This window comes from Eurosta solidaginis, chromosome 5 (genome assembly GCF_040869045.1).
Source record: "Eurosta solidaginis isolate ZX-2024a chromosome 5, ASM4086904v1, whole genome shotgun sequence".
NCBI lineage: Eukaryota > Metazoa > Arthropoda > Insecta > Diptera > Tephritidae > Eurosta > Eurosta solidaginis.
This window is the reverse complement of record NC_090323.1, coordinates 243,378,665-243,522,843: the sequence shown is the minus strand read 5'-3', so window position 1 is coordinate 243,522,843 and position 144,179 is coordinate 243,378,665. Positions and strand designations below refer to the sequence as shown.

At 37.1% G+C, this 144,179-nt stretch overlaps 2 protein-coding genes across 5 annotated transcripts; one reads left to right on the top strand and one right to left on the bottom strand.

Moving 5' to 3' along the window:
- Positions 1 to 10,742: 10,742 nt before the first annotated feature.
- Positions 10,743 to 13,608, bottom strand: DnaJ-1 (DnaJ-like-1). 2 transcript variants are annotated; one of them, XM_067789227.1, is made up of 2 exons: positions 13,374 to 13,608; positions 10,743 to 12,502 (listed from the first exon to the last, which is right to left on the bottom strand). In XM_067789227.1, the coding sequence occupies exon 2, from the start codon at positions 12,452 to 12,454 to the stop codon at positions 11,390 to 11,392; it is 1,065 nt and encodes a 354-aa protein (XP_067645328.1). In that variant the 5' UTR covers positions 12,455 to 12,502; positions 13,374 to 13,608; the 3' UTR covers positions 10,743 to 11,389. The 2 variants fall into 2 exon arrangements, with proteins under 2 accessions (XP_067645328.1, XP_067645329.1); XM_067789228.1 differs by lacking the exon at positions 13,374 to 13,608 and adding an exon at positions 12,580 to 12,604.
- Positions 13,609 to 29,515: 15,907 nt separating this feature from the next.
- Usp47 (ubiquitin specific protease 47) lies at positions 29,516 to 105,350 on the top strand. Of its 3 annotated transcripts, none has more exons than XM_067789225.1 (10): positions 29,516 to 30,004; positions 81,380 to 81,594; positions 81,671 to 83,610; positions 92,164 to 92,650; positions 95,899 to 96,849; positions 100,729 to 101,715; positions 101,785 to 101,911; positions 101,983 to 102,053; positions 104,536 to 104,669; positions 104,742 to 105,350. In XM_067789225.1, exons 1-10 carry the CDS (start codon positions 30,001 to 30,003, stop codon positions 104,989 to 104,991), a joined length of 5,166 nt encoding a protein of 1,721 aa, XP_067645326.1. In that variant the 5' UTR covers positions 29,516 to 30,000; the 3' UTR covers positions 104,992 to 105,350. The 3 variants fall into 3 exon arrangements, with proteins under 3 accessions (XP_067645326.1, XP_067645325.1, XP_067645327.1); XM_067789224.1 differs by lacking the exon at positions 29,516 to 30,004 and adding an exon at positions 37,748 to 37,805; XM_067789226.1 differs by lacking the exon at positions 29,516 to 30,004 and adding an exon at positions 53,209 to 53,454.
- Positions 105,351 to 144,179: the final 38,829 nt, after the last annotated feature.

The window sequence follows — 144,179 nt, the reverse complement described above, 5'->3', positions numbered from 1 at the left end:
CATATCATACAAACACATTCCAGGGTTACCCTAGGTTCTTTTTACTACCTGGTGATTTTCCCTTATTTTGTCTCCACAGCTCTCAACTGAGTATGTAATGTTCGGTTACACCCGAACTTAGCCTTCCTTACTTGTTCTATCCTAAGATGGAAATGAGCGCGACTAGTCTTTTATTGCAAATTTATATAGCGCTTTTATATATCTATATATAGATTCTCTTTGTGACTTTTTCTTCATTTGTTTTTTTTTTGTTATGGGCTGGTTTTAAAAGTTTTGTATTTTTTTTTTTTTTTTTTTTTTTAGTTTTTGCCTATTTCCACTGTCCTAGAATTTCCTATTGCTTCATGACCACTTTTGTCAGGAGCAATCAAAGGAATTATGCGAATTTTTGGTTTGCTGTTCGCTTTAGGCAGGGCTGCCTTTACTGTTGATTGTGACATTTTGAGATTTACTATTTGAATTATTGATTGCTCTTCCTCAGCTTTGGGTTTGGTTTAGGTAATGGGTTGCAAAAATTCTTCTGTGTCGGGTTTTACCTGCCTATATTTGTGCTTCATATAATTTTTGAGCATCATACCTATTGTGATGATCAATAACATGAATACATAACCTATAACTGCTAACCAAACATCTGAAATGTTCGGAATATTTTCTGTATCTACCTTAGTTGGTAGCCCATACTTGGTTATCTTGTTCTCTGTTGTTTCAGAGCTTTCTTTCCCTAGTTCGTATCCGGCTATCACTATCATGATGCCTTGCGCAATCTTTGTCCACCAAGACATTTTAAACTTCTCTAATTTTAATAAAATGTTACATATTTTGTTTTATTTATAACTTTTTATTTTAAGACTTTTTTTTCTAGAATATTTCTTAGGGTATTTTTATTTAGTGTAAAAAATTTTTAATATTTCAAAAAAAATTTTTTTTTGATTTTCTAGCTTAGCATAGTTTATAAAATATTTAAAAATATTTTTATCTATTCGTGGTAAAAAAGTTTAGATGCTATTATAACTTAACATTTTGCATCTTCGAGGAACACTCTCCTAATCATTCGTATCATTTTCGCCACCCTGGTTGTGGGGTTTATTATGTAGAAAAGGGCCGACGTCTCAACGTACTCGAGAACATGGAAATCTACAAACAGAAAACATTCGACGGTAGAATAATAAACGAACAGATAAACACAATTTCTGACACAATATTCGAGCCTTTAAAACTTGATTACAGGAAACAACTTAATCACACAGGTACAACAGACAAACACACAACAACAAATATATACAAAACAGTTAACACACCAAAACAAAAAACCGACAAAGAAGGTCAAACGACTAAAATCACAGATTTCTACCTACCCCATTCAGCCAAACAAATCGATAAGTAAACCACCCTCGATTCTGAATGAACACACAGCACATACACATAACTAAATATATACAAGCATCAACAAGCATGACAATACCTGCTCATATACCTACGAACAATAAATACAGGACAAACGACAACAACAGATCAGAACGAAAATGGACACTGATGATGGCACAACGCCGAAACCGGTTTGTCTCAAAACCAAATTTGACAAGGGATGACGGAAAATCGTTCCAATATACATCATTTATCCACCCTGTCGGAAAATCAACCAAAAAAGATAAGTCGGTTTATTATGTGTTTTATGGTGGGTTCCCTTTTAGTCGTTTTTCCACAATTTCTTTAATCCTTCTAATTCCTTTTTTAGGTCCCTAGTGTGTAAGGTATTTTCGTCCCACCATTGGAGAGGAAAGTCTGAGGAATCTCTTTGCATTTTTATTTATTACTAACAGAGTAATTTTATTTTTAAAATTTATAAAATTGTCCTATGGAATTTCTATTTTGTGGTTGTTTCGTTCATAACAAAGGAAATAACTGAAACTGTGTATATGTAACGAAAGTTAACAGGGTATTTAAGAAGCTTTATGAAAACGCCCTAAGCATTCCAATTTACGAACTTAAATTTTGAAATTTAATTATTTAATTAATTCTCTTTTTTTTCAAATCATTGTTCTTTAGATTTTAGCTGAACAAATTAATTAACTTTTAACATTGTAAGTTTGAAATATTCTTTTAATTAATTAATTAATTAAAATGCCTGATTTAAAAAAAAAATTGCCTAAGCAAAAATATTATGATTATTCTACTCAATTTATGCGTTTAATTTATCATTGAGCTTCCGTTATTGTGCTTCAGACAAACGTTCATAATTAATTGAGCCAGATAACCACCATGAGTTTATTCGTATTTGCCATAAGTCCGTTAAAATATTATTGTTAGTTGTCACACCAAATTACGTTGGGTTGATCTAGCTTGCGATGTAATTATTGCTCCTTTTCTTCTGTGCAGGATTTTTATCCAGCATGATCCCAAAAAAAAATGTTTCTCCATGTTTTAAACTTGGCAGGACCTTTCAGATTTTTAGCCAAATCTGTCAGTATCTTTTCCTCCAGCAAGATGTTTAGCAGTTTTGCCAATTTCTGATCAAGCTGGCAGGATCGCCATATAAAAAGGTAAAATGTAAAAAGGTTTATGGAGAAATAAAAACAAAGTGAATTACTGGAAGCGCTAATGTTCAGCACTGAAATTCAATTTCAATTGATTTTTATTAATAAATGCTTTCCTTTTTATAGGAATTTTTCTTACAATACTATTACAATCTTTTTGTATAATACTTACACACTAAAAATAACTACATTCTATTTCTATATACCTATTCAGTGCTATATTCTTATTACCTCACTATGTAATAATGTTTGGTCAGTCGCACCGACAAACCGACGCTGTCATTCAGTTATGTTTATGGGTTGAGCAACTGTAAATGGATATGGCTCCCCGCTGGGTTCAATGTAACTTAGCTATGCCGCTATGACTGTGTCGCTATGAGTAATTTGTGTGTGTTTGAGAGTGAAATTCATTTGCTTATGCATTTCAAGCTAGACCTATTCTGGTATGTACATAAGTACAAATATCTTGTATTGCGGTAATACCACAAAGCCCTGTTGTACTGAAGCTCTTTTTCCTCTAGAATGGACCTCTGGGGGATGTGCCGTTTTTGTCCTTTACTCGTGGGAACAAAATGAACAAAAAATAAAATTAAAGAAAAAAACTTTTTTAAATATAGGCTTTTATTATTGGTTAATGAAATTAACTAAAGAGTAAAAAATAAAATTAAAGAAAAAAACTTTTTTAAAAATAAGCTTTTATTATTAGTTAATAAAATTAACTAAAAAGTAAAAAATAAATTGACTGTAAAAAAATATAGCACTTTATAAGTTAATTGTAACCTTTAACGATAATTAGGTTTCTTCGTCTGCGACAAACAAATTCCATATTGTACATAATTATATATTTTTAACATTAAAACTACACCAAAATTATTAAATCTTACAGTTTATATCACAGTCCTAATTGTTCTAATAAAAGCGTGTGTAATAACGAACATTTCAAAGAAAAAATAATGAGAATCGGTTAATTTTTGACAAAGTTATTGACAGTTGAAATAATAGGTGAATAAAATATCGATTGCATTTTATCAAATTCAATTGCCGATAAATCCGAAAAAAAAATTTGTTTGAGGCAAAAAAAAAACACGTCCTGCGCGGACCGGGTGTCTTGAAACGGAATGAGCCAACAGCATATGGAAACGTGCCACAAATCTCTGCGATTTTTTTCGACATTTTTCTATATTTGTTCGATATCTAGCAAAAAAATTTAATTCGGAAACTTCTGTTTCGATATTTTTATTTCCGTCTTTTCGAACGGATTCCGAATAAGTTTAATTTTCCTTCCGATATACTTCTCGAATCAGTGATTCCAAACTCCCTGAAAGCCTTAAAAAGTTCGAGCCGTTGTCCGTTACAGTGGCTACAATTTTCACAAAATTCAGACCAAAGGAGCAGCAAATTTCGCATTAATCCTCTGATTTCGTCAAAGGAGTGCGTCCGCAAATATTCGTTCCAAGTTATTTCATCAATCTGCATATTTTTTAGATTGATAACCTTTTTCAAAATCAACTTTACAAATTTTTTTCGTTGATTCTGCGGTTTCTTTTTCGGTAATTGTTTACTTTAGCTCACAACTGCTATAACCCGACCAAAAATATCGGGAGAGGTGTCAAAAGACGCGTTTTGATCCCAGGACAACGAATCCGAGAATGGAAATTCAAAATTTTATTTCGTTTCGGAGATATTTGCAAACAAAATTGAAAATTTTCATGTGGTTGTTGTTTTTTTGATGATTTTGTAGTACCCACAAGAAAAACTGTGGGTAAAAGTGTTTTGCGCGGATATAGTTTTGGTCTCCAAACCGGTGTTGGACCCACTCAGCATAATTTTTTATAAGCGCGGCCGAAGGCCGTCAATGCAGAAAGGTGTTCTGCGCAAAAATACTATGGATCCCTCCATGTAGAAACTTTGCTTTACGCTGTGATATAAATTTTCATCAGCCATATCTGTCAATTGATACCTCAAATGACTGATAGCTGTCTAGCAGGGACGTTAAAAAAAACTGCCGAGTATACTACCACACAAGTGGTGTGGAAATGTGTGCATTTTATATACAATGTGACTTACAATTGAGACAACTCAAGAACGGTGATACTCACAGAAAAACCATGAGGTTCATTTTTGTATAGAATTTCGAGATCTGCAACTTTTCATCCTCCCAGCAGCTCCTCGCAGCGGGACTGCACCATATTCTCCTGCTCCGGGAAGGCGTGGAACCCAATCCAGGTCCGTCTCCTCACCCCGTTCCCGAGAAATGGTTTTGCTGCGCCTGTCGGAAAAGAATATTTTTAGGACGGTCATACTGTTGTTGTTGTTGTAGCAATGCTCGCCTCACCTAATAGCCGCGACCGATCACAAATTGTCATCAAAATCCTCTAACGGGAGTCCAAGGAAACTTGCCGTTTCAACAGGGGTGGACCATAAGGAAAGGGGTGTTAGAGGCGTTGGTTCCACATTACAATTAAAGAGATTGTTGGTGTCATGTGGGGACACATTGCAAGCAGGGCATACATTTTGTATGTCGGGGTTGATTCTGGATAGGTAAGAGTTTAACCTGTTACAGTATCCAGAACGAAGTTGAGCAAGAGTGACACGCGTTTCCCTGGGGAGTATGCGTTCCTCTTCTGCGAGTTCTGGATATTTTTCTTCAAGTACTGGATTCACCGGGCAATTCCCGACATAAAGGTCCGACGCCTGTCTATGGAGTTCACCAAGGACCTGCTTGTGTTTTCCCGCTTCATACGGCTGGGTTCTCAGGTGCCGTATTTCCTCAAAATGCTTACGGTGCTGGTTCGTCAATCAGATGTCTGTTGGGATGCCCAGGTTTCTGGGTATTCAACAGAAACTGTTTGGTCAGCATCTCATTTCTCTCCCTGATGGGGAATTTCTCGCCTCATTATGCAGATGGTGTTCTGAGGACATAAGAAGACAGCCCGTGGCGATTCTGAGAGCAGTATTTTGGCAGGCCTGTAGTTTCTTCCAGTGGGTGGTTTTTAGGCTTGGCGACCATATGGGTGACGCGTAGCACGTAATCGGCTGGCTAATTGCTTTGTATGTGGTCAAGAGCGTTTCTTTATCTTTTCCCCAGGTACTGCCAGCAAGGGATTTGAGGATTTTATTACGGCTCTGAATTCTTGGAACAATTGCGGTTGCGTGCGCACCAAAATGTAGATCCTGATCAAACGTCACACCCAAGATTTTGGGGTGTAGGACAGTCGGTAGCGTAGTGCCATCGACGTGGATGTTCAATATGGTCGACATTTGGGGCGTCCATGTTGTAAATAAGGTCGCGGAAGATTTAGTCGGTGACAATGCCAGGTTTCGCGAGGCGAAAAAACTGGAGAGATCAGGGAGATAACCGTTTATTTTATTGCATAGCTCATCGATCTTTGGGCCTGGGCCTGTGGCCATTATTGTGCAGTCATCGGCGTAGGAAACGATTGTGACTCCTTCCGGTGGTGAAGGTAGCTTAGATATGTAGAAATTAAACAAAAGCGGGGATAGGACACCACCCTGTGGCACCCCTTGTTTAATTCTCCTTTGTTTTGATGTTTCGTTTCTGAATTGCACCGATGCCTGCCGACCACCCAGATAATTTGCGGTCCACCTTTTAAGACATGGGGGAAGGGTGGACCCTTCCAGGTCTTGCAGTAACGAGCCATGGTTGACCGTATCAAAAGCTTTTGATAGGTCTAACGCTACGAGTACTGTTCTATGGTGGGGATATTGATTCAAACCGCAATTTATCTGGGTGCTAAGACATTTAGCGCGGAGGTAGTGCTATGGAGTTTTCTGAAGCCATGCTGATGAGGGGCTAGCTGCAAATGTGCTTGGAAATAAGGGAGCAAAATGGCTTCAAGCGTCTTTGCCACTGGCGATAGGAGAGATATCGGACGATATGACTCACCTACGTTAGCTGGTTTCCCAGGCTTTAGTAGCGGGACCACCTTGGCCATTTTCCATTTCTCGGGTATGACAAAGGTGGAAAGAGACAGGTTGAAGACATGCGCTAAATATTTGAAACCCTCTTTCCCTAGGTTTTTAAGCATCGGCATGGCTATGCCGTCTGGGCCCACTGCTTTGGATGGTTTAGCGCGACCAATGGCGTCCTCAACCTCTCTAGCGGTGATGGTAATTGGTGACGCGCTGAGTTTGTGTTTATGTGCGTGTCTATTGGCTCTCCGTCTATCTTTGTCGACCGTAGGATGCATTATATATTGTCGGCAGAAAGCGCTCGCGCATTTTTTCGCATCCGACAGCACCTTATCGCCAAAGGCGATGGAAACTTTGTCTTTGTGCTTAGTCGGATTCGATAGGGACTTTACGGTGGACCAAAGTTTACCTACACCGGTAGAGAGGTTACAACCTCTTAGGTGCTCTTCCCATTTCGCCCGCTTGTGTTCGTCCACAAGCAATCTGATGCGTTGGTTTATATCCCTTATTTGGAGGTCGCCTGGATCAAGCTGTCTTATAAGGTCGCGTTCCCTCGCTAAGCTCGCGGCCTCCGCCGGGAAGTGGGGCCGGATTTCGGGAATTCTCCCGGCGGGAATGAAATGTGCCGAGGCGGATTCAATGACCTTACGGAAGGAACGCTCCCCTTGGCGGGCATCAGTCGGGATAGGGAGGGCAGCAAAGCTGCTGTCTGTTGCAGATTTATATTCTTCCCACTTTCCTTTTTTGAAGTTTATGAAAGTGCGTTTTTCGGTGACGATGAAGTCGGCGGTACGCTCGAACGAAATAAGTATGGGCAGGTGGTCGGATGCCAATGTTACCATCGGCTGCCAGTTGACGCAGTTTACGAGTTCTGCGCTCACGATTGATATCTGGCGAGCTATGACAGCTTCCTACCATACGTGTGGGGGCGTCTCCGTTTATTGTGCAGAACGTCGTTTCGTCTATTTGATCCGCCAACATCTCACCCCTACTGTCCGCCCGCAAGTTTGAATGCCATAGGTCGTGATGGGCATTGAAATCGCCTAAGATAATGCGATTGTTGCCAGTGAGTAAGGCCTCAATATTAGGGCGGTATCCACTGGGGCAACAGGTGACAGGAGGGATGTAGATGTTGATGATTTCTAGATTTGCATCGCCTGACCGGACAGATAGGCCTTGACGTTCTAAGACATTGTCACTGCGGTCGATGCCAGGATCAAATATATGATATTGCACAGAGTGGTGTACAATAAACGCGAGGCCGCCTCCATTTCCGCTCTCGCGGTCTTTCCTGTGGACATTATAACCAGAGCAGGTCTGCAATGCAGATCTTGCTGTGAGTTTAGTCTCTTGAATCGCAGCAATGCGGATGTTGTGCCGCTTCATGAAATCGACTATCTCCGTAATCTTCCCAGTTAGTCCATTACAGTTGAACTGCAGAATTCTGAAGTGCATGGGGGGTAACGCCGCCACTCTAGGGGTAAGTGAGGGGTGACTACGCCTAGGTTGTGGAAGGCCAGGACGCAATTGCTGTTGTGGCCTTGGGACTGGGCGCCCTTGGGCAAGCATTGGGGTACCCGGATGATTTGGGGTTGCGACCTGGCAACATGGCGCGATGAAACCCGTCGGGGGGTTGCCGTCGCGGAGACCAGAACATCTAGGAAAGTGGCACCACCCAAGGCAGGAGCTGCATTGGGCGGATGTCGCAAACCTATATATTCTGTGCTGGCAGACGGTGCAAACGGAGGCAGGGACTAAGAGTCTGTATCCCTGACCTGCACGATTGCTGCCAGAAAAGAGGGGGGGAGAAGAAGACGGGGGCAGGGGCTGATGCTCAGCATTGCAACCAGCTCTACTACGAAGGTAGTAGTTATGAGTGGTATCAGCTGTTTGAGTTGTTGGCGCCGTGGGGCGCGAGCAGCAGCGGGTACTTGTTGTAGCTTGCTGAGAAGCGAAGCTGCTGGAAGGTAGTGGGGGTACGCTTAGGCGTAGACTACGGGACGCCCTTGGGCGTGAGCAGCAAGGAGCCACAAAAGATTTATAAAAGTTACGTGGACGTCGGGTTTTGGGATCAAGCCCAGAACAACCTGTCCGATGCAACCATCCCTTGCACGAGACACATTGAACAGAGTATGACCGTCCTAAAAAGATTCTTTTCTGGCAAATGCAGCAAAACCATTTCTCATGACCGGGGTCAGGAGACGGACCCGGATTGGGTTCGATACCTTCCCGGAGTAAGAGAATATGTAGCAGTCCTGCTGCAAGGAGCTGCTGGGAGGATGACAATTTGTGGGAGGGACGAAACAAATTAAATGGGGTCACACTGAAATGACAGTCCTTGGTCGGGAAAAATCCCGAGTCGCTCCGGTACATAGAACCGACTGCCTTGGGAAGCGACGGTCATACTCTTGTCAGTGTGTAACGTGCAAGGGATGGTTGCATCGGACAGGTTGTTCTGGGCTAGATCCCAAAACTAGACGTCCTCGTAACTTTTATAAATCGTTTGTGGCTCCTTGCTGTTCACGCCCAAGAGCGTCCCGTAGTCTGCGCCTTAGCCCCCCACCCCCAACCTTCCAGCAGTTTGCTGCTAAGCAAGCCACAAGTACCCGCTGCTGCTCGTGCCCTACGGCGCCACCAGCTCATACGGCCGCTCCCACTCATAACTACAATCTCCGTAGTAGAGTAGGTAGGAATACCGAGCATCAACCCCCGCCCCCGTTTTCTTCCCGCTCTTTTCCGGCAGCGATCGTTAAGGTCAGGGAAACAGACTCTTGGTCCCTACCACCTTTTGCACCGTTTGCCAGCACAGAATATATATGTTTGCGACATACGCCCACTGCAGCTCCTGCCTTAGACGGTGCCACTTTCCTAGATGTTCTGGCCACCGCGACGGAAACCCCCCGACGGGCTTCATTGCGCCATGTTTCCAGGCCGCAAACCCAAATACACCGGGTACCCTAATGCTTACCCAGGGACGTCCAGTCCCAGGGCCACAACAGCAATTGCGTCCTAGTCTTTCACAACCCAGGCGTAGTCACCCGTCACTTACTCCTAGAGTGACAACTTCTCCCCCGCTGCCCTTCATAATTCTGCAGTTAAACCGTAATAGATTAACTGGCAAGATCACGGAGATAGTCGATTTCATGAAGCGGCACAACATCCGCATTGCTGCTATTCAAGAGACTAAACTCACAGCAAGATCTGCTCTGCAGACCTGTTCTGTATATAATGTCCACAGAAAAGATCGCGAGAGCGGAAATGGTGGCGGTCTCGCGTTTATCATACACCACTCAGTGCAATATCATATATTTGATCGCGACATCGGCCGCAGGGATAATGTCCTAGAACGTCACGGCTTATCTCTCCGGTCAGGCTATACAAACCTAGAAATCATCAGCATCTACATCCCTCCTGCCACCTGCTGCCCCAGGGGATACCACCCCAATATTAGCGCCTTACTCACTGGCGATAATCGCGTTATCTTAGGCGATTTCAATGCCCATCACGACCTATAGCATTCAAACTTGCGGGGGGACAGCAGGGGATGTTGGTGGATCAAATAGAAGAAACGACGTTCTGCACAATAAACGGAAACGCCCCACTCGTATGGTAGGAAGCTGTCACAGCTTGCCAGATATATCAATTGTGAGCGCAGGACTCGTAAACTGCATCAACTGACAGCCGATGGTAACATTGGCATCCGACCACCTGCCAATACTTATTTCGCTCGAGCGTACCGCCGCCTTCATCGTCACCGAAAAACGCACTTTCATAAACTTTACAGACAGCCGCTTTGCTGCCCTCCCTATCCCGACTGATGAAACAGCAAGTTTCATTGGACTCCCGTTAGTGAACATTGATGACAATTTGTGATCGGTCAAACCTATTGACAACAAACTCTTCTTTTTGTTAATAAATTTTTATTTATTTACCGTAAGTTTATGGAAAGTCCTCTTTTGATATACACTTAAACAAATCTACAATTATACGATAGTGAAAATCAATTTTGCTTGATATTTTACATAAAGGGGTCACCCATCTACAACACACAAAAGTAAAACACCGTTCGCTAAGATTAGCCATCTTTCCTTCGATTGTATTAAAACAATGCCAAGATCATACACCTCCAAACCCAAGGAAGACAAAGAAGCAAACTTCCCTAGACTTTGAATTGAAAGGCATTGAAGGAATTGCAATTTAAGTGAAATGTTAGCGAAAAACGTAGTTATAACCAGAGAAAAAATGGAAAACAGAATAGAAATGAAAAGATGTCGATTTAAAAAATGCAACTTCAAAAATTTATTATTTTCTTTCATCAGTCTCCAGGTAAGTACGTTCCTAGCATTTAATTTTTTCATTAGCATGCTTAATATGCTAATGGTGCATACTCGATAGCTATCATCTTGCAGTTAAAGAACTTAAAAAGCCGGCCAGAGCTTTATCTGTTTTTATAACGTAAGATTTACAGTATTCGCTTATGACAGCTTTCGAATATACACCGAAATTTACAAAATTCTCTAATTCTTACACATTTTTTTCGTTTTTTTTTTTTTTTTTTTCTAATGCTTTACAATGTTTCGCTTTTGTGTGTGAATTTTAAATTAATCTTAAAACTAAGTATTATCATAATTATATACAAATACCATATTACTAGGCTCGGGCTAATCCTTATCTAATTTCAAATTAAAAACGAAAATATGACTGGACATAATTTCCTAACTAATTTAATTTAATCAAGACAAAAAATTAGTACGTCCAAGAAAAATACAAGTATTTTTTTAAAATAACGTAAATCGCACAAATTTCAAACCACTCAATTATTCAATCCCCTTTTTCACACCCGCCCAACTTATAGCATACATATACATATGTAACTAAGGACAACTTATGGCGTATACAGTGAATGCTATACTACAGCCTCCTTAATTTGGTAAGACATCTGATAACAATTCCTTTGTTGCTGGAGGTAGTGTGTCTGGGAATTTGATGTTAAACGCCACCAATAGGTCACCACGCCTCGTTGGCTCTTTGGGAAATGGCAACCCTTTGCCCGCTATGCGTTTTACTGTATTTGGTTTTATAATCTCACCTTGCGAGTTCACTGTGATGCGATCACCTTTTAATGTTGGCACTTGGATAACGGCTCCACAAAGCGCTTGCTTTAAGCTAATATTTGCATTATATTTAATATCGCTGCCTTCACGCTTGAAAAATGGATGACTTTTATCACGTATGATAAATATTATATCTGCTGGTACTTTTCCAGGTGATTGATCACCCTCTTTTTGAAAAGTAATTTTTGTACCAGCTTTCCAACCGGGTTTCACTGTTATATTTAATACTTTCTCTTCTTTGCGCGGTTGTCCAGTCGTCATCGACATACGTGAGATCTTCATTTTCTTTACACAACCCTTATCCACTTCTTCCAATGATACATACAAATCATGCTCAATTGGTGGATCTTGCATTTGTCGTTTACGATTTGGCTGTGCATTGAATGATTGCGAACGGAATGCGCCGCCACCACCACCACCACCACCACCCATTTGTTGGTACATATCATCCTCATTACCACCTTGAGTCATGAATATATTTTGCGAGTCACCAAACATTCGACTCGGATCACTGGAACTGAAGAATATGCCAAACGGATCTGATGAGCCAAAGAACTGTGCAAATGTTGCGCGCGGATCACCATGGAATTGATATGTGTAACCACCACCGCCATTACCCCCCTGTTCACCCGGACCAGCACCAGGTACGCCACCCTTCAAACCTTCTTCGCCGTATTGATCATATATGTCACGTTTCTTCTTATCTGAAAGTATTTCATATGCTTCGGCAATCTCCTTGAAACGTTCCTCGGCTTGTGGTGTTTTATTCTTGTCCGGATGATACTTTAACGCCAATTTACGATACGCCTTCTTTATCTCATCATCGTTTGCACTTTTTTTAATGTCAAGAATTTTGTAGAAATCTTTCCCCATCTTGACGGATATTTATAGAAAGTTCTTGATGTGTAATAGAATTTGAATCTGCAAAGAAACAAGATATGCAAATTTAAAATCATTAAGTTGAAAGTCATACAAAAATGTAATTCCTAAAATTGTACATTTTCGAAGATGTGAAGCAAAATAGATGCTGTGTAGCTTATCAACAGATTTTTCTAGAATTTCGTTTTTCAATAATTCCCACAGTGAACAAAAAGGTTACGTTTACACAGATATGTATTAAGTATTACATGTATGTATGCGTTTACATGCATCAAATAAAGGTTTTCAGTCTAGTTTTTTCCAGAAGTTTATGGTTCTATCGCAAATTTGAAACATATGCCGTCTCGTTCTAACCAGTGAGTTTCCCTATGCAGAATTTTGTAGAAAACTTTTTTTGGGTAGGTGTAAAATTTGGCGAGGGGAAACACCAAATTGGTCAAAAGTGATTTCATCGACAATTCGAGAAAAATCTCGTAACACGTCCACACAAAATATTTGCTTTAGAAGTTGGTAACGTTTTACAAGACGGTGCACTACCTAATTCTTATCAAAAATTATCAAACGACGCATTTCGGCCTCCGTTTTTAGAATTCGAATTTTTATTTCTGTCAAAAGATATAAGCAAAAAATCGGATCAAATTTTCATGTGGTCGTTTTTTTGCCAGTTTTGTTGTACACACACACAGTAATGCAGGAAGGTGATCTGCGTGCATTTAGCACCGTCTTGTAAAACGTTACCTAGAAGCATTGTTGGATAAGTTTTATCCACAATGCCTAGAAGTTTAGCCATGTTGAAGATAAGATGGCTAATTAGAATCGCTAGCACAAACGTTCACAAACATCTTTTTATTTACATATGTATTTATTTCATTTGCATAACCACACTGCCTGCGTCACCGATTTGGTATTTTACCTTTTCTTTGAAGAAGTTTTCGTTGGTTTCTCCCAAAAATTTCTTCTTTAGTTTTGTATACTTTGAATTTTAAAGAAATCTTATAATAGACAAGTAACGATGTTAACTAGATTTGTAGATTTATTTAATTTTTCAGTAGCTTTGTATATTTTTTCACCACTAAACACTTTCTCCGCTTTCTCAAAAAGCACGTTCCGTTTTCAATTGTTCGTTTATAAATACAGTGAAATCCATGCGAGACCTCTATTTATAGGTGGATGGTTTCACGTATTCTAGAATGTTCCAGATCAAATTGACATTTCTCGCGCATTCTTCCCATATTTATGGCTACCATATCCCATTTTTCTAGAACCAAATTTAACTTTAAAATTAACTAAAACTGTAAATCAAAAGACCTAAATTTTAGAAACATAAAACATTGACGGAAATGATGGGTGGCACATAAAGTACCTCAAATGTTCGGTTATACGTGTGGGTAATGGCAGCATGTTGTGGTGGTGGTATGTTGCGCCCACCACAAGGAAGGCCCTGCGTTTAAGTCTTAGGCAAAGAAATATCTAAAATCTAGTAGCTGAGCAGTGGTTTGGCAAATACCATGAGTTTGTATCCGCCATGAAGAGCTTCTCCGCAGTTTGGGGCCCGCTTTAAACTTGTAGGTCCCGTCCCGCCATTTGTGGGAAAAACTAAAAAGGAAAACGACGCATATTGGAAGGGAGTCTCATCGCTGTCTCGCGTCTCCAGCCTCAAAAGAGCAATCACTAATTTGTGAGCTGGGCCGAGGCAGATCACAAACATGAAAATTTCAGAAAAAGTATGAAAATTATTTGCGAAAAACGCTTTAAATATGTTGTTTTATTTCTCAAATTAAAATAAGCATAGAAAAAATTTAAAAACAGAAAATACTTAAAAAAAACATCGAACTCTGTGCGGCGCCGCTGAGATTTGAACCTACACACTGGGATTTTCTATACAAAATTGTGAACGGCGTCTTCGGAAGCTCAGCCACAACACCACCCAACGTTATGTTGACAAAATGCAATGCTATATTGTTTGGTCAAAGTTTGAGTAAATTGTCTTTTTGGTGAATTTCGTTGATATGGTGAATTGTTTTTGTGGCTTTCGTTTACTGAATACCGAAATCATCTCAAGTCACAAAAATTGTCCCTAAAGGAAAATCTCAATTTTCGAGACTTGAGATGAGACTGTATTACAGAATTCAGCCGTTAAAGTGATTAAATATCAAAATAAAAAAAGCGCTTTTGCAGGGTGTGCACTCTTGCACTTTTACTCTCAACCTCGAACATTTGTGTCAGCCTTGTATAACTTTTTCATGTTAGGGACACAAAACATATAAGCTTCTTATATCCAACATGGTTTAGTCTGCAGAAATAAAAACAAATAAATTTTGCAAAATTAACTGATTGCCGGGGTAATCATCCACTCTGTCAAACCTTAGCAACGCACTTTTGAAATTCATCTTTTCATGAAACGAACACCTAGAAGGTAAGGCGTTTTGCCTTTATGTTGCGAAAATAACGCAAGCAAAGGCGTCATAAGAAGATGATAAGTAAAATTAGCAATAAAATGTGAGACATATGCTGACTATATACATAAAACAAATACTTCATTACATGTCAACCAAATAAAACCGCACTGCGTACGAAAATCATACTCTACAAGGCACTTATCGTACCCGAACTGCTATATGGGGCAGAAGCATGGACCGTGACAACAGCAGATGAAGCGGCTTTGGGAGTGTTCGAGAGAAAAGTTCTTCGAAAGATTTATGGACCTCTACGCGTTGGCGGTGCCGAGTACCGAAGAAGATTTAATGTACGAGCTATACGCAGACATCCACATAGTACAGCGAATTAAAACGCAGTGGCTACGCTTTCTAGCTCATGTTATGCGAATGAAAGATGATGCTCCGACCAAGAAAGTGTTTCTATCGGAACCCGCCTATGGAAGCAGAGGTAGCGGGCGGCCCCCACTTCGTTGGAAGGATCAGATGGAAAACGATTTAAACTCCCTTCGTGTGACCAATTGGCGCCGGTTGGCGGAGCGAAGGAGCGACTGGCGCGCCTTGTTGGACGGCCATAACCGTTTAGACGGTTAAACACCAAATAAGTAAGTAAGTAAGTTTTTTTAGCGTACGCAAACAGCCGGCGTATCCTGCCCCAACCGAAATAAGTATGCGTTGCGATAATGTAAAATATGTATGCAAACGTCAAACCTAAATGACACGCAGAACAAAAATTGGAAATCGAGTTAGGTTTTCACGCAGCAAATTCAATTTCGGTTGCTCTCATACAAGTTGTATGTGCATAAGACATTTTTGATAGAAAATGACTTGCGTGCGTTTATATTAGGTTGGCATGTTAAACATTTAATTACAGTGGTCATGTAATAAAAGCGACCAGAAACCGTCATCTAATTAAGGATCAGTTTTCATCCAAGTATAAAGAGGTGGCAGCTGTGGTCATTCTCCATTGCCATCACAAATCACAAGGGTAGGTGATTTGTGCATTGACATTTCCATGGCGGAACCATACAAGGTGGCAAAGATGACTTGATACCATGGCGGAACGATATAAGGTGGCAGCATGGTGACATACCTACAAACATAAATAAAAATTCCATGTACTTTGTTTTTGTAAATTCGATGGACAAATGTCAAAATCGTACACGCCGGAAGTTGATGTATCAAACCAAATAAAAAAAGTTTATAATCAGCTGTCCCATGCTGCCACCTTGTATCGTTCCGTCATGCTTGATACGAAACTCTCTCATTTTTTGCGCTCTTTCGAGGGATTTATCCATGGTTCAATTATGTATATAGTTGAACCATGGATTTATCTCAAATTTCCGCTGCAACAACCAGCTGAAGCGGGTGCCAGAAGGAAAATTGTGTCAACTAAAACGAAATCCGGGCCAAAAATTTCGGTAAACTTCAGTTTGACCTACAACTGTAGAATAGCGTACAAAAATGATGGGAAGGACAAAAAAAAAATACTTGTTTTAGTGTAAGTATTATTAGCTCGAAGGATGAGGGTAAATATTATTTCCCATTCAAAAGTTGTCAATAAAAACAGGTTCTGTAAATATGAATTCCCGATGCATACAGTCCATTTTGATTACAGAACCTAGAACGTCAGACATGTAGGATAAGCTCTATCTACTAAGTGATGTTAGCTATTATATCGTAGGTCCCATTTACTGAAATTTCAAAAGCATATATGGTTTCACTGTGAGTTAAGTGCGTTACAATATTTGACTCATTAATTTAATCAAAATGTAAATTTTACTTAGATTTGTTTATATTTGACTCTAACTAGTCGTATTGTTGTAAAATAAGTTTAAGGAAATTAATATTTTACATCTATCATCTTATTAAATTATTGAAGCTATAATCGCCGAAATGTATGTCAAAAATCCCTATATTCAATCTATTCATTTTTGTTTGGAGTGGCATCATTATCAAAAATGTGCATTTTGACAGCGCTCTCTCGAAACAAAGAGTTGCAAATCCATTATCTATGCAAGGTGGCAGCATGCTGACATACCTACATACATAAATAAAAGTTCCATGTACTTTGTTTTTGTAAATCGGCGGACTAACGTCAAAATCGTACTGCGCCGAAAGTTGATGTATCAAATCAAATTAAAAAAGTTTAAATGAGCTGCCACCTTGTATAGTTCCGCCATGGACATTTCACACAAAACAGATGATATGTTCAGTGCTGTTCTAACGAATTTGATGATTGCTCGATAGCATTTCATGAAATATGTTCATGCATATGTTCGTATCATTGGATTGTCAAGCAAGTATTTAGGCTAATTTCAGATTGAATAAGTAATTTCAGATGATAAGATTAAGTGTAACAACCCTACAAGAATACTGACTATCATATGACTACCATCTGATTGTCAGCAATGTCAACCTAACGATCAGCGCCTCATACAAACTTTCTATCACGAACTTAAGGGGACTTGCGCAAATGTGATGTAAACAACTGTGTACGTGTGTTTTTGTCTCCTTCTTATATACCAACATGGCCTACTGATGAAGTATATAGCCGTACTGCTCACTCTCATTCCTTTTCTTGGATCAGTGCTGACACTCTAACTATCAAAAAGTGTCATAAATGATAGTTTACTGTAGATATCAGGTTTGACTGTTATACTATCATAAATGACCATTTTTATATTCCGCCAAAAAGGAAACAATGCTTTTTATTTACTTTATTTCATTACGTTTTTAATTTTGTACGTGATAAAAGCATACGTGTTTTTTATTTGTTTAAAATAAATAGTTTTATAAGAATTCGAGTTCAGAATGTTCAATTTAAATTCAGAAAAAACAAAACAAAGAAGAGCGCTTTCCTTATGCGGAAACACATTTAAAAATGGATCACCACTAACCACTATTATTTTTCGAGTATCAGTTTTTTGAGTGCGCCCCATACATTCCGACAGCTTTTGGTATTTTTTAATATTATTTTCGATTTTTTTTCTTTTAGCATGGAGCTTTGAAATGCTCTCTTTTTCATTTTTTAAACTTATTTTTATATGGTTTTCGTTGGTTGAAAATGGCGGAATTTAAAAAATATCGAAACAACCGTGATAATCATTTGATTGTCATATGACAGTCAGTAGTGACAACATGATTAAATCGGATAAACTGTTCTCGCATACATAAAATTCCGTTGAGAATTATGTATCTGTCTCACATGCATAATGGTATCTGCTGTATGTTCTTTTGTTCTGTACCAGGTGTCCGAAGCTTTCCCAGTTTGAGTCCTTTTTCATGATTATCGGCTGTCGTTGGGAACATGCGGACATGCGTGAGCGAACAAAGGAACATACATAAATTTGAGTATCAATGTTTACATCATCGCAGGATCAGCATTGTCAATTACAAGTGTGAGTGTATTAGTAAAACTATCAGCGTTTCTTGTAGGGAATTTATAAACATCTAATGCAATTTAAAAGGGGAAAATTTTAGAATAGCACCCCCGAGTTCGGGGTAAAACTTGGTATCAAATGAAAGCGGGATTTGTCCCGATCACAGATATATATATTTTAAAGTGCGCAAACTTATAATTTAAAAGTTATTTGTTGTTAAAGTTTGCAAATTTAGCAAATTTCTATAGCACTTTAAATTACAATTTACATATCTTTCAAAACCTTAATCCACATACATATCTATATAAATTGGCAACGATAAACTTAAATTGCATTTTTGCATATTTCACGTTTCATTTTTGCATTGTTTTTACTTATTATAAATGTTTTTAATAAATCAATCGTGCTTTTGTAGCAACATGCACATTTATACATATATATATATATATATATATATATTTTACTGATGTCATTACATTAATAACCTGACTATCATATGACTATCATCTGATCGTCAGCAATGTCAACATAACGATCAGCGCCTCATACAAACTCTCTATCACGAACTTAAGGGGACTTGCGCAAATGTGATGTAAACAACTGTGTACGTGTGAGTTTTTGTCTCCTTCTTATACACCAACATGGCCTACTGATTAAGTATATAGCCGTACTGCTCACTCTCATTCCTTTTCCTGGATCAGTGCTGACACTCTAACTATCAAAAAGTGTCATAAATGATAGTTTACTGTAGATATCAGGTTTGACTGTTATACTATCATAAATGACCATAGTTATATTCCGCCAAAAATGAAACAATGATTTTTGCTTTTTATTTACTTTATTTCATTACGTTTTTAATTTTGTACGTGATAAAATCATACGTGTTTTTTATTTGTTTAAAATAAATAGTTTTATAAGAATTCGAGTTCAGAATGTTCAATTTAAATTCAGAAAATAACAAAACAACAGAAGAGCGCTTTCCTCATGCGGAAACACATTTAAAAATGAATCACCACTAACCACTATTATTTTTCGCGTATCAATTTTTTGAGTGCGCCCCATACATTCCGACAGCTTTTGGTATTTTTTAATATTATTTTCGATTTTTTTTCTTTTAGCATGGAGCTTTGAAATGCTCTCTTTTTCATTTTTTAAACTTATTTTTTATATGGTTTTCTTCGGTTGAAAATGGCGGAATTTAAAAAATAACAAAACAACCGTGATAATCATTTGATTGTCATATGACAGTCAGTAGGGACAACATGATTAAATCGGATAAACTGTTCTCGCATACATAAAATTCCTTTGAGAATTATGTATCTGTCTCACATGCATAATGGTATCTGCTGTATATTCTTTTGTTCTGTACCAGGTGTCCGAAGCTTTCCCAGTTTGAGGCCTTTTTCATGATTATAGGCTGTCGTTGGGAACATGCGGACATGCGTGAGTGAACAAAGGAACATACATAAATTTGAGTATCAATGTTTACATCATCGCAGGATCAGCATTGTCAATTACAAGTGTGAGTGTATTAGTAAAACTATCAGCGTTTCTTGTAGGGAAGGCCAATTAATGGTGACTTATAACCATTTTTTTTTTTTTTTATAACCATAAAGCCATAACCAGATAAAACAGCTGATCGAACCTACCTTAGAGAAATCAATATAATCGATTAATGGTGCCATACCATAGCCAACCAATTGATTTTTGTTTCTCACCATATCCATAACCTAAAAATATTTGAGTTGGTAAATTTAATAACTTTTCGTAGATTTTATTCATTGTTTTGGATACGTTATGACTAAAGGCTTCGTTTCCTCCAAAACCGGCGCCGCTTTATTACTACCGCTAAAGAGCGGCCGGTATACTCGCCGTTTTCAGTGGTACCGTTTTGTTGGAAACTATGAATACTTACGGCAGGCGACCCCGCAAATTTCAGTTTTTCATTTTCGCTTTTTTTTTTTTAGTTTCTTTATTCATTTTTTAAATGCGTATGTGCGAAAAAAACATACTCAGAAAAATTAAACTTCAAAAATGATCTTTATTTTATAAATAATTTCAAATATTTGACAATATGTTCACCGCTTTGAGTATAGCGGTGGGGAAAAACGTTGATGAACGAGTTTGTGCCGTCATGACGGCCGTTATATTTATTGCCCCGCCGCTATTTTACGTTACGGTGAACTTCACCGTCTTCTTACTTTTACATTGAAACATTTTTGACAACGTACTCTACCGTTGCATAACGGGCGCTATATAGCGGCACCGCTTTCGAGGAAACCAAGCCTTAAGGGACTTATTTTTTGTGGAATATATTTGTAATTTTTTGCTTTTTCTTCATTTTTATGAAATTTTCACGATTTTTAGGTTAAAGCACCATTAATCGATCACATTGGAGATGTGTATGGATATGGGTATGGTTACGACTATGGCGTTAGGGTTAAAGGGCGAATTAATGGTGACTTATAACCATAAAGCCATAACCAGATAAAACAGCTGATCGAACCTGCCTTAAGCTGGAGTCATTGGTGCCGTATGTCGTATCGCTGTGTCCGTATCCCTAACGTAATCAGCTGTTTATCGTTACGACGGTAAACCAAAACCCAATTGGTTGGCTACGATACGGTTACGACCTTAGCAGCACCAATAATCGATTGCATTGATTCTCATAAGGTTGGTCGAATCAGCTGTTAAAAGGTTACCGATACGGTTACCGATAAAGCACCAATGTCTCCATGGAAATCAATGTAATCGATTAATGGTGCCATACCATAATGCTAACTCGCTTACATTGATTTCCTTAAGGCAGGTTCGATCAGCTGTTTTATCTGGTTATGGCTTTATGGTTATAAGTCACCATTAATTCGCCCTTAAGGAAGTTTAATTCGCCCTTTAAATAAGAAAATTAAGATGATCTCGTTATATGTAAACTAGGTCTTAGGGTAAAAATATTCGAAAACCATCTGACATTCATGAATTTAAAACTGCTTCTACCTTGAATAATTTTCCTACCAAAAAATTACAAGACATATGAATTGTAAGCGTCCTTACCTGAAATATTATGATGATTGAAGATTTAATGAGGATTTACTTTAAGTCTTCTGCGTTTCAAGATTTATGCTGAGTACCTCCGGCAATAGTTCTATGATATTTAAACCTTTTTTGTTTAGCCCCCAGAAGTACATATAAATTTCCAAACGATAAATTTTTTTTTTTGTGCCAAACTCCAATTAGAAGAACATATGATAAAAAGGAGTTAATGGAAAGCCACGCATGTCTTTCATGTTTGACAATTTCTGTCAAAAAAAGTTTTGAAATTTGAATTTTTCTTTATAATTAGAGAAATCCTTTTACTGTGTTTAGAGTTTTTGCTAATACGAAGCTGCAGGCATATTCAATTAAATTCACCTCATATCTGTCAAAAGCTTTCGTCCCAAGGTCCTGTGTTACCCTTAGTTTTAGTTCGTCGTTATAAGTAAAAATTAAATCCTCAAACAATGCAAATATATCCAATAGCAATGCGAAGAAATACAATATAGACATACTTGTAGAGACACATGTTGGTCCATATGGGAAAAAGGATAACACAATTAAAAACCTGGAAGAATTAGGAATACATATGTACATAAGTATTTTATAGAAATTTGTTGGCCTGTAAAATCACTCATACACATCATGAATTTTTGTTGCGCCATGCAATAGAGTGCTATTCGCAAACGTTTATTCTTTTCAACTCACACCATTACTAAATAAGATGTAAACCTTTGGCCCTGAAGCAAAAAAATGGGTAACGTTTTACGAGACGGTGCGCCACCTAATTTTTATCGAACATTATCAAAGGTGGTATCAAAAGACGCGTCTCTACCTCTGCTTTAAGAAAGTCGAAAGTTATTTACAAAAAACCGAACCTAGAGGGTCCGAAATATGGGGCCCGATCGCTTAGTTGTTTTTGCATAGAACACCTTTCTGCGTAGGCGGCCTTCGGCCGCGCTTATAAAAAATTACCCTGGGTGGGTCCGACACCGGTTTGGGGATCAAAACTAAATACGCGCAGAACACCTTTCTGAATTAATATATGTGTGTGTATAACAAATCTGCAAAAAAACAAAAACCACATGAACATTTCAACCGACTTTTTGCTTATATCTTTTGACAGAAATAAAAATTTAAATTTTCGCTTTCGGATTCTAAAAACGGAGGTCGAGACGAGTCTTTTTATACCACCTTTGATAATCTCGATAAAAATTAGGTGGTGCACCGTCTTGTAAAATTTTACCAAAAAATGTATAAATAAATCATATATGTAATACTCCTATATTGCTACAAAGGCCTAGGTACATTCCCAAACATCAGAGTGCCGATATATTGCTGTTTAAACGTTTTTGTTTTTGTATTCAATAATCCAATGTACCTAAATTAAAATTTTTTCTTGTCACACTTATGCTGCTACAATCACAAAAATTTTATAGGCTGTCTTGTTTTGATTTCGAATTCAAAACACATTGCGAGCATTTTCTATTAGCAATATATGAGTATTACATATATGAAATAAATAAATAAATGTAAGGCGCGATAACCTCCGAAGAGATTTTAGGCCGAGCTTCTCTTCCAATTTGCGTCGTACTCCTTTTTAATTTTTCCTACAAATTGGCGGGACGGGACCTACTTGTTTTATGCCGACTCCGGACGGCTTCTGCAAGGCAGATGACTTTTCACTCATAGTGTACCTATACCAAGTGTGTTCACTAAGCGATAAACGTCAAAACTACAAACAGCCTCGCTCACCTGATGGAAATCTCAGGTCTAGAGTCGCATTTTTGGTCTCAACGACAACATTTTTGTCTACCAATCGTCTCGACTTTTTCAATTTTTCAATCATTCGGAGCATTCGGTAATGGTATCCATTTTGAATTCGCTGTCATTCCGAATCCAGCGAGTGCCTATCAGAATGCTTGACAGATAAGTCAACACACTTGTACTTGTACACTATGTTTTCACTGAGAGTCATGACAGAAATAAACTCGGAGTGCTTGCCAAACACTGCCCAGGGGCGACCCCGCTTAGACAAATTTTCCTTGCGTTCCAATGAACAGTGAACCAGATACCGATAAAAATTTAACATGCAAATGCAACAACAAATTCAACCATATGGTTCACATTGTTGTTGCATTTGCATGTTAAATTTCTATTCGTATCTGGGGGTCAATTCCCTAACTTTGAAAAACTGAAGAATGTACACTCATTGAAAACTCATTTGCACACACAATTTACACTTTAAATTTTCATGCGATTCTGTAAATTATTGTGTACATTGTTTTGCTGAATGAGCGCTGAATGTAAAAGTCTTACACAATTTCTTGTGTACACTTTAAAACTCACAGTCATAGTACAGGTATACAAGTATGATATATATGAGAAGGAAACAATTCCTTTCTCTTTCTAACACACTGCAGTTTGACACTTCGGTCAGTGTCAAACTATTGTGGAACTCAGTGGAACCTGCGTGAAACATGCGTTTGACACTGAATGAAGTGTCAAAATAACCGGTGTTGCTGTCGTGGAAAGCAGTGCGCGGTTGCATTTTATCAGAGTTGCCATAGTAAAATTTTATTATCAGTTATTTGTATGCAATATTTTACTTTTGGCAACTCTGTTCGATAGTTATTGTGTCGTGATCACGGTCGTTAAAAAACGAGCAATGATCGGCTGATGGTGGTCCGCATACGCATTGCAAAGGAGTATTGTTAGAGTACTCCAACATGAAGAAAATGGAACACGTAATCCAACAATTTTTGCAGGGGTGTTGTGATCACGGTCGTTAAAAAACGAGCAATGATCGGCTGATGGTGGTCCGCAAACGCATTGCAAAGGAGTATTGTTAGAGTACTCCAACATGAAGAAAATGGAACACGTAATCCAATAATTTTTGCAGGGTAGTACATACATATATTGTTGTAGCAGTGCCACACACAAAGATGACCACCCATATCTTTAGTGTAAGTGGCATCATCGACATTCGTGCTCACTGTGAATTTCTGCGTATATATGTATGAATTTACACGGACCAATTCTAAATATTCTCGCGGAATTTTGTCTCGGATTTTTTTATTCCCGCGGAAAAATTCCTCCAATTCTTTTCTCCTAGGGAGAAGAAAAATTGGGGAATAGGAATTTCGAATTTTCGAAGTCAGCTGTTTTGTCAATTGAAATTTCGTTGCGCATTTCTTATTTTGTTTAAAAAATTTAAAAGTTTAATTATTGTTGCGAATTTGTTTGAAATTAAGAAATAAGGTATAAACAATGCACATTATTACATTTCATGTGGTATACACTGAAATGAGTAATGAATTGGTGCCACAGCAACATCAACAGAGGAGCATAAGAAGAAGACGGCGGGTTAACACAAATCCGCCGGAGTTTCCTGCTTTCATTCTGCAAAGCAATTTTCTGGCGGCCACGTCGAGTTGAGTTCGCCTTTCGCCATATGCCAAAATCTAATTAAGCCTTCTTAAAAAATCCTTGCGCAATTTCTGGATGGCTGCATCAAATATACAAAGAGCTCTTCCGTTGCTTATGATATAATTTTCGACTTAAATTAAAGAATATTGTGGTTGCTGTTGTTGTTGTATTAACAGTGAGAATATTGTGGTAGAATGTATACAAATATTTTAGCGCAAATTTGTACAAATAAGTGTTCTTTCTTAAAAGAACCAATTTCCTTTAACTATTTTGATGCATTCCCTTTAATTTAACTAGTGAAAAAACTCCTATGAAATGGCAAAGAAATCTCCCTCTCCCTCACATTCATAATACCTACTTTTCTCCCATAACCGGTTTCCTCTTTTTCGAACATTGTTCAGAATAGGAGGAAAGGGAGAAGTGAAAAAACTCTCAAGGAATTTTTATTTAGAATACGAGGAATGAGAGAAGGGAAAAAACTCGCACGGAATTTTCGTTTAGAATTGGGCTGACAGTGTTCGCGAACGAGAAGAGAGAAAGAATAACATTAGATAAAACGAACTAAAAGAACAAATGAACTAAAAGAACATTGGGCAATCCCAAGGCAGTCGGTTCTATGTACCGGAGCGACTCGGGATTTTTCCCGACCAAGGACTGTCATTTCAGTGTGACCCCATTTAATTTGTTTCGTCCCTCCCACAAATTGTCATCCTCCCAGCAGCTCCTTGCAGCAGGACTGCTACATATTCTCTTACTCCGGGAAGGTATCGAACCCAATCCGGGTCCGTCTCCTGACCCCGGTCATGAGAAATGGTTTTGCTGCATTTGCCAGAAAAGAATCTTTTTAGGACGGTCATACTCTGTTCAGTGTGTCTCGTGCAAGGGATGGTTGCATCGGACAGGTTGTTCTGGGCTTGATCCCAAAACCCGACGTCCACGTAACTTTTATAAATCTTTTGTGGCTCCTTGCTGCTCACGCCCAAGGGCGTCCCGTAGTCTACGCCTAAGCGTATCCCCACTACCTTCCAGCAGCTTCGCTGCTCAGCAAGCCACAACAAGTACCCGCTGCTGCTCGCGCCCCACGGCGCCAACAACTCAAACAGCTGATACCACTCATAACTACTACCTTCGTAGTAGAGCTGGTAGCAATGCTGAGCATCAGCCCCTGCCCCCGTCTTCTTCTCCCCCCTCTTTTCTGGCAGCAATCGTGCAGGTCAGGGAAACAGACTCTTAGTCCCTGCCTCCGTTTGCACCGTCTGCCAGCACAGAATATATAGGTCTGCGACATCCGCTCAATGCAGCTCCTGCCTTGGGTGGTGCCACTTTCCTAGATGTTCTGGTCTCCGCGACGGCAACCCCCCGACGGGTTTCATCGCGCCATGTTGCCAGATCGCAAACCCAAATCATCCGGGTACCCCAATGCTTGCCCAAGGGCGCCCAGTCCCAAGGCCACAACAGCAATTGCGTCCTGGCCTTCCACAACCTAGGCGTAGTCACCCCTCACTTACCCCTAGAGTGGCGGCGTCACCCCTCATGCACTTCAGAATTCTGCAGTTCAACTGTAATGGACTAACTGGGAAGATTACGGAGATAGTCGATTTCATGAAGCGGCACAACATCCGCATTGCTGCGATTCAAGAGACTAAACTCACAGCAAGATCTGCATTGCAGACCTGCTCTGGTTATAATGTCCACAGGAAAGACCGCGAGAGTGGAAATGGAGGCGGCCTCGCGTTTATTATACACCACTCTGTGCAATATCATATATTTGATCCTGGCATCGACCGCAGTGACAATGTCTTAGAATGTCAAGGCCTATCTGTCCGGTCAGGCGATGCAAATCTAGAAATCATCAACATCTACATCCCTCCTGTCACCTGTTGCCCCAGTGGATACCGCCCTAATATCGAGGCCTTACTCACTGGCAACAATCGCATTATCTTAGGCGATTTCAATGCCCATCACGACCTATGGCATTCAAACTTGCGGGCGGACAGTAGGGGTGAGATGTTGGCGGATCAAATAGACGAAACGACGTTCTGCACAATAAACGGAGACGCCCCCACACGTATGGTAGGAAGCTGTCATAGCTCGCCAGATATCTCAATCGTGAGCGCAGAACTCGTAAACTGCGTCAACTGGCAGCCGATGGTAACATTGGCATCCGACCACCTGCCCATACTTATTTCGTTCGAGCGTACTGCCGACTTCATCGTCACCGAAAAACGCACTTTCATAAACTTCAAAAAAGGAAAATGGGAAGAATATAAATCTGCAACAGACAGCAGCTTTGCTGCCCTCCCTATCCCGACTGATGCCCGCCAAGGGGAGCGTGCCTTCCGTAAGGTCATTGAATCCGCCTCGGCACATTTCATTCCCGCCGGGAGAATTCCCGAAATCCGGCCCCACTTCCCGGCGGAGGCCGCGAGCTTAGCGAGGGAACGCGACCTTATAAGACAGCTTGATCCAGGCGACCCCCACATAAGGGATATAAACCAACGCATCAGATTGCTTGTGGACGAACACAAGCGGGCGAAATGGGAAGAGCACCTAAGAGGTTGTAACCTCTCTACCGGTGTAGGTAAACTTTGGTCCACCGTAAAGTCCCTATCGAATCCGACTAAGCACAAAGACAAAGTTTCCATCGCCTTTGGCGATAAGGTGCTGTCGGATGCGAAAAAATGCGCGAGCGCTTTCTGCCGACAATATATAATGCATCCTACGGTCGACAAAGATAGACGGAGAGCCAATAGACACGCACATAAACACAAACTCAGCGCGTCACCAATTACCATCACCGCTAGAAAGGTTGAGGACGCCATTGGTCGCGCTAAACCATCCAAAGCAGTGGGCCCAGACGGCATAGCCATGCCGATGCTTAAAAACCTAGGGAAAGAGGGTTTCAAATACTTGGCGCATATCTTCAACCTGTCTCTTTCCACCTTTGTCATACCCGAGAAATGGAAAATGGCCAAGGTGGTCCCGCTACTAAAGCCTGGGAAACCAGCTAAAGCAGGTGAGTCATATCGTCCGATATCTCTCCTATCGCCAGTGGCAAAGACGCTTGAAGCCATTTTGCTCCCTTATTTCCAAGCACATTTGCAGCTAGCCCCTCATCAGCATGGCTTCAGAAAACTCCATAGCACTACCTCCGCGCTAAATGTCATTAGCACCCAGATAAATTGCGGTTTGAATCAATATCCCCACCATAGAACAGTACTCGTAGCGTTAGACCTATCAAAAGCTTTTGATACGGTCAACCATGGCTCGTTACTGCAAGACCTGGAAGGGTCCACCCTTCCCCCATGTCTTAAAAGGTGGACCGCAAATTATCTGGGTGGTCGGCAGGCATCGGTGCAATTCAGAAACGAAACATCAAAGCAAATGAGAATTAAACAAGGGGTGCCACAGGGTGGTGTCCTATCCCCGCTTTTGTTTAATTTCTACATATCTAAGCTACCTTCACCACCGGAAGGAGTCACAATCGTTTCCTACGCCGATGACTGCACAATAATGGCCACAGGCCCAGGCCCAAAGATCGATGAGCTATGCAATAAAATAAACGGCTATCTCCCTGATCTCTCCAGTTTTTTCGCCTCGCGAAACCTGGCATTGTCACCGACTAAATCTTCCGCGACCTTATTTACAACATGGACGCCCCAAATGTCGACCATATTGAACATCCACGTCGATGGCACTACGCTACCGACTGTCCTACACCCCAAAATCTTGGGTGTGACGTTTGATCAGGATCTACATTTTGGTGCGCACGCAACCGCAATTGTTCCAAGAATTCAGAGCCGTAATAAAATCCTCAAATCCCTTGCTGGCAGTACCTGGGGAAAAGATAAAGAAACGCTCTTGACCACATACAAAGCAATTAGCCAGCCGATTACGTGCTACGCGTCACCCATATGGTCGCCAAGCCTAAAAACCACCCACTGGAAGAAACTACAGGCCTGCCAAAATACTGCTCTCAGAATCGCCACGGGCTGTCTTCTTATGTCCCCAGAACACCATCTGCATAATGAGGCGAGAATACTCCCCATCAGGGAGAGAAATGAGATGCTGACTAAACAGTTTCTGTTGAATACCCAGAAACCTGGGCATCCCAACAGACATCTGATTGACGAACCAGCACCGCCTAGGGGCCTAAGGAGTCATCTCCGTAAGCATTTTGAGGAAATACGGCACCTGAGAACCCAGCCGTATGAAGCGGAAAAACACAAGCAGGTCCTTGGTGAACTCCATAGACAGGCGTCGGACCTTTATGTCGGGAATTGCCCGGTGAATCCAGTACTTGAATAAAAATATCCAGAACTCGCAGAAGAGGAACGCATACTCCCCAGGGAAACGCGTGTCACTCTTGCTCAACTTCGTTCTGGATACTGTAACAGGTTAAACTCTTACCTATCCAGAATCAACCCCGACATACAAAATGTATGCCCTGCTTGCAATGTGTCCCCACATGACACCAACCATCTCTTTAATTGTAATGTGGAACCAACGCCTCTAACACCCCTTTCCTTATGTTCCACCCCTGTTGAAACGGCAAGTTTCCTTGGACTCCCGTTAGAGGATATTGATGACAATTTGTGATCGGTCGCGCCTATTAGGTGGGGCGAGCATTGCTACAACAACAACAACAACAACTAAAAGAACAAAAAGAACCGAAATCGAAGATCTAGTTCACTTGTTCAGTTGAGAGACCCGCTCAATTGAACAAGTTCAGAACGAAACGACCCAACTCTAGTATCGGCGCAGTAACGCAACGATGCAAAGCATTACTCAGCCTTAAATTGGTTGAAAATAAAAGTAATTTGTTAGCTGGCAGCGATTAAAATATTACGTGCATGTTATGGAACTTATATATATGCACATTAACATTTTGCGAAAAGGAAATGTCACACTGGAATAACATAAACCTTAAATAACTTATCCCGCTTGCTTTATTTTAATATATAAACTAAACGCGTAGTGCTAGAGAAGTGAAAATAGAAAGTGACCGAGTGAAGAAAAAGTACGAGTGTCGAAAAAATTTCATACATATAACTTCAAGGGGGTTCCAAGGCTATGGTTAAGAGCATTCGTTTGGACAGAAAAAGATTTTTAAGGAAATAAAAAATACTCAAATAACAAGGAAATATAAAGTCCTCGGCATGCGTGCATTTTTTAGAACCTAAAAAATATATCTTGTTCATTTCATGAAAGAAAGGGTACGAGGTACTGCAGATATATACCGTGTAACAATACAAAAGATAAAATGGGTGAGTATTTGCTGTTTGTAAAAAAGGAAAGATCTGCATCCTTTAGGCCCCCTTGCAGAACGACAGGTTATCCTTTTAACTCAGGCTTTATTTTATAATTATTCGCATAATCATAGTCAGCTTAAGGAAGTTTATTAAAAGCCTTCAGACATATTTTTCTATGAGCTATCTTCCTTTATAACCTATGGCAATGGCAATGTGCCTACGATTTTTACTCCTTATGACATTAAAACTCCGACCACTCATTTATTGTAATCTACGTCTTCTCACGGGAGTTCGAGGAAACTAGCAGTTTCAACAGTGTTAGGCGAGAGCGATAACAGTGTTAGAGGCAGTGTTTCCACATTGCAATTGAAAATATTTTGATGTCATTTAGCGACACATTACAAACGGGACATATATTGGGTATGTCGGGGTTGATTCCCGAATAGTAAAGAGTTTAACCTAAAACAGTAGCCAGATCAAAGTTGAGCTAGAGGAGTGACGCGCCTTTCAGGAGGTTGCCTTCCTCAAATGCGAGTTTAGTTTATTTGTCTTTAAGAACAGGGTTCACCGAACAATCACTGGCATAGTAGTCCGACACATTTTAATGGATGTCTCTAAGGGTCTTATCATTCTCCTTTTTTATACAGCTCAATTCTTAAGTGTCGGATTTCTTCGTACTGCTTACTGAGACGACTTCTTAAATTCCTATGAAGCAGAACGTCTTAAATCAGATGTCTGTTGGGATGCCCAGGTTGCTGGGTGTTCAGCATACACTTTTTATTCCACATTGCTCTTCTCTTCTTTATGGGGATTATTCTCCACTCACTGTGTAGTAGATGTTCTGGGGACATAAGAAGACTGGTCTGCAGTTTCCTCCAGTGTGTTTCTTTTATAAGCGTTTCATAATGCCATCGTGCATGTCCCATAGGTCGACAAAGCTTCTAAGTCGCTCTCGACAGTGGTTTGGCAAACACTCTCATTGAAAATGCAACTGCTTTTCAGCTGCCGTTCGGAGTCGGCACAAAACATGTATGTCCCGTCCCACCAATTTGTAGGGAATTTAAAAGGGAGAGAAAATTTTTAAAAGAAACTCGGCGTAAAGATCATCGGAGACAAAAGGCGTCAAGTATTTATGTTTTTTTTTTAAAGAAGGCGGTTATGATATTCCTTGGAACATGACATACAACCCAATTCTAAATATTCCCTCGGAATTTTGTTCTCGCGGATTTTTTATTCCCCCGGAAAAATTCCTCAAATTCTTTTCTACTAGAGAGAACAATAAATGGGGGAATATGAATTTCGAATTTTCGAAGTCAGCTGTTTGTCAACTGAAATTTCGTTGCGCATTTCTTATTTTCTTAAAAAAATTGAAAAGTTTAATTATTGTTGTGAATTTGTTTGAAATTAAGAAATAAAATATAAACAATGCACAGTATTGCATTTCATGTGGTGCTCACTGAAATGAGTAATAAATTGGTGCCACAGCAACATCAACAGAGGAGCATAAGAAGAAGACGGCGGGATAACACAAATCCGCCGGAATTGCCTGCTTCCATTCAGCAAAGCAATTTTCTGGCGGCCAAGTCGAGTTGAATTCGTCTTTCATCATATGCCAAAATCTATTTAAGCCTTCTTAATATATCCTTCCGCAATTTCTGGATGGCTGCATCAAATATACCAAGAGCTCTTCCGTTGCTTGTGATATACTTTTCGACTTAAAATAAAGAATATTGTGGTAGAATGTACATATTTTAGCACAAATTTGTACAAATAAGTGTTCTTTCTTAAAAGAACCAATTTGCTTTAACTATTTTAATGCATTCCCTTTAATTGAAAAAACTACTAAAATATGGCAGAGAAATCTCCTTACTCACATTAATAATACCTACTTTTCTTCCATAACCGGTTTCCGCTTTTTCGAACATTGTTCAGAATAGGAGGAAAGGGAGAAGTGAAAAAACTCACAAGGAATTTTTATTTAGAATACGAGGAATGGGAGAAGGAAAAAAACTCGCACGGAATTTTTGTTTAGAATTGGGCTGATAATTTGTAATAGAATAGCTGATTGATAGACACGTACAAGACGAAGCATGGAGCCATTACTTCAAATATTTAAAATTGCTTAAAAACCCATTATTAAATATTGAATTTGATGAGAATTAAACTGCTTCGCAAAAATTCTGTCTAATAAAAAACAAATTTCATAGTTTATTTTGGTTTTTCATTGTATGCACCGATATACATACTGTAACGAATATACTGCAATTCCCTTTATTTGCAATCTTCTGCTAACGTTCGAATCACCAAACTGTTGAATAAAATAACCCCACTATTCAATAATGCAAAATGGTCTTTATTAAAGTACTTCCAAAATAACACTACTATTGCTCGCCAGATAGCGTCTTACATCAAACTGATTGTCGCGCCTCTACTGTTGCTGCCTTTTATACTCTGTGATTTCTCGTTCGCATACTTAAAGGCGCTTCCAGAATTTTCTTAGTTACTGCTATAAAATTATAACTACAGATGCACGTGTATAGCTTCTCATATGCGCGTGTATTTGTGAGCGACACTTCCACAATTATAATTGCCTACTTTTGGAAGCATCTCAGATAAGGCATCTGCATGCGTTTGTATGTGTGGGCGACACTTGCACAACCATTGCATACGTTCGGGAGTATCTCAGATTTATGCATGTGGTTTTGCGTTGCTTCTCCGCTGCGTGTACGTACATATGTATGTGTGGACATAATGATTGAATTATTGATGTGCATACAAGTCACTGCTTAGCATCGGCTTAGAGATGATAGTATCTCTTAGTGCTGCTAATATTCGTTACACTGCCCTCCCCCTAAGGCTGGTCGTCCTGATCAGACAAATCTTTTGATCTAAACGCCGCTAGCATCTCCAAATGTACCACTCTTCTATTTCGTGGTTTCCCAATGGTTTGTATGCGGTAGATGGTATCACCGATCTTCTTCACAACTTTCTACGGGCCTTCACAACTGCACCGAAATTTGGATGGAACATGTTTCCGCCGGTGAGGGTTGTATATTAGTACCAAATCTCCCGCCAAGAAACCTTCCGAATTATTGTTCTCATCGTACCTGCGTTTCATCTTACTACTCATTATCCTGGATCGTTCCCTCGCACTCTGTTGTTTGGCCAATGAACTACTTCGCAGAGCTTGCGCTTGACGGATTGGCTTCGCATAATCAGTATCGTTCCCACGTTTCACAACAGTGGTGCGCCCAGGCTTGAAACTACCCTCGCATTCCTTCTGGGAAATTCTTTCCTTCGTTTTCGTGCGTCCCTTTGGTTTTGTCAATGCTAGTGTTTCTCTCGCAGGTACTTTTGATTTCGCTTTATGTTGCCCATTCGATCCATCAACCTTTACCGTTGACTTCCGTGGTCTTTGTCGAGTCTTCTCCACCAGTACTCGATTACTGCTGAGCCCTTCCTCCAAACTAAAGTTAAGTGGTACATCCTGGTTCTTATAACGCATAATCCTTCTCTGCATGTCGATCCTGATGTCATGGTCAACCAAGAAGTCCACTCCCAATATGACTTCATCAACGATCTCCGCCACAACGAATTTGTGTAGAACTGTTACCTTTCCAATTAAGACTTCACATATCACTTTTCCCTGGACTTGGTTATACTCGCCAGTGACCGTACACAACCCTGCTCCAGGTAACGGTTTTACTCTCCTGTTAACCAAGTCAGATCGGATTAAGGAATGAGATGCGCCCGTATCTACAGTCAGTACACGTTCTTTGCCATCCACATTCCCTCTGACGGTAAGACTGCTCGATTTTCTACCAATTTGCGACACAGATATCACAGGACATTCAATAGGTAGAGCTAGCTATCGTTCTCCACATCTAACTCGCTCTTGTTCATCCCTTCCAGCTTTCTTATTAAGACCACCCCTGCTGTTGAAACCACTAGGATCAAGATCGCAATGACGTGCAATGTGACCGGGCTTCCCACATTTGAAGCATTTAATAACTCTTTCACTCCGCTTTTGCGATCCTTTCAGCGCCTCCAATATTGTGTTCACCCAATCTGGCCTTTCCACCTCCACACGGCGTGCTTTGAACGCTGGCTTACACAGAAGCGATGCTGTTTCCTGAATCAGAGCATGTGATACCGTTTCTGTGAATGTAGGTTTTGGGTTCGTTTCGGTATCCCGTATGCCATTTATAAGGCTCTGAATCTTTACCCTTTCAGTGTATTCCACGGGTGCGTCCGCATTCGCTAAATGTGACAGCCTTTCAACATCCGACGCAAACTCTTGTAATGTCTCACCAGGCTTCTGGAAGCGGTTCAGTAACTCCATTTGGTATATCTGTCTCCTATGCTCAGTTCCGTATCGTCTCTAGAGCGTCCATCAATGCTTCATAACAGTTCCGTTCGCCCTCTGGAATGGTTTGTAAAATCTCAGCTGCAGGCCCTTTCAACGCCATGAACAGTGCAGCAACTTTATCTTCAACATTCCAGTTGTTCACTGCTGCGGTCTTCTCGAACTGTAGCTTAAAGACCTGGAATGGAACAGAACCGTCAAACGATGGAGTTTTTACCTTCGCATTACTCGCTGAAACTGCTGGGCGATTCATTTGCAACTCCTGTATACGACCTCTCAAAGCTTCTATATCGGCATCAATTTTGTCCTCGAGCTGCACAATTTTTGTATCCTGTGCTTCCAGCTTTGATGTTACCCTTATCTCCTGTGCCTCCAGCTGCGAGGATATGCGGGCCTCCTGTGCTTTCAACTGCTCAGCCAACTGAGATGTCATATATGTCTTTTGCTCTTCCAGTTGGGATGCCATATATGTTTTTTGTTTTTCCAGTTGAGTTTCCATCTTGGATGTCATATATGTCTTCACTTCTTCCAGTTGAGTTTCCATCTTGGATGTTACTGTCTACGTTTGTGCAGATATTGCAGCTAATATCACGTTCAAGTCTGTGCTGGTAACTGCCTGCGATGTTTCGTTTTTCCCTTCAATTTTTGTTGCCCAACTCCTTTTTCAGTTGCTGGATCCTTAATTCACTTAACTTCGCCATGTCCTTGTTGTGTTCTGCTACTCTGGAATTTATTCAACAATTCCTCTTCTGACACCAATTGTAACGAATTTACTGCAATTCCCCTTATTTGCAATCTTCTGCTAACGTTCGAATCACTAAACTGTTGAATAAAATAACTCCACTATTCAATAATGCAAAATGGCCTTTATTAAAGTACTTTCAAAATAACACTACTATTGCTTGCCAGATAGCGTCTTACATCAAACTGATTGTCGCGCCTCTACTGTTGCTGCCTTTTATACTCTGTGATTTCTCGTTCGCATACTTGTAGGCGCTTCCAGAATTTTCTTAGTTATTGCTGTAAAATTATAACTACAGATGCACGTGTATAGCTTCTCATATGCACGGGTATTTGTGAGCGACACTTCCACAATTATAATTGCCTACTTTTGGGAGCATCTCAGATAAGATATCTGCATGTGTTTGTATGTGTGAGCGACACTTCACAACCAATGCATACTTTCGGGAGTATCTCAGATTTATGCATGAGGTTGTGCGTTGCTTCTCCGCTGCGCGTACGTACATATGTGTAGACATTATATTGAATTATTGATGTGCTTACAAGTCACTGCTTAGCATCGATGATAGTATCCCTTAGTGCTGCTAATATTCGTTACAATACATAACACTATACGACAAAATCAACTTTTTTTCTCGGTATTGGACCAAACCAACTTTTTTGAGGAGATTGAGGCTTAAGTATAAAAAGTACTATCTCCGTTTTTCGAAGTTAGCCTCCAAAAAATAGATATCGGCTTTCGAATTTCGAAATTCTACATTTCGAAATTTTTTTTTGTTAACGCGTTCAGCAAATTAAAAAAGTAAAAATGTGGTCGTGATCCGTTTTTTCCCCTTATTTGAAGGGCTGAATTCTTTTTTGAGAAATTTAGTATAACAGCTCTTATACGAGGTGAAAAGTCAGATAGTAGGTAGTGGCTACTACTTTCATGTCTGCACTGGAATTGCTCGTACTGTAATTTTTCAAAAAAATAATTCAGACATTCAAATAAAAGAAAACGGCGGAACTCGGCCACATTTTTACTTTTTTAATTTCCTGAAAGCGTTAACAAAAAAAAAAAAATAAAATTTCGAAATGTAGAATTTCGAACTTCGAAAGCCGATATCAATTTTTTGAAGGCTAAGTTATGATTTTTGTCATCCTAATTTCAAATTTCGTACACTGTGCGATGACATGAATTTTTTTGTATTATTGTTCAAGAATAAATCTTATCGTTAAATTGATCAGGAACAATGAACATTCAGTTTTGCATAAAATGTTAGGAAATTGGAATACAGAAATATAGGATAACAAAGCATCAGACGGTGTGCTTACTCATACTCAACTTATTCTAACCATTACCAGCAATTTTTGTTACCTCACTTTAATCGATGCAAACACGATAATAGGTTAGGTTTGGTGGTAGCTACCCTGATAGGGGAAGCTCACTTGGACAACATGAAGGTCCGTTGTGATACCACATACAATAAAATAAAATAAAGTAACGGTGACGTAGATAAAGCTACTTAGAGAATTGTTGGGTAGCAACGATAAAGTTACGAATGATACCGATATCAACCTTGGATAAATCCTCGGGAGATCCAAGTGAGTCGTGACCAAAGTACCTTCGCCTTGTTCTGGCAAAAGCTGGGCAATCAAGCATAAAGTGATGTGATGATTCCACCTCATCATCCTCCATACAGCTGCAGCATGATGGAGTTTCCAGTATATTGTCACTGTCCCATGGGTATCCATGCGGTACGTCTCACACACGATACTGCTTTATGCAAAAACGTTTTCCGAAACTATGTAGAACGAGTTCGGGATCACTGCTGGATCATAAATTTATTAGAATTGTTTTCCAGATTCTTTCGCGGCAATTTCGGCTTTGTTTTGAAGCCACTTCGCTATGATTTCGAGGAGATATTTGAATCGTTTTTGGTAAAACATTTCGGATTCATTTCGCAAATTTTTTCAAATTGTTTAGTTATACCATTGATTTTTTTCAATTGGATGCAAGGAAGTTCTATCAATTGTATTTAAAATCACTTACGCATGAAAATTGCAATTTTCATGAACTCAAGCAAATGAAATATATTTCTTTATTTATTTAAAATTATAGTCGACTCAAAAACGAGCGGTCGACTGCTAAAAATTTAAACTATAATATATATATAGTATATATAAGATTAATGCAAGTGTCCCCAGTGGCGGGTCATCGTGAGGAGCTCAGAAGGGAGCTTACGTGAGGTGCTCAGAAAGGAGCTTGGTGCCCATAAGGGGGCTGACGCGAGGTGCTCATAAAGGAGCCCGATGCCCAGCAGAGGGAACGCGCGAACCGGTTGAAGTACCGATGTATCCAATCCATCCTTATACGATCGTGCCTGTTTTCTACAGAAGAAATAATAATTCCAGCTTTTTTAAAAAATAAATTAGCTTGAATCTCTTAGTTTAGATAGGCGAGTATTGCATTACGTATAGTGGCAAAAGTACATTCAAGACTGATACAGCTATACAATTCATTGTAGTGCGAGCACCAGATAAGCAGAGGATTATTTTTAGCAAAGTTTCGACGACAAAGGGGTAAATAAAAAGGAACGTAGTGTCTGGAAACCCTAGGAGGAACTACAAAAAACAATCGGCTGAGAAGGTCAGCAGAATCAATTTCTCCAATAATGAGCTTATAGATGAACAATACCCCCAGTAATATTCTCCGGTTTTCCAGAGTGGGTAAGCTAATAAGAAGTATATTTCTGTATGGTGGAAGGTGGAGACTCGAGTCCCAGTTAAGGCCACGTAATGCGAATATCAAAAATTGCTTTTGAACTGACTCAAGACGCTTTATATGATTTTGAGAAACAGGGGACCAAACGCATGAGCAATACTCGAGTATTGGACGGACCAGCGATGTGTAAAGAATCTTAGTGAGATACGGATCATCGAACTCTTTAGCCCATCTTTTAACGAACCCAAGTACTCCCAATGCTTTGTTGGTAAAAGATGAAATATGCATGTTGAAACTCAGTTTCGGATCAAAAAGAACACCTAGATCATTTACACTAGATATACGCTCGAAAGGGGTACCATCTATTACATACGGTTTCAAAACTGGTTTCACTCGGTGAAATGTCATATGCTTACATTTAGAGCAATTTAAAGATAGTAAATTTGTTGTGCACCAACAATGGAACGAGTCTAAGTCGGCTTGAAGATGATCCAAGGAACTCAAATCGGTAGGACAGTAAGTGTAGCAAAGTTTTACATCATCCGCATACATTATAATATGGGAATGTAATATTATCTGTGGCAAGTCGTTAATGAATAGGGTAAAGAGCAAAGTGCCTAGATGACTTCCCTGAGGTACCCCGGAGGAAACTCCAAACGATTCCAAGATATTACACTTAAAAAGGACTTTTTGCGGCCACCGTGGTAGCGTGCTCCGCCTATCACGCCGTATGCCCTGGGTTCAACTCCCGGGCAAAGCAACATCAAAATTTTAGAAATAAGATTTTTCAATTAGAAGAAAATTTTTCTAAGCGGGGTCGCCCCTCGGCAGTGTCTGGCAAGCGCTCCGATTGTATTTCTGCCATGAAAAGCTCTCAGTGAAAACTCATCTGCCTTGCAGATGCCGTTCGGAGTCGGCATAAAACATGTAGGTCCCGTCCGGCCAATTTGTAGGGAAAAATCAAGAGGAGCACGACGCAAATTGGAAGAGAAGCTCGGCCTTAGATCTCTTCGGAGGTTATCGCGCCTTACATTTATTTTTATTTTTAGAAAGATAGCTTTTCAGCCACATTAATAGGTCAAACGGAAAGCCCAGTAAATCAAGCTTATGAATAAGTAACTCATGGTTGACGGTATCGAATGCTTTGCTGGAATCAGTATAGATGACATCCGTTTGCCTGTTCGCTAAAAATCCTTCCATAACTAAAGAGGTAAATACTAGCAAGTTTGTAGTGGTTGACCTTTCACGAATGAAGCCGCGTTGGCATGGAGATAAAAGGGAAGAGCACTGATATTGAAGTTGACTGGTAACAATCTGTTCAAAAACTTTAGGAATAGCCGAAAGTTTAGCAATACCCCTGTGGTTCTCAACTCTTGACCTACTACCTTTTTTATTTAGGGGTATAATAAAAGACTGTTTCCAAAGTGACGGGAATGACGTAGATACCAGAGAAAGCTCAAATAATTTTAAAATAGGCTCATATATGTTTTCAGCGCAGTACTTAAGCACACAACTAGGAACACCATCTGGTCCCGGAGAAAAGTTGGACTTCAAAGATTGAAGACTCTGAAGAACAATATTACCATCAATAGCAGGATTCCTAATGGAATTCAAGCTATCTAAGCGATAGGGGTATTGACCGGAATGAAAACCACTGGCTGAATACGTGGACTTAAAGAACTCAAAAAATAGTTCAGCAACGTCGTCATCAGTGCAAGCTTTTTTACAACCAAAGGTTAATGAGGAAGGATACCCAGAAGTTTTCCGTTTTGAATTTACGAAACTGTAAAACTTTTTTCGATTTTCAAAAAATTTAGCTTTACAACAACTTAAGTAATCTTTATAACAAAGCTGATTAAGACGGTGAAAGTTAGAACGAGCTATTAGGTATTTAGAGAAGTTTGCAGATGTTCCAGTTTTCTTGAATCTCTTATAAAGCCTAGCCTTGATGTTATTAAGTCTGATAAGTTGCCTTGAAAACCAAGGCGGCTTATTCGAACACAGGGTATAGCGAGTAGGTATACAGGTATCAAAGAAGTCGTCAAGTGTACTGTAAAATATGGAGATTGCCGAATCGACATCAGTGCAAGTATAGAGATCCGACCAATCATGGGAAGCCAACAGATCATTAAGCATAATGAAATTGGCAATTGTATTTGGTAGTCTATTTATTCCGTTTAGTAATTGAAGTATCCATTTGCACCTAGTCATCGTTATATATAGCTGTTGAATCAACTTCGCACAGACTGTTGATTCTGAATTTATTGTTTCAACAGACAAATCAACAAAAACAAAGCGTTCATCCAAAAAAAATTAAAACATAAGAAAACTTTTCTAAAGATTTTGATACTGCCTTGAACCTAGGATTTTCGGTTAGGTAGGCGTAGCACGATAGCTTCACACTACGGTGGCCGCATAGCTTTGCTTTGTTTTCTAACAATTATTAATGTCACCCTAAGAATACCAAAGAAAACTGTTAAAACAACAGATTTCCGCCAACACTAATAGAATAATAGTGGCTGTTAATATGACAAAGATTTCTGTAACACGATAGTCATAAGAACAAAGTAGTGAGCGCAGTGAGTTTCTATTTAAAATTAGCTGATGCATTTGCATAATATTGACAGTTGTTCGCTGTTGAAATGACTAGTGAAATCGGTTTTTTTAATAGAAAAATCAGTTGGATTGATTGAGAATCTGTAATTTTACAGAATATTGGTAACTTGAGATCAACAATTTTTCTTATGTTGCACCAACTAAAGAAATTTGTTTTCTCGACATAAAACTGCATTAAATTAACCATTATGCGATCAATTTGACTGAAAAACGTTTAATTCAAGAACAAGAAACCTGATTTGTTGATTTTAATAGCTTAATTTCCTTCGGTGCGCAAATTAGCATTGTAAAACTAGATTTTTGCCAACGTTTGTCATGTAATAATAATAATCGCTAAACGACTCAATTGATTACGAAAATAATTGTAAAATAATCTACAAACGATCGTAAAATAATCTCGAACGTATCACGAAACCGCCACAAAAACAGTCTCACACGTCCCGAAACAAATAAAGTTTTGTGTAAAAAAAAGAGCCAACATTGTTTATAAATCATTGCAACAATTTCCGGAGTTTTTTGTTCAGAATAATATATTTGGGAAACATGTGGAGTTGCATGGTGCTACGATTTTACTTATCACGCATACAGGTTCTAATGAAATTATAAGACGAAGTGTTTATAAAATTTGCTACCTGATATAAGATTGTAGCTGCTAGTTTGGAATAGAGGCGTAAATTTACAAATACTTATGTTAAATATATATATGTGTACTATATACAGATGAATGTTTGTATGTACATACACAAATAAAATCAGAACTGACATTGTAAATGAAAAATCTTGTATATTAGATTCCCTTGAAGAGAGATTTCGCCTAGTACAGTGGGTAAGATCAGAGGTTCAACATGACAGTTGACAGTTATCAACAAAAACAGTTGTTCTATTTATGAGTTACACTTATGACTTTTGTTGCGGACAAGTTTAAATGAGCTATTCATTTCTTCTTGCTTGTTTTTTTTACGTCTTTATTGAAACAAATTTTCAATAATGATTTATATAAAAGAAGGATCCTAATGTAATTGTAATTGTGTTTTTTTGCAATAAAACTTCGGGGGTCAACAAACTTTTAAACAATTCCCGTGGAAGAGCTGAACCGTACTATTTTGCATGGCCGAAAAAGCGAATACCTAACTCAAAAATTTATAATTTTATCAAGCAAAAAAAAAAAAAAAACGAAAATTTATGTTTGTATGTTTAATGGTGTGTTAAGTTTTTACACACACAAAGAAACATTTACTGGTATATTGCGATGAGACCATTTCGCCAAACCGCCATGTAATCATCATCAGGCAATTTCGTAATGTTATCAAAGGCTTCACCGAGATGTGAACCGCGAATCATGCGTTAAAACTGCAGTAGCCTTAACCACTAGGCTATTCTGCTTCTATTTGTTTTCTTGCTTATTTCAGTTTATCTCTTTTTTATACTAACAACACAATTGAAACATTCTGTCTCTATATTAATTTCCTTGTAATGTAGATTTGTTTTTCGTGAAGGGAAATGAGGAGAAATTAAGAGTGTATATTTGTATATTATAGAATAACTCCATCTTCTTGGCTAATACCAGAAGATTATTGAGGCCTAGCTTAATTGCTGCCTCGAGATCTGGCAACTCAGACGCCCCTAGTAGCTGGAGCCTTGCTCTTGCGAGCGCAGCACACGAACACAGAGCCCGCTCAACCGATCCTTCCTTCAGGTCGAACTTCCTACATGTGCTGTTACTGACGAGGCCTAACTTATAAGCATGTGATACCAGAATACAGTGCCTAGTTAGTATCCCCCTGGGGCGCCTTAAGCCGTCTCTCTTTAGAGATATGAGTAACTTTGTGAGTTTAAGGTCATAGGATTTGCATATAATCTTAGAAATTTTGCAGCCACGCGTCTACGCCTTTCCGGCTTGATGGATCATAAGTACCTCCTGCCTCCTTTGGGACGTCTACCGTCCATTCAATCACTCCAATGCTTGTTTGCATTTCAGGATACTTCTAGATGAAGTACTCTGTAAGGTTATTGCCTTAATCGCCGCCTGACTCTCAATATATGTATATATTAATGCGACTGTCGCTTAACCACACTTCCTCCTGAATTTCTGCTGCTTTCTTCAGGGCTACAATTTTCGCCTGAAAGAGTTGAAAAACTATGCTTAAAATAAAATTTTAATTATAATAAAAAAATAAAAAATTTTGATGTTGCTTTGGCCTGGACTAGAAACCAGGACGCTAGGTATGGAACGTGGATCACGCTACCACCGCACCACTGCGGTTTGCTATTTAATGCACCAATATTCAATACAGCGAAGAACAGCATTGGCTCCAAAATTAGTTTTGATATTACTCCGAAAACTGTTTCCAGTGTATTATATTGTAAGGAAGTTCGAATCACTAAACTGTTGAATAAATAACTCCAATATTGAATAATGGAAAAATGACCTTTATTAAAGTACTTCACAATAACACGTATACTTTGCAACTAGCAGGCGTAATAACCAAACTGATTGATAGATCAAATGAAACTCTACTATTGCCCGCCAGATTGCGTGCTTAATCAATAACTGCTTGATAGCTCAACTCAAACTGAATTCCAGCGCCTCTACATTTACTGCCTTTTATACTCTCTGATTTCAACGTTGCATCTTCTAGCCGCTTCCATTTCCAGAATCTTCTAGTCCATCAGCTCTCAAACTTCTCAGCTGTAATTACAATTGCACGATTTTATAGCTTCTCTTATTGCATACTTTCAGGAGTTATCTCAGATATATGCATGTGTTTGTGCATTGACTCTCCGCTGCTCGTATACGTACATGGTACATATGTGTAGACGCAATTATTGTTTCGTTTATGTAGATACATAATGATTGAATTATTGATGTGAATTCACGTCACTGCTTAGCATCGGCTTAGAGATAGCAGATCCCCTTAGTTTTGCTAATATTCGTAACACTGCCCTCCACCTAAGTCTGATCGTCCCGATCAGACAAATCTCTCGATCTAAACGATGCTAGCATCACCAAATGTACCACTCTTCTATTTCGTGATTTCCCAATTGCTTGTATGCGGTAGATGACATCACTGATCGTCTTCACAATTCTGTACGGGCCTTCCCAACTGCACCGATATTTGGATGGAACACCTTTTCGCCGGTGAGGGTTTATAGCAGTACCAAATCTCCCTCCCGGAAACCTTCCGAATTATTTTCCTTGTCGTACCTGTGTTTCATCTTACTACTCATTATCCTGGATCGTTCCCTCGCACTCTGTTGCTTGGCCAATGAAATACTTCGTAGAGCTTGCGCTTGACGGATTGGCTTCGCATAATCAGTATCGTTCCCACGTTTCACGACAGTAGTGCGCTCCGGCTTGAAACTACCCTCGCATTCTTTCTCGGAAATTCGTTGCTTCGTTTTCCTGCGTCTTTTAGGTTTTGCCAGTGCCAGTGTTTCTCTCGCAGGTACTTTTGGTTTTGCTTTATTTGGCCCATTCGATCCATCAATCTTTTCTTTTGACTTTCGTGGCCTTTGTCGAGTCTTTTCCACAATTACTCGATTACTACTGAACCCTTTCTCCAACTTGAAGTTAAGTGGAATATCCTGGTTCTCATGACACATCACCCTTCTCTGCATATCGATCTTGATGTCATGGTCAACCAAGAAGTCCACTCCCAATATGACTTCTTCAACGATCTTCGCCACAACGAATTTGTGTAGAACCATGACCTTTCCAATCAAGACTTCACATATGACTTCTCCCTGAACTTGGTTATACTCGCCTGTGACCGTACGCAACCTTGCTCCAGGTAACGGTTTTACTCTCCTGTTGACTAAATCAGATCGAATCAAGGAATGAGATGCGCCCGTATCTACAGTCAGTACACGCTCCTTGCCATCCACATTCGCTCTGACGGTAAGACTGCTCGATTTTCTACCAATTTGCAACACAGATATAACAGGGCATTCAATAGCTGGATCTAGCTCTCGATCTCTACCCCTTACTCGCTCTGGCTCATCTCCTCCAGCTTTGCGTTTACGGCCACCTACATTGTTGGAATTGTTAGGATTGGTACTGCAATAACGTGCAATGTGCCCTGGCTTCCCACACTTAAAGCATTTAGCGGCACCATCGTTTTTCTGCTGCGTTCCTTTTAATGCTTGTAAAATTGTGTCTACCCAGTCTGGCCATTCCACTTCCACGCGATGAGCTTTGTAACTATGCGGGCTTACTCAAAAGTGACAATGTTTCCTGAGTCAGTGCGTGGGATACCGTTTCAGCAAATGTTAGTTTTGGATTCGCATATGTAGCCCGCTTCGTTTCCACATCTCGTATGCCATTTATGAAGTTCTGAATTTTTACCTTTTCAGTGTATTCCACAGGTGCGTCCGCATTTGCCAAATGAGCCAACCTTTCAACATCCGAAGCAAACTCTTGCAAAGTCTCTTTAGCTTTTTGGTAACGGTTTTGCAATTCTATTTGAAATATCTGTTTCCTGTGTTCGCTTCAGTATCGCCGTTCTACAGCAGCCATCAATGCGTCATAACTGTTCCGTTCGTACTCTGGAATAGTCTGTAAGATTTCGGCAGCTGGTCCTTTCAATGCTACGAAGAGTGCGGCAACTTTATCTTCCACATTCCAGTTGTTCACTGCTGCGGTCTTCTCAAACTGTAGCTTAAAGACCTGGAAAGGAACAGAACCGTCAAAGGATGGTGTCTTTACCTTCGGATTGCTTGCTGAAACAGTTGGGCGATTTATTTGCAACTCCTGTATACGACCTCTCAAAGCTTCTATCTCGGCATCCATTTTGTCCTCGAGCTGTACAATTTTTGTATTCTGTGCTTCTAACTGCGAAGACATTTGAGCCACCTGCAATGATAAGCGCTCCTGTTGTGCTTCCATCTTAGATGTAATCTGTGTCGGCATTTCTGAAATACGCGTTTCTTGTGCTTCAATCTTCGATGTTATTTCTGACAACATCTCTGCAATACGTGTCTTCTGTTCTTCCATCTTGGATGTTATACGTGTCTCCTGTTGAGAAGTCACTGTCGATGTTTGAGCAGATATTGTAGCCAAAATCATGTTCAAGTCTGTGCTCGTAACTGTCTGCGTAACTGTCTCTTCCATTTTTGTTTTTTTCCTCGCCATCAAGATGAAAGACATACTCTTCCACGTCAATTCCTTCTAATTCCATTGCCTGTCGTAGTCTTGCCTGAAGTTCGAGTTTATTGCCGGTTGTATTCAATCCACGGGCTTCCAACTCCTTTTTCAGTTGCTGGATCCTTAATTCACTTAACTTCGCCATGTCCTTGTTGTGCTCTGTAACTCTGGAATTTATTCAACAATTCCTCTTCTGACACCAATTGTAACGAATTTACTGCAAATCCTCTTATTTGCCCTTCTGCTAAGTTCGAATCACTAAACTGTTGAATAAATAACTCCAATATTAAATAATGGAAAAATGGCCTTTATTAAAGTACTTCACAATAACACTTATACTTTGCAACTAGCTGGCGTAATAACCAAACTGATTGATAGATCAAATGAAACTCTACTATTGCCCGCCAGATTGCGTGCTTAATCAATAACTGCTTGATAGCTCAACTCAAACTGAATTCCAGCGCCTCTACATTTGCTGCCTTTTATACTCTCTGATTTCAACGTTGCATCTTCTAGGCGCGTCCATTTCCAGAATCTTCTAGTCCATCAGCTCTCAAACTTCTCAGCTGTAACTACAATTGCACGATTTTATAGCTTCTCTTATTGCATACTTTCAGGAGTATCTCAGATATATGCATGTGTTTGTGCATTGACTCTTCGCTGCTCGTATACGTACATGGTACATATGTGTAGACGCAATTATTGTTTCGTTTATGTAGATACATAATGATTGAATTATTGATGTGAATTCACGTCACTGCTTAGCATCGGCTTAGAGATAGCAGATCCCCTTAGTTTTGCTAATATTCGTAACAATATTTTGTGTGTTAACAGTGCTTCGTACCATTCAAACGGTCCAGTGATAATACCGGATCGCGCGAGGTCAGGGCGGATCCAGCACGATTTGGGAGGGGGAGGGCGATTTAAGTTAACTTTTTAAGTAAGATAAAGTGACCTTAAACTTTTTCATACAAACACTCATACATATCTACACTCATCTACAAAAGTCATCATCACTCAGATTTTTCCAGTTTTTAGTAAGTTTTGCTTCGACCTTCATTATTTTCGATATTTTTATAAAAATATGTATTATTATATAACACCAACAATCCAAATATACACTTAAAACTTTTTAGAAAATTGGGGAAAATTCCGTGAATTTTCATGCAAATTTTCACGGTAAGAATTTTTAGAATTTATCTCTCAGAAAAATTCTAAAAATTCTTACCGAAAAGCTGAAAATTTGCATGAAAATTCGCGAAATTTTCTAAAAAGTTCTAAGTTTCTATTTGGATTTTTGGTGTTATATAACAATACATCTAATATATAAAATTCTTCTGTCACGGTTTTAGAGGCTTAACTCCTCTGAAACGGCTGAACCGATTCTCATGAAATTTTGTGAGCATATTGGGTAGGTCTGAGAATCGGCCAACGTCTACCTTTTTTTTCGCTACGTGCTTAGGGTCTTGAGATCAAAACGTGGACCCGGGTACCCCTAGAATGTGTTTATACAATATGAATATCAAATGAAAGCTGTTGATGAATGCTATAGTACAGGATAATTTTCATACAACTGGGAGGCTAGGGTCTCGAGATATAGCCCAAAACGTGGACCCAGGTACCCCTAGAATGTGTTTATACAATATGGATATCAAATGGAAACTGTTGATGAGTGCTATAGTACAGGATAATTTTCATACCCCTGGGTGACTGGGTCTCGAGATATAAGTCAAAACTTGGACCCGGGTACCCCTAGAATGTGTTTATACAATATGGATAACAAATGAAAGCTGTTGATGAGTGATTTGGTAGAGGATAATTTTCATACCCCTCGGTGACTAGGGTCTGGAGATATAGGCGAAAACATGGACTCGGATACCCCTAGAATGTGCGTGTATTATGGACATCAAATGAAAGCTGTTGCTGAGAGCTCTAAAGTTCATTGTGATATTCGATATAAAAAGAAGTGTACATTTTGATTGTCACTCCATAACTCGAGAACGGATAGAAAGATTGCCATGAAATTATTAGGAAAGATACAGGAAGAAGAGATGATGGTTAGTTGATTTTGAAATCCCAAATCGGTTTAGCCATATGTATATAAAAATCAATTCTGTGTGTGTGTTCGCTATGGAAACGTATTTCCCACACTTCAATCATCACCAAATTTTGGCTATAGGTTCCTTCGATCGAAGGTTTTAGGCTAAAAATAATTTCGATATATAAAAGGGGCGTGACACCTCACATACAAATGGAATCTTTGGTACTGCATAACTCTGAATGTATACATGCCAGAACATTGAAATTCAGTGAGGTGTTATATGAGGTCAATCCCTAACACCACCAAGAAAATGTGGAATTGGGAAAAAGGGGGCGTGGCCCTTCCATACAAATGGAATATATCATACCGCATATCTCTGGATGTAGTAAAGGTAGGATAATGAAAATTGGTAAGAAGCTATATGACGTTAAGTCCTAACACCTCCAGTAAAATGTGGAATTGGAAAAAAGGGGCGTGGCACCTTCCCTACAAATGGGATTTTTCAGAACTATGGTGGCCATACAAACTTAGGTTATTTTAACGCCTAAAGTTTGACTACATTGTTGAGTTTGGCTGTTATTCCTTTTGGACGTTTAGTAATCTGCCGTCGTTAAAAAAATGTGTTAGCTTCAGTCTATCTACATCTTCTACAAAAATCAAATTATGTGTGTGTGTTCCCTATGGAAACGTATTTCCCACACTTCAATCATCACCAAATTTTTGCTATAGGGTCCCTCGATCACGACGAATGTTTTTCATATTTCAGAATTAAGAATTTTAAATTAGAATTTTTTTTGGCTGTGCGAACGAGCAATTTTAGCTCCCAAAAATGATCATGTTAACAAAATCAATGATCGCATTCAAAACCAAATTCCTGGTGAAGTGACGAAATATAAATCGAACGACACTTTTACATATGAAGATCAAATTGCGAATTATCCAATTGAATTTCTAAACTCTTTAGAGCCACCTGGAATGCCTCTGCGCATATATTAACTTTGAAAATTGGCTCACCAATAATGCTTCTGCGGAATTTAGACCCACCAAAATTGTGCAATGGAACCAGGCTTTGCGTTCAGAAATTAATGTAATCGAAGCAACAATCATCAGCGATTAAAGCAAAGGTGAAAATGTGCTCATACCACGCATCCCAATGATTCCTACAGATTTGCCATTCCATTTTAAGCTCTTGCAGTTTCCTGTGCGCCTTGCATTTGCAATTACAATCAACAAAGCACAAGGACAATTTAGAGAGTCCGTGCTTTTCCCATGGCCAGCTATTGTTTATCTTTGCACCTTTGCACCGAACGAAAAAACCAAAACTATTGTGTACCCACATGCATTACAATAACATACAATAATAAAATGTTTTAAACGAAAATTTCACCAAATATCCGTAATTCAATTCAATTTACAGAACAATAAACTAAATTATCAACAAACAAAACAGAAAAAATAACGCAACATTCATTCGATCTCGGGCGTTACAACGTACGCCGGATAAAGCTAGTTTCGTATTTGATATTGTTTTTGTTGCTAGTTTCGTATATAAATTTGCCTATATTAGTATTTACGATGCTTTTTTCCGGGAAGTATACCAGAGACGGACTGGGACTGGGATTAGGACTAGGACTGGGACTGGGATTAGTACTAGGACTGGGACTTAGACTCGGAATGGGACTGGAACAAAATACATACCACCCTCTGGGACTAGCAATAAGAGATGTAGAAGAAGGAGAAAAACTTGAGAGAAGAGAAAAGAGAGAAGTAGACTGATAAAGAGATAGAATGAGACGAAGTTGTAGATGAAGCGAAAAATACGGAGGGAGGAGTGAATAAAAATATTAGGAAAAAGTGTAGAGGGGTAGGGCAAAGTTAGACGGAAAAAGCTTATTAAAATGTATGCAGATAGCCCAAATTTAGGGCAGAACAACGTCTGCCGGGTCTGCTAGTATTTTTATAAAAATAGCGACAATAATTTAGGTCGAGCCAAATTTAGTGACCGTATATATTTTAATAATAAGCCATTATAAATTATTGTTTGTTATGTAAGCTAACACCAATATTCTGGCTGCATTGACTGACAATTATAATAAAAAGATATCAACTCTTTCTATAATTTTTAATGATTCAATGAAAAATAAACTATTGCAATTATCAGTCACTGCAAGCCAGCATATGGGTGTAACATAAAATTAATTAAAATATAAGTACTTACATATGTTTGTATTGAATTATTGATAAATTTATTTATATTGTAAATTCAATCTTCCTCTTTCCTGACTTTGCGAAGCGTTCTATAATTTTATCAGTATCAACCGTGATGTCAATATGCGAGTTAATCGCTTCTCTTTCATTACACTACGGAACCAGGTTTCAAGGCGCCGAAGATTTGAAAAACTCCTTTCGGCGGTTGCGTTACTAACTGGAAGTGTAGCCAGAATACAAAGCAACTTGTGAACTACAAATATACGGAACGGGGCTTTAATTTTTTATGCCGACTCCGAACGGCACCTGGAACGCAGATGAATTTTCACTGAGAAGGTGTTTAATGCTTTTTTGTAATTGAATGAACTTTTTTCTTAAATTTTCATGTTGCCTTTGCGCGGGTCTTAAACCCAGCACCCTCGGTGTGGTAGGCGGAGTACGCTACCACTACACCACGGAGCCGCCAGAGTCTTGAACCAGCAAAAGCAATGAATTAAGCTTAAATTCCGGTTAAATAATTATAAGATGAAAATAACAATTGTTCACTTTGTTTTGGGAAAACCCTCATTTTTTATTGATCTTGATGAGAAAATTTATGTTTCATGAAAAATGTACGCTTATTGTGAACCCTATACAACCTGTTGGAAAGGATATCTTATTATTCCGTTTTTTCGGGTCGTGTATTGAAAGGTCTTATACAGGCTTTGAAACATTATAAATGTGTCAATTAGGCTAATTCGCGACTATTTTTATTAGTTATCTTAGCTGAAAAATACTAAAAGTTTATCCACATTTAAGCAACTCTCCACATTGTTCATAAAGTACGAGCCCTCGACTTTCAAAGAATTTCTGCTGCATTAACCGAATTTCGTACCGGAGGAAGATAGGTTCCATCAACTACTAAGAGCTGCGCAAAGAACTATAGGTTGATTTAATTTTACATATTTTTTTATCTTTATGTAGAATTATGTATAGTATAAGTCAGAGCGTGCCAAAATTCCCAAAATAATGGAGATTTCCTGGCGTGAATGTATTACTGCTGGCAAATAGTAACACATTAACGCGATGTAGGGACTGAAATTCGCGAAGGCCTATATAAATATTTTTTTTTTGACATTTTAAAAATATTTGTCCTTCTTTTGTTTTTTCAAAACGAATTTTTGTCCAGAAAAATGATGTGGTGTGGCAACCGTGATCCTGAAATAGTGACCAAGGCTGTCAAATTTCAGCGAAAAGTATGCAATTCTTTCTCCAAATACCAGAATTGTACATTTTTTCTGCTGATTTTACCCACAGCGAAACAAATGGAATAAAATATTTCATCCGAAATATTATCAATTGCAGATCTTGGGAGGGGGGGGGGGGGGGGGGGTTGATTAGGACGATCTTATAGATTATACATACATAAAAGTTAAAAATTTTAAAATTTTATATGTAATTAAAACAAACTTTTATAATTTTCATAAGTTCCAGATCAGGCGGAGTGGGCGATCGCCCCCTTGCCGCTCCCCCCACGGGATCCACCACTGCGCGAGGTGCAGAAACTAGGAAAACTGGGGCCTGGATCGACGCATTAAACAGCAGACCTGACCCCTCGCGCAAGAGCAGGAGTAAAACTAAAAAAAAAATGGGCAGATTCAGAGAGACCGGCAGTAATTTTAATATCAGGCTAGTAAGACAGGATTTGTTACAATTTGCTTCACTGTGGGGAGAATTCATTAAAATAACGATTGACGATAATGAGAAGTGGTGTTACAACAAATAGCCGAAGCGTATTAAATAAAACTCGAATAAAAAATTCTAAGCATTGAGAAAAGTGCGGAAAATTTTCGAAAAAGAGAAAGTTCTCACGCGGAATATTTTGATATGAATATATTTTAGCGCAACATTGCTTTTATTTATTGAGCCAAGTGTTTCAATACATGCTGTCATTGTAATAGGTACAATATGCTCCAGGCATGGATTTTCTTTTAATAAATAGCTTGCTAGAATACAATACTAAATATTCTCAGCAGCTGCACACAGTGAGCGACAATTATGCTGCGCTGTTAGAACCGATTCGCGTGTTCAGCCTCTAATGGCAAACTGGTGTCCCTTTTGCACTAGCCTTTGGGTGTGTGGAAGTCCAGATGTTTGTTGCGACACATACCCGCCAGAATGGATGAGCATATTAGCATGAAATTTGGCACAAGGGTAGCGAATAGTCTAGAAAGATCTAGCGAATATATATATATTTTTCAAGGTGGTCCCACGCATGGCGCAATCACGCCAGGACGGCTGAACAGCTTTAATTTGTATATCGCACAGATAGCTAATAGGCTAGATGGATCTACTGATTATACTTCTTCGGAAATTAAGATGTACGATGACCACTGGGATCACCAACTTTTTAATCGTTATACTTTTAAGTATATTGACCTGGAATAATGATATTAAATCTGTTAGTCATATTATGAAACAATATAGAACAATTAGGGAAAAGTGTTCAGTGTACTACTCCAAGTCTATTTGATCTAGATTAATACTATTTGGTAACTGGGCCATACAGATCGGGGTCAAATCAATTCTGAGATTTCCATATCGTTACAACACCATCATCCCTTCATTGTTTTCGGCTTCATGTCGGAACTATTTCGGGATAATTTCATAACGATTTCGAGATTGGAATTCTTGCAGGGTGGTTTTAAGGTTGTGCTGTAACTAATTTTGGTAATTTTTCGGAACGGTTTCGATCTTGTTTTTAGGACCATTTCGGGACTATTTCAGGATTGTTTTCGGAAACTTTATAGACAATTACGCGACGTTTCGATATTTTGTTCGAAATTGTCGAGTACCTAAATGGGCTATTTCGAAACTATTGGATTGATTTTAAGTTCATTTCGGTTTTGCTTTAGCGTTTATTTCGGGATTAAATCACGATCATTTCGATATTGTATACGGTTCATTTTGTGAATACTTTCGGGATTTTTCAAGATTATTTTTCTTATATTTTTGCAACTGTTTAGACATAAATTCTGCACTATCTCGGCATTGTTTTCTTAACCATTTTGGGATATTTTTTTAGCAGTATATCGGTACTGTTTCGAGATTTGTTCTAGATTGTTAATTTAGTATTCAAGCAACCGTTTTTTCTTGCCAGCAATTTTTCAAAAAAAAAAAACGGCATTTTTTTTATTTTTCGAATAATTGAATGTACCTATTTTTTGTCTAGATAATGTACATTGTATATTACACACTTTTTGTGGAGATACATACTAAATAAAGTTGACGTTACTTCTACATACATATATAAATGCTTGTACCGTCATCGAATATCTCATACTAAATGCGCGAGAAGAATATTTTCGCACACTCAAACGTTGATTCGAATATTTTTTCAGATTGAAAAATTTGAATATTCGGCACATTTCAGTTCGGAAGCTCGGCCGGTGCAAATGGATTTATCGCTTCAATATTTATCGATGTGCTGAGTGTTTGAATGTTGCTTGTGTGCGTTTTTTGCACAACAACAACGCGGCATTGCGGCGCTTCAAAAAAGTGTAAACCGGGTAACCGCAATTAAAGTGCCTGAGAATTAAAAAAGTTAAAGAAGATAGCAAAAATCGATTAGGATAAAGGGAATTGAATAAAATTTTATCTTGAAAAAGTGAGTTGAAGAATGTTTAACATCTGAAAATTTTACGAATGAGCATTATTTCGTAATCGATGAAAATTGCTTCTGCGAATTTATATTTTGTGAAATTGTTAACGAAAATCTTGAATTGAATAAACAACTTGTTGGAAAATTGTGAATTACGTAGCAATGTATGTATGTATGTACATATGTAGATTTATGAATTTTAGCAGAGTAAAACAGATTTTAAAGTGAAATCGAAAATTTTATTTATACTCAAAAATATTCATAAAATATCCGATTTTAAAAATAGCTTGAAAGTATGTGCTCCTGTTGGTGAAATTGTGTCGCCATGGCAGTCGTGCAACGGCAATAAAAAAATAAAATCATAAAACATTTGGATATTCAAAAACCCAGCGAACGAACTGTACGTGGGTGTGAGTGCAATATTTTGTGTCTGCGAATTTTACGAAATTTTTTTCCTGTGATTTTTAGAAGTATCTGTGGAGGTGCCCTGCAGAAAAATTCAAATGTTAAAAAAATGTTAACTAATAATTGAATATTTTACCGGATTCTGGAAAGTAACTTACTTGTAGTTAAAGTCATCTAATAATTTGTTGGAAAGCCATTCAAGATTGCAACCACTTGAACCGTGAAGTTGAGCAAACCAACGATAATAATTTTAAGTGAAAACAAGTAAGGACGGCTGTGCCGAAGACTTCATACCTTTCATGAATGGGGCTGAACAATAATCTTATCCCGTTCGTAATCTCGAAATAATCGGATTTATAATATAAGAAATATATAGATGTACATACCTAAACGATTTTTAAAATAAATATAAAATAAAAAATCACAAAAAACCCCTTATCTGAACGATCGGTTATATGGAATAGGTAGATACTATATACATATAGCTCCGATCAAAGTGATTTTTTTAGGAAATCTTCTATGATATATTAGAATAAATATCACCAAGTTTCACGTATTTATATTGGAAATTAAGGGAGAAATTGCCAAAAATCTTTCTATCTGAACGATCGGTTGTATGGGATATATATTATATATAGCTCCGATCGATATGATTTTTACAGGAAATCTTCTATGATATATTAGAATACATATCACCAAGTTTCACGTTTTTATATTGGAAACGAAGGTAGAAATGGCCAAAAATCTTTCTATCTGAACGATCGGTTGTATGGGATATATACTATATATAGCTCAGATCAAAGTGATTTTTTCAGAAAATCTTCTATGATATAATAAAATATATATCACCAAGTTTCACATTTATACTTCCTAAATTAAGGGAGAAATGGCCAAAAATCTTCCTATTTGAACGATCGGTTGTATGGGATATATATTATATATAGCTCCGATCGAAATGATTTTTATAGGAAATCTTCTATGATATATTAGAATATATGTCACCAAGTTTCACGTTTTTATATTGGAAACTAAAGGAGAAAGGGCCAAAAATCTTTCTATCTGAACGATCGGTTGTATGGGATATATATTATATATAGCTCCGATCGAAATGATTTTTACAGGAATCTTCTATAATATATTAGAATATATATCACCAAGTTTCACGTTTTTATATTGGAAACTAAGGGAGAAATGGTCAAAAATCTTTCTATCTGAACGATCGGTTGTATGGGAAATATACTATATATAGCTCCGATCAAAGTGATTTTTTCAGGACATCTTCTATGATATATTAGAATATATATCACCGAGTTTCGCGTTTATACTTTTTAAATTGCGGCAGGAATGACCAAAATCGTCTTATCTGAACGATCGGTTGTATGGGAGATATATGTTATAGTGGTCCGATCCTACCGGATCCGATAAATGTCTAATATAATACAAAAATACATCCTTGTGCCAAATTTCATTGAGGTATCTCAAATTGCGTTCAAACAAACAGACGGACAGACGGACGGACGGACAGACAGACGGACATGGCTATATCAACTCAGTTCGTCGCCCTGATCAATTCGGTATACTTAATGGTGAGTCTATCTTCTATATTTCTCAACGTTACAAACATCGGACCAAAGTTAATATACCATTTCATGTTCATGAAAGGTATAAAAATAAAAAAAGGGAAAATTTGTGTCTTTTCACTTGTTTTTTTTTTCAAGAAAATATGCAAATATGTAAATATTTCATCTCCTATGCCCAGATCTGATTTCATGCATCCAGAATAATAGCCATCTGTTTTATGCGTTTATTGATGCATCGCTGATGGGGATTGTGTTGGTGCCATACCAATTACATATACCATATGCATAATGGTTATAAACAGGCTAACTTATTTTGAGAATAAAACTAGTTGACTAATAGTTCGATGACAAGTTATGCCGAAGTAACCACCTCTGACCTTTCTTTCGAGTTTCATTTCTAATCTAACTTTTCTTTCCGATACTAATCGCCAAGTTTGCGAAAGTTATAGAATATCTATCACAGGTGTGTTCTGTGATCGTCGGCGGCGGTACGAAGTGGTCTAGAGATGTGATCGCACTGCTCATGCATTCCGGCGAGTTCCGAAGCCATTTACAGGCTGTGGTGAAAACTTTTAGACGTTTAGCCTTGATATTCCTCAATCCACTAATTAACTTCTGTTTATATTTGCATGAACAGTAACAAATTTTCTAAAGGAAAAACGTACATACATCTTAGTTGCCTTGTCTCCTAGTAGGAGTCTTATCATTCGTAAAACGATGGTCAAATGAATTTACTTACTTAATTGGCGCTTAACTGTTTAAACGGTTATGGCCGTCCAACAAGGCGCGCCAATCGCTCATTCTCTCTGCCAACCGGCGCCAATTGGTCACACCAAGGGAGTTTAAATCGTTTTCCACCTGGTCCTTCCAACCGAGTGGGGGCCGCCCTCTACCTCTGCTTCCATAGGCGGTTTCCGACAGAAACACTTTCTTGGCAGGAGCGTCATCTTTCATTCGCATAACATGGCCTAGCCATCGCAGCCGCTGCGTTTTAATTCGCTGGACTATGTTGATGTCTGCGTATATCTCCTACAGCTCATTGTTAAATCTTCTTCGGTACTCGCCATCGCAACGCGTAGAGGTCCATAATTCTTTCGAAGAACTTTTCTCTCGAACACTCCCAGAGCCGCTTGATCTGCTGTTGTCATGGTCCATGCTTCTGCACCGTATAGCAGGACGGGTACGATAAGTGACTTGTAGAGTATGATTATCGTTTGCCGAGAGAGGACTTTACTTTTCAATTGCCTACCTAGTCCAAAGTGGCATTTATTGGCAAGAGTGATTCTTCGCTGGATTTCAGAGCTGATGTTGTTGCTAGTGTTGATGCTGGTTCCCAAATAAACGAAGTCTTTTACTATTTCGAAATTATGGCTGCCAACAGTAGCGTGGTTGCCAAGGCGCATATGCGCTGAATCTTTGCTCGATGACACCAGGTACTTCGTTTTGTCCTCATTCACCATCAAACCCATCTTTACCGCGTCTTTTTCCAGTTTGGAGTAAGCAGAACTAACGGCGCGGGTGTTTAGGCCGATGATATCAATGTCATCAGCATATGCCAGTAATTGCACGCTTTTATAGTATATTGTTCCAGTGCGGTTAAGTTCTGCAGCTAGTATAATTTTCTCCAGTCAAATTAAAGAAATCGCACGATAGGGGGTCACCCTGTCTGAAACCTTGTTTAGTTTCGAACGGCTCGGAGAGGTCCTTCCCAATTCTGACTGAGCTGATGGTGTTGCTCAACGTCATTTTGCACAGCCGTATAAGTTTTGCGGGGAAACCAAATTCAGACATAGCGGCATATAGGCAGCTCCTCTTCGTGCTGTCGAAGGCGGCTTTAAAGTCGACGAAGAGGTGATGTGTGTCGATTCTTTTTTCGCGGGTTTTTTCCCAGATTTGGCGCATTGTGAAAATCTGGTCGATGGTAGATTTACCGGGTCTGAAGCCGCACTGATAAGGTCCAATCGGTTGATTCACGGTGGGCTTCAATCTTTCGCACAATACACTTCACAGGACCTTATATGCGATATTAGGAAGGCTGATTCCGTGATAGTTGGTGCAGTTTGCAGTATCTCCCTTCTTGTGGACTGGGCAAAGAACACTTAGATTCCGTTCGTCGGGCATGCAACTTAACTTTTACACGAAACGCGGCAGGTTTTTAAAAAGTAAACCGCCTTGCTTGGTGTTTCAATCAAAAATCTGTCCATCTTTATTCATCTTCTCTTATTTATAACTTATTTACTTACCACCACATATAATGGTTTTGTGCTTAAGTTCTCAGTAAACTAATTTCATCATACGATGAAATAGGTTTAGCCTTGAAATGGCTTGCCCTTGAAAAATCAATAAAAATAGCCAACTGGATATTTGAGTTATTATTTACTTTAGCTAGCGACCACCGTGTTGTGATGGTAGCGTGCTCCGCCTACCACACCGTAAGCCCTGGGTTCGCACCCACGGCAAAGCAACATCAAAATTTTAGAAATAAGGATTTTCAATTAGAAGAAAAGTATTATAAACGGGGTCGCCCCTCGGCAGTGTTTGGTGTATTTCTGCCATGAAAAGTTCTCAGTCAAAACTCATCTGCCTTGCAGATGGCTTTCGGAGTCGGCATAAAACATGTAGTTCCCGTCCGGCCAATTTGTAGGGAAAATTAAGAGGAGCACGACGCAAATTGGAAGAGAAGCTCGGCCTTAGATCTCTTCGGAGGTTATCGCGCCTTACATTTATTTTTTATTTTATTTACTTTAGCTTTTCCTGTTTAGATTAAAAATGTAGAGCTTAGGATATTTGAGATATTATTTACTTTAGGTCTTTAGCTAGAAAATGTGTGGTTACTAATTGCCAGTATGGCAAAGACATGTTTGACTCATGTGCCTAAGTGGCTCAATGAAGCTATATTTGTTTACTTGGTGGGTGCTGTGGGTGAATGGTGGCGTTAACGTGCTCTCGTCCGCCTATATTTTGCGAAGAAGCTGATGCATACGCCTTACCAACTCCTCGCCGCCGTATTTGAATAGCTCCGCAGGTAATCCATCAGCGCCCGCGGCCTTGTTGTTTTTCAATCTGGTTATTGCTATTCTGACTTCGTCATAATCAGGTGGGGAGACATTTATTCCATCATCATCGATTGCGGGATCGGGTTCGTCATCTCTGTGCGGTAAATCGTTGTCTCCATTTAGGAGAGCAGAGAAGTGTTCCCTCCATAATCTAAGTACTCTCTGGACATCAGTTACAAGGTCGCCGTTTTCGTTCTTACAGGAGTTTGCCCCGGTCTTGAAACCTGCCGTCTGTCGCCGAATTTTTTGGTAAAATTTTCGGGCGTTATTCCTGGAGGCTAGAAGTTCAAGCTCCTCGCACTCACGCCTTTCAGCCTCTGCTTTTTTCTTCCTGAAAAGGCGTCCCGCTTCCCTTTTTAACTCGCGGTAGCGTTCACACACTCCTCTTGTTGCGCTCGCTTTTAACGTAGCCCTGTAGGCAGCGTCTTTTCTTTCGGTTGCAACGCGGCATTCTTCATCGTACCAGTTATTTTGCCGTGGCCGCCGGTAACCAATTTTTTCCTCGGCGGCAGTACGAAGTGCTTTGGAGTTATGCTCCCACTGCTCTTGTATTCCTTCAGGCTGAGTTGTGCTCTCAGAGAGCAGATGTGAGAGTCGAGTTGCGAAATCATTGGCAGTCTGTTGCGATTGCAGCCTTTCAACGTCTAGATTTCCTTGTGTTTTTTGTTCCTTGGTTTTAGCAGCGCTGAGGCGGGTGCGTATTTTAGCTGTGACGAGATAATGGTTTGAGTCGATGTTAGGACCTCGGATCGTGCGCACATCTAAAACACTAGAGGCATGCCGTCCGTCTATCACAACGTGATCGATCTGATTGCGAGTATTTCGATCAGGGGAAAGCCATGTAGCTTGATGTATATTTTTATGCACGAACCTCGTGCTGGATATGACCATGTTTCGAGCACCGGCAAAGTCAATCAGCCTCAGACCGTTAGGAGAAGTTTCATTGTGTAGGCTGAACTTTCCGACTGTAGGGCCAAAAACACCTTCTTTGCCCAGCCCGGCGTTACAGTCGCCAAGCACGACTTTTATATTATGGCGGGGGCAGCGCTCGTATGTGCGTTCTAATTGTTCATAAAAAGCATCTTTCACCTCATCGTCTTTCTCCTCTGTTGGCGCATGGGCGCAGATGAATGATATATTAAAAAATTTTGCTTTTATTCGGATAGCGGCGAGACGTTCGTCCACAGGCGTGAACGCCAATACTTGGCGACAAAGTCGCTCTCCCACCACGAATCCGACGCCGAAACTGCGTTTATTTGTATGGCCATCCCAATAGATGTCACAATTTTGAATCTTCTTTCTTTCTTGCTTCGTCCAACGCATTTCTTGGATGGCGGTGATGTCAGATTCTGCTTTCACGAGGATATTAACCAGCGGGGCATCTGCACCAATCCCATTAAGGGAGCGGTCGTTCCAGGTGCGTTTGCCATGGTTGTCATCAGTATAGTGTTCTTTTTATCCGAAGCTTGTTGTTGCTTTTCATTGGGGTATGATTTGACGTGGCGGGTCCCAAGCCCAGCGCACAACCCGCTCAGCGGGAGTGAAATATTACCTGCACGTTTATATAGCGAGCCGCTTGCTCCAAGACAGACGCCCGCTTGCAGTCACACCTAGTGGTGAACAGACGCTGCCGATTGGAGATCCCCCGGCTAGCCCTTAAACCATTTATGTCAAATATAAAAATATTATTAATCATAAATAAAAAATCGTTAAACCTATCGTAACAAAATCGGGCAGAGAGGTTGTCTTTACTATAAGGAATGCTTTGAAGAAAAATTAACGAAATCGGTTAAGGACCACGCCCACTTTTACATAAAAGATTTTTAAAAGGGTCGTGGACGAATAAAACAAATCTTTGCAAAAAAGAGCTTTATATCAGTGGTACATATTTCATTTCCCAAATGGATTTATAACAATAAATAAACTAGAATAATAAGCTATAACTTAGCAAAAAATAGTTTTGAATCAATGATATTTCACTTATTAAGTTTTACTGTAAGAGGAAATGGGGAGAAATTTTTTTTTAAATGGGCGGTGCCACGTGTTGTGTAGAAAAGTAATTTATCTGAAATGAAATGTACAATTGAAGCTCACGCTGAGTATATAATGTTCGGTTACACCCGAACTTAGACATCTTTACTTGTTTTACTGCAACTTCTTCATACATTTTTGGTACTCAAAAAATTAATAAATCATTATGCTATTGATAAAATCATAATTTTTATAACAAAATTATTTGCATCAAATTTTATTTCTTTGGGAGCTTACGTTGGACTTTCTTTCAGGTTTCGATAAATTTCGACTAAAAATGCGAGACATTGTGTACAAATCCGCAATGATTCAAAAAATACTCCATTCTAGCTTATCTCGCTACTAAGTGGAGTGTGGTTGTTCGCTCTCAAGTTTTTGTTTGGAATTTGACGTCGTTCAGCTATTGATTGAGGCTGAATAAGAAATAAACGAGTGAACTAACTATGAGAGGTTCCGTGTGGACATGGTATAGTGTGTGTTTTACCTTGCTGATGAGTTTTTATCTGTAGCTAAACAGTTTTAGATCCAAAGTTTGCCTTTCAACTGTACGAAAAATCAGTCCGCACCCATGCGGATGCGTACCTTATGTCGATTGGGCGGGATTGGGGTATATCCGTTTTGTATTTTTATACTCAGCGTGCTTTGCACACAGATTTTGTTAACTTTGATTGGATAACGATTGGTTGTACAGGTATAAAGGAATCGAGATAGATATATACTTCCATATATTAAAATCATCAGTATCGAAAAAAATTTGATTGAGCCATGTCCGTCTGTCCGTTAATACGATAACTTGAGTAAATATTGAGATATCTTCACCAAATTTGGTACACGAGCTTATCTGGACCCAGAATAGATTGGAATTGAAAATGAGCGAAATCGGATGATAACCACGCCCACTTTTTATATATACAACATTTTGGAAAACACAAAAACCTGATTATTTAGTAAATAATATACCTAGAATGTTGAAATTTGACGTGTGGACTGATATTGAGAGTCTGATAGAAATTTGAAAGAAAATTTTAAAATGGGCGAGGCACCGCCCACTTGTGATAAAATCATTATTAATCAAATCAAAAATCGGTAAACCTAAAACAAAAAAAAAATGTAAGGCGCGATAACCTCCGAAGAGATTTCTTCCAATTTGCATCGTGCTCCTCTTGATTTTCCCTACAAATTGGCCGGACGGGACCTACATGATTTTATGCCGACTCCGAACGGCATCTGCAAGGCAGATGAGTTTTCACTGAGAGCTTTTCATGGCAGAAATACACCCGGAGCGCTTGCCAAACACTGCCGAGGGGCGTCCCCGCTTAGAAAAATTTTCTTCTAATTGAAAAACCTTATTTCTAAAATTTTTGATGTTGCTTTGCCGGTGTTTGAACCCAGGGCATCCGGTGTGGTAGGCGGAGCACGCTACCATCACACCACGGTGGCCGTTAAACATATCGTAACAAAACTCGGCAGAGAGGTTGCCTTTACTATTAGGAATGCTTTGAAGAAAAATTAACGAAATCGATTAACGACCACGCCCACTTTTATATAAAAGATTTCTAAAAGGGTCGTAGACGAATAAAATAAATCTTTGCAAAAAAGAGCTCTATATAAAGGGTACATATATTATACAATATACATATATAAATAAAATTTTTTTTTTTAAATGGGCGCTGCCACGTGTTGTGTAGAAAAGTAATTTATCTGAAATGAAATGTGCAATTGAAGCTCACGTTGAGTATATAATGTTCCGTTACACCCGAACTTAGACACCTTTACTTGTTATTATAATTATTAAGTTTTTCAGTTTTTCACGCTATAATAATAATAATAATAATAATATATTTACTACATAGTATATCTGCCGCATATAAAATAAACCGCCAAAAGTCCAACTGCGTCTCAAAAAAATTTCCTCCGAATTTATCTTACAGCATCTAAATAAATAATACATATTATATACATGCATATATATGTATGTATGTAAAAATAAAAATAATTTTGCGAATAAAAACAGCCGAAGCGCCAGATATACTATTGGGTATAGCATTTTGTATATCTCGTTTCTGTGTTATTTTTAGCCAGAGTATCTAAATTTTATGCTAAACTGTTTTCTTTGATTGCTTGTTTGTCGGATTCGCGTTGATCGTTGCATGTTTTTCCTTGGCGTGAAGGACAAAAATAACTTTCTTGGGCGTCACTTTTTGAATGACTTTCCTTTTAATCCAACAGATGGTACGTACTGGTATGTGTGACATTTCAAAAATCTTACTATTTTGGTCAAGATCCCGATGAAAAAAAAATACTTAAAACTTTTTTTTCTGTAGTGTAAATTTCTAAGGCTGACGACAGAATGCTTGCCATTGTGAATTCCTACAAGTGAGAAATCTTTCTATTTCTCCATTGCCATACCTACCTGTGAAATATTGGCTGACATGGAGAATGGCTGTCGCGAATGACCAGATAATGGTAGAAAGGTTTTTTTTTTTTTTTATTAAATTGAAAATATTGTAATGAATTTACTTGTAATTCCTCTTATTTGCAATCTTCTGCTGAGTTCGAATCACTAAACTGTTGAATAAATAACTCCAATATTTAATAATGCAAAATGGCCTTTATTAAAGTACTTCACAATAACACTCAAACTTTGCAACGAATAGCTTGCTTGATAACCAAACTGATTGATAGCTCAAATGAAACTCTACTATTCAAAATAATACTGCTCTTGCTCGCTAGATAGCGTCTTAATCGAAATCTCAAATCAAACTGAATTCCAGCGCCTCTACAATTGCCGCCTTTTATACTCTCGGATTTCAACGTTCGCATCTTCTAGGCGCTTCCAGAATCTACTAGTCCATCAGCTCTCAAACCTCTCAGCTGTAACTACATTTGCATGATTTTATAGTTTTTCTCATTGCATACTTTCAGGAGTATCTCAGATATATGCACGTGTTTGTGCATTGACTCTCCGCTGCTCGTATACGTACATGGTACATATGTGTAGACGCAATTATTGTTTCGTTTATGTAGATACATAATGATTGATCTATGGATGTGAATTCACGTCACTGCCTAGCATCGGCTTAGAGACGATAGCATCGCTCAGTGCTGCTAACATTCGTTACAATATTATTGAGCAAATGATTTTAGTAATCGAACAGCGCTTTAACAGGTGATCCAGGCTATTCTGAACCTTTATTTCAAACATTCGCCACTTGTATGAATTGACAATGGTGCTCGTTATAAGCTATGCTACAGAATAGGGCCCGAATAGCCCATGTATTTAAATTTCTCCTTGCGGACGGGGCCGCGGGTAAAGGCTAGTATATTATATACTTCATATAAACTGTCATTTTTGCCCCTTTTTTACGGCTAGAAGCTTCAAAATTCATCAAATTTCATCAAATAGTTACGTTTACGTCATATATTGTTGAAATACGTGATTCGTAGTCATAGTTTTTACACGCAGACCACAAAAAACCTGAAACTTTGCATCCTCACACAAAGTACCTACCTATTTTTTATTTTATATTTATCTTAAAAATCGTTTAGGTATGTAGATCTGTTCATTATATATTTCTTATCTTATACATCCGATTATTCGGAGATTACGAAGGGGATAAGATTATTGTTCAGCCCCATTCATGAAAGGTATGAAGTCTTCGGCACAGCCGAAGACAGTCCCGTCCTTACTTGTTTTTATTCTCATATATCCTGTAGAACGAAAATTGTGACCTGATCAGCGATGTATGTACATTAGGGTGGGTCGATTTGTATGGACGAAAGTTAACCGATATCGCGCCATCGATTTTTCGATAGGATTTGGGCTCAGGAAAAAAAGTTCCACTACGCATACCCACAAAAAATAAATTTCGAGCCTGCGAATTTTCATTTTTTTTACTCTTTTTCAGCTTTGATTTTTAAGATCTTTTTCATGACGGCGCGATATCGGTTAATAAATCGACCCAGTCTAATAATTTGTTTATGCTATTTAGGGAAGTTTTCTCATTATTGCTGGCTAGCGAGGGATATGAGGAAATCGATACCCTCATACCTGACGAGGCAATACACTTTTTGCCACCCGACTACTTGAAATGAATTCAAATTTTTAATTTCTATATCCCCCGCAGATCCATCATGAAGGAATACAAAATCCGATGGAAATGGGTATACGAAAACTGGGAGGAAGAGGGAGGATAAGCGTAAGCGGGAGATAGAGAAGTATTGGCATTGGGAGAGATGTGATTGGAAGGGTAGGAGAAAGCGTGAGAGAGAGGGTAGTGAGAGAAACTTTTTAAACCAAAATTCTGGTAAAACAAACATAAAAATTGAAAAAAAAAAAAAAACAACCATATATCAAGGAGACGTGTTACCTCTCATACAAATTGAATTGAAATATGGTAAAGAGTTAAATGAGGTTAATCTCTAACACCACCATATAAATGTAGAATAATAGAAAAGGTGTCCATGGGTCAAGATAGAAATAAAAATAGGATCAAGATAGAAATAGAATAGGATAGGCGGTCGCCGTGGTGTGATGGTAGAGTGCACCGCCTACCACACCGAAGATCCTGGGTTAGCGCCCTGGGCAAAGCAACGTCAGAACTTTAGAAACACGTTTTTTCAATTAGAAGAAAATTTGTCTAAGCGGGGTGGCCACTTAGTTCTCAGTGAAAAGTCATCTGCCTTGCAGATGCCGTTCGGAGTTGGCATTAAACAAGTAGGTCCGTCCCGCCAATTTGTAGGGAAAACTAAAAAGGAGCACGACACAAATTGGAAAGGAAGCTCGTCCTAAAATCTATTCGGAGGTTATAACGCCTTACATTTATATATTTTATAGGACTTTTTATATTCTTATCAAGTTCCAAAAATTGTTCATGAAAACTTCAAACTTCTCAACCAGGCGTTAGAGAATGTTTCTTGTGCGTAAATTCATGGCGTTTATTTAAGTCTAGTTTTATAATTGTCTAAAGACTAGGTGAGATATTTTTAATTTTTTTTTTAATTTTTGTCTTGAGAACTTTTTTCTGAAATATATAAAGATGTTACTTCTTGATAAACAAATTTGAATTCCCAAATAATAAATTCGAATTAAATCCAGGTATTTACAAGCAACGTTTATACGTTATGCTATGAGAGATTATTGCCTTAATTGCTGGTTGACTGTCAATGTAAAAATTGACGCGGCTGTAGTTTAAGCTATTTTCTCCAGCTTTTCTACTGTTCAAGTTACCGTCTTCTTCTTTCGCCTGAAAAACACTACATTAATGGAGCAGCTTGTTGGATATGTTTATTTTCGGACCAACACAGTTTACCGCAGACCAAACTCCTTCCATTACTTTAAAACCATCGGTGTATACGTGTCTTCGCTAAGAGACCCACCGCAGCGCAGGTTGAGAAGTAGGTAGTCTGTTCATCGAATATTTTATGACGCTATACTTCTATGACAGTATGGTCTGCGCTTAAGCTTCTCCGAGGCATTGAGTCTCGTTGCAGGTGCTAACGCTATAGTCTTCGCCGCCAGGTCTACAGGTGGAAAGTGCAGAATGATATACAGTGCAGCCGCCGGGGTTGTTTTCAGGGCTTCCGTTATACCAAGCATTGATAGCCTGCATACCCCCTCTGATTTTTGAGGAACGTTCTTTTTTGTGTGGCCATCCGCCAAAGAAGGACTCCATAGTATGGCCTATGCTTTACAGTCGCTGTAAATATCCAAGAAAAGAGAATGCGATAGACTCCACGTACATCCCAGCATATTTTTACACGTATTAAGTGCCATCGAGGCCTTCTTCACTTTCCCCTGCACGTTAAGCTTCCACGACAACTTACTGTCTAAAATGATTCCTTGATATTTTGTAAAAATATCACCCCTCCTTGCTTAGGCTTAGTCCATTTCCAGACCTTATATCTCCTTGTTACAAGGCACTTTCCACTTACGACAACTGCAACGTCATCTGCGTACGCCGTAAGTTTAACGAGTCCTCATCGAACCGCCTCAGCAGTTGGTTGATGTACAGCGCCTACAGCAGAGATAATAATGCCTCTGTCCATAAATTTCGTTTCCTCATACAGCCCCACTGCGATATAATTTTCCTGCAATTAAGCATGCAGCCGATCCATCTTGTTAGAGCTGGATGTACTTCAGTGTAATTAACACCCTCCATGATCAATGTTTAGAGACTTGTATGAAAGGCCCGGCGTACTCCTTATAGTCTATGTTTATAAGCACGTTATGCAGTGCAATGTCTACCGACTTACCTTTGGTGCACGCATGTTGTGTTTTGGAGAACAGTTTTTCATCCATGTTTACACATCTATCAGCTTCTCAAAAGTTTTGATCAGAAATGATCTTAATGACGATGTATCTTTGAGACACATACATATGACAGATCTTCCCCGCCTTTGGTAGGAAAACGACACGAGCAGTTCACCAAGAGTTGGGTACATGATTCAGTCTCGTCCACCCGTCGAAAATTGTTCTAAGCAATTCCATGATCGCTCTACTCGAGATTTGCAGTATGTCAGGGAATATAAAATCTGTGCGTGACGATTTAAACTTAGCAAAAGTCTTCAACGCCCATCCGATCTTGGTATCAGTCAGCGAGCTCAAATGGTTCAAAATTATGCGATACAATTCCGTCCCCTTCAAAATATGATCGAAGTTCGTCGATCCGTTGCACAAGGACAAAGAGGGCACTTAGCTCCATATTAGATGATGTACACCCGTATCCGCCCCTTTACTGAATGTCATGCTGTGTGCACCTCTTCCTATGAAAAAAGCGTCCGTGTGTCCTAGTTTAAATGAGAAAAGCGATAAGTCCAGTTTTTAATGCTTTGTTTTCTTTTAACGCGCTTTTACGGATATGTTTATAAGTTTCGCTTTTTTACTACCGCTCATTTAAGGTAATAACAAAAAAGTTAGGACGTTTTAACAATTTTAAAAATCTTTATTGCAGATATCTTCTGAATCTTTTAACAAATTGATATTTTTATACCCAGCTGTATTTGCTTGGATAACGGTTGGTTGTACAGGTATAAAAAAATTTAGATAGAAATAGGCTTCCATATATCAAAATGATCAGTATCGAAAAAAATTTGATTGAGCCATGTCCGTTCGTCCGTCCGTCTGTCCGTCTGTCCGTCTGTCCGTTAACACGATAACTTGTGTAAATAATATTGAGATATCTTCACCAAATTTGGTGCACGAGCTTATCTGGACCCAGAATGGATTGGTATTGAAAATGAGCGAAATCGGATGATAACCACGCCTACTTTTTATATATATAACATTTTGGAAAACACAAAAAAAATGATTATTTAGTAAATAATACACCTAGAATGTTGAAATTTGACGTGTGTACTGATATTGAGACTCTTGATACAAATTTAAAATGGGCGTGGTACAGCCACTTGTGATAAAATAAATTTTACAAATATTATTAATCATAAATCAAAAATCGTTAAACCTATCGTAACAAAACCTATCTAACAAAAAATATAAGGAATGATTTGAAGAAAAATTAACGAAATCGGTTAAGAACCACGCCCACTTTTATATAAAAGATTTTTAAAAGGGTCGTGGACGAATAAAATAAATCTTTGCAAAAAAGAGCTTTATATCAACGGTATTTCATTTCCCAAGTGGATTTATAACAATAAATAGGAAAAACTTCAAATTAATTATGACTAAGCAATTTTCTATGTTTCGGGAGCCATAACTCGAAGAAAAATTAGTTCAGAATAGAACTATATGTATATGTATTATTGCGCAGCCTTGTAACACTATTAAGCACACAAAACAAACAACAACATCATTTCAAGTGTACAGCTGGGTATGTAATGTTCGGTTTCACCCGAACTTAGACTTCCTTATTTGTTTATTTATCAGATAAAATTATTCTGTTTGTCTTTTTGGCTTTATATAATACTAGACTTTCCTTAATGAGAGGCCCCTTTCCCTTAAATTAAAATCTAATTAGTAGAAAGATTTATCATTTATAACTTAAACACACTTAACGCATAGTTTCATAGTGATTTTCTATACTTGAATATATCTCACGTAATCAGCAAAGATGAAATGAGAACAAAAGTAGAGGGCAAGTGTAAGTAGGAGGCCGACTTTTGAAGGACGTTTGCTTTTTGTTAAACAAGTGGATAGTAAGTGTATGAATGAATGTGTGAGTGAATTAATACATTAACAGGCAATATGTTTATACCCAATAAACAACAAGGCAAAACTTCTCGAAGTCAGGAAAATACTTTCCCAGTTTAAGTTCAGAAATTTGCAGCTCAAGTTCAGAAAATTCATTTCAAATTCAGAAAATTACCTATTTGAAGTTCAGAATTTTCATTTCGAGTTCAGAAAATTACAATTCAAGTTCAGAAAATTAAAATTCTAGTTCAGAAAACTACAATTCAAGTTCAGAAAATTACAATTCAAAATCAGAAATATATTTTTCAAAAGTTATTCCAATTCATACTACGTAATGTACTACTTATATGTTAATTGCGGAAGTGTTGATGCTTCGTTGACAATGGAGGCTTGGATATACGGTAACCCAAGTTTTCTCCAAGGAGTGTACATCCCCAGCTTAGAAATCAAGCGGAAGATAAGTCTGCAACAAGTGCATGAGCACGTTCCGGCCGTGAAAGTACCTCAATAGAAGGGGGAGACCTCCACAGAGTTGCGAGAGGCAGGTGCAGGAAGACTTGATCTGTGCACACAGTACCTATGTACATATACGTTACTTGCGGAATTGTGGAAGTTCTGTTGCCTGTGTAAGTGTTCATATCTTCGTCATCACTGCTTTAATACTCAATGCAGATCAATGCTTGTGACCCTAAGAATATAGCTGGATGACTGGAAAAGGTCTGTTTTATTTAATTTAAGGTTTTTTTCGATACTGTTAATATTGCAATCTATTGATTTTTCAAAACGCTAACAACGGGTAATTGTGATACTGTTGAGAAATTATGTTTCAGGTTTGAGAATACGATTACATGTGAAATATATCTCAAATTAAGATTGAACAAAAATGATCATTGGGTAGGACAACTGAATGAATGGTAGGTGCACGGTCGACGTGTTAAGTGGCATGTTTCGCCATCGTTAGCTAGCTAATCAATGCGGCTCGGGCTAAGAGTCAGGGCGATAGGCGTCCGTTACAAACATACATACGTACATTCATATGTATGTACATACGTAGAATACGTCATGGCAAGACAGTTTACGTAATTATGGCAATAGTACCCATATAGAGTGATGATGGTCATGGTAGATGGTCTTTGGCGCCAACAAACTATGCAGCACAAAAACTTAAAATATCCCACCAGTATGTGTATTTGTATGTACATACGTATGTACATAACACAAAAATATGGCAAAGCAAATGTGAAAAAGGGCATGAAAATCAGTATTAAAGTTTATGTGGTGTTTGTGTTTAAGTTATCCTAGTATTATAAAATTTATTTTTGAGTATTATTTTTGATCGATAGGTGACCCAAGTATTAACATGCATTGTGATAGGCACGAAATATATAGCGAAATACAATTTTGAAATCAAATATTAAGTAAACAGTTCTGCGGGGTTTCCTAGAAATTTGAGTAGGAAACATCTGCATAACACCCTAAAACGACTTCTACAAGCCAGATGAATTTTTGCTGAGAAGCTTTTCATGGCAGAAATAAACTGGATGTGTTTGCAAAAGCACTGCGAAAGGAGTTCCACGTTTATGAAAACTTTTTTAAGGTATTCGGATGTTACTTTTTCCTGGCAAGCACAATACCTACATGCGAAGGAGGTTAATATTTGGTAACAAGGCAATTGCCGCTTTACACGGCACAACAATGCCATCAAAAGATTTTTAGGCCCTTGAATAAACGCCGAGTCTGCATTCGTAATATGGGCTGGCATGGCTAAATTTGATTTTTGGAAAGGGCGTTATTGCGGCGAACGAAGACAAGAAAAAGTAGTTGCAGTCATCAATGAAAAATCCATTGGATCATCACTTGCAAACAAGTGCTACTTAGGGCGACTGAAAGTTGAAGTCTTCTTAGGGCAAGTCAGCTACCTGTCCTTACGAATGGCTCGGTGGCATGAACGGTGTCGACAGAAATCCATAGTTTCGCGCCTGGAGTATTCGAGAAAAAGTTCTTCGGAATTTTGCACTGTCCGTGATGACAACGGTGTGTATTGAAGAAGGTTGAATGACGAGCTAGATGAGCTTTGCGCAAATAAGAGCACAGTGCAACGAACAAAAGTATGGGTTATGCGGAATTTCTGTCGGCACCCGTATTTGGAGTGAAATAATGGGGAACACCTGAACTCGCATGGTGATCTCGATTGCCATCAGGTATCGCGATACAGGGATAACTGACGAGAATTGTTGAGCAAGCGCCAAAACCGCTTTAGAAGTTGAACGCCAATTAACGTTGATGATTCGAAACTCTCAGCAACCCGTTAACAGTGACGTGTATATCGCAAAAGTGCATTTTACTATCCGATTATTATTTAATTTTGTGATCAGGAGAAATTATTATCAAAACAAATATGATACGTACACTTATGAGTGAAACAAAAGCAGCAAAAATTATGACCAAGTTTTTCCGGCTATTTTATTTTTTCTTTAATTTGAAAAATTAAATCAATAAGCGATATAACGAAAACTATAATTTAAACCAATTTCGATACCATTTAAAAAAATTAATTCAAATTTGAAAAGTTTTAAACATATACAAATATTACAAATATGCATACACAAAAAACTTCCTAAGATTCTATATAAAAAGTTGGAATTTCCTGAAGTAACTTATAGAATATTCGAATTTTCTCGAAAACGACTACGAAATTTGCTTTCGTAGCTTTCGTTACATAATTCCATATATGTAGTACTCCTATATTGCAAATAGAAAATGCTCGCAATGTGTTTTGAATTCGAAATCAAAACAAGACAGCCTATAAAATTTTTGTGATTGTAGCAGCATAAGTGTGACAAGAAAAAATTTAAATTTAGGTACATTCCATTATTGAATACAAAAACAAAAACGTTTAAACAGCAATATAACGGCACTCTGATGTTTGGGAATGTACCTAGCCTTTTGTAGCAATACAGGAGTATTACATATATGCATAGTTCACTTATTGCCTGACCGGCGACGGTTTTCGATATGTTTTTCTCTATTAACAACCGGCTTAAACGGTGTTAAATTCATAAATTCTTATAAATTTACTAAAATTTATACACCATTAAACATATAATGATATTGTATTTTAAGTTTAATCGTAAAATGTAATTTGTAGCGTCACACCCGTTCAAAAATAAATAAAATAATTTAAAAAAAATGTTTAAGTTAAACTGTTTTATTGAAAACAATACTTACATTAAGTAATAATAATACTAAAAGCTAGAAAATAATTAGATAGGTCCTAGGTACTAGTCATCACACTCCTCATCAATCTAGGGCGTTGATCAGACAATTAAATAAAAGCGTTGGACGCGTCAAATTTCTATTGATAGTCATATATAAGACCAACTGAACCTTAATAAGGCTATGCTACGCCTCACATTTTTAGAAATTTCACGCGCCCAACGCTTTTATTATTGTCTGATCAACGCCCTAGATTGATGAGGAGTGTGATGACTAGTACCTAGGACCTACCTAATTATTTTCTAGCTTTTAGTATTATTATTACTTAATGTAAGTATTGTTTTCAATAAAACAGTTTAACTTAAAATTTTTTTTAAATTTTTTATATATTTTTGAACGGGTGTGATACTGTTTTCACACAGAAACTTAATGATCTCATTTCACCTTCTAATGAGATCGTAAATTTTTTGCTTTCACACATGGCGGAACGATACAAGGTGGCAGCATGGTGACATACCTACATACATAAATAAGAATTCCATGTACTTTGTTTTTGTAAATTCGATGGACAAATGTCAAAATCGTACTGCGCCGGAAGTAGATGTATCAAATCAAATAAAAAAAGGTTATAATCAGCTGTTCGATGCGGCCACCTTGTATCGTTCCGCCATGCAGACAATAATGACATTTACTTTGACAAATGACATTTTTAAGCACTGAACACACCAAAAACTAAGAAACGGAACGCTCCCAACATAGTTGCATTGTGCTTTTGACTTCATTAGGCATTCGATTAGCTACTAATGAAATAATTATAGATTCGAATTTTGTAGGGAAGATTGAGCTCAATAAGCGTCTTAATGTAGAAAACTGCCTTTATTATTCAATAAGCCGTCTGTGTGAAACCAGTATGACACTACAATACAATTATTTTCTAGCTTTTAGTATTATTATTTCTTAATGTAAGTATTGTTTTCAATAAAACCGTTTAACTAAAATTTTTTTTTTTATTATTTTATTTTCAAATTGTTAGTCTTAATTGCTTATTATTTCTCATTCTACAAGAACTCTTTCCTGACAATTTGTTAAAATCTAATTCCTCGAACTCAAAAGTATTTTGATGTCACTTCTACCGGACTGTATGTAATATTTGTTCCAAATATGAGCCAGATCGGACCACAGATACGAGTATTTTTAATATCTCGATCCTTGCTGCACCTAGCGGGATTTTGTATCCATAAAGTGATTTTCATTTCTGTATGTAATATGTGTTCCAAATATGAGCCAAATTTTTTTGAATATCTCGATACATGCGCCATCTAGCGGCGATTTTTCATGAGTCGCTTTCTATTCCTGTATGTATTATGTATGAAATATTTCGGTCCATGCGCCACCTATCGGAGTTTTTTTCTTATTATTGCATTGTCATCGGGTTCTGTACTATATTCCAAGTTTGAAGCTTGTAGCTTATCGGGAAGTTACTTAAATTCTAATTACAAAATTCGTTCACAACGGCCGGCCGGCTAGCCTGTCAAGTCAATCTAAATAAAACCGTTTAAAATTATAGACTTTGTAATGTCTTCACATTTCCAATGAGTTAACCGTTACTGAATGTATGAATATTATTGTTATTCACAGCACCAAGATAAAAATACCAAAATTCTAGAAAAAAAAAATAATGATACAAATACTAATGGAAAAATTTAAATTTCGCGTAAATAACGTGCTAAAATGAAAATCAACATATATGTACTTATATATTAGACTGTGTAGGAAAACAAAATTGCAAAAAATGTCTTCTAAATTTATAGCCTATGAGAGGGTCTCGGAAAATACAATTTGTTTGCATCCTCGCAAATACAGCCGAAATTGTTTATTGTAAAATGGGTATTCGACATTTAAGTTTTGTGTGTCATTGACATGTTATAATTTTGATCTTCGGAATCTATATAAAACCACATAAAACCACATAAAAGACGCAGTGATATCCTAAAGGTAGGCCGGCGGTGTTAAAAATTTTACGACTCGAGTTAGAATCGCACTCGGTGAGAGTATAATTTCTAATTTAAAAATACAAAGATATCTGAAGAGATCTTTGGCATGGTCGAAATAGCTATAATATCCGCCAGTACGTTTAATTTTCCTTTCAATTTTTCCATCATAATAAAATTACAATAATTTAAGAGAAGTTATTGTGAATACGTATCAAAATCATTAAAATTTACGAATGTAGTAAATAAATAAATGTAAGGCACGATAACCTCCGAGAGTATAGGCGGAACTCCTCTTCCAGTTTGCGTCGTGCTCCTTTTAATCTTTCCTACAAATTGGCGTGACGGGACTACTACATTTGCCGACTCCGAACGGCATCTGCAAGGCAGATGAGTTTTCACTAAGAAGCTCTTCATGGCAGAAGTATACTCGAAGTGCTTGCAAATCACCGCCGAAGGGCGACACCGCTTAGAAAATGTTCTACTAATTGAAAAAACTTGTTTCTAAAATTTTGATGTCGCTTTGCCCGGCGCGTGAACCCAGGACAAATGACCAATGACACCAATACACCAATGCTAAACACCTATTTAAATTATTAGAATGTTTATACTTACTACGAACGCTAAGTATGTAATGTTGTTGTGTAGAGAAAATCAGCAGGCGTCATGCAAATAAACTGAGTATAATCAGATTTGATCTCGCGAGCAAATGAAAGAAGAGAGTTGTTTTGTTGGAAGTATGACGTTAGCATCAGCAAATATAGTAAATGTGTAATTTTCATTGCTGATATTTTAAGTGTTAACAAAAAAAAAAATCGAAAATATTCAAGCTTATTCGTTTTGTGTGTTGCAAAATTTTTCTATACTACTTTGTTAGTTAATTAAAAAAATGAAATGAACAAAATGAAAAACAAAAAAAAAAAATAAAAGAAAAAAAAAATAATAAAGTTAAAATAAAATAAAAGAAAGGAAAGAGGAAGGAAGGGAAAGGGGAACGGAAAGGAAGTGGAAAGGAAAGGAAAGGAGGGGAAGGAAAGTAAGGAAGGAAATGAAAACGAAACGAAACGAAAAATTTCAAACCTTTTATTTAGAGTTCTCTGAATCTGTTTGAGTATGTAGTTTTGAAGCTTAAGTTATAGGTCTCTTTAAATTCGCATTGATTTTTGACAATTTTTATTTGAAGGGCGTTTCGGATTTTCTTTCATATAAAAAATGTTTTCTACAATTGCAAATTTCTTGATTTATAACGGGTCAAGTCAGCCTAATATGTATATGTATCTCGATTTTAATAAAAGTGGAAGGTCGAACAAAAATCTGCAAATTTGCGTTTGAAAATACCAAAATGTCTTACTCATCAGACTGTTACAGAATTGAATGGGCGGAAGCACAAGGCGCTCGTAAAATATATGTATCTAAAAGTACACAAAAATAGAAAATGAAAAGTGTAAATAAATGTTTATTTCAATACAACAATCATACATACATATAGGCTATAACAATACGCGGCGTATACGTAACATGCACTCGGCACACCAAACGATCTAATAAATGTGTACGGCGATTGTTTATTCACGCGAGTTCAACCTCAGTAAAGAAAAGCATTACAAATACAAATTTTTTAAATTCTCATATCACCAAAACAAAATTCTGCTATTATATGACGCCAGTTAATCGCATGTTTATATTGTGTTGCATCTGATTTTGCAGACGATTTTCTTGCTTTCCTGTGATTTGTAACCGATTGGCACTTAGCCAAAAGTTTTGCCTCGACCTACGGTAGGTGGGGGTGTGACCCAATATCGAAATTCTATTTCCTGATATTCGTTCAACTTCTTCTTTTCATGCAGTAATCTTCATATGTATATGTATATGGATTGCCGCACTAAGCCACTGTAAAGTTGTCATTATTTTCTCTTTGTGTATCTTTACCTTCTTTTCGCAAGTGTTGCTGCCACAAATATTCATACAAGTGCAACGTTGGTGGGCGTGTGTCCACATTAAATCTGACAAATTCGTAAAAGATTTTTGTTTATGCATTTACAAATAGACTTATATACATACAATTACCGGATACAGTTATGGTAGGTAAGGAGGAGAAAAGGGAGGGGAGTTGAGAATCGTTTTTTTTTTGGGAATGTGGTATTTTCCACAGTTCAAAAGTGAAAATCGGATCAATTATGATAATACCTGCTCATGTACCTACGAACTATAAATGCAAGACAAACGACAACAACAGATCAGAACGAAAATCGACACTGATGATGGCACAACGCCGAAACCGGTTTGTCTCGAAACCAAATTTGATAAGGGATGACGGAAAATTGTTCCAATATACATACATCGGTTTTCGAGCTCTTTTAAATCGTTCTCTTATTGTTCATTTACTCGCTTCTGGTAACAGAATCATAACCGGTAAGCTGGTATAAGGAGTAGTTCAGCGGCTTGGAGTTGCTATAGTGAAGACAATTTTAGAACAGATTGTGACGGACGAAACCTGGCTATGTTATAACTTTAAAATAGCTATTATTATGTACTTGTACATCCGCTACTATCCAATCGTAGCGCCGCATCTATCCTTTTGACCCTGGAGGAAGTATCTTGTGCTCTTCGCAAGATCGGAACTTCATAGAAGCGAATCAGCTTGATAACATAAGCCAATGTGCAACCCTTAGTGAGGACCCCCATCGCTTGCCAATCTAGTCTTCCTTCACGGATTTTCCCCAACTAATTTCAGATATTTTATTGCATCAATGAAATGACACGAGTAAATCTTTGTTGGATTTTTTGAGTGATATGGGCCTTACCCATAAAAACGAGCAGTTGCTCTGACTCGAGTTTCTGAGTAATAGGCGGTTACATAATAAAATACTCGCACACTTGAGTCTAAGCAATTTCTCGGTTTTTATGCAAGAGGCCCACTGTTTTTGCTGTTCATTATGGCTATCAAATGGGCAAAGTCCTCAACAGTTTCGATTTTATAACCGCCTACTGTGGCGTGGCTGTCACCGCGTGTATGTGCCGATCAATTCCTTACAGTAGCTTCTTCGTATTGCCCCCGTTCATCGCATGACTAACTTTTTCTGCCTTTCCATCCAGGCCAGAGAAGGCAGAACTTACGGCGCATTTTCTAAGGGCAATGACATCAATATCATAGGAATACGCTTTTATAATAGTTTGCAACATTGCGGTTAGGTTTGCAGCTAGAAATATCGCATTGTGTGGTTTCCTTACTTGATTTTACATGGCCCGGAGAGCAAAGATTAAACCTAACCCTTGTAATAGGACATTCGGTTCTATCAAAGCTTGATTTTTAACATACTTTGAAAATATTAAGATCTCGCAAGAACTTAGCTGCCTTTATTTGTTAACTTAGAAAATGTACGCTAGGAAAAAATTTAGTTATCTTCAGAATTGCTCTTGAAGTCTTCGTTTAAGCTGATAGTACATTCATGATTGATAATTTTGGTTTAAATTTCAACCTTTTTCTACATATGTATATGATGAAACTTGTTTTGGTTTTAAATGCAGATCTTGCAAAGTTTTAAACGAAACGATCTCATATGTCTGGTATTGAATTGAAACATTTTGGTTTAAATTTTAGTCCAGCAAATTTAAATGTTTCAAGCTTTTGGGCTAAAATTTAAACCCAAATATATAAAAAATTGGGTTTATCCTATCATAGTTTATAATAGACCAAAGTTTAAAAATGCGGTAGGGGTAAAACTTTGTGGTTTTAATTTTAAACTTTTCATCGAAAATCATATTTTTCAAGTGTCTGGGCTAAAATTTAAACCCAAGATTTATTAGAAATTTTTGAAAACTATTAAACAGTTTTAAAAGTAGTATAAAACAGCATAAAATCAGCATTAAACTTTGCTGGCTTAAAAAATAAACAAAAAATTTTGAACTTGTAATTGTTTAGATACAAATAACCAGAAAAAAAGAAATTTAATTTTTTTGTTTACTGATAATCAGAAAAAAACCTTTCGGTTACCATAAAGGTTATTTATAGCCTAAAAAAATCGATCGTAACCCAAATAATTATACTCACCTGAGCAGAGCTCACAGAGTATATTAACTTTGTTCGCATAACGGTAATCCGTAACGGCATAAACTAATCGAGATAGATATAGACTTCCATATATCAAAATCATCAGGATCGAAAAAAAATTTTATTGAGCCATGTCCGTCCGTCCGTCCGTCTGTAAACACGATAACTTGAGTAAATTTTGAGGTATCTTGATGAAATTTGGTATGTAGGTTTCTGGGCACTCATCTCAGATCGCTATTTAAAATGAACGAAATCGGACTACAACCACGACCACTTTTCCGATATCGAAAATTTCGAAAACCCGAAAAAGTGCGATAATTCATTACCAAAGACGGATAAAGCGATGAAACTTGGTAGGTGCGTTGACCTTATGACGCAAAATAGAAATTTTGAAAAATGTTGGACAATGGACGTGGCACCGCCCACTTTTAAAAGAAAGTAATTTAAAAGTTTTGCAAGCTGTAATTTGGCAGTCGTCGAAGATATCATGACGAAATTTGGTAGGCACGTTACTCATATTACTATATGTGTGCTAAATAGAAATTAGCGAAATCGGATGACGAACACGCCCACATTAAAAAAAAAATTTTTTTTAAGTAAAATTTTAACAAAAAATTTAATATCTGTACAGTATAAAAGTAAATTATGTCTTCATTCAACTCCAGTAATGATATGGTGCAACAAAATACAAAGATAAAAGAAAATTTCAAAATGGGCGTAACTTCGCCCTTTTTCATTTAATTCGTCTAGAATACTTTTAATGCCATAAGTCGAACAAAAATTTACCAATCCTTGTGAAATTTGGTATGGACATAGATTCTATGACGATAACTGTTTTCTGTGAAAACGGGCGAAATCGGATGAAGCCCGGTTTTTTGCACAGTCGACCGTGTGTCCTTCCGCTCGGCCGTTAACACGATAACTTGCGCAAAAAACGATATATCTTAACTAAACTTAGTTCACGTACTTATCTGAAGTCACTTTATCTTGGTATAAAATATGGCCGAAATCCGACTATGACCACGCCCATTTTTCCGATATCGAAAATTACGAAAAATGAAAAAAAAATGCCATAACTCTGTACCAAATATGAAAAAAGAGATGAAACATGGTACTTGGATTGGTTTATTGACGCAAAATATAACTTTAGAAAAACTTTGTAAAATGGGTGTGACACCTACCATATTAAGTAGAAGAAAATGAAAAAGTTCTGCAGGGCGAAATCAAAAGCCCTTGGAATCTTGGCAGGAATACTGTTCGTGGTATGACATATATAAATAAATTAGCGGTACCCGACAGAAGATGTTCTGGGTCAACCTGGTCCACATTTTGGTCGATATCTCGAAAACGCCTTCACAATACAACTAAGGGCTACTCCCTTTTAAAACCCTCATTAATACTTTTAATTTGATACCCATATCGTACAAACACATTCTAGAGTCACCCCTGGTCCACCCTTATTGCGATATCTCGAAAAGACGGCCACCTATAGAACTAAGGCCCACTACGTTTTAAATAATCATTAACACTTTTCATTTGATACACATGTCATACAAACACATTCCAGGGTTACCCTAGGTTCATTTTGCTAAATGGTGATTTTCTATTATTTTGTCTCCAAAGCTCTCAGCTGAGTATGTAATGGTCAGTTACACCCGAACTTAGCCTTCCTTACTTGTTTTTTAGTTGTGTTTATTGGGTATCGTGACATAAATGAAATAGTACTCTTTTTAATTGTTTTTCACAACCAATATCGATTAAAAAATCTATTCAGGATCAGTATTTAAAATTTTGTATGTAGATTTTTGTAGATACACTCTTTCTTTAAAAGAAAAGTAGTAAAAAAAAACCTAGAATACTTAAGGGCCAATTAATGGTGACTTATCCATAACCAGATAAAACAGCTGATCAAACCAACCTTATGGTAATCAATGTAATCGATTAATGGTGCCATACCATAATGCTAAAGCCATAACCATACCATAGCCAACCAATTGGTTTTTAGGTTTTCGCCATATTCATAACCTACAAATATTTGAGTTGGAGAATTTATTAACTTTTTGTAGATTTTATTTATTGTTTTGGGTACGTTTTGACTAACCCAGCCAGAATTTTTTGAAAATTTTGATCAAAAAATATTCAAATATCATACCCCAAGATGATTAAAAACGTTCAAATTTAAAAGCGTTTTCTGTTCGAAAATTAATGTATCGTCGGGAGAAAAATGTACCATAAATGTGATTATTCTTGAATAATCATTTATAGTTCATATTTCGAAACGCTTTTTGTTCATATTTGATATCATTGTAAAATTGGGCTTTATTTGTTTTAGAGTAATATTTGAATGTTTTTCACAGTCATTTTCTGATCATATTCGTGAACATATTTCAATCATTTTGGTTGAGATTTTTGAATAATTTTTGGAATGCGATTATCATACATTATACCATTAGACAATACAAATAGTTCACAACCTTTTTATTGTCTAATGGTATAATTTGTATTTTCTGGGAAGCCGATGGTGGAGAAATGGTTGGGGACATCTATTGTTAGGAGCAGTATATACATTATTTCTTGTCTTGAAGAATAAAATTTTAATATATTTTTTCTGAACTTCATGATTGAAAAAATGTGTGTATGTGAAAAAAATAAGATCTTCAATGAAAAGTAAAATTTTAACAAGTATAAAATTCATTATTCAGTCAACGAAGATTGTCAGAAAAGATTCAGAAAGCTGAATGAAAAATGATTAAATTTTGTGATCACCTAAAGTAAACACATTTGATTGAAATATGATTCCAAAATGTGATTGAAAAACTATATTCAGTTTTTGATCATCAAAAATATTAATATTTGATAATTTCTTTTGTTCAATTGTATGATAACTCATTATTTAGTCAGAAAGAGTAATCAAATTGTATTTATATGTAGGGAAATTCAAAATTTAATCACCTAAATGCTGAGTGGGAAGAGACTTATTTTTTGTGGTATGTGGTTGTATTTTTTTGCGTTTTCTTCATTCTCACGATTTTTAGGTTAAGGCATCAATAACTGATGCCAATTTGATATGGATAAGTAAAAATATGGTTATGAATACGGCGTTAGGGTTAAGGAAGTTTAATTAGCCCTTTACTTTGAAAAAGCCGTATCTGCGAAGATACGCTATTTCTGTATAGAAAACATGTTGTAATTTCACGATGACTGCTGTCATTTTGTAGATTTTTATTAGTGGAAAATATGTGTAGTTACTACAAAAGTGTGATTTTAAAACCACCTAAGCATGTCTATTTGCAATTTTAAAAACATTTTTGCACGTCAAAATTAATATCCAATACACTTTTTATTAGCACGGCAGTTTACTTTTCAATTTAAGTCTCCGTTTGATTTCTAAGCTGAATGGAAATTAAAAAAAAAAAAGAAAAAATTAACACATTTGTTTCGTTTACTTCCAGAACAAGGTAGCTGCAGCAATATGGTCCAATTGGACTACGAAAGAACGACACAGTGCGTAGTGCACGATCTAACGCCCGGTTCAGAGCAAAAGAAGATAAATATCGTAGTGCGTGCACAGTCCACAGTGGGCAAGGTTTTTCGAAATATAAGCACACAGTACCCCTATGAAGCATACGATTTAATACTGCAGCCAAATGAAGCGGAAAGTCCTCTGGTAGGATACATAAGAACGTTGAATAATTTTTATCTTGGTATTCATACATATACATTTAATTTGCTCTTATTTTTAGATACATTTAAATTCGCATCAAAAAGATAATCTTTTCAGCATGCCAGGATTTGCCCCGGAGGAAAAGAATGTTCTTGTGCTCCTACCTCCAAATACATGGGACGGAGATGTTAAGCAGCGTTTTGATTTCGCGATACCAGCAACCAAAAAGAAATACATTTTAAAGTCACCCAAGAAAGAGACAACGACAACAACAACCAAAACTAAAACTACAACTAAGTCATCAATAACTGGCCGTAAAGCCAGCAAATCCCCCACAACTACAAATGGCGTTGATACTACCGTTGATAATTATAAAGAGAGTGCAATGAATGGTGACAGCGCCGATGCCTTACCAAAGAACAGCACTATTGTTAAGAATGGCAATAAAGATGCTTTGGACAAAATACAGAAAGATCAGAAAGACGTTTTAGTTAAAAGCAAAAAAGACGTCTTATCTAAAAGCCCCGAAAAAGTTGCGGCCAAAAGCGCCAAACATGCTTTGGTCAAAAACTCCGAAGATGCTGCGGTGAAAAGCTCCAAGAACGCTTTAGTTAAAAGCTCTGAAGAAGTAGCAGCCCAGAGTTCCAAAGAAGCTTTGATTAAAAACTCCGAAAATTATGCGGGCAAAAGCTCTAAGAACGCTTTGGTTAAAAGTTCCCAAGAAGTCGCGCCAACAAGTTCCAAAGAAGTTTTGATTGAAAACTCCGAAGATGCCGCTATCAAAAGCTCCACGGACACTTTAGTTAAAAGCTCCGAAGAAGTTGCTGGCAAAAGTTCCAAAGACGCATTGGTTATAAATTCCAAAGATGATGCCTCAGTCAAAACAAATAACAACGAAAATCTTACAACAAATAATGGCACAAACCATGTAAGCGGTGGAGGCGATGCTTCAACAACCATAGCCGAACAGCCAACACATATACATACTGCGGCTGCCACATCAAATACGGTGACCACTACTGCCGCAGCCACAACGTTACATTCATTAAAATTGAGTCCACTTTCCGATCCAGAACTTTTATCGGATGATGATTTGGCGCTTGGCGCATCGGCAAGCCCAACCGAGACCGAACCCTCTGGTGGTGATGGACTATTAAAGATACACAATACTTCACCTCGCAGTCCAAAGTATGGTCCACTTACAGAGGGTGAAATGCACCAACAAATTACATTAGAACGTGACTTTACATATTTGGGTAAAAAGTTGCAGCAGCCTACATCTGCTTCTGCGTTAACTACAACAACAGCTACTTCAGCCGCTACCACTATGCCCACAATGTGCACAAGTACAGCAAATGGTTATGTGGGGCTTGTTAATCAGGCGATGACATGTTATCTAAATAGTCTGCTGCAAGCTCTTTTTATGACACCTGAATTTCGTAATGCCCTTTATCGCTGGGAGGCTGACAGTGAAAACGAAGCAAAAAATATTCCTTATCAATTGCAAAAGCTTTTTCTGAACTTACAGACTTCCAAAAAATCTGCTGTAGAGACAACAGATTTGACACGCAGTTTTGGCTGGGATTCTACGCAGGCATGGCAACAACATGATATACAAGAATTGTGTAGGGTAATGTTTGATGCCTTGGAGCAGAAATTTAAAAATACTAAGCAAATGCATCTCATTGCAAATTTGTATGAGGGAAAAATGATCGATTATGTCAAGTGTTTGGAGTGTAATACAGAGAAAACACGGGCTGATACTTTCCTTGATATACCACTTCCGGTGCGCCCTTTTGGTAGTGCAGTGGCATATGGCAGTATTGAGGAAGCGTTGCGTGCTTTCGTACAACCGGAAACATTAGATGGCAATAATCAATATTTTTGCGAAAAGTGTGAGAAGAAATGCGATGCTCACAAAGGACTAAAATTCAAAAACTTTCCTTATATATTGACACTGCATTTGAAACGTTTTGATTTTGATTATCAAACAATGCATCGCATCAAATTAAATGACAAGTAAGTAATTTAAATTATGTTATAAATACCATTAAGAATTGCACTGTACAACACTTGACTGAGAATGGAATAAAACATTTTTTAAGAGATTGAATCATAAGCGAAAAATAAATTTTGCCACTTCTTAAAATACGCACCCACAAATAAATTTTTGCTTTCAAAGTTCGAAAGTGGATCTATATTAATATATTTTTAGATCGCGGGTTCGAATCGAGCTCAAGGCCTAACAATAATTTTCATTATTATTATTGTTATGATACATTTTTTTTCTTAATTGAAAAAATTTTTAAATTAGAATAGAAGAAAGAAAAAATTTTAGACAACTGCCAAAGCTCGTTGTATAGATCCATTTCGGGAACTGCTAAATTCCTTCATCGGCAACGTTTAGGCGCCGCTGCTATAACCATTCAGCCATCACAGCGGTTTTTTGTTTGTCTTCATTAATCCTACTTCTATTCTGGTTCGTGCCAATTGATATTCACAACACTGCGACAATGCAGAATGGCTGTGAAAATTGGACTTGTTTGTTGGCAATGCTGCCATAGTGTCATATTTTATTGACACTTTCCCCGTGCTCTGGGATGTATTAACAATTTTTGTTGTTATATCGGCCTACTGAAAAACCGCTGTGATGGCTGAATGGTTATAGCAGCGGCGCCTAAACGTTGCCGATGAAGGAATTTAGCAGTTCCCGAAATGGATCTATACAACGAGCTTTGGCAGTTGTCTAAAATTTTTTCTTTCTTCTATTCTAATTTAAAAATTTTTTCAATTAAGAAAAAAAAATGTATCATAACAATAATAATGATAAAAAATTATTGTTAGGCCTTGAGCTCGATTCGAACCCGCGATCTTAAAATCAGTAGGCCGATATAACAACAAAAATTGTTAATATATTTTTGTAATAATTATTTAAAATTTTTTTTTTTTAATAAAATTATACCATTTTACTTCCTTTATATTAGGTCGGTTGAATGTTTGTCCGCTTTTCATACAAATCTTACAATCGATTTTTAAGTAAATTCTTATTGAGCTACAAACGTGAAACTTTACACATAGGTTAGAACACCGTGACAATACAACAAAAGGAAAAACATCCATTAGGTGGGGCACGGATCGAAATAATTAGATAAGAATTTGAAATTTTTCAAACCAGCTTTTAAGTAACTTCTCGAATTTCTTCTTGAAATTTCAAACTTAATTCAGACGTCGATGACAACCGATGACACGATACAAAAAGATTCGCTAGGGGGCGTACGGGATGGGATATTTAGAAAAATCGTACGAAACGGAGGGAATTTTGGGATTAATTTTTATGTAAGTTCTCATTGAGCTACAACTGTAAAACTTCACACATAGGATAAGACGCCGAGAAAATTTAAGAAAAGGAGAAAAAATCCCGTTAGGTGGCGCACGGATCGAAATATTTGGATAAGAATTTGGAAATTTGGTGCTTTGAGATCGATTTTAAAGTAACTTCTCATTGAGCTACAAGCATGAAACCTCAGAAATAGGTTAAAGACACCGTGACAAAGAAACAAATGGAGAAAAAAATTCCGTTAGGTGGCGCACGGATCGAAAAAATTAGATAATTTGGAAATTTGAAACCGGGTTTTAGTAACTTCTCAATGAGCTAGAGGTTAAAAATTTAGAGCTTAATTCAGAGGTCGATGACAGGCCGTGACACAATACAAAAGGTTCCGCTAGGGGGCGCACGGACTGAGATATTTAGAAAAATCAAACGGAACGGAGGGAATTTTGGGATTGATTTTTATATAAGTTCTCATTGAGCTACAATCGTAAAACTTAACAGATAGGTTAAGACACCGAGAAAATTTAAGAAAAGGAGAAAATAAAAATTAAATAAAAAATTTTAAGCACTTCCTTTATATAAATGGACAAAAGTGAGCGACAAATTTTCTCCTTATATAAAGACATATTCTTGCTAGACTTCGATTTTTAAATTTTGACATAGAAATTGCAAAAATATTTATGAGAAGTAAAAATATAAAGATGGAGCGCAATTGATTGACTAATAATATCTCCTTTCCTACCAACTTACCAAACCAAGTAATGTGCGCACCACTTTTATATTTTTATTTCTCATAAATATTTTTACAATTTCTATGTCAATATTTAAAAATCAAAGTTTAGCAAGAATATGTCTCTATATAAGGAGACATTTTTCGCTGATTTTTTTCCATTTATATAAAGGAAGTGCTTACAATTTTTATACTCAGTTGAGCAGAGCTCACAGAGTATATTAACTTTGATTGGATAACGGTTGGTTGTACAGGTATAAAGGAATCGAGATAGATATAGACTTCCATATATCAAAATCATCAGTATCGAAAAAAAATTTGATTGAGCCATGTCCGTCCGTCCGTCCGTCCGTCCGTCTGTCCGTTAACACGATAACTTGAGTAAATTTTGAGGTATCTTGATGAAATTTGGTATGTAGATTCCTGGGCACTCATCTCAGATCGCTATTTAAAGTGAACGATATCGGACTATAACCACGCCCACTTTTTCGATATCGAAAATTTCGAAAAACCGAAAAAATGCGATAATTCATTGCCAAAGGCGGTTAAAGCGATGAAACTTGGTAGATGGGTTGACGTTATGACGCAGAATAGAAACTTAGTAAGATTTTGGACAATGGGCGTGGCACCGCCCACTTTTACAAGAAGGTAATTTAAAAGTTTTGCAAGCTGTAATTTGGCAGTCGTTGAAGATATCATGATGAAATTTGGCAGGAACGTTACTACTATTACTATATACATATGTGCTAAATAAAAATTAGCAAAATTGGATGAAGAACGCCCACTTTTTAAAAAAAATTTTTTTTAAATTCAAATTTTAACAAAAAATTTAATATCTTTACTGTATATAAGTAAATTAAGTGAAAATTCAACTCCAGTAATGATATGATGCAACAAAATACAAAAATAAAAGAAAATTTCAAAATGGGCGTGGCTCCGCCCATTTTCATTTAGTTTGTCTAGAATACTTTTAATGCCATAAGTCGAACAAAAATTTACCAATCCTTCTCAAATTTGGTAGGGGCATAGACTCTATGACGGTAACTGTTCTCTGTGAAAATGGGCGAATCGGTGGAAGCCACGCCCAGTTTTTATACACAGTCCACCGTCTGTCCTTCCGCTCGGCCGTTAACACAATAACTTGAGCAAAAACCGATATATCTTTACTAAGCTTAGCCCACGTACTTATCTGAACTCACTTTATCTTGGTATAAAAAATGGCCGAAATCCGACCATAACCACGCCCACTTTATCGATATCGAAAATTACGAAAAATGAAAAAAATGCCATAATTCTATACCAAATACGAAAAAAGGGATGAAACATGGTAACTGGATTGGTTTATTGACGCAAAATATAACTTTGGAAAAAACTTTGTAAAATGGGTGTGACACCTACCATATTAAGTAGAAGAAAATGAAAAAGTTCTACAAGGCGAAATCAACAGCCCTTGGAATCTTGGCAGGAATACTGTTAGTGGTATTGCATATATAAATAAATTAGCAGTACCCGACAGATGATTTTCTGGATCACCTGGTCCACATTTTGGTCGATATCGCGAGAACGCCTTCACATATACATCTAAGGGCCACTCGCTTTTAAAACCCTCATTAATACCTTTAATTTGATATCCATATCGTACAAACACATTCTAGAGTCACCCCTGGGCCACCCTAATGGCGATATCTCGAAAAGGCGTCCACCTATAGACCTAATGCCCACTCCCTCTTAAAATGCTCAGTAACACCTTTCGTTTGATACCCATATCGTACAAACATTCTAGAGTCACCCCTGGCCCACCCTAATGGCGATATCTCGAAAAGGCGTCCCCCTATAGACCTAATGTCCACTCCCTCTTAAAATGCTCAGTAACACCTTTCGTTTGATACCCATATCGTACAAACATTCTAGAGTCACCCCTGGCCCACCCTAATGGCGATATCTCGAAAAGGCGTCCACCTATAGACCTAATGCCCACTCCCTCTTAAAATGCTCAGTAACACCTTTCGTTTGATACCCATATCGTATAAACGTTCTAGAGTCACCCCTGGCCCACCCTAATGGCGATATCTCGAAAAGGCGTCCACCTATAGACCTAGTGCCCACTCCCTCTTAAAATGCTCAGTAACACCTTTCGTTTGATACCCATATCGTACAAACATTCTAGAGTCACCCTTGGTCCACCTTTATGGCGATATCTCGAAAAGGCGTCCACCTATAGAACTAAGGATTACTCCCTTTTAAAATACTTATTACCACCTTTCATTTGATACCCATATCGTACAAACACATTCTAGAGTCACCCTGGCCCACCCTGATGGCGATATCTCGAAAAGGCGTCCACCTATAGACCTAATGCCCACTCCCTCTTAAAATGCTCAGTAACATCTTTCGTTTGATACCCATATCGTACAAACATTCTAGAGTCACCCTTGGTCCACCTTTATGGCGATATCTCGAAAAGGCGTCCACCTATAGAACTAAGGATTACTCCCTTTTAAAATACTCATTACCACCTTTCATTTGATACCCATATCGTACAAACACATTCTAGAGTAACCCCTGGCCCACCCTAATGGCGATATCTCGAAAAGGCGTCCACCTATAGACTAATGCCCACTCCCTCTTAAAATGCTCAGTAACACCTTTCGTTTGATACCCATATCGTACAAACATTCTAGAGTCACCCCTTGCTCACCCTAATGGCGATATCTCGAAAAGGCGTCCACCTATAGACCTAATGCCCACTCCCTCTTAAAATGCTCAGTAACACATTTCGTTTGATACCCATATCGTACAAACACATTCTAGAGTCACCCCTGACCCACCCTAATGACGATATCTCGAAAAGGCGTCCACCTATAGACCTAATGCCCACTCCCTCTTAAAATGCTCAGTAACACATTTCGTTTGATACCCATATCGTACAAACACATTCTAGAGTCACCCCTGGCCCACCCTAATGACGATATCTCGAAAAGGCGTCCACCTATAGACCTAATGCCCACTCCCTCTTAAAATGCTCAGTAACACCTTTCATTTGATTCCCATATCGTACAAACACATTCTAGAGACACCCCTGGTCCACCTTTATGGCGATATCTCGAAACGGCGTCCACCTATGGAACTAAGGATCACTCCTTTTCAAAATACTCATTAACAGCTTTCATTTGATACCCATATCGTACAAACACATTCTAGAGTCACCCCTGGCCCACCCTAATGGCGATATCTCTAAAAGGCGTCCACCTATAGACTAATGCCCACTCGCTCTTAAAATGCTCAGTAACACATTTCGTTTGATACCCATATCGTACAAACATATTCTAGAGTAACCCCTGGCCCACCCTAATGGCGATATCTCGAAAAGGTGTCCACCTATAGACTAATGCCCACTCCCTCTTAAAATGCTCAGTAACACCTTTCGTTTGATACCCATATCGTACAAACATTCTAGAGTCACCCCTGGCTCACCCTAATGGCGATATCTCGAAAAGGCGTCCACCTATAGACCTAATGCCCACTCCCTCTTAAAATGCTCAGTAACACATTTCGTTTGATACCCATATCGTACAAACACATTATAGAGTCACCCCTGGCCCACCCTAATGACGATATCTCGAAAAGGCGTCCACCTATAGACCTAATGCCCACTCCCTCTTAAAATGCTCAGTAACACCTTTCATTTGATTCCCATATCGTACAAACACATTCTAGAGACACCCCTGGTCCACCTTTATGGCGATATCTCGAAACGGCGTCCACCTATGGAACTAAGGATCACTCCTTTTCAAAATACTCATTAACAGCTTTCATTTGATACCCATATCGTACAAACACATTCTAGAGTCACCCCTGGCTCACCCTAATGGCGATTTCTCGAAAAGGCGTTCACCTATAGAACTAAAGCCCATTCCCTTTTAAAATACTCATTACCACCTTTCATTTGATACCCATATCGTACAAACACATTCTAGAGTCACCCCTGGTCCACCTTAATGGCGATATCTCGAAAAGGCGTCCACCGATAGACCTAAGGCCCACTCCCTCTTAAAATGCTCAGTAACACCTTTCATTTGATACCCATATCGTACAAACAAATTCTAGAGTCAGCCCTGGTCCACCTTTATGGCGATATCCCTAAATGGCGTCCATCCATAGAACTATGGCCCACTCCCTTCTAAAATGATCTTTAATACCTTCCATTTGATACACATGTCATACAACCACATTCCAGGGTTACCCTGGGTTCATTTTCCTACATGGTGATTTTCCTTATTCTGTCTCCATAGCTCTCAACTGAGTATGTAATGTTCGGTTACACCCGAACTTAGCCTTCCTTACTTGTTTAATTTTATTTTTATTTTTCTTCAAACTTACATATATAACAGGCCAAACGGCAGATATTCGAAAATTACATACCTACGCATAAAAAAGTGGGTAATGCGACAAATATATTCTGATGAATCCGAGGTCGCTATCAGAATTGGCCTTGCGGCACCAACCTCAACGCTTCATCACTGGTGATTGTTTCCGGCTTTAGAGGCTTGGGCCGAACCAAGACCCGATAGGCTAATTTTGTTTAACTATTTTTTCGAAGACCTGCTTTTTTACTCCTTTTAATACATATATGTTATATAAGCTTGACTAGAAATACATTAGGATTGGACAATATCTCGTCGCCAAAATCCGTGACTGACAATAAAAACAATTTTTTTTAGCACCGTAATATTTTTTACGAGTTTATTTTATAAAAAAGTAAAAAATGACCAAGTAAGAAATGTGGACAATTTTATCACGAATTATTACTAGGCCTGAAAGCACTGCGACCTTTGTGTAGATCTATTGTGCACTTTTATTTTTATCAGGAATAAATGAATGTTTAACTTTTCATGCACCCATGGCTCCCAAAATATTGAATAAAATAGGAAGTAATGACCCTTATCGCGAAGTTCACGCTGAAAAGTGTTCGCCTTCACTTCTTTTGTTCGGGTGAACTTTTTCCGCCTATCGGTAATTTCGGGCGAACAAAAGTTCACTTCGAAACAGCTGATGCTCTATTGTGAATTGGCAGTGAACAAATAATTTACTTACAATTGTGTAAATTTTGTAGCCAAGCATATATTTCCTTAACATACAACAAAAATAGAAATAAAAAATTTTGAAAAAAATGTTTAGTATTGCACTTAGGTTGGTATTGATTGAGCGCGTGTAGAATATAAATGTGAAAGCGATTCGGAGGCAATTAAGGGACATTTCTAACCCTTTGGAGCTAAATGATTCACTGTAAGCTAAAAATTACTACACTTTTGAATAACAAGTTAATTTTGTTTTCAATTAGCTTTCGCCAATATTACAGGCTAAACAAGCCGGCATTATAATATTTGCTAGATATTCTTACCAACTCCTTGCCACCATTGAAGCAAAAATTTGCAGTTCCACCAATTGTAAAGTTGAGTACATGTCTTCTTTTTTCGAAAAGGGAAAAGGCGTTGGAAAGGACTATGAAGTGGGTCTTAGCCAATCTTGTTTCAGTGAGGTGCTCAACATTTTGGAACCGTTGCTTTTTCCGCAATGGATAACTTGGCCGACTGATACGTTGTCATAAAAAAATAGAATTTACATACTTAGCAATACAGGAATTTCACTTTTTTCCACTCAGGTTCCGATTGAGCATTATTTATTGATTTATTTCTAACAATAAAAGTATATCAAATTTGAAAACAAAAAATTACTTATAATTTATTTAGTAATTTGGGAAAAATTTAAACAACGTGACATCAGGACGGACAAGGCGACAGCTGTTTCGATTATACCTTGTACATCTCTTCAAAGCCTTTTCTCCCGGGAGTGGGAGTCGAACCCGCACTCCTACGATAATTGAAATGGTTATAAACGCATTACTTACATTTTGTTTTCCTCTCGTTCACCTGTAAAATATAAGTGAACAAATTTGGGTTTCCCCGCTGTTCATTTCGCCCGAACAAAGAGTTGTCGATAAGGTGAAATCTTTTTCGAACACGAAAAATTGTTTCGCCACCCTCTGCGATAGGGTGAACAAAAACTGTGAATATTTTCGGCTGAAAATAAAACTTGCGATAAGGGTGAATATCTTTTTTTTGCATAACTTTGCAAAAAATATTCGAACCACCCTGTAAATGTGGACTTAAGCTTTTCTTAGCGAACTGTGTTAGTGTTCCACGCGAACAACTGAAACGTGTTAGCTTTCCACGCGAACTGACTGTGTTAGTCTTCAACGCGAACAACGAGTTGTGCTACTTTTCCACGCGAACACGAATCGTGCTAGTCCTCCATGAGAATTTGAAACGTGCTAGTCTTCCATGGGACCCACAATCTATATTTGGGGCTAACTTCGAAAAACGAAAAAAATACTTCTTTTTCTTATGGGTCGATCTATGCAAAAAAAAATGATTTGGTATATTCATATATATAGTGTAGTAATTATGAAAATGCCAAAAATTAATTAACTTTATTTGCTCTTATATTGCAGAGTTACTTTCCCACAAACTTTAAATTTGAATAGTTTCATCAATCCAGCCGATAAGGAAAATCACACTCCTGGTGCTTCTGGAAACACCGCTGTGAATGCGAATGGCGGCCCCGTTAACACCAATGGATTTATTCCCAATGGCGCAGTGACTTCCAATGATGATTGTAGCACTACGGATAGCGGTTCTGCAATGGAAGAAGATTTATGTTGCAGCGGCACTGCTACCACCGCCAGTTCTAGCCAACACGAAAATGATATAAACGATGACGATGAAGGTATTGATATGAGCACTAGTACTGATCATCGTGTTACCAGTAGCAATGCCAGTGTTGAGCAGCGCGTTAATTATGATAACGGACCATATTTGTATGAGCTATTTGCTATAATGATACATTCAGGCAGCGCATCGGGTGGCCACTATTACGCCTATATAAAAGAATTTGATAATAATGAATGGTACTGCTTTAATGATCAATCTGTGTCACCGGTAAGTGTTGTGAAAATAGACAACTTAACCACCCAGGAATATGAAGTTTATTGCCCCATCAATAGCCAAACTAGATTGTTTCAGGTGGCGTGTGAAGTGGTTTCTAGTTGATGAAAGGTATTCTGTTAACGACATTTAACGGACAAGGGTTCAGAAAGGTGTACATGGTGTCCGATGTCTATTGCTAAAAGTCTGTATTTGTGGAGTCAGTTAACTTATGTGCGTAGGTATAGTTAAGTGTCGCATCGAAAGTTCTAACTTTTAAAAAGTTATCCGACGAACGTAGAGAACAGGAATGGTTTCTAGTTGATGAAAGGGATTCTGTTAACGTCATTTAACGGACAAGGGTTCAGAAAGGTGTACATGGTGTCCGCTGTCTATTGCTTAAAGTCTGTATTTGTGGAGTCAGTTAACTTATGTGCTAGGGCATAGTTAAGTGCCGCATCGAAAGTTCTATCTTTTAAAAAGTTATCCCACTAACGTAGAGAACAGGAATTCACAAACCATTGTTTTTTTTTTTTAATCATATACTTTTTGAATTTTACTTTTAAATTGCCAAAACCATGTGGATGCATATTCAATCATGGTTGTTTCACTCTACAATTATCGCTATTAACATCAGATATTCCTTGTTGTTGTTGTAGCGATAAGGACACTCCTCAAGTGTTTTGGGGAGTGTTATCGATTTGGATGGTCCTTTGCCAAATGTAGATCCGTTCCGGTGACAGGCACCATTAAGGTACCAGCCCGACCATCCCAAGAACGATTTTGTATGACCATATGGAACTTTTATGTCATCCCGCCCTCCACCCCCTATATCGTTGAGGAACTTGGGGTCGCCAGAGCCTCGGCTGCTAAAGAAACAGGATTCTCCACGGGTAGGTGAGGTTGACAATTGGGTTGGAGAAGCTCTAAATTGCACTGGCAAGCCGTTGAAAGGGTTGCGTTACACAACCCCTTGAATCAGTTTGGTATTTTAGTCGCCTCTTACGATAGGCATATCTGCCGCGGATATATTCTAAGACCCCTAACCCGCTGGGAGTTTAAGTACTCCTTCTCTTTTCTTTGTTCAGGAAAAAAGTGAGTGATGCATTCGGCTTGATATTCGAAAGTGAATTTGTTTTTAATTTACATACATACGTATATAATGAAGGAATGAAATATAAAAACCTGTTCTAAACATCGGGAGATTAAAAATTCTACTTAAAAAAGCAATTTCCACGATATCTTCTTGGGTCCTCTGCAAATAATTCTGCCCTATTATAATGGGCTCACAACGCTTGTCAACGTTTCGCAATGCAAATTTTTTAGAGCAAACAGCTTGTCGTGTAGAAGGGTAAGTGTGTTATTCCAAAAATCTACAGTGGAAAACAAAATAAAATTTGAAAAACCTAACAAGCTTTCTCAGCTTATTATAATAGGCCTGTTAATAAAATTCCGAATTGATTTTAAATTTTTTGTTGTCATGCCAAATGTTAAATATTTAATTTGCGAGTTCAAAAAGCTGTTTTGGTTGGCTCAAATAAAGTTTGTCTTTAGAACTGGTCATGTATCCTAACTGAGCGCCCTTCTAAGGCATCATTTTATGCACCGTGACCCTGAAACAATCGAGGTTGGCACGAAAACTATCCTTGGTACTATATTTATATTCAGCGTGTTTTGCACACAGAGTATATTAACTTTGATTGGATAACGGTTGGTTGTACAGGTATAAAGGAATCGAGATAGATATAGACTTCCATATATCAAAATCATCAGTATCGAAAAAAAATTTGATTGAACCATGTCCATCCGTCCGTCCGTTAACACGATAAAAAAATAAAATAAATTAAGGCGCGATAACCTCCGAAGAGATCTAAGGCCGAGCTTCTCTTCCAATTTGCGTCGTGCTCCTCTTGATTTTCCCTGCAAATTGGCCGGACGGGACCTACATGTTTTAAGCCGACTCCGAACGGCATCTGCAAGGCAGATGAGTTTTCACTAAGAGCTTTTCATGGCAGAAGTACACCCAGAGCGCTTGCCAAACACTGCCGAGGGGCGACCCCGCTTAGAAAAATTTTCTTCTAATTGAAAAACCTTATTTCTAAAATTTTGATGTTGTTTTTCCCTGGGTGCGAACCCAGGGCATAGGTGTGGCAGGCGGAGCACGCTACCATCACACCACGGTGGCCGCCTTTAACACGAAAACTTGAGTAAATATTGAGATATCTTCACAAAATTTGGTACACAAGCTTATCTGGGCCCAGAATAGATTGGTATTGAAAATGAGCGAAATCGGATTATAACCACGCCCACTTTTTATATATATGTATAACATTTTGGAAAACACAAAAAACCTGATAATTTAGTAAATAATACACCTAGAATGTTGAAATTTGACATGTGGATTGATATTGAGACTCTTGATAAAAATTTGGAAACATTTTTTAAAATGGGTGTGGCACCGCCCACTTGTGATAAAATCAATTTTACAAATATTATTAATCATAAATCAAAAATCGTTAAACCTATCGTAACAAAATTCGGCAGAGAGGTTGCATTTACTATAAGGAATGCTTTGAAGAAAAATTAACGAAATCGGTTAAGGACCACGCCCACTTTTATATAAAAAGGATCGTGGACGAATAAAATAAGGTATATCTTTGCAAAAAAGAGCTTTGTATCAATGGTATTTCATTTCCCAAGTGGATTTATAACAATAAATAGGAAAAACTTCAAATTTTAAAAAATGTGCGTGGCACCGTCCCTTTTATGACTAAGCAATTTTCTATGTTTCGGGAGCCATAACTCGAAGAAAAATTAACATACCGTAATGAAGTTGTGTACACATATTTTCCTTATAGCAGAAAATATTTCTAGTAAAAATGGACGGGATCGGTTAAAGACCACGGCAACTTGGATATAAAACAAATTTAAAAGGGTCATAGACTAGAATAATAAGTTATAACTTAGCAAAAAATAGTTTTGAATCAATGATATTTCACTTATCAAGTTTTACTGTAAGAGGAAATGGGGAGACATTTTTCTTTTAAAAGAGCGGTGCCACGTGTTATGTCGAAAAGTAATTTATCTGAAATGAAATGTAGATTTGAAGCTCACGCTGAGTATACAATGTTCGGTTACACCAGAACTAAGACACCTTTACGTGTTTTAATGTTAACATACTACCCAGTGCTTCCTTATTAGTGAAGCATTATATTTAAAGCTATAGTAATAATCAGTATTAATTTTTTTCCCCATTTTACTAGATCACCGAGGAAGACATTGAGAAATCGTTTGGTGGTGGGTCGAGTCGCGCCTACTACTCCAGCGTTTATAGCTCAAGTACGAACGCCTATATGTTAATGTATCGTCAAATTGATGCACAACGCAACGAAAAAGCCACTAGAGTAACCGATTTTCCCGATCATATAAACAGTCTACTTCCCAAACTACATCAGGAAGAAGAAACGCGCATAACGCGTAGCTCTGGACGTCATGGTGTTGTGGTCTCTGATTTATCGGTACAAGAATTAATTAAACCGCGAGTGACTTTCTATAATCCAGATTTGAAAAAAATGAAATCAACACGAGTCTATGTGAGTACATTTAATGTAAATTCGATATTGGAGTCGGCTTATCAAATGCTGAATGTGGAGAAATTTGCACCATTATCATGTTGCCGTCTCGTAGTTTATGACGACATGGGTGAACAAATCTGTCAATCTTTGGAACATATAAACGATCCCTCTTTATCAGATTTGCGACAGCAAACAGATGGCAACATAGAATTTTTGCTTGAAACTAGAAAAGAAGGACAAGAGTTTGAAGTTTACAAGCCGGGTGGGGTTACATGGAATGTATATTTGGTGAATGTGTGGAAAATGCAATTGGATGGCCCACACCTTGTCTATGCGCCGACAAGAGAAGCAAACTCAGCGCTTTTACACTCAATTGCAATGCGTTTTAATTTAAGTGAAGACCAACTGCTGTTGGCAACAGTGAAGACTGACGCCTTTGTTGCACAAGATACGGCACCATCTAAAGGTGAATTGCCTGAGGGTATGCAACAACAACAAGTTATAACACAAGAAGATCTGCAGGAAATAGCACAAGAACAATTTAGAGGTTTAACACATATATACCTTAATGTGCCCAATACAGATCCAACCACTTTGGAAATTTTGGGTATACCAGCGTTGGAGACACCCACAATTGAGGTAGGTTTTACATACATTTGTTCAGCTATTAAGTTGATTCACAAGGAAGACCCAGAGCTATAAAGTAAAAATCTGACATTAATTTCAAATACATTTTTTTAATGAAACATGTTTGTCCCATGATACAAAAAAGAAGGTAGTACCACTCAAAATTTTTTGACGTATTTGGGGATTTTTGAAGTTTTATAATTGCCTTCATCCGGTGGCAAAATCCTGAGCCAGATAAATAATTTTGCATGTAAATGCAGCAACAACGATTTGAGCCAGATAAATCCAGATGGAAGTCTGATTCAATTTGTAAGCCAGATAATTTGTTAATTACTTCTTTTTAGTTTGGCAAAGCTGCCTTTAATAAACCTACTTTTTCAAAAATAGATGTCGCTGCTTAGCCTTTCGCCGTATGAGTTAAATGAAAAACAGCGGCGGCATCTGTGTATCACATTTCAAAATTTTTGCGAAAATTTCACGACATCTGCTTCTCAAGTCTCTCAATGATCCAGAGCATTCCCGTGAGAACTGAGCGTGAGCCGGAGCTGTAAAACTCACTGGAAGACGGCAAATGTTTGTTGTTTTGCCAGAAGCATTGCATACCGTTACTGTTTAAGGCGAAATTGTGGTTTTTCCGGATGGGAATTTCCTTTAGGATGAAAACGCAATGGTCATCTGAGACAATAATAATATGCTTTAGCACGATTTATGTGCATATATATCGATTGAGAATACGGTAAAACATGCAATTTTATTGAAAAATAATGGATAATAACTCATACATTGGTTAATGACTCATATCTTTATGGCAGCTTGACCCCTAGACAGAAAAAAAAATACACGAAAAATCCTGTTGTTCTAGAATGGCTCAATTATCATGCACCTACAGTGAATATTTCTCAAGGCATGTTGAGAAAAAGTGTACCTCCAAAGTCTGCAGTGAGTGGTAGGTGTATAATTTGTTACGTTTGTGGGACGCCACATCCATGTCAATGCTAAAAGGGCACAGAATGTGTATAGGCGGGGCTGCCCCAAGATGATTCCTGGTACAAGGGGCAAAAACACTCTCATAACTAATGGCTAACCTGTAGAGCTACAGGGTAATGTTCTCCCTAAAAAATGGTTTAACAATTCCCTCCAAAAGCGCAACGCTTGAATTATACAATAAATAAAAAAATGTGGACCTTTAGCCAATTTATCAAGAAATTGCTGTGTCAGTTTATAAAGACCTCCTTTGAGCAATCAATTGGCAAACGTGTATGTTTTGTCAAAATGTTGTGAACAAACGTACGCGCTATATTCTCTTGCTTTGCATGCTTCGATCAATGTTTCTTTCACCAAAACAATTTTCGGGAGCTCGAAAAACTTATTAAAAACCTTCTTTTCTATGCTGATATTTCGTACTAAAATATTTCCAAGGCATGGGGCTCATTGTGTTTTTTTTTTTTTCTTTTTATTTAAAATAAATATGAAAGTAATTTAGTCGTATTCGTTAATATGAAACCCATCAAAATTAGAAAAATTCGTAACATTTTTCAATCTGGTAGCTTATTTTTGGTGAAACTGTCATTGTCCCCGTAAAAGTCAAGTGGCCAACGTCACACTAAATGGAACTACCTCTTTTTTTTTGTATCATGGTTTGTCCGAAATAAATAGAATAAAATAATTTAAACAAATTTTTTTAGTTAAACGGTTTTATTGAAAACAATACTTACATGAAGTAATAATAACACTAAAAGCTAGAAAATAATTAGGTAGGTCCTAGGTACTAGTCATCACACTCCTGATCAATCTAGCGCGTTGATCAGACAATTAAATAAAAGCGTTGGGCGCGTGAAATTTCCAAAAATGTGAGGCGTAGCATAACCTTATTAAGGTTCAGTTGGTCTTATATATGACTATCAGTAGAAATTTGACGCGTCCAACGCTTTTATTTAATTGTATGATCAACACCCTAGATTGATGAGGAGTGTGATCCCCCAGCGGGTTAGGGGGTCAGAACATACCCGCGGTAGGTATGCCTGTCGTAAGAGGCGACTAAAATGGCAGATTCAAGGGGCTGTGTAGCGCAACCCTTCAGGATGACAGCGCAATATACAGCTTCTCCAAACCCAATTGTCAACCTCACCTATCCGCGGCGAATTCTGTTTCACTAACAGACGAGGCTCTCATGGAACTGGGGGGTGTGGAGGGAGCGATGGCTTGAAGGTTTATTGTGGTCATATAAATCGTTCCCGAGATGGTCGGGCTAGCACCTTATTATTCTATTTAGTTCATTTAGTGACTCATTATTACACTGATTCTTTCCTGACAATTTGTTACAATCTAAGTCCTCAATACATAATTCTTCCAAAGACTTTACTCGACTCTGCGCCACGTATGCTTGGCGATCCTCGAACTCCAAAATATTTTGATGTCACTTCTACCGGACTATATGTAATATTTGTTCCAAATATGAGCCAAATCGGACATCATAGGTCGCTTTCTATTAATGTATGTATTATGTGTTCCAAATATTGACCAAATCGGACCACAAATACGTCTTTTTTGAATATCTCGATCCTAGCGCCACCTAGCGGCGATTTTTTCATAGGTCGCTTTCTGTTCATGCTTGGCGATCCTCGAACTCCAAAATATTTTGATGTCACTTCTACCGGACTATATGTAATATTTGTTCCAAATATGAGCCAAATCGGACATCATAGGTCGCTTTCTATTAATGTATGTATTATGTGTTCCAAATATGAACCAAATCGGACCACAAATACGGTTTTTTGAAATATTTCGATCCATGCGCCACCTAGCGGTGATTTGTTTTCTTATTATTGCATTGTCATCGGGTTCTGAACTATATTCCAAGTTTCAAGCTTGTAGCTTATCGGGAAGTTACTTAAAGGCTTTATTCTGTATTGCGAACGATAGCTCAGATGAACGATTCGCCTCAAAATGATTTCGTCTAGTAATGGTATTCTCTATCTTTTTCGTTCTGCTTTGATGTTTCTTACTTTATATCAAACAAGAAGGCGAAAGCAATTGTCAAATGATATGTTGCCATTGTTTAACATAGTGCAAATACACTTGCAATTCGTCTCTGAGGCGAAACGAATATTCGTTTCATAATAGAGAATGAAGCCCTAAATTTCAATTACAAAGTTCGTGCCAGCCAGCCAACCAGCAAGCCTGTCAAGTTAAGCTAAATAAAACCGTTTATTACACACTTGAGCAACATTTCAATAGAATTTGATAGCTGAAAGCAAAGTATTTATTAGCACATCTGCTTGAATTCAGTACATTTCCCCCTTTATAAAGAAAATCGGTCTTGGTAATGCCAAACGGCTTAGAGGCTTTTAGGTTAGGTTTAGACTCTATGTCCTTCACCCTGTAAGAGTGGTACCGAACTGCAGACAAATCCACTAAACTATGGCGGCCGCCGTGGTGTGATAGTAGCGTGCTCCGCCTACCACACCGAAGACCCTAGGTTCACGCCCCGGGCAAAGCAACATCAAAGTTTTAGAAACACGTTTTTTCAATTAGAATAAAATTTTTCTAAGCGAGGTCGCCCCTCGGCAGTGTTTGGCAAGCACTCCGAGTGTATTGCTGCCATGAAAAGCTTTCAGTGAAAACTCATCTGCCTTGCAGATGCCGGTCGGAGTCGGCATAAAACAAGTAGGTCCCGTCCCGCCAATTTGTAGGATTTGTAGGAAAATTAAAAGGAGCACGATGCAAATTGGAAGAGAAGCTCGGCCTTAAATCTCTTCGGAGGTTATCGCGCCTTTCATTTATTTTATTTTTTTTTGTGTATATCTACGAAACTACGAAACTATGTACATACATTTATATAAGAAAAAACATACATATTTTAAAAATGTTTTTTTCCTTTTTCTTCTTTAGGTCAGCTCTGATGTTGTTGACGCAGTGCAAATGAACTCAAATGCTATGCCCTCAATATGCCCCTCCAACAACAGCGACAATGCTGCACCAAGTTTAACGCAAAAGAACTGCTTAAGTTCGGGCAGTGCCCGTGAATCTCCGCTTCTTTCAGCCACAACCATAACTGGTCAGGAATCCAACTCTGAAGATAGCAGCTTAAGTGATGGTGACCGCACACTCGTCGAATCGATCAACAATCGTTATGGTGGCGAATCTCAAATCTCATCAACCAGCCATTCGCCCTATCTGTCCAGTCCGGAAGATGATGCCTACAATAAAGCTAATTCGCTTAAACGTATACACGATCTCTTTCAAATGGCACCTGACGGTTCAACGGATAACACTTCTCACTTACGCAACAATAATACACCGCAGTTCTTCTATGCGGAAAAACTCAATGCGATCGATCTGACCACAATTTACTGCAGTAGTCCGAATGATGCAAATGAAGAGTTAGCGCGTAAACCCACACATGCATATAAAATTATAGTTGATCCACATATGAAAATGCAAACATTTATGCGTCATGTCGAATCTTTGATTTGTGTTCCGTCGAATTATTTTAAGTTACAACACAAATACGAAGTTATTGACTTAACGTCTACTATTCTTTTTGTGAGTCCGGGTGAAACGTTGAGCATTGAATTGGGTAAAGTGCTACAGCCAGATGAACATAAGGCAAAGATCTCATTTATGCGTCTATCAGAGTTAGACAATGATACTGGCAAATTGCCGTGCATTTGTGAGTGGGTCTACAAATCTAGTATGACAGCGGGGGAGGCAAAGAAAGATCTGATAGCAAAGTTACATCGTATTGACGCACAGAAATATAAAACGCTTACTTTAAATAATTGTCGTATATGGTTGAAAGGTGGTCGAAATCCAATCAAAATCATGAGCGACGATGAAACGCTAGGTACTGATTTGCGTTCGTCGGTGTCAGCGGAGGTAAGCCGAATTGTTTGTAAAATATCTGGTTTATTTTTTACCGTTTTCTAATACATTGCCCTCTATCAGTTCCTGGTGCAAGAGTGTGAAGATGGTGTAAAACCACAGGTTGGTGAAGATAGTTTAACGATTTTTGTAAGACGTTGGTATGCAGACAAATTGCAATTGGATAGATTCCAAGAAATCACATTAGAAAGTGAGTATTAAATTAAGAATAACTTGGAAGTTAGTAATAAAATCAACACATGACATATTTTACCTTTACAGAGAATAGCGAAATAAGAGAGGAGTTGGCCAAAATTACCAACATACCACAAGAACACATAGCGTATAGTAAGGTAATATATTAATACGTAGAAATACCAAAAATAAAAGTGAGTGTGTGGCACCCGCTTCCCAAGTCAGCGGGTTCTATGTACCGGAGCGATTCGGTATTTTTCACGACCAAGGGCTGTCATTTCAGTGTAACCCCATTTAATTTGTTGCGTCCCTCCCACAAATTGTCATACTCGCACAGATCCTTACAGCGAGACTGCGCCATATTCTCCTGTGCGGGAACGTTTCGAACTCAATCCTTGGCCAGTACCTGATCCCGGTCCCGACAAATGATTTTGATGCGTTTGCCGGAAAATAATCTATTTAGAACGGTCACATTATTGCCAGCGTGTCAAGTCTAAGGGATGGTTGAACCGCAAGGAATGTTCTAGACCCCAAAACCGTAAAATTTGGTATAGGGTTCCTTGGCACTCTTCTCCCATCGCTATTTAAAATGAGCGATTGCAGATGATATCCACGCCTACTTTTTATGTATATACAACATTTTGGAAAACACAAAAAACTTGACTATTTAGTAAATAATACACATAGAATGTTGAAATTTGATGCGTGGACTGATTTTGATAATCTTGATGAAATTTTGAAAATGGGCGTGGCACCGTGATGATCAATGTTACAAATATCAATAATCGTAAATCGAAACCCGTTAAATCTATCGTAACAAAATCCGCCAGAGAGGTTGCTTTCACTTTAGAGAATGCTTCGAGGAAAAATTAACGAAATCTGTTTAGGATCACGCCCACTTTTATGTAAAAGATTTTTAAAAGAGTCATGGACGAATATAATAAGCTATATCTTTGCAAAAAATAGCTTTATAACAATGGTATTTTACTTTATAAATGGAATTATAACAAAAGGGCGTGGTACTGCCTAAGAAATTTTCTATGTTTCTGGAGCCATAACTGGAAGGATAATTAACGGATCGTAATAAGATTAAGCACACATATTTTCCTTATAGCAGTAAATATTTCTAGAAAAAATTTTATCGGTTAAGGACCACGCCCACATTTATATAAATGGCCTTTAGACGAATATAATAAGCTACACCTTTACGAAAAAGAGCTTAATATCAATGGTATTTTACTTTATAAATGGAGTTATAACAAAAAGTTAGAAAATATGAAATTTTTTGAAAATGGGCGTGGCACTGCCCCTATTTCGACTAAGCAATTTTCTATGTTTCCGAGCCAAACTTGAATTTAACATATCTTAATAAGATTAAGTATACATACTTTCCCTTTAGCAGGAAATATTTCTAGTAAAAATGGAAGGGATCGGTTAAGTAGGTACCACGCCCACTTTTATATAAAAGTTGTTTAAACGAGTCGTAGACTAGACTAATAAGTTATACCTTAGCAACAATTTGTGGGAGGGACACAACAAATTAAACGGGGTTACACTGAAATGACAGTCCTTCGTCGGGAAAAATCCCGAGTCGCTCCGGTACATAGAACCGAATGCCGTGGGAAGCGAATTGAGCATCCCAACAGACATCTGATTGATGAGCCAACACTGCCCAGGGGCTTAAGGAGTCATCTCCGCAAGCATTATGAGGAAATACGGCACCTGAGAACACAGCCGTATGTACCCAAAAACACAAGCAGGTCCTCAGTGAACTCCACAAACAGGCGTAGGACCTCTATGTCAGGAATTGCCCGGTGAATCCTGTACTCAAAGAACAATACCCCAAACTTGCAGAAGAGGAACGCACACTACCTAGGGAAACGCGAGTCACTCTAGCTCAACTTCGATCTGGATACTGTAACAGGTTAAACTCTTACCTATCCAGAATCAACCCCGACATACAAAATGTATGCCCTGCTTGCAATGTATCCCCACATGACACCAACCATCTCTTCCATTGTAATGTAGAACCAATGCCTCTAACACCCGTCTCATTATGGTCCACCCCTATTGAAACAGCAAGTTTCCTTGGACTCCCGTTTGAGGATATTGATGACAATTTGTGAGCGGTCACACATACTGGATGGGGCGAAGCACTGCTACAACAACAACAACATACCTTAGCGAAAAATAGTTTTGTAGCAGTGATATTTCACTTACCAAGTTTTATACTAAGAGGAAATTGCGAGACATTTTTATTTTAATGGGCGGTGCCACGCCCCTACTTCGCTTAAGCATAACACAACATTTCTAGAGCCTAAAATAAAATAAATCTCTCGTAACGAAATTCGAAAAAGTAATTTATCTGAAATGAACTGAAGAATTGAAAATCACAGTGAGTATATAATGTTCGGTTACACCCGACCTTAGACACCCTTACTTGTTCTCTTTAACTTTATCCTAATCTTTCTTCTCGTCTTTATCTTCTCTATCTTATTTTTTATCTTGTGTCAAATCTTTCGAAACCTACCCCCTCTAGTTTTGATTTTTTAATAACAGTTTTTTTACCCACCGTGCTGGAAAGAAAAGTCTTTTATCTAATGTAAGGTATTTTATCCATTTTCTTTACTTAAATTTCAGATAAATGGTTCATTTCCGTGCACGAATATTTCTTTGTTGAGTATTAACAGCACCTTGAGTTGGTTCTCGATACCGGCCACATTGGACAAATATCCACTTACCACAACGGTCAATGGAAATGTTTACTTTTACAAGTATGTATCCTTTGTATAAACGTATGCCTCAAATCATTTTCTAAAATTTCCTTTTTTTTTTAACCATTTCAGAGATGTTAAAAAAGCACCCAAAGAACCGACAACCGAAGAAAGACGTGAACTGAGCAACAGAGAAAAGTTGCGTCTGGATCGTTTGGGTTGCATGTCAACGTCATTGTATTCACCACGACGTGAACGTGCCCTGAAAATATATCTTGATTCGCCACAATCCAACAACAGCAGTAGTACAAAGACGACGTCATCGTTTACTACCAGCTCAGCAGTGGCAGGGGCATCAACGATAAAATCTGCGGACGATTAATAAAAGAAATATGACAAAAAATTTTAGTTTTTACGATAACAGCAACATTTGATGAATTAAATGACCAAGAGATTGATTGATTTTGATTGACAAAGAAAGCCTGTTGGAGAATGCACGAATTGTAATTATTGAGAAATGTGATGACTGATGCAAAGAAAAAAATTGCCAACAAACGGTATTTTAGCATCATCCATTGTTGGCGCTTAAGTATAAGTGATAACGCAATTTTCTTTGACTTTATCTGCAGTTAAAAATATATTTACTCACTTATTTTCAACGCAAATTAAAAACTAATGAAAATCGGAACTTCTAAAATAAAAAAGTCTTTAAAACAAGCTTCATGCACTATACAAGATAAATCTTACCGGTATTTTATTTCACTAATCAAAATGTGTTATTGGTAAAACTTATACACAATGACAACCAAAAACTTTGGTTAGGTTAGGCTAGTCTGAAGTAGCCTGTCGACGACCAAACTGAAAAACAATAAAAAAAATTGGGCCATAGTTATAAATTAATTCTGACCTCTTGGCAAATAGATAGAATCATTCAATCCTTCTTACTGCTTTAAGATCTGACAACTGCGTCAATCCTAATATCTGGAGTGTTAGTCTGGAGAGCGCAGGACACGAACAAAGAACGTGCTCGATCGTTTCTTTCCGCAAACTGCACTTACCACATCAGCTATCAACTAATTTAATCATTATCTATCATTACCTATCATTACCCTTACCCTTATCGTTGCTCGTAACCCTATCCATGTCCCTATTTCTATCCTCTTCTATCTCCTTTATTCCTACTCCTATCCTTATCTCTATTCCTTCTCCTCCCTCCCCCAAGAAGGCTCAGTAATGTTGCGGAAATGGGCCGTTCCTTGTTTCATATGAATTCGGCACGTTTCGACACAAGCACCTTTAACACACAAGGTTTTGTTCTATCCCCACTTTTGTTTAACTTTTATAGATCAAAGCTCCCAAAGAAGGAGTAATCATCGTGTACCACGCCGATAACTGCACGATAATGGCAACAGTTCCCGGAACATACATACATCGATGAGCTATGCAAATCTAATCTATGCCCTAAGTTTTCCATTTTTTTCGCCTCGCTTAATCAGACATTATCTTCACCAAATCCTCGGTCACCTTATTTACAACGTGGACATGGTACGCCGACCATATTGGACATCCACGTGGATGGCATTTCGCTACCATCGTTCGATCAGGATCTACATTTTGGCGAGCATACATCCACAATTGTACCTAAAGTCGAAGTCCCTTTAAGTGGAGCTTGATACCGGAACGTGCCGGATCTATATACGATAAAGAGCTATCAACATCGATAACACTTCTGGAAGGTACTCAGGGACATCAACAAAACGGTGTCGGACAACTATGCCAGGGATTGCTCAGTAATTTCCGTTCTTAAAGAGAAATACGCTAAACTCGAAGTTGTGGAAAGCTACCTCCCCAGAACTTCGTTCGGGATACTGTAATAATTTAAACTTTTACCTATCAACCCCAAAAGTAAATATACCGAGGCTTAGATGTTTGTTCCCTTACAGTGTGTGCAGACCCCCTACTGAAATGCATGTCCCCTAATGGAATTTACCCTATTTACTGCCTCCAATTAAACTAAGTACAACTCTCCTACAACCTCTGCAATATCTTAATTAATTAAAACTACGTACAAAATTAATTAACTAAAATTGTAATTAAGTTGGGTTTTACGTTGGTCATATTCGTCAGTTTAGATAAGAATGCGTTGGACATTTGGTATGCATTTGTATTTATGCTTGTACATATATACAACAGTGACCAGAAAAATAGTAGTGACAATTTTTATCACATTTCCTTAATTAAACTATTCTTTTTTTTATATCCAATATTTTAATGCAAGCCAATCACAAAAAAGTTTACCGAAAAATTAAAAAATTTTACAAAAATTTTAAAATTTTTAAATGTAAGTCAAGTTTTCTACATTAAAGCCCTAATTGAACTTAATCTTCTATACAAAATACAAATTCTTAATTATTTCATTATTGCTTTATTGAATGCCGAATCGAGTGAAAAATCCCAATCAATAATAAATTATTTTCAATAATTTACGAAAAATAGAAAAAACACGAGAAAATTCAAAATTTAATTTTCTCTGCATTTGCTGCAAAAGATAATATGGCTTTTTCGAAAATAGGCACATATTTGGTTAGGGGAACATCTATGGATAGTTCCGCATGCATTTTATTTTGATTGTATTTATAGCTAAGGAGGAAACGGCTGCTTTCCATTTTAACTATTTTTTGTAAAAACAAAATATTTTTTTGGGGCTGCTGACAGATGTTCGCTTAATGAAGCAAAAGGCTCTGTACGAAAAGGGAAACTTAATTATTTCATTAACGGGCCGATTCTGAGCGTTACCGGTAAAATAGTACCCAAAACATTACGTAACCGAAAATCGTTACCAGTTCTTTTATTCGCGATTCTGGCCAAAGTGGTAACGCTGTCATCACCGAAAAACTCACCAATGTCTGTGGTGAAATTTAAAAGTTGGTTTTCTTCGCTTACCCATGGCGGAGCGATACAAAGTGGCAGCATGCGACAGCTGAATATAAACTTTTTTATTTGATTTGATACATCAACTTCCGGCGCAGTACGATTTTGACATTCGTCCATCGAATTTACAAAAACAAAGTTCATGAAATTTTTATTTATGTTTGTAGGTATGTCACCATGCTGCCACCTTGTATGGTTCCGCCATGGCTTTACCGAAAATGTGTCGCTCGTAGATACGAGGTTAACGAATAAACGAGACGATGTGTATATATGTACATACATGCATAAGATTTTATATAGCTATATTGTAATTTATTCTGTGAAAGTACTTAATGTAAACAAATATATAATATGTAGCAAGAGGCAACACTTTTCTACTATTATCTTTACTTATTTGCGCTTACAATTCTTTATTTTTCAGTTTTGCCTTTTTCTAAACAACAGCTGTTGTGTGGTTATTTCGATGTAACCACATACTTTTTGTGGGTAAAAAATTATCCAGCTACTTTCGTGGATAGAATACTAAAAGGGTGTAAAAGTTTCCACATGATTTCGTTACCGTGGTGAAGAATGTTGTTACCACACTAGAATCGGGCGTAAATAGAATTCTGATTCGATTAAGTTTCTGTGTGAAAACGGTATTAAGGGCCCATTACTGATACTTAGCATAGACTTGGCTTGAATTGACTTGAGAACTGTCACAGTTCTGTTAAATGAACATTGCATGTTACTATTTACTCAAAACTTACCAACACTTAACTTGACTTAGAAGTCTGTTGAATTTTGATTTTCTATGTAAGTTCTTAGTGACGTTTACATTTTGAGATGCCATTTGTTTGTTTCCATTTCATTTTGATATTTTGTCATACCCTTCAAAAAACGCGAGTACTCTATAAATAATGTAAGGAATACTCCTTTGGGAGTATAGGACTGCTCCAAATCTAATCTGTATTCATACAAAAAATGTGCTCCAATTAACATTGCGATGTCCTAGGAGAGGAGTAGGTGATCCCACTCTCGCTTTGTTTGTGAGTATTCCATAGAGTACATACGTGAGAGTACTTTCCAAAGTACTTTCACTGTAGTACTCCATGGAGCACCCACAGAGGATCATATGCCAAAGTACTAAAGAGGAATTGTGTCGGAAAGAATTATCGAAGTGAATTTAATTTAAAATGAAAGTAAATGAAGAGGGGCAATACAACTTTTATATTTTATACTACGAATATTCTTATGTTATTTACATTTGCGTGAATAAAGAAACTAATATAATACGCATACGCATACGTGAATAAAGCAATTAATATAATATGTATACATAAAACGCTGTTGCATTTTATCAGAGTTGTCAAAGTAAAATTTTATTATTAGTTATTTGCATGCAATATTTTACTTTTGGCAACTCTGTTCGATCGTAATCGTGTCGTGATCACTGTCGTTAAAAAACGAGCAATGATCGGCTAATGGTGGTCCGCAAACGCATTGCAAATGAGTATTGTTAGAGTACTCCAACATGAAGAAAATGGAACACGTAATCCAACAATTATTGCAGGGTAATCGTGGCTAAGTTGCCAAGTTTACGCCTCCAAGTCTATGCTAAGTATCAGTAATGGGCCCTTTAGGTTGGTATTGATTGAGCGCGAGGAGAATATAAATGTGAAACCGATTCGGAGGCAATTAAGGGACAGTTCTAACGCTTTGGAGCTAAGTGATTCACTGTAAGTTAAAAATTACTATTTCAGCACTTTTGAATAAAAAGTTATCTTTTTTTCAATTAGTTCAAATATTTGCTAGATATTCTTACCAACTCCTTGCCACCATTGAAGCAAAAATTTGGAATTCTCCACCAATTGTAAAGTTGAGCGAATGTCTTCTCTTTTTCGCAGAGGGAGGACATCAAAAAGGCGTTGGAAAGGACCATGATGACCTTGTTTCAGTGAGGTACTTTCAGGGGTGCTGAACATTTTGGAAACGTGGCTTTGACCAGAGTGGTCGACTTTAAAAGAGCAACCAGGAGTTGTAGGATGTTGGGCCCGCCTCCTGTCCTCTTCGCATAATTTGCACTTACTGCTAATAAAAGTACATATAAATATAAGAATATCAAATTTCAAAACAAAAAATTACTTACATTTTGTTTCTCTCTCGTTCGCCTGTAAAATATAAGTGAACAAATTTGGGTTTCCCCGCTATTCATTTCGCCCGAAGAAACAGTTGCCAAAAAGGCGAAACCTTTTTCGAACACGAAAAATTGTTTCGCCTCCCTCTACTATAGGGTGAAAAACTGTGTATATTTTCGTGTGAAATTAAAACTTGCGATAAGGGTGAATCTAAAACAACCTCCGGGAAAAAAATTTTCGAAAGTAGATGCGGATTTCAAAAGACCTGTTCCTTATAGTTTCTTAGACTAAAATTGATGGGACTACAAAACTGCATACTACAAAATTTTGGAGAATTTTAAATAAAAAATTCGAAGTTTCGTAAAACAGTTTTAGTTACAAACTTCATAGAGGTTTTTTAGTAAAATATCGAAAATAAAAAAGAAGAGTTTAATTGATGAAATCTGATAAAAATTGCTACTGCTATATTTCTCTTCACAGGTGTAGTACTGATGTAGTGAATAAACTACGTGAATATTAATGATCAATCATTTGGCTTTTTTAATTTGGTTATTTAGTCCAAAATAAGCCAATATATTGCCAATAGGCTGTCATTAATGTACAGCTATAAAATTCAAAAGAAATATTTTTATCAAATAGATATTAATCTGATTTTGATTGATCGTCCATAAAAATAAATCAAAAACGATAAAATTTACTGCTGATATGGGAATAGGACCACGCTGAGTGCGAATGTAACGAGAAGAGTGAGCGAACGAGACATTGTCAACCGACAAAGCGTGGAAAATTCTCAGAGAATAAGATCCCATCCCCGCTTTTGTTTAATTTCTACTTTTCAAAGCTCCCTTCCCCACCAGAAGGAGTTAAAATGATTTTCTATGCAGACGACTGCACGACAATGGCAGCAGGGCTTGACCCTCCAATAGATGAATTAGTTTCTAGAGTAAACAGCTATCTCTCTCATCTGGTAACACTACGGGCTCATTCAGCCTATGTGAGGTCCTCATGGACCGGCCAGTTCAACCTAAACAACTATCTCCCCAGCCTTTCTAGTTTTTTCACCTAGCGCAACCTGGCATTATCACCGACCAAACCTACTACCAGGCCCGACGAGAGGGAGGGGGGAATGGGAGGATTCCCCCCGGGCCCGGGGTTTCTGAGGGGCCCGCAATTTAGAGATACTAAGAATTTTTTTTTTTAATTCAGGAGATTCTTTAGTTGTTCCAGGGCAATTTTTAAGCCGAATATCAAAAGCAACGAATATCTGCATTTCGTTTTAATATTATAGTGAAGTGTGCAAAATAGTTTGAAAAGTTCCTTTCCTTAAAATTTAAGAATAAATACATATTTCATCTGGCAGCTGGCTCAAAACGCTGTTTATAAAACACAATTTCTATTACACAACTGACGCAAACATGTTTTCAACGTATCACTACTCAGTTGAAACTCTAATTCAAAAGGCGGCTGCAATTGATACACTTATCAATGAACAGCTAATCACTGAAACTCAAAAGTGGAAAGAAATTTTATATAGAATTTTGGACACTATTTTATTTTTGGGTGAAAGGGCCTAGCTTTCAAAGGCGAAAGTATATATCTTGGTGAACGAAACAATGGACATTTTTTGGGCATCGAAGATCTCATAAGCCAATATGATCCGATACTTAGAGATCATTTGGAGAAAGTTCGGATTTCACAACAGCAGCACAAACGTTTACAACTTCACTATCTTTCCCCAGACATTCAGAACAAGTTTATAGAAATATGTGCAAAACACGTGAGGGAAACTATATTAGATCAACGCAAGAAAGCCAAGTATTTTGCTATTATCGTATATACTACGCCTGATGCTAGTCACGTTGAATAGACTACGTTCATTTTGCGCTACCTCCATTTCAATTCGAAAGCAACAAATTTTACAATTCAAGAACGGTTTTGGGCTTTCGTGGATTGTAACCAACAAACTGGTCATAATTTGTCATACTCTAGGTAAACATGAAATCCCATTAAAAGATTGTCGTGCACAAGGGTACGATAACAGCGCCAATATGAAAGGAGCTTACAACGGAGCACAACGTAACGTTCTCGACAAAAACTCGAATGCTGATTACTCGCCTTGTGCAACCCACAGTCTGAATTTATGTGGTCTTGATGCTGCAGAATCTTGTACGGCTGCAATTACTTTCTTCGGAGTTGCACAAAAATTACTATTTTCAGCACAACGAAGGGACATCATCAAAAAAAAAAAAAATGTACTGAGCTCTCTTCACAGTCTTTCAGACACTAGGTGGTCGGCTAGAATCGAAGCAATCAGACCATTCGCAAACCTTGTTCCAGGATTAACACAAGCACTAAACGCATTACTTAAGCTAAATTTGATTGCACAATCATACGGAGATATTACCGGCATTATCAAGTACATCAACAAGTTCGAATGTATCTTGCTGTCCTCAATTTGGTTCAAAATACTGACTACCAATAACGAAAGACACGTCGTACTCCAAGCTAGAGTCGCCACCATAGATGTTGAAGTCCGACATCTAGATGCATTATTAACTGATTTGAAGTTGATCAGGACCCAATGGGAAAAATTTTAAACGAATGCAAAACAGTTGCTATTCAATTGAACATCTCGCAAAAGTTTCCGGACATTCGAAAGAGAAAACCCAAAAGACGTTTTGAAGATTATGGAAATGATATGATTATGGATGATCCAGAGTCTGATTTCAAAAACAATACATTCTTGGTGATCGTTGATTCGGTAATCACTGGCATTACTGAACGATTTGCAGCTATGAGAAATTTGAACGAAAATGTTTCCTTTTTGTGGCAATTTGAAGACATGGATGAAACTACGGTTCGGGCGAGCGCAGCAAAATTTGTCGAAAAATACAAGTTCAAAGCTTGGAATGCGAAATAATTCACTTCAAACACATTTACGAAGCAAATTTTGATAAAGGTATGTCACAATTGAAATTGCTAAATGTCATCTATGTTCCAAATCTGTATACAATTTTCTCCAACATTTATGTTGCTTTACGTATCTTTTGCACTATACTTGTCACTGTAGCTAGTGTAGAAGGTTCTTTCAGCGTCCTTGCAAGAATCAAAAACTTTCATAGATCGTGTTCATCTCAAGAGCGAGTTTTAGGACTTGCTACGCTTTGTGTTGAATCCGTTTTGGCAAGACAGTTAAATTTTGATATTATTATAAAAAATTTTGCAACGAAAAAAGGAAGAAAAGCCTCTCTCTGATATCCGAACCTTCTATATCGAATAATTGGCGCTGGCGCCATGTAATTTACATCACTAAAATTGCGCGAATGCCCAGGCTCATGACTTTTTTAATCCAGATGGTTAAAACGAAGCAGGGGCAAAACATATGGTGTATTCCTGGCGTAGCCGTTCTACTTTGTGGAGAATGAACGAATCTACAATGCTCCCTCTTATTAATCTACTCTCTTTGCTTAAAGTACAAAGCCGCAACAAAATCCTCAAATCACTTGCCGGCAGCACTTCGGGAAAATATAAAGAAGCATTGCTAACCGCGTACAGAGCAATTGGCCGGCAGCTCATGTGCCAAGCATCACCATTTTCTTGGTTTTCAGAAATTTTTAGGAATGTTCCCCCACCCCACTATGAGAAGTTATAAATACCTCGATCCTGATTTAAAAACACCAAAGACCTCAAACAGCGACTTTCTGGCACGTTGTTGCCTCCAAGCGTTCGCGAAGCTAGTGGGGTTTACCAAAATTCATCCATACAGGTGGATTATAATCCTAATAGGGCGGTGAGCCTTAATATACTAGACAGGCGGTCTTGCGAACACGAAGCGTAAAAATCTAGGTTGGGATGTATTCCACTCTCCGGAAGAAACATCCCATATATATAGGCCGAAGAAGATTTAAAGATGAGCTTTGTCCAGACATCAACATAGACCAGCGAAAATACAACGGTTATGCCGACCAGGGCATGTAATGTGATTTAAAGAAGATGATTCAACGTCCTTCTATGCGGTCTGGCTCTAATATGGCATAAATATATTGTAGCGTTGATAATGGTATCTAGTTATCCTAAATTACATATGCTAAGTAATCTAATTAAAAAGAAATAATATTTACCTAACAAAAACTGTAAATACAAGTAAACATAAAAAAGTTCTGACGTGTGCCACATTTATTTAGACAAACTTTACGACTTATTCGTGATTCGTGCTTTTACTCATGCGGTGTTTACACACAGCATACTTAACTACTAGATCTTTAAACAGCGTATATCCCGAATCTCTCTCGGCTTGCCAAGAAAAGGTGGAGTCCTTGTTTAGCGAGAACTAATGCAAATGGAAACACCGGAGGGGATCAAGTGTAAGATGACCATCGTGGTCATCTTTATTCTTGCGTCGTAGTTGACGCAGGTTATCGCCCAAACGCTTTAACGCAGCTTAAGTAAGGCACACAATACTAATTGCGTAGACTTCTCGCACACACACCGATTTCAATATAAAACACAAGAACTGATGAACTTTACTTTTTAAATATAGTCTTTTTAAAATTTATTTGTTGAATATAAAAATGTTCACAAACTTAGAAATTTAATATATAAGTGAGCTGCTGAAAACTTTTGCTTCTTGACGAGTTGAATGCGCGAAATTAATTGGCGTCATTCGAAGTGACGTTTATGAAGGTAACCCTCATGGTGAGTGATTGGTGTGGTCAAAAAATTGACGTGGTTAATATTTAATGATTGATGTTATGGTCACTCAACACTTATCATAAGGGTTGCCTTACATCATCCCCCTTTGGAAAAGAAGAATTGGCCAAATTCTTCTGTCCCAAACGTGATGTATTTTATCTTAATAAAAGTTTAAGACTGTTAAACTAAATTTAAATCTACATCTATGTTTAGATATAAATTAAAAATGAAATTCTAAAGTCTAATTCTAAAGTAGGACTTAAATTTAATTTTTATAATTAAAAACAATTTTTTTGTGTTTTAATTCTACTGTATGAATTAAATTCTTAATTTTTAATGATTGTTTAAATTTATTTGATTTCATTGTCTTTTTTCCAGGTTTGGAAGAAAAACATTTTATTTCTAATTTAACAATAGAGATTAACTTTAAATAATCTTGAATTTAAAAATTTAATTTAATTAATTTTTCTTATTCTATTTTTATGTACTATTTTTTTTCTTTTTCGTTTCGTCATCAATTAACGTGACGTTTACGCCGTCAATACCTATTACGGTATACGGACCAATATAGATACTACTATGCTTGTCGCGGGGTTCTTTTTCAAGCAATACCTTGTCAAATACCTTGACAGATATTGGTTGTGAACTTTTGTTATATCCGGTTTGATTTTTTAATTTGTGTTCTGTAACTGTTTTATTCGCTAATTCGTGAGTTTTTTGAAAACGAAATTTAACTTCTTTCGAATAGTTTGCTATGTTATAAATCGGGTCTATTTTATCGGTTTGCAGTTCTTTTGGTAAATTAGCTGTTTTGCCAAAGACTAATTCATATGGTGAGAATTTATTATCGAATACTGTGTTTGTTGTTGTGTTGTGAAGAAAAGTAAAATATTTCAAGTAAACATCCCAGTCGGAAAAATTGGGATTTAGAAAAGATCTTAAATATTCATTGAAAACTCTGTGATTTCGCTCTACTGTGCCAAGAGTTTCATGATGGTACGCTGTGGAAAATTTATGTTCTATTTTTAATAATTTTGTTAACTCTGAAAAAATTTCATTTTTGTATTCGGTACCTAAATCAGTTTTAATTGTTTTCATAATGCCATATATTAGTATGAAATTTTCAAAAATAGCTGATGCGACCGTTTTTGCACTTTTGTCAGGTATCGCAATCGTTACTAAGTATTTGCTGAGATCGCATATAATGGTGACAGCGAACTTGTTACCATTATCGGATTGAGGTAGAGGTCCTATAGTGTCAATGACAACAATGTCGAATGGCTTACATGGTGTTTCGGTTAGGACTAAATTTTCTTTTGTTTTTGGCTTAACCTTATTCAAAAGACATTTTTCGCAGTTTTTAACAAATTTCGCTATATCGCGCGTCATGCCTTTCCAATAATATTTGGTTCTGAGTTTTGCATAAACTTTTTTGCTACCGAAATGTCCTCCTAAAATTGGGTCGGTATGGTAAATTGTTATTAATTGTTGTTTTTTGTCTTCGTCTGTCACAGTTTCTACGGGTTCGGTTAGGACGATTTCTAAGTGTTTTAAAATTTTATTCCCAATGGTTTTCAGATCTGATATCGAAAAATATTTAAAAAGATTATCATTTTTTTGCAATTCAATTATATTAATATTGCGCTTGCCAGCTTCTTTTTGTAGCTTCAAAAGTAATTCATCTAAATGTATTATTTTGTTAGCACACGCAACCTTAATTAACTCAATCTTTTTGTGTTTTAAATGCGCATTTAATTCAAAATTCGTAATTTTACCACTTTTATCATAATTTATTTGTGATTTTACTCTGGGTATTTTCTTTGAAAATTTGTTTGAAAAATTATCATAAACTTGTAATTTTATGTTTTCTTTTACTTTTTCTTCTTTGAGTATTTCTTGTTGCATTAATTGTTCTTGTTTTGTCTGTGATCTTGTCTGTACTGCTAAAATTGATGTTCCTGAATTTTTTATTTCTTCTATTGTGATGCGAGAGAGTGCATCTGCTCCTACGTTCGTTTTACCTTTTATGTATTCAATAGTTAAGTTGTACTCTGCCAGTTCAAGTCTGATACGTGAAAGTTTTGAAGAGGGATCTTTCATATTGAACAAGTAAACTAATGGACGATGATCGGACTTGACTGTAAAGTGTGTGCCATATATGTATGGTCTGAACTGTTTTATTGCAAAAAATATAGCTAAAAGCTCTAACTCAATTATTGATTTCTTTTGTTCTGAATTATTAAATGATTTGGACGCGAAACAAATTGGTAAGTCAATGCCATCTTTATTTTGACTTAAAATGGCACCACAACCAATTTTTGAAGCGTCGACAGTAATTATAAATTCCTTTTTGAAGTCTGGGTATTGGAGAATTTGAGGAGAAATTAAAGATTTTCGGAGTTTTTCAAATGCTATATCACATGATTGATCCCATTTAAATTCCACTCTTTTCCTGCTAAGTTTATTTAAAGGTGCTGCTATGGAAGCAAAATTTGGTATAAACCTTCTGTAATAATTGGCGAATGCCACGAATCGTCTTACTGCATCTTTATCGGAAGGTTTCGGATATTTCTTTATTGCAATTATTTTGGAATCGTCTGGAAGTAGACCTTTTGACGAACATTTGTGTCCTAGGAAAGTGACTTCTGAACGCATGAAGTTGCATTTTTCGGGATTAAGACGCAAATTAAATTTTTTGCATGTTTGAAAGACTTGTTCTAAATTTTTAAGATGGTGAGCTTCGCTGCACCCAATGACTATAAGATCATCGACATATAAAAAGGCTTGGTTTGGAGAAATTCCTGAAAAGGCAATTGACATCATTCTTGAGAATGAGTTCGGAGCTACGTTTAAGCCGAATGGTAAAACTTTCCATCGAAAAGCACCGCGATCAGTGCTGAATGAAGTGATGTCTCTAGAATCTTTATTTAATGGGATTTGGTGAAAACCTGAATACAGATCCAATGTAGAAAAATATTTGGCTCTGCCTAGATTATCAAGAATATCGTCTATTCGTGCAAGTGGGAATTTGTCTGCTATCAATTTTTTGTTTACGGCTCTAAAGTCAACACACATCCTGTAGGATTTCTGTCCATTTGGATTTTTCTTTGGCACAAGTATCAATGGACTATTATAGTTGGAATAGCTGTGTTCTATAAGATCGTTTTGCAATAAATTATCAACTTGTTTATTAATTTCCTCTCTCTGACAGTATGGTAAACAGTAGTTTTTTATGTAAACAGGATTTGTATCTGTCAATCGTAATTTCTGTTCATAAAAGTTGTTAAGTGTCATACGATCGGTCTTTAGTGCAAACACGTCATTATATTTTAGACATAAATCGAGAAGTTTTGGTTTGGCATAATTTGGCATTTGTTTTTCTAAAATTGATTTTAATTCCTCTGACCTTTTCGAATCTTTTGAAAGATCATTGATTTTATACACGTTATAGTTGGTGATTTCATCCGTAACTATGTTGCAATTTCTTACGTATTTTACCTCGTCAGTGACGTTTAATACCTTTATTATCGGATTGTTAGTGTCAACAATACACTTTGCGGTGAACACACCACTACAAATTTCCTGTGCGTCTATAAAAACTGGATGTTTAGATTTTTTCAGCTTAAATAAGCGATAAACTTCGCATCTAGGAGGAATTATCAATGTATTATCGGTTGTATTATGTAAAATTGAAATTTTATGAATATTTTTGCCAATGCCAATTGTTATGCTCTCGTTTGCATAGTCTATGACGCAATTGTATTTTTTCAAAAAGTCTTTGCCTAAAATACCATCTGACGGTATATTGAATTTGTCATCTACTACATTTAAAGTATGTGGAATTGAAAAATTTGAATAAAAAAGTTCTGTTTTAATGGTACCCAATGTTGAAACTGTATCTGTCGTAACACCCGTTATATTTATAATATTGTTGTTATTTATAGGAACATTTTGTTTTAAACTTGAAAGTTTTATAATTGATATGTCAGCCTGTGTATCTACTAAGAAAGTGCATGTTTTAAAAGAGTCATTGCAATTCAGTTCGATAAAATCTGAGTAGTTCAGGTTTAAACAATAAATTGATTTATTTTGAAAAACGTTATTTAGTTCAGATTCTGGTCCCCCAGTGTTCGCTCCTGAGGGCCGTTGGCGTTTAAAGTGCGTACACTAGCGTTATTTGTAGTATTTGAACGTCGATTGTTGTTGTTACTGTTGTTATTGCTGTTGTTTCTGTTTACGGGCCTGCTATTGTTATTTCGAAAATTACCATTATTTCGCGAGCCATAATTATTGTTGTTATTATGCCTATAATTGCTATTGTTGTTTCTGTTAAAATTGTTGTTGTACCTCGAAAAGTTGTTCCTATTATATTGATTTGACCTGAAGTTACCTCGAAAACTATTATTTTGCCTGTTATAACGTGATCTAAACGCTAGTACCTGCCTTTCACTTGTTTGGTTATTTTGTTCTACGATCATTTTCGCAACTACATCCTTAGAGTCAGTAAACGTTGTTGACGCTAAAATTGATTTTACTAGGTCTGAGCGAGTGTTAAGCCGACAAACGTTGACGGTTTGTTCGACTGCCATTTCGTGCGCTTTTTCCTGAGTCATTCCTTCTATAACTAATGATCGTTCTAAAGCATCGGAGAGTTCCTCAACACGTTTAGCGAATTCAGTATGATTATTATTAAAAACTTTTAACGATGCAATTTTTCCTGCAACAACTTTTGAGTTGTCAGGTTTTATTCTACTTTTTAATGCATCTTTTATTTGTTGAATTGTTGTTACTTCATTTGGAATTGCCTCACGCGCTTTCCCTTCTAACTTGGATTTTATAAACGAAATGAAAGTATTTGTCAAATTTTCTTCCATCAAATCTTCTATCAAAACTATTTTATCTATAAAGGATGCAAGTGAAAGCGGATCGCCGCTGTAGTTTTCTCTAATTATGGATGCACACATAGTAATAAAAGTTTTCTTTTGCTCTGAAGTCGCCATTGTTGGTTGTTCTTCGCTAATTGTGTCTAAATTATTATTGTGGAGTGAATTGGAAAATCCAGGGAAATCCTCAAGAAAAGATACGTGACTTTTTTTAATAATACTAGCTTTGTAAGCTGAAGTTGTCGATGCGTCGGATAATTCTTCCTCAGTGTCAAAATCAGAACTTGGTTCGCTTTCTTGTATTAATTCAGAAAGATCTTTGGGTATTTTTATATTGCAGTTAATTCTAGAAAAACATTTAGTGAGTTGTTCTCTGCACTTTGACAAACTTTCGATTATTGAACTAGGTTTATCTCGATTTTCAAAATATGAATTTACTTGTATTATGATTTGGTTATAGCTTTTAATTAAAGCATCTTCATATTCTATTGATTTTTTCGCTGAGATAGATCGGTTATTTAAAACTCGTTTAGTAACTTTAGTGAAATTAGAGCGTAAATTTTTGAAATTGGAATCAAAATCTGACATTTGACAACTGACATCTGAAAACTTTATTACATTTATTGAAAATGTTTACCTCCGTGGCAGAAAAAAAATGTTTCATAAAAAAAAATTCGGAAAAATGTTAAAACTAACGCTGTAGGCACTGTTTATATAAGAATGAATTTGAAACTATTCATTCGCTCAGTAATTGTGGTTTGTAATTTAAAAAAAAATTTTTTTTTTTTTTAAAAATCAGAGAATATTCGAAATATTCAAAATCGATGAGTTAATTGGTAAATGGTAAAGATTCGCATATTCAAAAGGCACTGTATTTAAGACTTATTTTGTAAATGCAAGTGAATGTTGAAATATTTTAACCGCACTGTATTCGTTTAATAATGCAAAGAGAAAAAACTGTTGGGATATTTGAAAGACACTGTATATAATACACAGTTTGAAAAGAGTCGCAAATGTAAGATATGTTGAAATATTTGGAATACACTGTATTCGTGTGATGCTTCGAAGGAATTGTTAACTATTTGAATGGCACTGTATTTGTTGCAAAAAAAATATGTAAATGTTTATGATATTCACTATGTTCAATTTCCGAAGAAATAATTGGAAAAAGGGAAATTAAGCTTTCACCGATAAAATAAATTTTCACCATTACCCTGATTGACTGTAACCCGTCTATGTTGATATTTAAAGTCAATGAGAATTTTTCAAAATTGATTAGGTTTGAATAACTATCGCAAAATTTTGGCGAAAAGATTTGATATTTTTGGTATTATACATATAAAATTGATGTATAATTTGCGTTCCAAAAAATGTTTTAAAAAAAATGTATGAATTTGAAAAAAATATTTTTTCGATTGTATTTATTACGAAGCAATGTTCGCATTTAAAATAAAAAATTCCAGTTCCATATTAATGTTCGAAAAAGAAAGAATATAGTAATATATGCGTGATAATATGCATGTGATGGCCGTATATTTGAAATTATATTTAATGTGCATTCGAATTTTTGGCGATATTTAAATGTTTATATGTTTATATTTCAATATAATTGTTTTATGTATGTAAGTAATTTGAAAAATTCAATTTCTTAATTTAATTAGTTTAACATGTTATTGTCTTTAAAGTAGAAAAAGTATGTTGCTACATGCGTAGTAAACAAATGTTTAAGAAAAGTATGTTTATAATCAAAAGTGTCAAATTGTGTTGCTACATGCGTAGTAAACAAATGTTTAAGAAAAGTATGTTTATAATCAAAAGTGTCAAATTGTGTTGCTACATGCGAAGGCTACATGTGTATTACGAAAAATTGTTGCTAAGTTTATAGTATACATGTATATATATTGAGAAAGCCAAACTACCTACGTATGTACAAAGTTAAAATTTTATATACGTATATATTATGGTACTGTACCACCTTTTTTCTGCTTTGCTTGCTGCCTTTGCTTGTATACTGCTGAAATTTGTTGTTGTTGGTGTTGTCTTCCGTTGCTGCTGTTACCCACTGATGCTTTTTCTGCTTCTTTGCCTCTCATTCTTGCTTCTGTCTTTTAGCTTCTTTTGCTTTGTCGAATTTTTGTGGATGAGTAAATGGCTTGGGGTTATATTTAACCGCTATTAACGGTGCTCTGTAAAGGCGTCACAGGTGGTTGTGTTTTTAATATCACCGTTATGGCATGGTACAGCCGATTAAAAATTAAATTTTTGTTCATATATACATATGTATATGTATGTATGTTCCAGCCCATCACAACTTTCTAGCACTTCTTTATATTTTCAAAAATGTATATATGTATATTTTCTTTTATATGTATTTTAAATGTAAATTTTTGGGTAAAAGTCCACTTTTCGTTGTAGTTTTGGTTTTTTTTTTGAAATTTTATAATTTTTGTAGTTTTTCTTTTGATATATATATTTGTTTGTACTTTTTAGAAATTTTGTAATTTTTGTAGTGCTTGAAATTTTAAGATGATTTTTTTTTGTAGTCTTTTTGTAATTTATAATGTTTTTGTAGTCTTTTTATGATTCTATGCTACTTCATGTAATTTTTGCAAAGTTTTTCTTTGTCTTTTATATTATTTTACGTATTTTTGCATTAGCACAACCACCACGCACTTTTTTCGTCCATAACCCCACGCACATATATATATATATATTTTTTTTTTAAAACCTTAAATTGATTTTGTACTGCAGGGAATTTTCTTCTTCCCCGGAGCCATCTTTTGCCGCAGGCATGGCCACGGTCGCCATGTAAGACGACCATCGTCACGGTCGCCATGTAAGACGACCATCGTCACGGTCGCCATGTAAGATGACCATCGTGGTCATCTTTATTCTTGCGTCGTAGTTGACGCAGGTTATCGCCCAAACGCTTTAACGCAGCTTAAGTAAGGCACACAATACTAATTGCGTAGACTTCTCGCACACACACCGATTTCAATATAAAACACAAGAACTGATGAACTTTACTTTTTAAATATAGTCTTTTTAAAATTTATTTGTTGAATATAAAAATGTTCACAAACTTAGAAATTTAATATATAAGTGAGCTGCTGAAAACTTTTGCTTCTTGACGAGTTGAATGCGCGAAATTAATTGGCGTCATTCGAAGTGACGTTTATGAAGGTAACCCTCATGGTGAGTGATTGGTGTGGTCAAAAAATTGACGTGGTTAATATTTAATGATTGATGTTATGGTCACTCAACACTTATCATAAGGGTTGCCTTACATCATCCCCCTTTGGAAAAGAAGAATTGGCCAAATTCTTCTGTCCCAAACGTGATGTATTTTATCTTAATAAAAGTTTAAGACTGTTAAACTAAATTTAAATCTACATCTATGTTTAGATATAAATTAAAAATGAAATTCTAAAGTCTAATTCTAAAGTAGGACTTAAATTTAATTTTTATAATTAAAAACAATTTTTTTGTGTTTTAATTCTACTGTATGAATTAAATTCTTAATTTTTAATGATTGTTTAAATTTATTTGATTTCATTGTCTTTTTTCCAGGTTTGGAAGAAAAACATTTTATTTCTAATTTAACAATAGAGATTAACTTTAAATAATCTTGAATTTAAAAATTTAATTTAATTAATTTTTCTTATTCTATTTTTATGTACTATTTTTTTTCTTTTTCGTTTCGTCATCAATTAACGTGACGTTTACGCCGTCAATACCTATTACGGTATACGGACCAATATAGATACTACTATGCTTGTCGCGGGGTTCTTTTTCAAGCAATACCTTGTCAAATACCTTGACAGATATTGGTTGTGAACTTTTGTTATATCCGGTTTGATTTTTTAATTTGTGTTCTGTAACTGTTTTATTCGCTAATTCGTGAGTTTTTTGAAAACGAAATTTAACTTCTTTCGAATAGTTTGCTATGTTATAAATCGGGTCTATTTTATCGGTTTGCAGTTCTTTTGGTAAATTAGCTGTTTTGCCAAAGACTAATTCATATGGTGAGAATTTATTATCGAATACTGTGTTTGTTGTTGTGTTGTGAAGAAAAGTAAAATATTTCAAGTAAACATCCCAGTCGGAAAAATTGGGATTTAGAAAAGATCTTAAATATTCATTGAAAACTCTGTGATTTCGCTCTACTGTGCCAAGAGTTTCATGATGGTACGCTGTGGAAAATTTATGTTCTATTTTTAATAATTTTGTTAACTCTGAAAAAATTTCATTTTTGTATTCGGTACCTAAATCAGTTTTAATTGTTTTCATAATGCCATATATTAGTATGAAATTTTCAAAAATAGCTGATGCGACCGTTTTTGCACTTTTGTCAGGTATCGCAATCGTTACTAAGTATTTGCTGAGATCGCATATAATGGTGACAGCGAACTTGTTACCATTATCGGATTGAGGTAGAGGTCCTATAGTGTCAATGACAACAATGTCGAATGGCTTACATGGTGTTTCGGTTAGGACTAAATTTTCTTTTGTTTTTGGCTTAACCTTATTCAAAAGACATTTTTCGCAGTTTTTAACAAATTTCGCTATATCGCGCGTCATGCCTTTCCAATAATATTTGGTTCTGAGTTTTGCATAAACTTTTTTGCTACCGAAATGTCCTCCTAAAATTGGGTCGGTATGGTAAATTGTTATTAATTGTTGTTTTTTGTCTTCGTCTGTCACAGTTTCTACGGGTTCGGTTAGGACGATTTCTAAGTGTTTTAAAATTTTATTCCCAATGGTTTTCAGATCTGATATCGAAAAATATTTAAAAAGATTATCATTTTTTTGCAATTCAATTATATTAATATTGCGCTTGCCAGCTTCTTTTTGTAGCTTCAAAAGTAATTCATCTAAATGTATTATTTTGTTAGCACACGCAACCTTAATTAACTCAATCTTTTTGTGTTTTAAATGCGCATTTAATTCAAAATTCGTAATTTTACCACTTTTATCATAATTTATTTGTGATTTTACTCTGGGTATTTTCTTTGAAAATTTGTTTGAAAAATTATCATAAACTTGTAATTTTATGTTTTCTTTTACTTTTTCTTCTTTGAGTATTTCTTGTTGCATTAATTGTTCTTGTTTTGTCTGTGATCTTGTCTGTACTGCTAAAATTGATGTTCCTGAATTTTTTATTTCTTCTATTGTGATGCGAGAGAGTGCATCTGCTCCTACGTTCGTTTTACCTTTTATGTATTCAATAGTGAAGTTGTACTCTGCCAGTTCAAGTCTGATACGTGAAAGTTTTGAAGAGGGATCTTTCATATTGAACAAGTAAACTAATGGACGATGATCGGACTTGACTGTAAAGTGTGTGCCATATATGTATGGTCTGAACTGTTTTATTGCAAAAAATATAGCTAAAAGCTCTAACTCAATTATTGATTTCTTTTGTTCTGAATTATTAAATGATTTGGACGCGAAACAAATTGGTAAGTCAATGCCATCTTTATTTTGACTTAAAATGGCACCACAACCAATTTTTGAAGCGTCGACAGTAATTATAAATTCCTTTTTGAAGTCTGGGTATTGGAGAATTTGAGGAGAAATTAAAGATTTTCGGAGTTTTTCAAATGCTATATCACATGATTGATCCCATTTAAATTCCACTCTTTTCCTGCTAAGTTTATTTAAAGGTGCTGCTATGGAAGCAAAATTTGGTATAAACCTTCTGTAATAATTGGCGAATGCCACGAATCGTCTTACTGCATCTTTATCGGAAGGTTTCGGATATTTCTTTATTGCAATTATTTTGGAATCGTCTGGAAGTAGACCTTTTGACGAACATTTGTGTCCTAGGAAAGTGACTTCTGAACGCATGAAGTTGCATTTTTCGGGATTAAGACGCAAATTAAATTTTTTGCATGTTTGAAAGACTTGTTCTAAATTTTTAAGATGGTGAGCTTCGCTGCACCCAATGACTATAAGATCATCGACATATAAAAAGGCTTGGTTTGGAGAAATTCCTGAAAAGGCAATTGACATCATTCTTGAGAATGAGTTCGGAGCTACGTTTAAGCCGAATGGTAAAACTTTCCATCGAAAAGCACCGCGATCAGTGCTGAATGAAGTGATGTCTCTAGAATCTTTATTTAATGGGATTTGGTGAAAACCTGAATACAGATCCAATGTAGAAAAATATTTGGCTCTGCCTAGATTATCAAGAATATCGTCTATTCGTGCAAGTGGGAATTTGTCTGCTATCAATTTTTTGTTTACGGCTCTAAAGTCAACACACATCCTGTAGGATTTCTGTCCATTTGGATTTTTCTTTGGCACAAGTATCAATGGACTATTATAGTTGGAATAGCTGTGTTCTATAAGATCGTTTTGCAATAAATTATCAACTTGTTTATTAATTTCCTCTCTCTGACAGTATGGTAAACAGTAGTTTTTTATGTAAACAGGATTTGTATCTGTCAATCGTAATTTCTGTTCATAAAAGTTGTTAAGTGTCATACGATCGGTCTTTAGTGCAAACACGTCATTATATTTTAGACATAAATCGAGAAGTTTTGGTTTGGCATAATTTGGCATTTGTTTTTCTAAAATTGATTTTAATTCCTCTGACCTTTTCGAATCTTTTGAAAGATCATTGATTTTATACACGTTATAGTTGGTGATTTCATCCGTAACTATGTTGCAATTTCTTACGTATTTTACCTCGTCAGTGACGTTTAATACCTTTATTATCGGATTGTTAGTGTCAACAATACACTTTGCGGTGAACACACCACTACAAATTTCCTGTGCGTCTATAAAAACTGGATGTTTAGATTTTTTCAGCTTAAATAAGCGATAAACTTCGCATCTAGGAGGAATTATCAATGTATTATCGGTTGTATTATGTAAAATTGAAATTTTATGAATATTTTTGCCAATGCCAATTGTTATGCTCTCGTTTGCATAGTCTATGACGCAATTGTATTTTTTCAAAAAGTCTTTGCCTAAAATACCATCTGACGGTATATTGAATTTGTCATCTACTACATTTAAAGTATGTGGAATTGAAAAATTTGAATAAAAAAGTTCTGTTTTAATGGTACCCAATGTTGAAACTGTATCTGTCGTAACACCCGTTATATTTATAATATTGTTGTTATTTATAGGAACATTTTGTTTTAAACTTGAAAGTTTTATAATTGATATGTCAGCCTGTGTATCTACTAAGAAAGTGCATGTTTTAAAAGAGTCATTGCAATTCAGTTCGATAAAATCTGAGTAGTTCAGGTTTAAACAATAAATTGATTTATTTTGAAAAACGTTATTTAATTCAGATTCTGGTCCCCCAGTGTTCGCTCCTGAGGGCCGTTGGCGTTTAAAGTGCGTACACTAGCGTTATTTGTAGTATTTGAACGTCGATTGTTGTTGTTACTGTTGTTATTGCTGTTGTTTCTGTTTACGGGCCTGCTATTGTTATTTCGAAAATTACCATTATTTCGCGAGCCATAATTATTGTTGTTATTATGCCTATAATTGCTATTGTTGTTTCTGTTAAAATTGTTGTTGTACCTCGAAAAGTTGTTCCTATTATATTGATTTGACCTGAAGTTACCTCGAAAACTATTATTTTGCCTGTTATAACGTGATCTAAACGCTAGTACCTGCCTTTCACTTGTTTGGTTATTTTGTTCTACGATCATTTTCGCAACTACATCCTTAGAGTCAGTAAACGTTGTTGACGCTAAAATTGATTTTACTAGGTCTGAGCGAGTGTTAAGCCGACAAACGTTGACGGTTTGTTCGACTGCCATTTCGTGCGCTTTTTCCTGAGTCATTCCTTCTATAACTAATGATCGTTCTAAAGCATCGGAGAGTTCCTCAACACGTTTAGCGAATTCAGTATGATTATTATTAAAAACTTTTAACGATGCAATTTTTCCTGCAACAACTTTTGAGTTGTCAGGTTTTATTCTACTTTTTAATGCATCTTTTATTTGTTGAATTGTTGTTACTTCATTTGGAATTGCCTCACGCGCTTTCCCTTCTAACTTGGATTTTATAAACGAAATGAAAGTATTTGTCAAATTTTCTTCCATCAAATCTTCTATCAAAACTATTTTATCTATAAAGGATGCAAGTGAAAGCGGATCGCCGCTGTAGTTTTCTCTAATTATGGATGCACACATAGTAATAAAAGTTTTCTTTTGCTCTGAAGTCGCCATTGTTGGTTGTTCTTCGCTAATTGTGTCTAAATTATTATTGTGGAGTGAATTGGAAAATCCAGGGAAATCCTCAAGAAAAGATACGTGACTTTTTTTAATAATACTAGCTTTGTAAGCTGAAGTTGTCGATGCGTCGGATAATTCTTCCTCAGTGTCAAAATCAGAACTTGGTTCGCTTTCTTGTATTAATTCAGAAAGATCTTTGGGTATTTTTATATTGCAGTTAATTCTAGAAAAACATTTAGTGAGTTGTTCTCTGCACTTTGACAAACTTTCGATTATTGAACTAGGTTTATCTCGATTTTCAAAATATGAATTTACTTGTATTATGATTTGGTTATAGCTTTTAATTAAAGCATCTTCATATTCTATTGATTTTTTCGCTGAGATAGATCGGTTATTTAAAACTCGTTTAGTAACTTTAGTGAAATTAGAGCGTAAATTTTTGAAATTGGAATCAAAATCTGACATTTGACAACTGACATCTGAAAACTTTATTACATTTATTGAAAATGTTTACCTCCGTGGCAGAAAAAAAATGTTTCATAAAAAAAAATTCGGAAAAATGTTAAAACTAACGCTGTAGGCACTGTTTATATAAGAATGAATTTGAAACTATTCATTCGCTCAGTAATTGTGGTTTGTAATTTAAAAAAAAATTTTTTTTTTTTTTAAAAATCAGAGAATATTCGAAATATTCAAAATCGATGAGTTAATTGGTAAATGGTAAAGATTCGCATATTCAAAAGGCACTGTATTTAAGACTTATTTTGTAAATGCAAGTGAATGTTGAAATATTTTAACCGCACTGTATTCGTTTAATAATGCAAAGAGAAAAAACTGTTGGGATATTTGAAAGACACTGTATATAATACACAGTTTGAAAAGAGTCGCAAATGTAAGATATGTTGAAATATTTGGAATACACTGTATTCGTGTGATGCTTCGAAGGAATTGTTAACTATTTGAATGGCACTGTATTTGTTGCAAAAAAAATATGTAAATGTTTATGATATTCACTATGTTCAATTTCCGAAGAAATAATTGGAAAAAGGGAAATTAAGCTTTCACCGATAAAATAAATTTTCACCATTACCCTGATTGACTGTAACCCGTCTATGTTGATATTTAAAGTCAATGAGAATTTTTCAAAATTGATTAGGTTTGAATAACTATCGCAAAATTTTGGCGAAAAGATTTGATATTTTTGGTATTATACATATAAAATTGATGTATAATTTGCGTTCCAAAAAATGTTTTAAAAAAAATGTATGAATTTGAAAAAAATATTTTTTCGATTGTATTTATTACGAAGCAATGTTCGCATTTAAAATAAAAAATTCCAGTTCCATATTAATGTTCGAAAAAGAAAGAATATAGTAATATATGCGTGATAATATGCATGTGATGGCCGTATATTTGAAATTATATTTAATGTGCATTCGAATTTTTGGCGATATTTAAATGTTTATATGTTTATATTTCAATATAATTGTTTTATGTATGTAAGTAATTTGAAAAATTCAATTTCTTAATTTAATTAGTTTAACATGTTATTGTCTTTAAAGTAGAAAAAGTATGTTGCTACATGCGTAGTAAACAAATGTTTAAGAAAAGTATGTTTATAATCAAAAGTGTCAAATTGTGTTGCTACATGCGTAGTAAACAAATGTTTAAGAAAAGTATGTTTATAATCAAAAGTGTCAAATTGTGTTGCTACATGCGAAGGCTACATGTGTATTACGAAAAATTGTTGCTAAGTTTATAGTATACATGTATATATATTGAGAAAGCCAAACTACCTACGTATGTACAAAGTTAAAATTTTATATACGTATATATTATGGTACTGTACCACCTTTTTTCTGCTTTGCTTGCTGCCTTTGCTTGTATACTGCTGAAATTTGTTGTTGTTGGTGTTGTCTTCCGTTGCTGCTGTTACCCACTGATGCTTTTTCTGCTTCTTTGCCTCTCATTCTTGCTTCTGTCTTTTAGCTTCTTTTGCTTTGTCGAATTTTTGTGGATGAGTAAATGGCTTGGGGTTATATTTAACCGCTATTAACGGTGCTCTGTAAAGGCGTCACAGGTGGTTGTGTTTTTAATATCACCGTTATGGCATGGTACAGCCGATTAAAAATTAAATTTTTGTTCATATATACATATGTATATGTATGTATGTTCCAGCCCATCACAACTTTCTAGCACTTCTTTATATTTTCAAAAATGTATATATGTATATTTTCTTTTATATGTATTTTAAATGTAAATTTTTGGGTAAAAGTCCACTTTTCGTTGTAGTTTTGGTTTTTTTTTTGAAATTTTATAATTTTTGTAGTTTTTCTTTTGATATATATATTTGTTTGTACTTTTTAGAAATTTTGTAATTTTTGTAGTGCTTGAAATTTTAAGATGATTTTTTTTTTGTAGTCTTTTTGTAATTTATAATGTTTTTGTAGTCTTTTTATGATTCTATGCTACTTCATGTAATTTTTGCAAAGTTTTTCTTTGTCTTTTATATTATTTTACGTATTTTTGCATTAGCACAACCACCACGCACTTTTTTCGTCCATAACCCCACGCACATATATATATATATATATTTTTTTTTTAAAACCTTAAATTGATTTTGTACTGCAGGGAATTTTCTTCTTCCCCGGAGCCATCTTTTGCCGCAGGCATGGCCACGGTCGCCATGTAAGACGACCATCGTCACGGTCGCCATGTAAGACGACCATCGTCACGGTCGCCATGTAAGATGACCATCGTGGTCATCTTTATTCTTGCGTCGTAGTTGACGCAGGTTATCGCCCAAACGCTTTAACGCAGCTTAAGTAAGGCACACAATACTAATTGCGTAGACTTCTCGCACACACACCGATTTCAATATAAAACACAAGAACTGATGAACTTTACTTTTTAAATATAGTCTTTTTAAAATTTATTTGTTGAATATAAAAATGTTCACAAACTTAGAAATTTAATATATAAGTGAGCTGCTGAAAACTTTTGCTTCTTGACGAGTTGAATGCGCGAAATTAATTGGCGTCATTCGAAGTGACGTTTATGAAGGTAACCCTCATGGTGAGTGATTGGTGTGGTCAAAAAATTGACGTGGTTAATATTTAATGATTGATGTTATGGTCACTCAACACTTATCATAAGGGTTGCCTTACACAAGTGTACCTGTTTCTCTTAACTCTGTGGATGCTTGCGCCTTTCTCTGATGCCAAATGCTGATATGTTGTTGTTGTTGTAGCGATAAGGACACTCCCCGAAGGCATTGGGGAGTGTTATCGATGTTGATGATCCTTTGACGGATGCAGATCCCGTACGTTCCGGTAACAAGCATCAGTAAGGCACCAGCCCGGAGCCTTTAAGACCATACCGCCTTCCCACCCCCTAGATGTTAAAGTAACAGAATTCGCCACGGGTGGGTGAGGTTGACAATTGGAGATACTATATTTTGCGCTGTGAATACCTTGAAAGGGTTGCGCTACACAACCCCCTGAATCAATTTAGTAGTTTAGTCGCCTCTTACGACAGGCATACCTGCCGCGGGTATATTCTAAGCCTCCTAACCCGCTGGGGGTGTCGATAGGAATGATTGTTGTACCAAAGCTTCTTCATTTAGATTCTAGATCAAACCAGTGAAGCCTTTGGGATTTTGTTGCATGACTACGAGTTATAAATGGTAAAAGGTAAAATGACAGACTTAAGATCGTGATTTTTATTCGTAGGCTCAGCTCCCCGTAATTAGCGCAGTTAGTGGTAGCAGATTCTTGTGGACTAGCCGGAGCATATTTTCATTCCAACCTACAGGCATGCAATCGGCAGACCATATTTTCCACAAGAGTTGATGCATACCCCTTAATGGCGTTTTTAAGACTTCAGCCGATAGGCCCTCGTTTTCAAGCGCATTTTTTCTTACTTAGCAGATATATTGCGGTTATTACTGCATCATTTCCACTACACTACACCCCACAACTTCAGCATGCTCTGTATGTTGCTTATTAGGAATTCGACCGGGTCTTCACATGTCATTATTATTATCAGCTATCATCTAAAGCTTTCGTACTCACGTAGTTCGGCCTCATGGCAGAAATACACTCGGAGTGTTTGCCAAATCACTGCCGAGGGGCGAAGCCGCTTAGAACGACTTTTTTCTAAATAAAAATATTTGTTTCTAAAATTTTTACGTTGTTTTACCCACTAATTGAACCCAAGATTTTCGGTGTGGTAGGCGAAGCACGCTGCCGCCCCAACACAGCAGACGCTACCGAGCGACTCGGCGTGATTATAAAATATGCTCATACTGCTCGGTGAGCAGGTGCGATACCAAGTCTCGACTACAAGTTTCCCTTGAGCCTCACCGTGCGATTTCTGCACACAGCCGTTTGGGTCAAACCATATTTCTAACCATCTACCCAAACTATGAAAGTATATGTTCCGTATTCGGTATTCGTTTCGGTGCTAGATAGGACAAGATACCTCCTATGACTATATAGACATGCACCACATTCGGCATGTATGAATAGTAGTTTTAGGCGAAAAGTAATTATTTACATTGTATTTTTAGCACTTCAAGTCAGATAAGAAAGACGTAAGCAATCTTTGGATTTACATTGCAGTATTCTACAGAAGTGCAAGACCTAGCACCGTACTGTATATTTTGCAGTTAGAGCAGTAAGTACCAATTGTAAACAGTATATTCTTATTACACTATATAACAAAAACTAAATTCTTTCCTCAGCTCAAACAGAACTGATATTCGTGCTCAGAATAAATGGTGGAATATAATTAATTTAGCGAAAATAGTTAGTAAAGAAGTCAACAATGGAGAATGAAAAATGACCCTGAAGATGCCGGTGTGTTTCCAAATAAAATTTTACAAGGAGTTACGGAAAATTTTTACAAAACATATCAACTACCCACTATGCATCAGGAATCAACAAACTTATTTGAAACCAATAAATCCTGACGATAGCATGTGGGCCTAATAGTTGGTTTTAAATATATATAGCCGATACTGAAAAATATTCAAGCTTTCACAAAGTGTTGCACAAGAACAGAAGATGAGAGCTGAAAAGGTGTCTCCAACTTTGGAATTATTGTACAAACCCTTTGCACTTATAAGAGGTGGGGTATAATGTTCATTTCGAGTTGTAAATATGAGCCAAATCCGATCATAAAGCGAAACATTCTTTCGAGTTCTGCACGACCCTGTCGAATTGACTAACTTTCCTTATTTCAGGACCATCTTTTCCACGAAGTAACCGAAGCTCAAGTAAGAAATTAAGTTAATAGTAACGTAGTGAGAAATCAACAGAGTGTTGGATATTTATTGGACTAAGCTAAACTTTTTCACAGATGCCAGTTTGCACCAAAAAAAAGGCAGTTTTTGTATGGATTTGGTATACTGGCTTAGTTTTTTTTCACTTGGAACAGTTTCAAGAAAAGATTGATAGCGGCAACTCTGACTCTTTGTTAGACCTAAAAATAAAAATAAATACTTTGCGCCATTCACCTCTGAGGAGATTTAGGCCGAGCTTCTCTTCCAATTTGCGTCGTGCTCCTTTTAATTATACTCAGCTGAGCAGAGCTCACAGAGTATATTAACTTTGTTCGCATAACGGTAATCCGTAACGGCATAAACTAATCGATATAGATATAGACTTCTATATATCAAAATGATCTGGGTGAAAAAAGAAATTCATTTAGCCATCTCCGTCCGTCCGTCTGTCCGTCCGTCTGTAAACACGATAACTTGAGTAAATTTTGAGGTATATTGGTGACATTTGGTATGTAGGTTCCTGGACGCTCATCTCAGATCGCTATTTAAAATGAACGAAATCGGACTACAACCACGCCCACTTTTTCGATATTCTGGGCACCGCCCACTTTTAAAAGAAGGTAATTTAAAAGTTTTGCAAGCTGTAATTTGGCAGTCGTTAAAGATATCACGATGAAATTTGGTAGCCACGTTACTCCTATTACTATATGTGTGCTAAATAAAAATTAGCGAAATCGGATGACGAACACGCCCACTTTTAAAAAAAAAATTTTTAAAGTCAAATTTTAACAAAAAATTTAATATCTTTACAGTATAAAAGTAAATTATGTCAACATTCGACCCCAGTAATGATATGGTGCAACAAAATACATAGATAAAAGAAAATTTCAAAATGGGTGTAACTCCGCCCTTTTTCATTTAATTCGTCTAGGATCCTTTTAATGCCATAAGTCGAACAAAAATTTTCCAATCCTTGTGAAATTTGGTAGGGACATAGATTCTATGATGATAACTGTTTTCTGTGAAAATGGGCGAAATCGGTTGAAGCCACGCCCAGTTTTTATACACAGTCGACCGTCTGTCCTTCCGCTCGGCCGTTAACACGATAATTTGCGCAAAAAACGATATATCTTAACTAAACTTAGTTCACGTACTTATCTGAAGTCACTTTATCTTGGTATAAAATATGGCCGAAATCCGACTATGACCACGCCCACTTTTCCGATATCGAAAATTACGAAAAATGAAAAAAATGCCATAACTCTGTACCAAATATGAAAAAAGAAATGAAACATGGTAATTGGATTGGTTTATTGACGCAAAATATAACTTTAGAAAAAACTTTGTAAAATGGGTGTGACACCTATCATATTAAGTAGAAGAAAATGAAAAAGTTCTGCAGGGCGAAATCAAAAGCCCTTGGAATCTTGGCAGGAATACTGTTCGTGGTATGACATATATAAATAAATTAGCGGTACCCGACAGAAAATGTTCTGGGTCACCCTGGTCCACATTTTGGTCGATATCTCGAAAACGCCTTCACATATACAACTAAGGGCTACTCCCTTATACTTGTAATTTGATACCCATATCGTACAAACACATTCTAGAGTCACCCCTGGTCCACCCTTATTGCGATATCTCGAAAAGGCGTCCACCTATAGAACTAAGGCCCACTAAGTTATTGTGTTTTTGTGGTGTTTGCCAAACCACTTCCAAGGGGCGATACCGGTTAGGAACATTTTTTTTTATTGAAAAAATTTGTTTCTAACGTTTTGATGTTACTTTGCCCTGGAGTTGAAGCCAAGCCCTTGGTGTGGTAGGCAGAGCTGGCTTGCACAACACCACGACGTCCGCCAGGCCTAAGTCGATTTTTTTTTTGCCTAATATTGAACTTGGCCAAAGCCTACGTCGACCATTACAAATTTTGGCTCTATAACAGTGTTATTAATTGGAATATAAAAATATTGTCGCATATATACATACTACACACATACACTCATAACACATATGTAATACATTTAAGTCAATATTTGTGCAAAATTATCATACACGAATAAAGAAAATTCGTTAGAGCGCACATCGTTTTTTTTTTTTTATTTAAAAAGATGGTCCAAAAATTAAATGGAAGGTGCAGCGTTTGAACGTCGGAGAAATATTTTACACATTTTATTTCACACGATTGAATGAAGTAGGTTCTAGTCGTCATATCTAAACAAGGATTGGTGAACATTACTTACTTGCTTAATTGGCGCTTAACCGTTTAAACGGTTATGGCCGTCCAACAAGGCGGGCCAGTCGCGTCTTCTCTCTGCCAACCGGCGCTAATTGGTCACACCAAGGGAATTTAAATCGTTTTCCACCTGGTCCTTCCAGAGGAGTGCGGGCCGCCCTCTACCTCTGCTGCCATAGGCGGGTACAGTAGAAACACTTTCTTGGCCGGAGCGTCATCTTTCATTCGCATAACATGGCCTAGCCAGCGCAGCCGCTGCGTTTTAGTTCGCTGGACTATGCAGGTGTCTGCGTAGAGCTCGTACAGCTCATCGTTAAATCTTCTTCGGTACTCGCCATCGTTAACGCGTAGAGGTCCATAAATCTTTCGAAGAACTTTTCTCTCGGTGAACTTATCAACAAAAAAATAAATAATACGTATTATGCCAGTCTTGAAAGTTAAATAAGGTTACATATAAAGAACCTAACGTACTAGAGTACCTTCTTGGCTTAGGATCCCTAAAGTCTTTTGCATACATGCGAAGGAAACAAGTTTGCTGTAAGCCTTTGGAAGCACATACCGAATATGATTAACAAAAAGAAAATTTGGTGTCTAAAACAACACCTAAATCAACAAATTCGTTAACCGTGGAATGTTGGCCACCGGATGTATTGTAGAACGTGAAATGAACGTTAGAAGACTAAGAGGGAGACATATGAAAACATTTTTTAACATTGTTTTAACATATTGGCATTACAACAATATACAAGATGATTTAAGTCAGGGATCTGCATTTCATAGCACAATTGTGCTTTCATTGCTTATGCGAAAGGGCAAACATTTTCAATTTTTGGAGAGTCCTGATTTAAGTCCTAATGCCGGACGACATCAAATCTATGAAAAATTGTATGATCGTATTTGACAAATAAGATTTTATCTACGTTAAAAAGGCAGCATGATATCCAATACACTCAAGTTTATCTAGAAAGTTTTGTTGGGGAATTTTATCGAACGCCTTTGAGAAATCTGAATATATGGTATCTACCTGACAACCATCCATCGGAGAAGTAGGAGGTAAGTGACAGTAGATCGGACATTCAAAAAAATATTGTGGCGAATATTAGCATCACTAAGCTGATACTCAATGAATAATCACGCAACAATAAAAAAAAAACATGAAGCAGCCACTCGTATATACATGAATATGAATACAGCAAAAAAGGCAACGAAGAGATAACTCACACCAGATGTAGTCATCAGCCGAAGTTGGTACTCACACATACACACGCATATATGTATGTAGCTTAATTACCAAGCAGGAGATACAGCAGCTCTAGAAGGCGAAACGTCTAGACTTTAGCAGAAATATGCGAATGAAGCAACGGAGAGTATAAAAGCAGCGCAAGCTGAGTAGTCTGTTTTCAGTTTGATTTAAACACGCGATTAGTTGCGAAGTGAAGTTTAATTGTGAAGTATAATTGTACTACTCCCAACGTAGTCTAATAAAGACCATTTTGCAATACAGAATATTGGAGTGATTTGTTCAACAGTTCAGCGATTCGAACGTTAGCAGAAGGCTGCTAATACGCAGAATTTCCCAAAATTCGTTACAATATGTTGGTGAGGTTCAACAATGCTCTTGCTCCGTTAAAATTTTCTCAAAGAGCTTAGAGCATGTAATTAGCTTAGATATAGGTCTGTAGGTTGTCACATCATTTTTGTTACCGGATTTGAAAAACGGAGTTATCAAAGTCTTCTTCGATCTAAATATTAATAAAGATACCTGAAGGCAAAGATAAATTAAAGATGGGAGACATAAAAATAAAAAGCAGTGCTTAAGAACAAAAGCGCAAAGACGGTCACTGTCACATTTTGGCGAGGGCTTTGTGGTGAATATAGTGCTGCTAACGTCTTCCATTGTGAGGTATCCAAAATCGATGCATTCAATAAAACCTGGGCGCACCTGAGAGCAGTTCTCAACAACAGTGTCTTCTTCATAGTTGGACTTCGAAAGTATCGTAAAAGAGTTCAACAGGTTCATTGCTATTGAAATTCCTTCAAATGGGAATATTAGAAGATGCACGCTTGGGTCGAATGAAATACCAAAACGCCTTTTGGATTATATTTTAGCTCAACTCCAAGCTTTCCCATACATTGATTGTAAAGAAGATGTAATTTTTTCACACTGTTCGCCTATTTTTTAAACGGTTTTATTTAGCTTGACTTGGCTGGTTGGTTGGCTGGCTGGCACGAATTTTGTAATTGAAATTTAAGTAACTTCCCGATAAGCTACAAGCTTGAAACTTGGAATATAGTTCAGAACCCGATAACAATACAATAATAAGAAAAAAATCGTCAATAGGTGGCGCAAGGATCGAGATATTCCCTAAATCGTATTTGTGGTCCGATTTGGCTCATATTTGGAACACATAATACATACAAGAATAAGAATCGATCTATGAAAAAAATCACCGCTAGGTGGTGCATGGATCGAGATATTCACAAAAATCGTCTTTGCGGTCCGATTTGGCTCATATTTGGAACACATAATACATACAAGAATAGAAAGCGACCTATGAAAAAAAATCGTCGCTAGGTGGGGCAATGATCGATATATTCACAAAAATCGTATTTGTGGTCCGATTTGGTCCATATTTGGAACACATAATACACGCATGAATAGAAAGCGACCTATGATGTCCGATTTGGCTCATATTTGGAACAAATATTACACAGAGTCCGGTTGAAGTGACATCAAAATATTTTCGAGTTGGAGGAGGGACAAGCATACGTGGCGCAGCGTCGAGTAAAGTCTTTGGAAGGACTATGTACTGAGGACTTAGATTGTAACAAATTGTCAGGAAAGAGTCCTTGTAATAATTAGTCACTAAATGAACTAAATAGATTGAGAAATAATAGGCAATTAAATAAAGACTAAAAACTTGAAAATAAAATAATTAAAAAAAAAAAAAAACAATTAAATAAAAGTGTTGGACGCGTCAAATTTATATAGATAGTCATAAGTAAGACCAACTGAACCTTAATCAGGTTATGCCACGCCTCACATTTTTAGAAATTTCACGCGCCCAACGCTTTTATTTAATTGTCTGATCAACGTCCTGGATTGATGAGGAGTATGATGAGTAATACCTAGGACCTACCTAATTATTTTCTAGCTTTTAGTATTATTATTACTTCATGTAAGTATTGTTTTCAATAAAACCGTTTAACTTAACATTTTTTTTTTAATTATTTTATTTTAGTTTCTAAAGCATTTTGCTATACCAAGGGAGCTTAAACACTCTTGGTCCAAAAGGGAAAACCTTGATATGAAACGTCTTACTATGATAAGAATTAATTAAAGCAGACACTGACATTACTGGCTAAAAAAGACTTCATAAAGTAAGTATATTTTTGACAATACGAAAACCAGTTGAGATATCACATAAAGATATCGAATTATCTCAAAATGTACTCCGATAATAGTTAGTTTATTTTATAAGAGTCAAAGGCCTTGAACGAAACTTTTTCGACAGAGTTACTTAATTCAAATTTATAAAAAATAAAAAATATGAAGGCGCGATAGCCCCCGAAGACCTTTTAGGCTGAGCCTGTCTTCCAATTTGCGTCGTGCTCCTAGTTAAATTTTTCCTACAAATTGGCGGGACGGGACCGACATGTTTTATGCCGACTTCGAACGGCATCTGCAAGGCAGATGAGTTTTCACTGAGAGCTTTTCATGGCAGAAATACATTCGGAGTATTTGCCAAACACTGCCGAAGGGCGGCCCTTGTTTCCTTGTGCGAAAAACCTTGTTTCTAAAATTTTGATGTCGCTTTGTCCGGGGTATGAACCCAGAATCTTCGGTGTGGTAGGCGGAGCACGCTTCCATCACACCACGGCGGCCGCGGAAATTGACAGTTAATAACGACAGCGGCCGATCTCAAGGTAAATTTTGGGTGGGGGAGAGTTGACTAGTTTTAGAACAATTACAATAGTAATGCAGGGTTTATCATCATTGAGTAATTTTCTGATACATAATTCTTTGTTTATTGTGGCCGGGATTTTGAGGGGAAGCACCGATTTTGCCAGGTTTGATAGTCCCTATTGGTCATTATTTGTTCACACCAGAGAAGAATTTGTAGTAAATAGGTGCTCGTTCTATTTTAGTAGGATTTTGTACCAACTCATTATTAAGTTATCTAGTACAGAGGAGCAAGTTAAAAACAAGCGTAAATTAAGAAAGAAACGTTTTATTTTATTATCGCTGAAACGTGAGATACGCTGATATCTAACATAGAAGCTGCGGCGTATCTCGTGCTAACAGCGTCTGCAGAATAAGTACAAAAACATACCCAACAGGAAAAGAAGTTAACTAAGAGTTAACTATAAGTAGGTTACCAATAAACAAATTTGCATTAATACACTGCTCTACAAAATTAAAATTTTTGCACTACCCTGCATCACCAATATTTTTTTTTTTTTATTTGTGTTAGTCCCCTAATTATAAAAATGGTCGAAATTTAAAATTCTATGTATACGTTTTTGTTTTTTTTTTTGTTTTCTAAAATTTGTCTTTTTTGAAAAGAGAGGTCCATTGATTTTATCATACCGCTGGAACGGGTTGTCCCATTTTGTTGGAGAAAACAGCATATAATAGCAAATGAAATTACCTTAAAATTGTTTAAACACCATTTTTTTAAATACTTATTGGTTTCAGAGTTATTTGTATCGCATTATAAAAAGATCGATTTTTTGTATTAAAAATTTCTATTTTTTCTTCTTCTCTAATTCGTAAAAAATCGAAAGAGACAAAAATTTACAACTTTTATTATATGATCGTAAAACTGTGAACATTCCAATTAAGGCAAGCTTTATTTCATGAAAATCCATGAATAAACGGTAATATTATTAACAATTAAGTGAATGAAAAATGAGTATCACAAATATTTTTAATTAATAAATGTAACTGTTACTTACTGAGGGTAGGATTTCCATTTCTGTAAAATATATATACAGCTATCACAAATTGAATTTGTCGTCCAATATTGGCTCAAATTCTTAACATCTATTTTAAAATAATCCTAATATGAATTTTGAAGTGAATTAGTGAAATTTCTCCGCCCTTTTGCTGTAGTGTAAAGACCACATACATAACGAAATATATTCGGGTCATTTTTGCAGAAAAATTTTTTACTGTTATTATTCATTTTTTTAAAATTCACTAACCAATTAATAGTTTTTTGCTGTTGTTGACAACTTGACTTTTCGCGATCAGGAATGCTAGTTAAATAACATTGATTGAACTAAATGAATTACTTTAAATAGTCGCAGGCCACTTCGATTTTCAAAAGTATCTATCTTTTTTTTCGGTTAAGTTTGTCGCAATCGGCGATAATATACCATACAGGGCAGGCATCTAATGAGTCTGTAAATTTTTTAACCACTACCTGCGAAAGGGTTTGAAAAAAAAAGGGTTTTCAAAAAAAACTTCATATGCTATGGGAAATGGCCTGTTCAGGCTGGGCAGTTCAGTAAGTAGGCATAACAGTTTCTATGACGGAGTAATAATTTGATTTTTTTGTTTTTATGATTTAAGCTAAGAACATCGCAAGAAATGCTTCAAGGAAAAAGTTGGATATATTTGATAACAAATATATATGACCACACTTCTTTCTTACGAAAACCCGCGTTGGCAACTTAAATTTTCCATACAGTATGAGGCATTTTTTCTTATGATCTGCGTTTTGCCTTAAGAAAAATTGACGGGGAAAATTTCTTGAGTGTCATTATGGAGTTTTCTCATTTCTGGCGATGCCCGTAGTAAGCTTTATAAAGACAAAGTTGCGCAAAATGTCATACCTAAATAATTTGTTTGTCAAAAACAATAATAGGCTTGAAATGCAAAATTTTCGCTAAACTGGGTATTTTCACTTTATTGTCAATAAAACCAACATTTTTTCATGGATTTTCACGAAATAAGGTTTCAATTATTTACAATGTTTACAGTTTTAAGACCGTGAAATAAAAATGGTAAGTTTTTAAAACCTTCGATTTTTTATGAATTTTTGAAAAATAAAAAAATGTTCGATTTTGCAAAAAAAATTTTTTTTATATTTTTATGTGAATAGCTCCACTACCGTCGATCATATAAAAAAATTTTCTTATCAAGACTTAAAGAAAATTTTTTGGTGAATCCACTGGTGTTTCTCTCAACGAATTTAGATAAGTAATTTCCAAGATATGATAAAATAAATGGAAAGACCTCTGTGAAAATTCGTGATTTTAGAAAAAGAAAAAAAAAATTATCGTATCCATAGAATTTTAAATTTTGGGTGCTTTTGTACTTAGGCGCCCAAAATACATCGAAAATAAATAGTTGGACTTCAAAGTGATTTCTCTTGTTGACTAGTGTTATCCGTTTATTTGAAAAAAGCTAACTAATTTTGTATGGCAATGGCCGGATAGTAGTTAGAGGTGGGTATACCTTCATTACTTCTCAACTAACTACTGGTCAACTTAATTTAGTCAAAATATAAGTGACATTTAACTGTTAAATTCAAAATATTTCTTATATGGGATGTACCAAATTTAACTGAAAGCCAACAACTGATGGCTTTTATTCTGAATACTTTGAAGTCATAACTGGACAAAGGGTATGTCATATTACTTTTCATATTTTTTCGCAATTTTTTATGAAAATTTTAAAGTCAAAAAAATTGTATGCAATTCCCCATGAAACTACGATAGTTTTCTTGTACTTTACAATTAGTTTTTAAAAGCAGTTTTCCGACTTGGAATTATTTCGGTTTGATTTTTTCCAATTTCTTAGATACAGTGATTGCCATGGCAATACTACATGACTTTACAACTAATTAATAGTTGTGATTTGTGGTTGCATAGCTCCTCCTCAACAATAAAGTGGCTGCTAAGGTGCGAATGCACCGATTGTTTCTTTGATGACAGTGGTACGTATCGTTTCTCTTATCCTGAGTCTTATACTCCAGGATTTGGCGTTTCATGCTAATTTGATCGATATTCTATTTACCAAATTCCAAGCTGCACTGATAAGTTCCAACCAGTACGTTTGAGACCTACTATTCGCCGATTAGCGAATTAATGAGGCATATGCGAACCACTTTATTCTGATTTAATGTCAAATAAAAGTTAATAAAACTCAGTAGAGTTCATATTGACTTTTTCCTATAGACGTCAAGTGGATAAAGAACAAGTAAGGAAGGTTAAGTTCGGGTGTAACCGAACATTACATACTCAGTTGAGAGCTATGGTGAGAACATAAGGGAAAATAACCATGTAGGAAAATGAACCGAGGGAAACCCTGGAATTGGTTTGTATGACATGCGTATCAAATGAAAGGCATTAAAGAGTATTTTATGAGGGAGTTGGCCATAGTTCTACAGGTGGACGCCATTTAGGGATATAGCCATAAAGGTGGATCAGGGTTGACTCTAGAATGTGTTTGTACGATATGGGTATCAAATTAAAGGTATTAATGAGTGTTTTAAAAGGGAGCGGTGGTTGTTGTATAGGTGGTCGCCTTTTCGAAATATCGCCATAAAGGTGGACCAGGGGTGACTCTAGAATGCATTTGTACGATATGGGTATCAAATGAAAGGTGTTAATGAGTATTTTAAAAGGGAGTAATCCTTAGTTCCATAGGTGGACGCCGTTTCGAGATATCGCCATAAAGGTGGACCAGGGGTGACCCTAGAATTTGTTTGTACAATATGGGAATCAAAAGAAAGGTGTTAATGAGTATTTTAAAAGGGAGTAATCCTTAGTTCCATAGGTGGACGCCGTTTCGAGATATCGCCATAAAGGTGGAGCAGGGGTTACCCTAGAATTTGTTTGTACAATACGGGCATCAAACGAAAGGTGTTAATGAGTATTTTAAAAGGGAGTGGGCCTTAGTTCTATAGGTGGACGCCGTTTCGAAATATCGCCACAAAGGTGGACCAGGGGTGACTCTAGAATGTGTTTGTACGATATGGGTATCAAATTAAAGGTATTAATGAGGGTTTTAAAAGGGAGTGGTGGTTGATGTATAGGTGGTCACATTTTCGAGATATCGCCATAAAGGTGGACCAGGGGTGACCCTAGAATTTGTTTGTACAATATGGGTATCAAAAGAAAGGTGTTAAACGAGTTTTTAAAAGGGAGTAATCCTTAGTTCCATAGGTGGACGCCGTTTCGAGATATCGCCATAAAGGTGGGCCAGGGGTGAACCTAGAATTCGTTTGTGCAATATGGGTATCAAACGAAAGGAGTTAATGAGTATTTTAAAAGGGAGTGGGCCTTAGTTCTATAGGTGGACGCCTTTTCGAGGTATCGCAATAAAGGTGGACCAGGGGGACTCTAGACTTTGTTTGTGCGATATGGGTATCAAATAAAAGGTGTTAATGAGTATTTTTAAAAGGTAGTGGGCCTTCGTTCTATAGGTGTTCGCCTTTTCGAGATATCGACATAAAGGTGGACCAGGGGTGACTTTAGAATATGTTTGTACGATATGGGTATCAAATGAAAGGTGTTAATGAGTATTTTAAAAGGGCGTGGGGCTTAGTTCTATAGGTGGACGCCGTTTCGAGATATCGCCATAAAGGTGGACCAGGGGTGACCCTAGAATTTGTTTGAACAATACGGACATCAAACGAAAGGTGTTAATGAGTATTTTAAAAGGGAGTGGGCCTTAGTTCTATAGGTGGACGCCGTTTCGAGATATCGCCATAAAGGTGGACCAGGGGTGACTCTAGAATGAGTTTGTACGATATGGGTATCAAATTAAAGGTATTAATGAGAGTTTTAAAAGGGAGTGGTGATAGTTGTATATGTGAAGGCGTTTTTCAGATATGGACCAAAATGTGGACCAGGGTGACCCAGAACATTATCTGTTGGATACCGCTAATTTATTTATATATGTAATACCTGCCAAGATTTTAAGGGTTTTTTATTTCGCCCTGCAGAACTTTTTCATTTTCTTCTACTTAATATGGTAGGTGTCACACCCATTTTACAAAGTTTTTTCTAAAGTTATATTTTGCGTCAATAAACCAATCCAATTACCATGTTTCATCCCTTTTTTCGTATTTGGTATAGAATTATGGCATTTTTTTCATTTTTCGTAATTTTCGTAATTTTCGATATCGAAAAAGTGGGCGTGGTCATAGTCGGATTTCGTCCATTTTTCATACCAAGATAAAGTGAGTTCAAGTAAGCACGTGAACTAAGTTCATTA

Excerpts from the sequence above, each read along its gene's own strand:
- DnaJ-1 (XM_067789227.1), bottom strand. The coding sequence starts at position 12,454 with ATGGGGAAAGATTTCTACAAAATTCTTGACATTAAAAAAAGTGCAAAC.
- Usp47 (XM_067789224.1), top strand. The coding sequence starts at position 37,763 with ATGAACAATACCCCCAGTAATATTCTCCGGTTTTCCAGAGTGG. Across the intron at positions 96,850-100,728 it reads TGGAGACACCCACAATTGAG|GTCAGCTCTGATGTTGTTGA; the intron begins GTAGGTTTTACA and ends TTTCTTCTTTAG. Across the intron at positions 104,670-104,741 it reads GGAAATGTTTACTTTTACAA|AGATGTTAAAAAAGCACCCA; the intron begins GTATGTATCCTT and ends TAACCATTTCAG.